Source organism: Polypterus senegalus, chromosome 3 (genome assembly GCF_016835505.1).
Source record: "Polypterus senegalus isolate Bchr_013 chromosome 3, ASM1683550v1, whole genome shotgun sequence".
Lineage (NCBI taxonomy): Eukaryota > Metazoa > Chordata > Cladistia > Polypteriformes > Polypteridae > Polypterus > Polypterus senegalus.
Window position 1 is genome coordinate 15,073,990 of NC_053156.1, and position 139,373 is coordinate 15,213,362.

The 139,373-nt window shown below is 39.0% G+C and overlaps 1 protein-coding gene across 2 annotated transcripts; it reads right to left on the reverse strand.

The window, feature by feature from the left end:
• Positions 1-16,820: 16,820 nt before the first annotated feature.
• Positions 16,821-110,165, reverse strand: ankrd52a (ankyrin repeat domain 52a). 2 transcript variants are annotated; one of them, XM_039746672.1, is made up of 28 exons: positions 109,893-110,162; positions 96,868-96,951; positions 85,150-85,228; positions 84,982-85,052; positions 83,721-83,921; positions 66,046-66,133; positions 65,708-65,850; positions 63,686-63,898; positions 63,495-63,573; positions 63,206-63,320; positions 62,979-63,061; positions 62,732-62,849; positions 58,517-58,585; positions 56,256-56,396; positions 52,678-52,755; positions 52,346-52,457; positions 47,303-47,374; positions 47,006-47,207; positions 46,823-46,910; positions 44,512-44,629; positions 41,747-41,966; positions 41,571-41,658; positions 41,319-41,402; positions 34,606-34,751; positions 30,043-30,125; positions 23,540-23,622; positions 23,363-23,454; positions 16,821-17,165 (listed from the first exon to the last, which is right to left on the reverse strand). In XM_039746672.1, exons 1-28 carry the CDS (start codon positions 109,917-109,919, stop codon positions 16,924-16,926), a joined length of 3,219 nt encoding a protein of 1,072 aa, XP_039602606.1. In that variant the 5' UTR covers positions 109,920-110,162; the 3' UTR covers positions 16,821-16,923. The 2 variants fall into 2 exon arrangements, with proteins under 2 accessions (XP_039602606.1, XP_039602607.1); XM_039746673.1 differs by lacking the exon at positions 23,363-23,454 and having other exon boundaries at positions 17,028-17,165; positions 109,893-110,165.
• Positions 110,166-139,373: the final 29,208 nt, after the last annotated feature.

Here is a 139,373-nt window from a genome sequence, read left to right on the forward strand (position 1 = left end):
ACCCTATTGACAATTCACTAATCAAACACAGTAGTCGCTACAGCCAACCCCTTACACTTTGATGGCTGAGAATGAGCCTTCTTTTCACAGTATATTCATGTTGCCTATGGTTTCACTAAAGTTAATAAATGAAGAATTACATAATTAACAAAAACATTTCATAAAAACATTTAATTATTTACGTTCACATATTATTGTGTTTTTATTTATTTATTGTCACATTACACAATACCTTTATTTGCCTATTTATGTACGAGGTACCAGCTGTCTGCAATTTTTAGGAACTGCAACTTCAAAGTTTTAATGAAAGCCATCCAGATCTCAAAACAGCACATGATGGCTGTCATACACTCATTTTGTTTGGGCTCACTTATTCTCTTCAAGCTGTGAAAAATAAAGCACATGTTTAATACATGGAAAACCTTGAGCATTCAGCCATCACACAGAAAGGAAAGCCACACTGGAAGAAGCAAGTAGAAGCAGAGAGCACTTTATTTAAACAGGACCAATCCAAAGCCACAATACGGAATTACAAGACTCGTTGGCTGCAGCATACATTGTATAAAATATATCAAGTCTGAATTATTATTATCATTTTAAAGTTTGAACAACAACAATGCAGATTAGTTTCCATTAATTACTTTTCCAGATTTTTTTTTCTTCTTTGTAATACACATACATAGTTTCCATTTTGTAACAAACAACCATTCACTAGCTCACACAATGAGATATCAAGGCAAAAGTGCTTTCAGGATTGCATTCTCACGAAAATTAGAAATGGCTTGTGTGGGAGCACTGAACCACAGCATTCGCCCGCCTGGCCGCCCGACTTTGAGCACTCCCACTTTCACAGGAGTACCCCCAACACTGTAAAATATGCCCCTAGAAGCTTGTATCCAAAGAAGATCATTTTCTGCGTAAGGCTGGATAATTAAGCTTCGTCCCATGGTCGCACAGTGATGCTCTGTCAGTGATGGGAGCCATTAACCTCAAAAAACCCCCGCCCCCTTTCCGGATTAGTCCGGTCACATGTGGCTGAGCTCTACAATGGTAAAGTCTTGTTGCCAGTGCATCATATTTGTTTCATTTCACATATATTGAATTACACCCCCCATTTAACCGTAATACATTTTTATGAAGTTGCAGCTTATTCCGGCCCACTCAAGTAACATTTTGTCAAACCTGAAGGTTTATAACAGAAGCTGCCTATTCTTACCCAGGCAAAAAAAAAAAAAAAAAAAAGAATAAAATAAAAAGTACAGTGCACTAGAGGAGCTGATGTGCAGGACCATTAATACTACCATTTGGCTTAATGTTCCAGTGCTATATTTCAAAATGAAATGTTTACATTTTTTTTTAGCATATTTTAATAAATTGGATATTTGTAACAGCCTGCAAAGAACAGAGGTAGCAATAACAGTAATAATACAAGACATACCAGGCTTACAGTGTTTAAACAACGAGCGTCCAAACTGCAGGCAGCGTACCAGCAGGTCCATTCCCCGCTTCAATCAAGAATGTTCCGTGGAGAGGCCATGTGCATGACCATTTGGTAATAGCAGCTCCAGTTTTAGGTGCCTGCTTATGCGGGATTGCCTTCTGTAATTTTTTTTCTTCCTCTTAAGTAGCTATGGTGATAATTGTAACTTATTTGTGGTGTGCATAGGAATTTACGCCTGGATGATCTCAGACTGGTAGGTTAAGGCGAGGCTTTGGCAGCCCCATGGGTGGGGGGTGGTGGTTTGGGGATTGGGTGTTTTTCAGTGTGGCGCTCCCTAGTTTCTTTGCAAACTCCTGTGCTGGCTCCCACACGTACTAGGTGTGCTAGACTTGACATCACCCTACGGAGAAGGCCCTTCATAGAATCACCCACATTCAGCCTGAGCCTCCCTAGACCTTTGTATTACATCCATAAATAAAACCAAAAAAAAAAAAGTCAAGTTAGTCGTTCTTTCAAACCAATTCCCGCCCCCTAAAATAACACACAATGGCCAGGTAGGGGTTCAAAAAAATGCAGCAATTAAGACTTTTATTGCAAATATCAAGACAGAAATTGCAGCTACATGTCAAAGAGCAAAGACAGAATTGTAAACAGCAAGTGTGGCCCCACAGGAACCCTTGTGGTCCTAGGCAGCCCAAACATAGATGACGGACCCTTTGATCACTGGCACGGTTTCTGCCAAGTCATTTAGTTTTTTTTTTTTAGTGCTGTTCCACCTGTGCTGAATTGCTACAAAGCAAACCAACACTTCCATGAGATAAAAAAGCAAAAATGGGAACCGGCAATAACCGATAATAAAACACAGCCAAGCCTCCTATGCTCTGCGTTCTGAGGGATGTCACTGCTGGCCGCTATTTGATCTAATTACAAACTGTTAATGAATATAAAAGTTCAGCAGACTACTTGGCAAAAAAGGAAAATGACCACCTAGGGACACAGGCTTAAAATGGCTACGCTAAACTATGCAAGGATTCCAATATGCACCCACAGACCACTTTCTGGACCCGGATGTACCCAGCACTCTGAGTTATGAGACTCGAGTGCAAAAAATGATGGAGGCAGTATGTAAAATGCAAATAAGAACAGGAAGTAGTGATTTACAAATGCTCTTTCATCTATATTTAATTGAACTAGTACAAAGACAAGATATTTAATGCTTTACATTCATAAATTTATTTGTAAATATATGCAAATTCCAATAAACTGAGTGAACAGTTGAACACTTTAGAAACAATATTTCTCAATGTATAATTGCAAAGAATTTAGGGATTTCACCATCTACAGCTCATTTTATCATGAAAAGATGGGAGAAATGCATGTGCGCAAGGAGTGAGGATGAAAACCAATACTGAATGCCCATGATCTTCAAGTCCTCAAACAGCACAGCATTAAAAAAAAAAACTCTTCTGTAATGAATGTAACCACATGGGCTCAGGAGTACTTCAAAAAATCATTGTCAGTAAACAGAGCTTGCTTCAGAATCTACAAATGCAAGCTAAATCTGTACTGCACAAAGCCATACATCAGCAACATCCAAAAACACTGGCGACTTCTTTGGGCTAAAGCTCATTTAAGAAGAACTGACATGAAGTGGAAATATGTGCTGTGGTCTGATGAGTTCACTTGTGAACTTCTTTTTTGGAGAAAATGGCTAATGTGTTCTTCAGGCCAAGGAGTAAGATGATCACTGCAGCTGGTACTAAAACCATGTTTGACAGCCACCATCTGTCAAAGAATGGGGTATGTAAGTGCTAATGGCATGGAAAACTTTCACATCTGTGATGAAGGGTACATAAGCATTTTGAAGCTACATATTGGACATCTTTTTAAGAGATGTCTTTGCTTAATTTAGCCAGCAACATTAAGTGACATTCAGCACATGTTAACAACAGTGTGGCCTTCAGTTGGAAAGTTTGCCTGCAGTCCACTGAGAAGCACAAAAAATGACAATGGAGACCCTGGGCTGTTGAGCAGCTGAAGTCCTATATTAAGCCAGAACGACGAAAAAAGTCCCACTTTCAACATTACAATTAGTGTCTTTAATTCCCAGTCATTGAATGTTCTTAAAATTAAAGGTGATGACATTTTTGGAAAGTGTTGTGGCATCACATTTACAGTGAGTGTATTTTTCTTAAAATAAATGAAGTTGATTAGTTTAAACTTTACACGTCTTTGTATGGATTTTAATTGAGTAAAAGAGCATCTACAAAACACTGCTTTCTGTTTTTAACTGGCATTTTACATCCTGTCGCAACATTTTATGGAAACAGAAGAAGCACTTTTATGTAGTGCAACATTTTTACTTAAGCAGCTGCCTCAAACCAAAATGCTCTGTAGGCTTCTTACATAGCCATTTAATTTATGAGGAACTACTTTGTATCAAAGAACAAGTGCACCATACATATGTTTATAGCATCACGTGTGTTTCTCAGTAAGCTAACATGATTTTACGGCACATCCTCTATCAAACACGTTTCCAACAGAAATATTGGATGTGCTGCCATAAAACAGCTCCATAAAGTATTCACAACCTTTCTAAATTTTCACATTCTTTGGCTAAACACCCTGAATTCATTGCACATTCAATTGGTTTCCCTTAGCACAGTAGAACACAACTTGCAAATAAGAAAAGGTCAAAAACTGCAAATTAACTAAAAGCAGGAAATAAACAGAAAAATGAGTGGGATTAGGTGTCCACATCCATTGATCATATTGACTGCTAATGACTTCCAAACAGCATCACAGCAGAATTGGTTGCCCACCTTGTTCAAATGTAATTACCCAGAAGTTGTCTTCCTCTGTTGCATTGTGTACACAGTAAACAGTTCAAAATCACCTCTAGTGATAAACACACAGATGTTCCAATCAGGATATGGGGAACAATATTACACCACTAATACTTGGTTTAGATCAGTTTTTGCCTTGGGAATGATGAGAAAGTCCACTAGCAATCTAAAGGCAATGTTGACCTGCAGACCTTTCTGCTGTGCATCTCAAAGACTCTAACCTCTTCACAGCCTTGAGTAGTATGGGCAGAGTGTCAAGAAGGACAAAACTCAAAAATGTTCAGGTGGAATCTGGTTTGCCGTCACCAGGGAGGAATCACTTGGGGTGGCTGCTACCACTCTCTCAATGCTGTCCACCCTGAGATACTGGGAGACAATGCTGAAATTAGAATCCAACATCTGTTCCACTGCACTAAAGGGCAATCTCCCATTGGCAGTGGCAGCTATAGCCACTTCACTCACAACGTGGCTTTGACTTCAGAAACGGCACTCTAACTTTCACAGCCACTGATGCACAGGTTATCCACTACAGCTTGATAAAAACGTATATGTTATCCAAAAAAGGGCAGCCATTCTGTAAAGGAAGACTGTTTAAATGTTTAGACAATGTTTAAAAGTGTCTCGATTTTCCATGGACAGTCAGGTAGTTAGTATCTTTTATAAGGCAATGGTTTTCTATTCACCACTCACCACAACAAATGCTGATGGGGTACTTGACTGGTTACACAAATTTTTCAGGAATGGCTGAGATTCTACTTAATTATTTACGGCCTACTAGCTACATAAGCCAATTGATTTTTGAAAACTATTCTCTAGAGTAAAGCAGTACGACAGAGGAAGCATTTGATCATGGCCAGTTTTTCAGCAACATAACTAAGGATGGAAGGGAAAGCATATGAAACAAAACAATAGAATTAACCTTCTGCATTTTGTACAAATGACAAAAGGAGGCATCAAAGCTCTTGTCCATTGACAAGAACAATGAACAGACAAACCTCATCAAAACTAGGTTGGCCAAACTGGCCCAGTACCACTTCATGCTTTCAAGGTGGCTGTCAACATCAATGGGTAGAATGCTGAAATGGTTTCATAAAGGTTGGCGAAAGACATCTACAGTGAGTAGCTTGGTTGTATGCACTATGCAACAACAAAAGTGCAAAATAAACTAACACTTCAGACATCCATTCTCTTTACAGCACAGCATCAAACACTGGTCGTCACAGGCTGACTAAAAGCAAGGCAGGCTATGTAATTTGTAACACCAGGCAGAAAAGAACAGTATGAACAGTATAACATGTATTGCAATGCTACTTACAATTTGTTATTCTAAATGCTTACTGTTCAAAATGATCATACAACCATACTCTGCACTCTTTGTATGTTTTGCACAAATTACGTAATAAAAATGAATTTTGCCATTTAACAAAAAGTGTCCTTTTCTGAAGAAAAAAAAAAACATCAGCCTTGAACGGAACAAAGGTTGGAATTTAAGGACAAGGTGTTTCACCAAAAACAATACTTAGGGATGTGAACACTTAACCCATACATTGTTGAAATTGATCTTAATAAAAACATGACTAATTGTCCAATTGCAAGCTGTGTTATAATATATTTATGTAGCTTGCATACAAATAAAACTGAATAGTTGAATATTGAATTCAGTCTTAACTCTGCAACAGCAAAACGAACACTAATTAGAAATCGAGTGGAACAAAGCCGACTTATAAGAAGAAAACACTGAAAAGGATTTAAGAATTTTGTTAGGCAGTCTACCCACCAGGCTAAGTGGAAAAGCCATAAACAGCATATGAAACATTAAGCAACAAAAAAATAAATTGAGATATCTGAAGGCCTCTGCAGCTCAAAAACAGATAAAATAGCATGAGAGCCTCCTCTGATGGGCTAAATAAAATCTGAGGTTTTAAAACATAACCCAGGTCTCTTAGAGGAATCAACAAAGCTAACCAAACAGTACTCATTCACTTAAACAGTAAAATCATGTTGTTCAGTACATTAGTGGAAATGAAGGGGGAAGTGCAATCAATACAAGAATCAGTGATGTAGTACTTAACAGTTGTCATATTACATATTTCGGCCTACACCTTTATCCAAGGCCACTTTTCAAAACTGGAGCACAGGTGGGCTAACTGACAAAGCATGGTGACACAGTGAGTCAGAAGTGAGGTTAGAGCCAACACCCTTGTCATTTCAAGCTTAGCGTCTAAGACAAAAACCCTACACTGCCCTCTCAAATTTTTATTTTATAAAATATGTTTAAAAAAAATGTGAAAATTCGGAAAGGGAATGTAGATTTTTCTGTATACATGTAAAAGAATACTAAATATGCATAAATATACTCACATATGTACACTTGGTTCACACAAAAATGAGAAACATAGAGCTTCCCACACAAGTCAGTGACTGTGAGGAAATTGATGCCTGGCCTTCCTGTAGTTCACTCCAAAGCCCTATGTTTCAGAAATGTGCTGGATATGGGGAACGCTTAAGGCTTCGATACAGTGAATGGCTCCAGCCACTCACACAATCATTCCCTGGTTTAATTACGCAGTGTCATTTCATTCTGAAAGCACCCTGCCATCGAGTCCCCAGACTGTCAACCCCATACTTATGCAGTGCTGCCATGTACCAAGTTCCACCTGTAAACGTTCACTGTTACAGTACAATTTGAATAGAAAGGAAAAAAAAACTTGTGCAAAACCAACAGCTTGACATCAGTTTGCCTTGATATTCTTATATTTCTATGTCCAAGCAACTTTTTTTGGCAAAAACAAACCCAAAAAAAAAAAAAAAACTACATGACTTACATATTAAACACTTATGAAGGCGTTGAAGAGGTACTTCTCATTATTGCACTTTGCTTTTTTTTTTTTTGTCCTAATTTCTCACAGATTCAAAAACAAAAAACCCACAATTACAAAATACAACACCTAACAACATTTGAATTGTTAATTACTAGCATGCAAAACGTAGACTATGGAGATTAAAACTCAGATTCACAAAAAGCAATTACAGCACCACATGCAAAAGGTTAGAGGAAAAAATTATTAAATTAGCCTGCAGCACGGCGCACACATATCTAGTGGCGGACAAGAGAGAGAGGGGGGAAAAAAAAACAAAAAGCACAAGCAGTGCTAACTCAACTCCCTAGCACCCAACCCAATGCCAAGATATCACTGCCATGGCTTCTGCCTCAATGTGTGCTTGTCCTGGCAGCAATCTGCTTCATATCAGAAGGAAGAAAACAAAATAAGCCCTTTTTGCCCTAAAATGAAGAGAGAGAGAAATAACCCTAGAGTATCCGACTGTCCAAAGATGAGCGGGAAAACAAAGGAAAACTAAAAGTTCCACATCAGCTCCCGCAGGCTGATGAGCCAGCCATCAGTGCAATTGAGCAAATTTTCATTACCTGAGATTTTTTTTCTTTTTTTTTTTTCTTCAAAAACTTGGTTGAGTGAGAGAAAGTTACAGTACTTGCTTTAACAAAATTAAAGCAACAAAACAAAAAAAAAAAAAAAATACAAAGCTGCTCTTTTCTTACCTAAACTTCTCGATTTGAACCACTTAGCCTACGAGATGCCTGTCAGGCCGCGGACACACATTTGACTCAACAAGTCCGGCTCAGTTGGCTGACTTGGCCCCACTTCCTAGTTTACATCCCCGACTTGATCCTTTGCACGACTACATTTGCTCGCTGGCTGCCAGTAGTCTCGAGGCTCCCATGCATAGCACCATTTTTGAGAGAGGGAAAAAAAAAAATTAAAAAAAAACCAAAACAAACAGATTCTCTTAATAAGGCAAGAAGTTTCATTTTGAACTTACACTTCAAAAAACGCTACACTTGCAGTGATCAAAAGTTTGGAAGGCAAGAGGCAACGCCATGCTGGCGCTCAGTCATTTGTCTGGGTAACAAAGTCTAGGGTAGGGTGGGGATATCCAAAAATTCCGCATACGCTTGTGACGTTACCTCAATTTCCAAGTTCAATTCAGGAGTCTGCACTAAAAGCAGCCATCCATGCTCCTCCAGACAGCTAGGAATGAAAGGAAATGGAAACTCGTACTGCGGCAGCCTTCCTTCCTTTAAGCAGCTTTGTACGTATTGCTCCGAGTTTAGAAATCTCTGTGTTTAAGGCTCTGTTTTGATCATGTTTGAGGGTAGGGAGTTTTGGACACAGACTGTCTCTCTCAAGTTTGCTCCTTGGTATCAGATACGGGAATCGGACAAAGGGCGAATAGGAGGTCTACTGCAACGGGAACATCCACAACCCCACTGAAAGAATGGGTAAGGCTTACACAACTGAATTTTTACCTAGGCTTTGCTTAGGCGACAATGGATTGGGGGAAGGGACAAGTTTTTCCATACACAAAAGGCTGAAAAACAAGTTCACAAACACAATGAGATGCAGTCACAGTCAAACTAAACTAGCAGTCACAACAGTTGCATTAATTTTATATTTTTGTTACAATTAAGATAGGAAAGATTCACTTCACCCTAAAACCAACCCACCTCCCCACGTAAAAACATTATTCTGTACCGCTGACACACAAAATGAGATATTTACTCCTGTTAAGAACTGCAAACTACTTTATAAAGTTGTGTACTGCAGACAGCCATTATACAGCAACTGGTTGGGATGGGTTGGGTACTCCAGCATGCCTTAGGAATTACCAACAATTCCTCTAGTGATTCACTGAGGAAGACAATAATCATGTATGGCAAAGGCAGTCAAGATTTTTAAAAAGCAAAGAGAAAGAATGTTCTGGAAGAATCGGTGAATTAAGAATAAATCTAAACCTTCACACTGAAGCACAATATACTAGGAAAAAAAAAACACAAACACAATCAAACAGTAATTGAAATAAATCTTCCCAATGCTTCCAGTGCATGTAAAGAAATGTAAAACTGGCCCACATTAACTGCTACACTCTTCTTGAAGAGTTGTGTCACACACAGAGTTTAAGGGAGAAAAACAAGACAGATTAGCAGGTATCTTTTCTTTCTATAGGTAAGGCAAGACTTTCTTTGGCTTGTTTTAAGGACATACAAACATTTCTATGGACAAAGAGATAGAGAGGTTTAACATCATTTCCTCTTCACCCACCCCTGCACTGGAAGATCGTTTATTTCAATCCTTACATTTTGATACAATCGCAAAAACTCCCTGGTACCCTTTAAGTAACTATGGTGAGCAGAGTTCTAAAATCGCTGGATCTTACAATGGAAGACCTACCATTCCCTTACTTCATAAAATCATGGACAATTCTGCGCAGACTGAAATGACACCTTTTAAAGATGTGTGTGCTATACCTGATATGCTCCCTTGCCACTCTTATGGGTCACCCACCAATTGAGCATGTACTTGCTAAACCACAGTCGGCACCTTTAGCTCCTTCAAAGATATACTTAACCGCTCACCAAAGACAAGTTCACAACACATTGACTGACGTGACTGAATACACCTATGTGGTGCCAGTGATCATACCATGAAATTTAGATGGTGGCAGTGCATTGATAGGTGAGGGGGTAGGATTAACAAGTATGCTTCTCAGAAATCTTCCTGCTTGTTTCTTCTAATTTGATAAAAACAGAAAGTGCTCCATCAGCTTTATAGGGATTCAGTAAAATGAAGTACCTACAGCATCAGTGCGCACAACTATAAGACCCCTTAATAAATGCACCCAAAGGGCCAGCATCTCTGAGATTGAGGGAGACATCTAAAATGCAGGCTGTATTTGGCAAACGGTGCATACCTACTAGGCTAGAAGCTAACAGGCATTGGAGAAACAATGAGATATCCATGGTTAAAAAAAAAATAGCCCAAGGTCAAAGAAATTAATTATCTGATACTATTTTCATTCTTAAAAACTATTATGATGATAAAACGTTTGAAGTTTTAGGTAAAACTCTGAAAAGCTGCTTTCCAAAGTCTCCAGTGAAGCTGGCAGGCAGTGTGGCCAGCTGAGTAGACCTTGAACTCTGATGGCTTTTATTGCCCATCTGAGTGAGATTCTAGGCAACCCTGCTGAAGGAAAGTGAATCTCTTTAAAATTTGATACTGTACAAATAATGTCCTTCAAGCTGGAGTGGGCTTCAATATGGAAGGAGCGATACAACAAAGTAGTAAAGGCCTGAAAGATATGGGGTACAGTATATTGAGGTCATTTTACGACTGGAGGTGGCATTTAATGGGTATTCCTCTCCCACCTGGGGAGAACTCTATAAACACAACCATTCACAGCCTTTAGGCCACCAAGAGGATAGGCAGCAATATTGGGCAGCCAAATACTGACATTAAGATTAAAGAGAAAACACACACTAAATTTCAAAGGGGAACAGTCTCGTTTTTCCTGTCACATTTTGGCTTGCCAAAAACATTTTTTTTTTATTATTATTATAAATGGCCAGAACAGGGCAGATATCACTGATCTTGTATTAAGCTGGAGAAAGAACTAAACATCCCAAGATTCACTGCAACAGATTGAGCGAAGCTGTGCATGGCCAACCCACCAACTTTTTGGATTTGAGCTCTTTCACCAGCTCAATACCAGACTAGTGACATCATCAGTCTGATCTTTTCTGGCAACTAATGGCTGCATCATTTCACAATGCAATTTTTTCAAAGCTCCCACATGAACAAGTACTTTTCAGTATCAAAAGACAGAAAACATGACTGTTTCCCTTTATCTCCACTTGTGCCACTCCCCTTTTCCCCTTCTTAAAATCTTAACAACCCAACCCCCCCACCCCCATGTCAAGTCCCTACTCCTGTTGAAAACGGACCTTCAAGTAATGGGGACAGTTATTGTTCCCCAAAAGGGACATTTTGAGTCACAATCTCACAAAGGCAAACAGTCCATATCCACCTAAAAGTAGGCAAGATCATTTTTTTTCCTGCTGCCTACAGCAAATTTTATGTTTATATTTATATACATATATATTTTTTATACTAAGCTGGTATTCCAGATTACTCATAGACAAAATTAACAAAAATTCTAAAAGGACCAAAATCACAGCACCTGAAAATAAATAAAAAAAATAAATAAAATAAACTGTGTGCGACTAGGAGACAGAGCTCCACAATTTGGTCTTCATAACTTCAGATTAGTAAATCAACACCTAAAGTGACTGAGACTCAGCACAAGTAGGGGTCCAATAGCTACCAGTCTGGGGATGGGGGTAGTAATCCAATATAAAAGCTTTGTTGTTTTCTTAAATAAAGAGCACTTAACACTGGTCTAAGCATATGTATCTGTATAAAAATCATAATCACGCTTGACAGAAGAAAAAAAAAAAAAAAAACACACTGCCCCTGGGCACGCTACAAGAACCTGGCAGCAGAATGGAAAAATATCTGCTGAGCGCAGTTCTGCCCAGCTATACCAGCCAGGTGAGAAGAGATAAAAACTCAGAAAGGCGCAAATTAAATATCATCTAATACAATACATTACATCCAATACCGGGGAAAGACCCCCTGCATTCCACTGACTAGACAAAAACAAAGGAAAACAAAATCTGTCAGAAGAACTGCAGCCCATGACAGATGACTACATTTCTCATTTGCTTGCTTGTTTTATTAAAAGCTAAAATTAATATTCAACTTCTTCACACACATAAAGTCAACCTGTAAAACATGGCTACCGCCTCAGCCTGATCGCGTGCAAGTATTATTTATTCTTTTTTTTTTTATAAATGGACCATACATTCAGTTTTTAAGTCAGTAAAATTTATGGCTCAGCGGAGTTTTCAGCTGCTTTATTAACCCTTTTTTATTTATTTATTTTTTTAAAGAACTTTTTGGCAACTAATAAGAGGATGAAACGGCAGTGCAAATACACTTTTGCTTTGAAATGTATTTGTGCTGTGATGACGTGCGCGCACGAGTGGCTGTGTGTGTGTGTTTTTCATAAGTCTCTCTCTCTCACTCTCTCTCCCTAAAACCCCACTGTCTACCTGCACACCCCCAATCCAAAACAGAAACACCCGTACACTGACCATGCACCACAGATGTGTTTCTTCTGGGAGGGAGGGGAGCAGGGTGGCATTTGGGGAAACACAACCCTCATAATTTTTCATATACATATTTATACACACAATTTTTTTTTTTTCTTTTTAAAAGTGCTTGATTCGAAGCAAGTGCTTTGGATCAGGGCTGAGTGGAACCTCACTGTATTGTTACTTTTATAAAGCTTACTGGCCTCAAACGGGTTAAAAACGGTAAACTGCTTAAGCCCAAAACAAAACCCGCATGAGTTAGGGAAAGGTGTAGTAGGAGGAAGACGGAGTGCCTGGTGAAAGCAGCTCTCTGGTTCAGATGCACAGACTCTCCCCTTCCTCCCCTACTTGTTTGTTTTAGGTTTCAATAAGCACTGCACCTCCCTTCCCACAAAGAAAATACATTTGAGCAATAATAAATTCAACATTATAACAACTTCAGAGTAATTACAACATAAGAAAAGGAGATCAGTGAAACAAGCATAAATCTGTGCCTCCTCCATGCTAGTGTCACTCTAGTATTTTTGTCCCCCTTACAGGTTACACAGTAATGACGCAAACAGACACCACAAATCGAATGGCATCAGAAGAAATTCGTGTAACATGGACAATGAGGAGCTGAGGTCTGCTCAGTGACATTATTGATGAAGCCAGCATGCCCTTGATAGTATCATCAAATGAGTCAGTATAGTAATGACATCCTTAAAAGGCTTAATATGGAAACAGAAAACAAAAACAAAATAAAAATAAGTGTAATACAATCATTCAGTTTTCTAATATTGTAGTACCATTAACTTAAGGAATAATAATTCTATACATATATAGTTTTTGGCATTGGAGGTTCCTACATATATAGCACAGTTAAAATAAACAGCAAGACCTGGAAACAAAAATAAATATATGCCAGTTTTTAGGGTTCCAGTGAAGCTTTTCATTTTTTTTTATACTTTCCATCCCAGCCCTAGGTTTGAATGCACTGAGGAACAGATAAAAATCTCAGTTTGCAATATAATACGCTTTTTTTATTATTATTACTGTATTTAGTATGCTGTGCTGTAGACATCTGCCAGGCTTTTGTAAAAGAGAACAATGCTGGAAAGAGAGCAACCCTAGTCATAACAGGCAATAAATCATGAAATGCAAAAAAGAAAAAAAAAAATTTGGGCGGGTCGGGCAAAAAGATGACCGTCATAAAACGGCAACAGGAAGAACTCCAAAAGCCCTTTAGTTCACTATTGATTGTCATTTCTGTCTGGTGACACGCATTAGGGTTGCTATACTCAGAGATTTCTTTGCTCCTACTGCCACCTCACCTTGCTGCACTAATAAAAATGCCAGCCCAGGACTCAGTCAAAAGTTTGAGCAGCCTGCATTAATTCACATATCTAAGAAAGGCTAGATTACCAGTTAAGTCATAACAGTTTGTTAACTTAAACAATGTGAGGTTACATGTTTCATGGGGAGCTTGCTGAGCAACTTAGTGATGGTGATCTTTTATTTATGTAACTAGTGCTGAATAGCAACAAAATCATCATTAACTCCAGCACCATCTATATGGTGAAGTGATTACCTTCTGACACTTTAAAAAGGAACCAACATACACAGTAATATTATCAGGTTTAAAACTGGTCCATTGTGGATAAACGAGCCAACTTCCCAAAATATGTATATTCAATATGTCCTGAGTTACGAACTGTAAACTTTTAAATATGAACAGCTTCCTGATTCTTGAAATTCAAGAATAATACTGAATGTAATCCACCAAGGCAGCAAATACTCCTTATAAATTTTGATCCATTTTTGAGCGTATTGCCATTTTGCCCATGAGGTCAAAGTTTTTTTTATTCCCCCCAGTCAAATATCAGCACCTTCAAGGGATTTTAATAGTGATGCGCTCTTTATTTATATATATATATATATATATATATATATATATATATATATATATATATATATATATATATATATATATATATATATATATATATAAAGTAGTTATTTGGCGAGTATAATATTCTTTCCTACCCAGTACAATACACAACACTTATCTAGTGCTACACTATTACTGCTTATCCGTACATTAAAACACAGGTGAGGAAGAGCAGTCCAAGATTTAAACAAACAGAAAAACAACAAATAAAATCAACAGGACAGAAGGCGGCAAGACAGGAGTGGCAAACTGTCTACCAATCCACATGGGGGAAAAAAATGCGTTATTTAGAAAAAGAAAAAAAAAAAAAAGACAGCAATATTTTACATTCGGATATACTGTCATTTAAGTCCGTTATCCTTTCAAACTCTGCCGTATTTACACTCTAGGTGCATCAATATTTCTCACATATATTTACATTTCTGTGGTGTTACAATATTACAAATATTTCAACTGCTTCAGATTGCACATGGTGTGTTCAAACACCATTTTAGTCTATGCTTATTGCATGTTAAATCGTTTTATTTTATTTAATAGTTTCCTTTTGTCTTGATGGTGCATGAATTGGCATTTACAGCCTGTCGCATTAGTTCTTCTGATTTCACTTGTACTTGCACCCTTTCAAGATTGTGTATTTACTATACCTTCTTATCATATTTCACTTATTGCACTTCAAAATTATCACATTTTGTCACAATTAATTCACTTTGATTTTAGTTGCATTTTTATCAATTTCATAAGCTAGCTATGTAAACAACATTCAAAAAGAGAGGGCGATTCCATCCACTGAAGAGGGGAGTGAGGTAACTGGCAAAATTACTCAAAGGATGCCCCCCTCCCGCCACCGGCCATGATTAAAATGATACCGCATTTTCATCCAAGTCACTCGGGTAAGGTCAGGGAGAGCTGCAAACAACAGGGCTACATGCGGCATACTCCATTTGAGTGACTTCTCAAAGGCTTGGCTATAGATTTTGCCGATAAGCTAACATTTGCATTTCATTTCAGTTTCTTAGTGCAAACAAGTGCAGACAGATTGTCTAAACGTCAGGAAGCTCAGAGGAAAGTGGGTTATTTTGGTTGGGGCGGGGGAACAAATCTCAAATCTCCAGCAAGTGCAAAAAGAGGTCAAGCAGGACAAAAAAAGTGCACGACAGCTGCCCACAAATGTACAAGGTCCATCAATGATGGGAAATTATAGGTGACAATTTGGAGGAGATCCCTAATGGGAAAAATTACCAAGGAATACAAAAGGTACCAAGTGCCTCTTCTCACCACTGAGCAAAGACAATGTCGGCAAAATGCAACATAATGCAAATTAAAACTTGCCTGGCACTGAATACAGTATGAGCGCTTTTGAAAGTGTAGAAGCCATTTGCCAGCTTCATGTTAACTGGAGAATGACCAATACGCGTGTATGTATATTGTATTAAACAATCCTGAAGTGACACGTAATTCAGCAGCTAATGCTCATCTTGCTATTTATCAATTTGAGTTGTCTGGTCTAGCTGAAATGGACAGTGTGAGATTCTTTATTACTATCTCATGGGAAACTAAGGTCACATTTTCTCTACAGACTATAGGTCACACATTTAGTGTCCTAGGCGACCGGAAAGGAGGTATTTGGGGCAGCTCTCTAAATCAAAGCAAAAACAGCAATATTTGGTCATTCTCACAAAAGAAATAAATAAAGAACTGCATATTAGATTCTAAAGAGATTTTCTAAGGAAGTAGGGTGTTAAGAGTGCTTTCCAGGAAGAAGGTGGGGTGGAAGGGTGAAAAATACTTGTGCTCCAAATCACTGCAAATAATCCAGTGAGCAATCAGTGTGGAAAAATAAACTGAACATTTAGGAAAAAAGTAAGAGCAAATATTACATGTGCAATTCATGCCTCTACTAGCAGGCAACAAGGAACCCAAAAAGTACACCAGTAAGCACTTCATCCTGGCACCCACAGCCCTATTTCCTCCTTCCAGTTGGTCACATGTCAGCAGTGTCTAATGTTTTTTGTTTAAGTGAACTGGTCCTGACCCAGTGGGTAAACAAGATTAAAAAATTTTCTTTACAATAAATTAAAAATAAATTAAGCCTTGGTGACCTGCTCTGCTTTGTCTTTCTGTCTTTTAGTGTCCAGCATTGTTCTTTTTACAGCAGCCTAGGCTTATTGAATTGAAAGGAGCCTAGAGGGGTGGGTTCAGCTGAGAAAGAGGGTTGATCATCCCTGTCAAACTCATTACTGCTGCCCTCTAGTCTCCTTCCAACCAAATATGGAACATGCAGAAAAGCCACTATTTCACGTGCCAGAATCTGCCACTCCCTTATTAGCTTATCTCTTCCGAAATGCCAGTGCTAATGCTACTCAATGTATATGGCAAAGGAAAAGATGAACTAGTGTTTTCTGTATGTTCCTTCCTGCAAGTTTATGCCGAGAGCGATGCCAGAGCGCCCTACACAGTACAGAACAGCTGTTCCAAATTCCCCTTTTCCACCTGTCTTATTTGAGTCGATACAGGGGATGGACAACAGATGGTCTGACTGTATTACCTGTACACAACTACATGTGGTGTACATTGATGTCTACATATGCACACTTTTTTTTTTTTTTTTAAAAGGTTATTAAGGAATCACCCAAAGTGTGATCTTCAAGCCTGGCAATGCCAACTACTCCCCTCCCAACACCTCCAGCCTCAGTGGTCACTCAGAAAAGCAGCCATCCAAACCGATGGTGGCATGATGGTCCTTGCCATAGGTGTGGTGGATGTTCCCGTTGGGCAAGGGGCTGCACGTAGCTGCGATCCCGCAGTTCTTCAGCAGGTTGAGGCCGAATGGGGACCCCACTGCATCTTTGGGAGGAAAAGGCTTCATGGTGGAGAGGATGAGAGCCAGGCAGTCTGCTACATCCTTGTTAGGGGCGCAGGCCAGAGCTGGGGTGTGACCTGTACAGAGGAAAAAAGGAAAGGAGAGCAGAGCAAGGTTATCATCATTAAGAAAAAGTATAAAAAGAACTAGAAAACATTTTGTTAAATGAAATAAAAACTAAACTAAAATCTGAGTAAAACACGACTACTGAAAATAAAATTACATACTGAAAAACTAACTGAAGTTTAAAAAAAAAAAAATATATAAAATCAGTAATTTCTAAACCAACTACCAGTGACCAGAGGAAACCCAGAGACATGGGTAGGATATGAAAACTCCACACAGGGAGGAATGGGACAAGAACCCTGGTCTCTGTATGGTGAGGCAGCAGCGCTACCAATGCTATCAAGTTATTAAAATTACCTCTGTGGTGCACACTTGTGCACAACTTTCAGTTCACATTTACTAGTAGCAGACAAAGAAGCAAGTCAGGAAATTCACCATTGAAAGTTTACAAAGAAGGGACAGCACAACTCATAGTAAACAATTATTAAAGCTTGCCATGGAAAACCAATAGGTGAATCCTTTAACATTAGAATCACTGAAGCATATGAAAATATTTGTAATGCTGGGCCATCTTAAATACCCTGGCACCATGCCAGCAGTGTCTTTGTTCTGCAAATGTGTCAGTCAGCACAAGCAGCTTGCTATCCCATCTCCAACCGAGGCAGATTAAGTCAAGTTAGATGCAAAATTCTCAGAGCTAAAGTCTATGGGAGTTAGGCGTCTGGAATTTTATAGGGTAAATAATTTATAGTTATTTGAAATACATAATTTCACGTGTGTTCTGTGTCTACAACAATATGTGTAAATGTAGGATGACAGGAAATGCGAGGCAACGAACATTGAACACATAACTAAAACGGAAACTTTTTTCATGTTATAGTAATAATGACAAAAATGCTGATGTGACGTGTATAATGTGTGAAGAGTGAAGTCCAAATATCAAATAAACACTTTCAAAAAAGGTATAACAAAGATGCACTTTTATTCAAGAATTTAACTGAAGAAAAAAAAAATTATTCAATTCACATGTTGCTGTCGAGAATGCAAAAACCAAAGCCCAAATATCAATCAACATAAAGGAGACATGTCTTCTTGGCTGGTGTAGAGATAACTGCTGTCTCCTAGTCAAGTGGTTCCAGGTTCGAGACCATGACCTCTTAGCATTTACTGTTTTGAGTAGTGAGCTGCTATCATTACTACTGCTGAGTTTGTAACTCCTGGTGTACATTTTTGCTACTTGTAAAAGATATCGCTGAAGGGATATAAGCAGACACACAAATGCTGGTGAATCATGTCTTTTTGGTATCTTGTTGTCACTTGAACTTTTTGTTATTCAGTTTTATAATTGAATAAAAGCACATGTTTCATAATACCTTTGCGAAAGTGTTTATTTTATATTCCAGGAACCACCATCAAATCTGTCTCTGCCTATCTCACGAATCCACACTCCATGCATGAAAAAGTCATTATTTTAAAATTTTATGTCATATGAACCATTTTTTCCCCCTGATCTTGCCCAATCTATTTTGCATGCATACACCATCACCATGGTTCTGGCAGATCTAAACAATAATGTGGAGAATTGCTTGCATACTTTAGTGACATTACCTGCAGGTGGAAGTTCCAGTTGCACTTTATTTATGGTGCCAAGCAGAGCTGTGCTGCGGTGCATCAGTCCATTAGCCAGCAAAAGCAACGTTAAGAGGTTGTCTGTTGTTATGGTTTTACCTTTGTCCAGAAACGGCTCCATAAGCTTTATGACCACAGTCTCAAAAAGTCTTTCTCCAGTGGGACGACTGGGATCTGTTCCTAAATAAGGCGTAGCATTGCACATGTTCTTTGTCTTCAAATCTGCCACAATCAAACACTTTATGCCAAATTTGTCAGGCCTGGTTGAGATGTTATTGTAAGAAAGGATAACGGACCTTGGTTGGAAACAGCTGCTCATCAACAGAAATATGCTGTACTGGATTGTAACTCAGAACAAATTTCTCAACAAAATAGTTGCTAGTTAGTTATGTGTTCAACATTTCTTGGTACGCATTTCTTGTCATCCTACATTTACAAATACGGTTGTAGGCACGGAACACACATGAAATTATGTAATTCAAATAACGATATATTATTTACCTTAGACAATTATAGACACCTAAGTCCCATAGACTTCAGCTCTGAGAATTTTGCATCTGACTTGAGTTCAGCTGTATTGGTGGGGGATAGTAGGTTGCTTGCTGCTTGTACTGATTAACACATTAGCAAAACAAAGACGCTGGTAACGAGGTGTGAGGAAATTTAAGATGGCCCAGCATTAAGAATATTTTCATAGGGTTCAGGGATTCTAGTGTTAAAAATAGACAAATTTACACAATTATATTTCTTATGCCCACCCATCATGTACAATAATCCTTCTGTAATGACTTTGGTTTCAAAAACATGGAGCAAAGCTCAATGACCCAGTATTTAAAAAAAAAAAAAATCATTAACCTCAGATCTGAGTACATTCAGTACATCTCCACACCTCATTTAATTAATGCATGAATAAATCATTAATGATTAAACAGTTTAAATGAACATGCCAGTTTAATAAAAACATTAAAATATGTTCTGTAATGTGTAGAAATGCCACATTATTCAATACTAGGGTTGTCAAAAGTATTAAAATACCAATGAGCATGACATTTTTTAAAATTGCTTCAATACTAATTTTTGATGGTTTCAGTTCTATAGCCTACATTATGAATGCACTGCTTACTCGTTGTGGCTTTTGACAACTGAGCCTTGAAATGCTATCAACGGGCATTGCAAAACTTGTAGTGCCGTTTTCACCCACTCACAGGCCTTGATAAGATTGCAACTTCAATGTTGTAACGTTCAGCAGCAAACTTAATTGACAAAGAGGGCAGTCGGAGTACGTAATTTCTCATCAACTATGGAAAAACCTAGTATGACACATCTTTCAAGTTTTCAACAAATTCAGAAAATGATGTCGCTCCTATAATTAATGATATCTAGATTTAATTTTGTAGACAATATTGTTTTTTCTCACGAATCAACAACACCTGCCATTTAAATCACACAGTCGTAGCATTTAAATCACATGATCGTTATCTGACATTTTCATTGGTAGGTGGTGTTTCCTCATTGGTCAGTGGAGGTTTTTGTCTTGCAGTATGTAAAATACTGCGTTACATACTAACTTCTTCCATCAGCTATGACCGGAATGAAGATATATTTGGCCATCACTGATACCTTATAAGACCAGGAAAGACCAAGTAACTCCAAAAACTATATATAAAAAAAAAAGTAAATTTTGGAAAAAAATGTCAAAGGTTTTTCCATTGCATTAGATTATCTATCCTAAGTCCTGAAAAGGGTCCCAGCTAGGATACGGCGCAAGGCAGGAATAAAACCTGAAAAGAGTCCCAGTCCATCGCAGGGCGAACACACGCATCCAACCATACATTATGGTCAATTTAGTATCACTAATCCACATATCCTGCATGTTTTGGACTGTGGCATGCAGACATGGGGAAAAAATGCAAACTTCACACATGGAGGACTCAAGATGTGAACCCCTGTCTCCTTACTACGAGGCAGCAGTATTACCACTGTGCCAAGAATTTCAAGAAGTATCTTATTTTTAAATTATGGAAACATTAATTATAAACCTGTAACACTGTTGCATTTAAAATATGTATGTGATGTTTATTTTTTCAACAGGTTAAAACATCTTTTGTAGTCAGTTAAATGTTTAAATCATTGAGAACAGGGTCCAGAATTAATTTTACCTACACTTTAAAAACTGCTGACCGGAGTTTAAACTTCTGTTCACAGAACTTTACTCTTGCCTTTCACCAAAGATAGTACTATTTGAAGTATCTGCATTTAATAACTAAAATTTGTATTTGTTTTCATCAATATAACATTTTAATGAACAGAGAATCATAATATATAAAAATAAATTTTTTATTGAGTTACATTATATACTATATTGCCAGATTTCACATTTCAATATTTGTCTTAGTATTAAATCGAAATTTGAAATTTATGTAACAATCCTATTACATACAGTACCTCAAAAAAGTATTCACCCCTTGAAAGTTTTTACATTTTATTATATTGTACAAGACTGAATCACAAGGGAATTAATTTGTCTCTTTTGACCCTCATGAGCATAAGAAGGCTCTTTCATGTCAAAGTGAAAGCAGAATTGTGCAAAGCTGTCACATTACAAATACAAAACAATTGATAGCATACAATATTCACCCCTTCAAGTCAGTATTTAGCCAATTCACCTTTCGCAGCCACGAAAGCCTTGAGTCGGTGTGCTTTGGTCACATTTCTTTTTCTATTTCAATTGAAGCACAGGCAGGTGAAGTCGCACAGCACCAGTAGTGGAATTTGAACCCACAATCACAGAATCTGAAGTCTAAAGCTTTACCCACCATGCCACACTGCTTACCATTACACGCAATGTTTTGAAGCGTTCCTATGCTTTAGTTTCATGCTTCCCAAGGTACTGGGTTTCTTGCAGACCAATTCAGGTTTAATGCCAGAATTTCCCTATATTGTGGTGCTTTCATTTTACCTTCACAAGCTTTGCAGGGCCTGCTACTGAGAAGCATCCCTACCACACAATGATGCTGCCACCACCAGGATTCAAGGTGGGGTTGGTGTATTTGTGATAATACATAGTTTAAGATGCCATTTAGTCTGATTGCCAAAATGCTCAGTTTTGATCTCAGACTATAGAACCATCTTTACAGATAACTGTAGAGACTCCCATATGCTTACTGAGATGTCACTGACTTTTTTTTTATTAAATAGTGGCTTACTCTTTGCCACTCTTCCATAAAGCCATAACATCTCTCCCATCTCAGCAACTCCATTTCCTAGCATTTCACTCCTTCAGAGCCCTCTCATTTTTTTGGTGGCTCTGGTCTCTAATCTTCTTGCATGACTACTCAGTTCATCTAAACAGCCTACTTTAGAAAGATCTGCAGCTGTGCCATACTCTATCCATTTCTCAATGATGGATTTAACTGGACTCCAAGGGATATTTAGTGACATGGATGTGCTTTTCACAGAAGTGCTTGGAATGTTCTTTCATCTTCTTTGTATACAACTGTGATGATTTAGGTGTATCATATTAAAGAATGACTGAATACTTATGCAACCAATTACTTTGTGTTTTAGATTTGTAATTAATTTAGCCCACTTTTCAGAGACCTGTTTCACTTTGACTTTAAAGAGTCTTTTTTTGTTGATCAGTGTCAAAAAAGCAAATCAAATCCACTGTGATTCAATGTATAAAACTTTTTATAAGCACTGTTAAGGATAGATAATTAGATTATGTAATAGTAAATAGTGCTCTCAGGGTAATGAAACTAAAAATTTTGCTCACACCACCTCTTAGAGGGAACATTGCTATTGACTTGCCCCACATTCGCACTAAATGGCTATGCATTACAGTCAGGTCAAAAAGCATTAGGACAGTGACACAATTTTCATAATTTTGGCTCTGTACACCACCACAACAGATTTGAAATAAATCAATAATTATGTGATTGAAGAGTAGACTTTCAGCATTAATTTAAGGGGTTTACCAAAAATATTGTATGTGCCATTTAGGAATGACAGACATTTTTTATAAATGGTCCCCCTATTTTCAGAGACTCAAAAGTATTTTGACGGACTAAAATAATCATATACTCAATTGTTTAAACATTTTTTACTCACATCCCTATAAGGTACCATGATGTCCTTTATCAGACCTAGTGAACATCTAACCCTTTATGTAATAAATCTAATTTTATTTAGTGACAATTTATTTAATCTATTTGGATGCTAAACAATCAATTCTTGACTGTTTGGTGAATGACATATGCAACAACTGACTATCCTTATCCTTTCACTCAAAAGTAAAATATCTCTGCCACTCCGTTTATAATATCAGTTAAATGTTCTTTATCAGCATGACAATGGACAAGTGTCAAACCACTCATAGGCAAATTCAATAAAACCTCTGCCAAAGATCGTGTCCAATGTTTGAATATCATGACGAATCAAATGCACACATTTTTTTGGTTGTTTGAAATTTTTTACAGCCCACTTTTGTGCTTGCTGAGGATGTCAACTTCATTTGTCCTTTCACAATAGCACGAGTCTACAAATGGTCACAGTCGGAAAGGCCAGTTATAGTTATTACCTTCTTCGTCTACCGCCAGTACTGTAGCACCGCGGTTCAGCAATGCCTGGACCACTGTGGCCAGCCCGTTCCTAGCTGCGATATGCAGGGGCCTATGAGAAAACATACAGGTTAAGGAAACCTTCTACCAAAATGTAGAAGTATAGGAAGTAGAGAACATAGTAATAAGCTACTCACATTTGCAGTGCACTGTTTGTTGCATTGATGAGGGCTGGATCGCACGTCTCCCCAAGAATCAACAAGGCACACACCTCATGACCCTAAAAGGAGTAAAGAGGCCATCAGAGCTGCTGTTGTCCACTAAAATACAGGAGTGGTCAAATACAATAAGGTGATAAAGCTGAAGAAATCAGCTGGGATTGAGGATTTACTCATTCTAAATTTTTATAACAAGTATATGAAGTGTAGCATAAATGGAAACCTGACAGTAAATTAATGAGTGAAATTTTCCAACTGTCAAAAAAGGCAAAACTGGGACAGCTGTCCACTGACTAGTATAAGAAACCTAAATTATGAATTAGGGAATTTAAAAGATAGACAAGAATGAGAGACTAGGTATTGAGTAATTAAACTGATACCTAGTAGTCAGCAGTAGGAAATGCATTCCCGGATGGGTTAATCCATTCCCGTGAATTCAGGAATCACGCATGTCATTCCCAGGAATCCCAGGGATGACACAGTGCACGAGCATCTCACATGTAAACGATTTTAAAACGACCGACACGTATTTTTAATAAAACTACTGCAATATGTTGACACCAATAAAAGACTAACCTTATCTACAAGCAGTTCATGCTGTAATATAAGTACATGTATCTAGTTCAGGGGTGCCCAATGCGTTGATCACGATCGACCGGTAGATCGCAAAGGTAGTGCAGGTAGATCGCGTTGCATTCAAAAAATTTTTTTTCTTTTAACGTTAGTCTATCATATATTATTCCTCCCTATGGCATTTGCAACTTGATTGACATACAGGGCAGCCAGACTGAGATCTCCTTTCTTCTAACACACTGGTCATCCCGCACGCACGATCAAACGCGCGAGCTACTGCAAAGCTCTGGATGTGATCTAGGTAGCCTTCCAATTTATATTGACTAAAGAAGGGATTTAAAAAAAATGTCTGGAGAGGCTATGGGCTGGATGTGGAATTGGATTTGTTTCTCTCACAATCAAAGTGCGTTTGTCAATCTATCATTGCTATTCCAAAGAAGGAAAATGTGGAAAGGCACTTTCGAACTGTTCATAAAAACTACGAAACTGACATCCTTCTGAAAAGCGATCTGAGAATGAGAAAAGAGAGGGAACTAAAATCGCAGTTAATCGGACAGCCATCATTTTTCACTCAGCTGAATTTAAAAGCTCCTTGACTGCATCCAGTTTCTTGTCATCATTCTGTGATGGCAAGTTTCTTGGCACAGATAAGGCGGATGCAACAGACTGATGCATTGTAATTTCAAGTTGATGGTCAAAGCTGTTGTCTGAAAGACGTCAATAAAGTCTTCAGTTTTCAACTATAACTCTGTTATTACTTGATCGATTTTTACACTTTTACACGCTATATATGCGAGCTTGTTTCATTCCCGGGAATGCGGTAATGAAAAATGTCCGGGAATCCCAGGCTCCCGCAGTGCTGCTAATGGGATGCAGTATAGCTTTGGCAAATTTTCTTCCTCATATTCCTTATCACCTTTATGGACAACTTGAAAAATGATTCAATAAATGTGACTTAAATTTTCAGATGGTGTTCACAAAGTACCTCATAGCATAATACCAACTACTAGTTTGGAAATTTGAACAACCACCGCATTAATGCCTGAGGAGTAGAAAGTTGTGAGCAACTACCAGGAGGAAAACAGTAAAATGGATACATGGCCAAAGCTACCTAAGTGGGACTGGTCTGTGAAAAGTTTTACTCTCACAAGATGGACTCATTTAAATTTCAAAATTATTGCAAGTAATAAGGATTAAAGAGGAAAAAAAAATGTAATAAACATTATAATATGGCTAATAAAACAGAAGAAAGAATATCGGAGTTTTAAAGAGCTGCAGCTTGGCGCCCATTCATCGGAGACTGCAGAGAAGCCTAGTGACATCTTGAGGAATTAATCTAGTTTCATTTCATTGCTGGCAGATGGTGCTAGTGCTTATCAAAAAGCTAACAGTGTGTTGTGTCGATTAGTTACATTTGCAGTTATGGCTGGGCCACAACAAAAAGCTTTTTGTGTTTGCAAATTTGCCAGAACTCAATCCGTTGTTACTGTGCAGTGGGCATTTTATCAAAAATATCGGACTGACCCTCTGAATGACAATAACATCTGTCAATGGTACCGGCAATTTCGGGATACTGTGAGTATCTGCAAAGGTAAAAGCATCGGGTGACCTTGAACTTCCTCCTCTGCTGAGAATGTTGACAAAGTGCAAACTGCGTTCACTCGGAGCCCATCGAAATCAGTTTGACGAGCAAGTCATGAGTTACAGATACCAAAGTCAAGTGCATGGAGAATTCTCTGACACCAGTTAGTTTTGAAACCGTATTGTCTGCAGTTGGATCAGGCCCTTAGACGAGGGGATAAGACGTGTCATCCAGCAAAATTTGGAGACCAATGAAGATTTTTGTTCCTTGATTATCTTCAGTGATGAGGCCATGTTTCACATTAGTGGGAAGGTAAATCATCATCTTTATTACTAAACGAAGGTTGTATATACGCACGGATGCCACAGGCCAGAAGCACACGCACAGTGCCCCCCGAGTCAAATCCAGCGGCTTCCCAGAGTCAGTAAACTAAACTTCAGGTCACAATAAAACCGCCACCCGAACATGCACACCACCGCATATACTACCTTCGTGTAGTAATGTTTGTATATATGCACAGATGGCAGAGGCCAGAAGCAAGCCGTGCACAATACAACCGCTGACCGAACGCGCACGCCACCGCATATACAACATTTTGATGTTGACCAGATAAATAACCAAGTGATTGGATTGCTTCCTGGGGAAAGCCACGTCTTTTTAAGTACTGACAGTGTTGATTCTAAAGACAAAACTGAGCATCTTAATTTCCCATTAGAATATTTAAACACTATTAACCCGGGTGGATTACCACAACACAGTCTTAACCTTAAAGTAGGGACAATAGTCTTGCTATTAAGAAACCTTAATACTAAACAAGGTTTATGCAACGGTACACGGTTGTTCGTGAACAGCATGAGAGAAAATGTTATTGTGGCGCAAGTGCTTACGGGATCCCATACTGGCAATACTGTTTTGATTCCCAGAATTGACCTTACAAGTTCTGACCTGGAATTACCTTTTAAACTTAAACAACGCCAATTTCCCATTAAGGCTGCTTTTGCCATGACAATCAACAAATCCCAAGGACAAACCATGGACAAAGTAGGGATTTACCTATCTGAGCCTGTATTTGGACATGGACAACTTTGTTGCCTTTTCAAGAGTCTGGTGTTCGTGTGACGTTAAAGTGAAGGTTTTAACTACTCCATACCAGGAAGAGCTAATGCAAGGAAAGGAAACTCTTTTTACCAAAAATGTTGTTTATAAGGAAATTTTTGATTAACTATTTTGAATTTACCATTTTATGAATTTTTTGTTTCCAATTTACTTCATTTAAACCTTTGCACTTGATATTTTTTTTTTTTACTTTTAAGTGCAGCAACTCAAAGACATTTTGGACTTAAATGATATAACAATTACATTTCAATTTTAGTTTTAATAAATTGGTTAATTTTAGTATAAATAAGTTTAATTAAATGAAAGTTATCAAAGGTATCAAACATGAATGAGACTCCCCCAAGACTTAACATTTTTTGGGCGGGAAACACGAGCAGTTTTTGTATATGCTTGTATAATTCAATAAATAAAGCTCTTTAAAACTCTGATATTCTTTTTTTATATGAAATGAAACTAGATTAATTCCTCAAGATGCCACTAGGTTGCTATTATTATTTATATTAAATGATGTCACCAAATTAGGGTATTTATAACGTTACAAAGGTAATTTATTTAAAAGCTAGAAACTGCTAAAAATCTTGGCTCTCTATTAGCACTGAAGCCAAAAGTTAGTACTGCCTTAACATAGTGTAGGATTGAATAAATGTCTACCAAATAGTTACTAATTACTTAAATCGTGGTCGTCATCTCTACTTATCGCATTCTGAAAAACAGTAACTCCACCAGCTATAATAGAAAAAACTGTACTTCATTATGTTCAATTATGGCTTGGCTCCAACAGTTAATTTACATGTTTTTTTGTCTTCTTTTTAACTTTGTTTTTTTTTTTTTTTACACAAACATTGCTGGCTTTTTCAAAAAGGCAAGGCTGGGCAGAGATTAAAAAATGTAATACATTTATCTCAGATTTATTGCCATACATGGTGGACACAGTGAAATGAAATGCAAATATGGCCAACTTCATCACCCTGCTACAATCCAATTGTCTGAGTCCTGCTTTGTACATTATGTCAAATATTACAATAAGTAATGATAAGTAAAACAGCATAGTTTCCTTTGGAATATGTTTCGTGTGAGAGTGGTGTTTGAATTGTATTTGGGAGTTTTAAGGTTTTTGTATGGAGAAAAAACAAAAGATAGCTCTTTAACACTAGAATCCCTGAAGCCTACGAGAAATCATGTAATCCCGGCCCACCTTATATTCCTTCGCATCTCCATCAGCATGTTTTGTTTTGTGAATTCGTCGATCAGCACAAACAGCAAGCAACCTGCTGTCCCCATCCCACACCTAGACGAGCTCAGCTTAGGCAAGACATTCTCCCAGCTCAAGCCAAGGCTCCTTATCTGTGTGTGAGGTTCCTGGAGTTGTATAGGGTAAATAATACAGTATATCGTTATTTGGAATCTGTGGTGATCGACAGATTTACAAAACAAAAGACGCTGATGGAGAAGTGCGAAGGGATTAAGGTGGGCCGGGATTACGAGTTTTTTCGTATGCTTCAGGAATTTGTGTTAAATACCATCCTTACTGAATCAGTTTCACAAAATTGACTATGCTCACTGCCACAGTGCATATCAAGCACTTGAGCCTTAGGGCTCATTTATACTTAACGCGACGCATGCTGCAGCGGACGCTCCTGCTACGCAAGCGTTGTAGTGTTTATACTTGCGTGCGTTCTTTACGTAAATCTGGAGGAATCCACCAGGTGGCAGTGCGAGATATTATCGTGGTGAAAACATGTTCGGCTTCTCTGTGTTGTGAATTGCCTAGAACACCTATTAAATTCCGATAACACCTTACCGCAATATCTGTGAAAAGGATGTTTATTGATTAAATCCATCAATCCAGGGATGTGTCCATTCCAACAAGCATTGGGCACGACTGAGAAACAATCCCTGGACGAGGTCTCCGCTCATCGCAAGGTGAATACAAGCACACATACACTAGCGTCATTTTAGCGGCACCAAATCCCCAAATCTGCTTATCTTTGGAAGGAAACCGGAGCACAGTGTGGAATACAAGCAGGAAATACCAGCAACGTAACTCCCTGCGAGACAGCAGTGCTATTGCTCCGCCACCTTGTCACCCCCATGTGTGTAATTATTAACAGTATTCATTATTTAAATGAAACTATATGTAAAATGTAACATACACACTTTAATGCATTTCATCATGAAAGGGATATCAAGTATGAATCTAAAGATTCTAAATGTGCAGAGAGTTGGAATATCATACATTTAATTTGTTCTGTGTGGTGATCTTTTGCTGCTTGCCGCAGCTGTCAGGTCCAAGAAGCTTGTAGCGATTAAAAACTGGGATGACGTTTACGACGGTCTGCTTTAATGATAAAGTAAACTACGAGGTTAAAGTGGACAATTCGAGATTAAAGTCGAAATTTCCACTTTAATCACAAAATACACGTTTTCACTGTGTCCTTTATTTTTTTCTCAGTGGTTCAAATATAACGCTATACATTATGTTGCTGTTGTTAAGTTGCAAAATAAAAAATTAAAAAAGACGACACAAAAGATGGTATGTGAGACTTTTAAAATGTATCGTGTCATTACGATCGGGAATATGCGACGCTTGAATATAAAAGCACCACGAATGCATCTGTATGTCGGCATTTTGCTTCAACACTTTGAACCATTTATCAAACAGCAAAGCGCACATCGATCCCCGAAGGATCTCCATAGAGGCTTGCTGTCACATGTAGATAGTAAACAGAGACTCTGACGTCACGTTCCGACTTTTAGCACACTCGCCCCGACTTTTTGCTGGTACTGCAACTCGCGCATGCGTCGCGTTAATTTCCGAGGACCTGCTCAGAGGACGCATGAAATGAACGCTGGGAACGCGTGGCAGCCATGATGCGGACGCGTACGCGTTCTGAGCGTGAAGTATAAATGAGCCCTTACAGTGCACTTGCTAAAAATCATTTCTGTGTGCTTCAACAAACTTTGCTCCTTTTACTTCACTTATACAAATGGCCTTTATTTGCATATACCAACAGTCCCACCGCTCAGTTCAATCACTGTGAACATGTGACAAAAAGGGAATGTGTCTGTTTAATAAATAATAAACAAACAAATATTAGTGACTGAGTTAAAGGAGGTTCAAAAACACCACCAGCAATAAGCATGTTTAACATCCTATTTTTGGTGTGAAAAATCATGAGTGCTCATCTTGATGTCTATTATCCACACTCACCTTGCTACAGGCCAGATGCAGAGCAGTGTTCTTGTTGACGTCCAGCAGTGTCAAGTCAGCATTTGCCTGACGTAACAAAAGTTCTGCAGAACAAGAAAAAAAAACAATTGGTCACATCAATACAAATTTAAAATTGAAAAGAGATATCCAGTTCAAATTGTTTCTTCTCCCAAATGCCTAAAAACTCCCAGTGTGGCTTAGGTTGACAAAAAATTCATTTACCACCGCTTTTGACCTGCTAAGTGTATCATTACTCAGAGGGATAGTTAAAGCCTTAGAAATGTTTCTGCATCCTTTTCCAAGCTTATGCCTTTCCATAACTTTATCCTAGACCCTTCCTGAAAGCACCTTTCCAGCCATGGGGAATTCTTTTGTTGCCATACACTGCTAGCAGTGGAATCCTCCAGGAACAGATGGGTTTATTCTGAAGGAATCAGAACCATAGCAGCTGATGTCAAGTGGATGCCAACTAGCCTGGTGTGTGATCTGTAGGGTGTCTGGTTGCACATGAGCAAGATGATGCATTACCTTAAGGAAAATTCAGTTATCCAAAACAGGTATTTTACCAATTAAACTTTAATAATTTCTCAGGATTTTAAAAATTATTTTCACTTTGATGTTAAGGATTATAATGTATAAATACAGCTGGAAATAGTTGCATCTAATTTATTCACAGAGTTTAATGTGACCAAAGGTAAGGCACTGCACATCTCAGTATGGCCCACCAGTACAGAAGCCAGACATTAGTCATAAGATGGCAGCTTGCAAAAATGACAGTGGCAAACAAATAAATCTCTCTCTTAGTCTGTTTAAATGCCACTTTCTGGGCTTACCCAGGATGCCCCCAACAAAATCAAAAATCCTGCGGATACCTAAGCAGAATGTTTTAGAGATAGATGCCCATCAAGACATGACAGTGATGAACATCCACTACCTGAAATGCTGTTTGATAAGAGTGGAGCAGTACAATGTTAAAGTTCCTTGCATGTATATACAGTGGTGTGAAAAACTATTTGCCCCCTTCCTGATTTCTTATTCTTTTGCACGTTTGTCACACAAAATGTTTCTGATCATCAAACACATTTAACCATTAGTCAAATATAACACAAGTAAACACAAAATGCAGTTTTTAAATGATGGTTTTTATTATTTAGGGAGAAAAAATCCAAACCTACATGGCCCTGTGTGAAAAAGTAATTGCCCCTTGTTAAAAATAACCTAACTGTGGTGTATCACACGAGTTCAATTTCGTAGCCACCCCAGGCCTGATTACTGCCACACCTGTTTCAATCAAGAAATCACTTAAATAGGAGCTGCCTGACACAGAGAAGTAGACCAAAAGCACCTCAAAAGCTAGACATCATGCCAAGATCCAAAGAAATTCGGGAACAAATGAGAATAGAAGTAATTGAGACCTATCAGTCTGGTAAAGGTTATAAAGCCATTTCTAAAGCTTTGGGACTCCAGCGAACCACAGTGAGAGCCATTATCCACAAATGGCAAAAACATGGAACAGTGGTTTTCTCGGTACCCAAATGTGGCCATTGGTGCCAAGGCCCACCTGCCAAGTTGTTTGCCTGCCTATGGTAAAGTCATCCCTGATGGAGGATCACAGGAATCATGGGAAAGAGGGGTCCTTTCATCGGAGCAATGTTTCAGCCGTGGCATGGCCAAATGGAGATGCAGCTAGATGGATGAGGTCTCCAGGACTCTAAAAATATCGAAACCTAATTATGTCAAATCATCTACTGTTAAACCGTAATTCAAAAATTTTTATTATTATGCTGTCTTAAGGAATTGTTCTGTTGTGTATATTGTATTGTATTGACCCCCTACTTTTGACACCCACTGCACGCCCAACCTACCTGGAAAGGGGTCTCTCTTTGAACTGCCTTTCCCGAGGTTTCTTCCATTTTCCCTACAAGGTTTTTATTGGGAGTTTTTCCTTGTCTTCTCAGAGAGTCAAGGCTGGGGGGCTGTCAAAAGGCAGGGCCTGTTAAAGCCCATTGCGGCACTTCCTGTGTGATTTTGGGCTATACAAAAATAAACTGTATTGTATTGGTGAACCTTCCCAGGAGTGGCCGGCCGACCAAAATTACCCCAAGAGCGCAGAGACGACTCATCCAAGAGGTCACAAAAGACCCCAGGACAATTTCTAAAGAACTGCAGGCCTCACTTGCCTCAATTAAGGTCAGTGTTCATGACTCCACCATAAGAAAGGCAAAAACGGCCTGCATGGCAGATTTCCAAGACGCAAACCACTGTTAAGCAAAAAGAACATTAGGGCTCGTCTCAATTTTGCTAAGAAACATCTCAATGATTGCCAAGACTTTTGGGAAAATACCTTGTGGACTGATGACACAAAAGTTGAACTTTTTGGAAGGCAAATGTCCCGTTACATCTGGCGTAAAAGGAACACAGCATTTCAGAAAAAGAACATCATACCAACAGTAAAATATGGTGGTGGTAGTGTGATGGTCTGGGGTTGTTTTGCTGCTTTAGGACCTGGAAGGCTTGCTGTGATAGATGGAACCATGAATTGTACTGTCTACCAAAAAACCTGAAGGAGAATGTCCGGCCATCTGCTTGTCAACTCAAGCTGAAGCGATCTTGGGTGCTGCAACAGGACAATGACCCAAAACACACCAGCAAATCCACCTCTGAATGGCTGAAGAAAAACAAAATCAAGACTTTGGTGTGGCCTAGTCAAAGTCCTGACCTGAATCCAATTGAGATGCTATGGCATGACCTTAAAAAGGTGGTTCATGCCAGAAAACCCTCAAATAAAGCTGAATTACAACAATTCTGCAAAGATGAGTGGGCCAAAATTCCTCCAGAGCTCTGTAAAAGACTCATTGAAAGTTATCGCAAACACTTGATTGCAGTTATTGCTGCTAAGGGTGGCCCAACCAGTTATTAGGTTCAGGAGGCAATTACTTTTTCACACAGGGCCATGTAGGTTTGGATTTTTTTTCTCCCTAAATAATAAAAACCATCATTTAAAAACTGCATTTTGTGTTTACTTGTGTTAGATTTGACTAATGGTTAAATGTGTTTGATGATCAGAAACATTTTGTGTGACAAACATGCAAAAGAATAAGAAATCAGGAAGGGGGCAAATAGTTTTTCACACCACTGTACATACATAAATACATGTGCAAGTTCTGTTAAATTTGCAATAAATTGTGGTAAAGTTCTATGTGCAATTATCAGCTTTCCAGTGAGTCATCGTACCCTTCCAGAATGTAGCCACCAGTACTAAGATTTGTAAGTAAAGTTATAATGCCATTTTTCTAAGTCTGACATAGCCATGACTAGTGATAAAGCAAAACTATACTATACTGAAACTGTGTTTTGCTCCGCATAAAAACAAATTGTGTTTTGCTTTTAGCAAAATTTGTACAATTCACATAAGAGAGGTTTTCATGTATTAATTTTTCCTGTCATTTACTTTTTAAATAAAAATTTGGGGTTTGAGTTTAAATCAACAGAAATGTACATATCCTTAACTATTATAAGGCAGTTGCTAGGTAATGGAAGTGTACGTTTTAGTAGCAAGAACTTTCCGAATACTGAGATTTACTGTGCAGAAAACAATAATGAACACAATGGTGTGTTTGGGTGTATCTATGTGTATAACATGTTACTTTTTAAACAACACACACTGTACTCCTTCATGGCGATTTGAGCATGATGTAAAAACAGAATTGACTTTAATAGTGTGGAATGGATTACATGCTTTGTGCAGCTACAGAAAAAAACACAGGTAAACACGAAAGTGTGAAGAAGGGTTTATACAGTAGTATTCCTGATTTTTCCACCCAAAAATACATTCAACACCCCAAAAAACTGTTTGAATTTTGCAATTGTTAAACCACTTGTGAAATGAATTTTGGCAACAATTTAAAGAAACTTCATGAAATGAAACTTAGTATTTTCGTTCATCACTAACAATGAACTCTTACCTCATTTTGCTAAATAAAAAAAAATGAATCAGCCCACCTACAAATGCCATTTTTCCAATGCTTTAGGACAAACTTTTTTTTCTGTGGTTTTGACCTTCAAAAGAAAATGACTAACATAAAATTTTCAAACCGGTTTAATGCGGTTCAAGGTCACTAAGGGTTTCAAGCCTTTTTTTCAGTCATATTCAGAATGTGCAAATTACATAAGGACAAGAACTTGACATGGGATTCAAACTCAGGATGCAAGATGGATGTGGTAACAAAGCTAATTAGTGCTCCATCATGCGGTCTTAAAAAAATAATCCAAATCTTTGTTTTATGTGCATTTCTCTCAAAATTCCACACAGAAACGAACATGAATAGGGCAAACTGAGAAAGTGTTATGTCCCAAACGGCAAGTCTAAAAACTCCCACTGCATGTGAAGGCAGCAGGAATTAGGACATATACCAAAAATTTGCAAAAGTGAAAAAAATTTTGAACACAGAAAAATACTGAATTCAATACCAGAACCATCACAACATTGGTAAGAAAACAGTGTTAACATGCCCATTCCACTTTCTGCAGACACATAAGCCAGTAATTCGGTCTCATTCTTACCTACAGCTTCTGTTTGTCCAGAATCAGCTGCCATCATGAGGGCAGATCTTCCAGATTCATCAACAATGTTTACATCGGCTCCATGGCCGAGCAGAAGCTGCAGGCCATGGATGTTGTCTGCAAAGACAGCAGCTTGTAGTGGGGTCCTACAAACAAAACAGAAAAACAAGATGGAAGGTGTTTAGAAAACAGCAAGTGACCCTAAATGGCAGTAAAACAAACCTTTTTGTTTTCTGCAATAGCACCAAATTGAATATCTGCTGTATTTAACAACCACCACGTCTTTTGATCACCATGGCTTTTTAAAAAATACTAGCAAACCTGCGGTGTACAATACGCCGCATAATCAGGTTGGTTTTTTAATGATTTTTAAGCACAGAAAGAAAATTAACATTTGAAAAATCAGTAATGTAAAAAAATCAGCAAGAAAAACACCAACATTATAACAATGCACAGAACGAACCGACACACGATCGTCCGTGTGGCGCTCAGGTGCGGAGGGTGGAACGGGAGGAGAGGAGGACGACGTCCACTCCGCTCCCTCCATCATGCTAGTCTGCTGATTTCTCATCCAGTATACACTGCCTGCTCATGTGCCCACCTCCAACTCGTCACTCGAGTCGTTGTCGTCTTTGCACAGTCCAGATGCACCTGTGACTCACGTAGACTTTTCATTGCTCTATGCGGTTTTGGCTGCCTTTCTATATATAATCAACCAAGACACCCAACCATGGTAGTAGCAAGGTGGGAGGGGGGTGTGTACAAAGTGCAGGAGCATCTAAGAAGACGCATGTTTGTCGCAAATGCAAATTGCTGTATGTAGCGTGTAAAACAGTTTGCAATGGTGCACGCAGTCGTGCGTCGTAACCGAAAACTCGGTTTTTAAAGACTGCTTACTTCATTGTGTATACGACTGTAGGTGAATGAAAAGATGTAACTCTGGAGAGGGCAACATACAATACAGCGTTTTAAACGCCGCATACAGTGATTCACATTCGCGACAAATATTTTACACGCTGCATACAGCAATTCACATCTGCGACAAATATGACTCTTCTTAGATGGTGCTGTCGCGTCCACCCACGCTCTCGAAGCACACACACTGCTCGGTCATGTGCCCGCTCGCAAGAGCAACTAACAGAGACCCGCCCACCAACTGTAAGACCATGGGATACCCCTCGCAAACTGTTCTACACGCCGCATACAGCGATTCACATCCACGACATGCTTTTTCTTAGATGGTCCTGTCGCGTCCACCCTCGCACTTGAAGCATACACACCGCCTGGTCATGTGCCCGGTCGCAAGAGCAACTGACAGAGACCCGGCCACCAAGTCTAAGACCATGGGAAACCCCTCGGATACTGTTTTACACGATGCATACAATGATTCACATCCGCGACAAACATGCCTCTTCTTAGATAGTCCTGCCGCGTCCACCCTCATTCTCGAAGCATACACACCGCCTGGTCATGTGGTGCCTCTGTGTGAACCGGTCAGGCACAGAGAAGGTCAGCTACTGAGAGAGCGTCTTGACTGTTGCAGGGCCTGCATTGGTGATGCAGGTGAGACGGTAATGAAACAGAGGCACAGGGCTTATTGGTTTTTAAAGACTGCTTCCTTCATTGTGTTTTAACCTCAGTTTTAAAGGATTGTTTTAAGGATCCCATGGGATACCCCTCGCAAACTGTTTAACACGCTGCATATAGCGATTCACTTGCGCTAGAAACATGCCTCTATGGACAGTTAATGTGGCTCAGAGGTGCATGTGGACTCTACGACAGATGAACATAAAGGACGCTGTTTTTCCTGTGTCGTCGCGTCCGAGTTGTCGTCGTATCCAATGGTCTTAGAGTTGGTGGGCGTGGATCCTTCCTGCGTGCACCATGGGCGTCTTACTTGTCACCAGCTTAGTGAATCCACGCCGCTATCCATGGGTGTCTTGCCTTAGTGAATTATATATATATAGATTTTATTGACTTAACACAGTGGTTCTCAAACTTATCCCTGGGGACCCCATGTGTGGCAGTTTTTTTGTTTTTTTTTCTCCAGCCAACTCCTCTTTTAATTGGATTCCTAGCCTAGTTAGGCAAACTGTAATGTCCCAGTTTCTGTGTTTTGGGATCAGTATGATAAATTTTAAGTAGAATATACCAAGCTTTTATGGATGTTACATTTGGATAACTTCATATTTTTTTATCTGGTTTTAATCTTTCCTGTCATATAGTGTCCATGTTGCTTTTTCAAGTTCTCATGCATCTGTGCCTTGGGACCACCTTCCCGGCTCTGGTGTGGTCAGCAGTTCCACCCCTAGAAGAAAGGGCGCTGACATTAAGCATTATCTTCTCTTTCCATCATAGCACCCAAAAGCCGCCAAAGGAACCATCCAAGGAAGGTTGTGTCAGTACTTGACCCGTAGTTCGAGAAGGACAAAGCTTCAACTCCATTGCTTCCACTTGCTTTGTTAAAAGGCTGACATTAACTGTATTTCTGTTGCTTTTCCCCCATTTCACAGCTTTTACTTTGGTTATTATTAAAAGGGATAAGCTGGCTGGGCGGCTTGTCAACCTTTTGCCTGCCTAACCTAGTATGCCTTCCCAGCCACTTTAGAAGGTGTTTTGGTTATTTCATTCATTTGTTACTAATAAAGCGCATTAGCAAGTCTGACGCTGAAGTAGCTGCAGTCTTTAAACATTCAGTGCCATTTTCCTGAGTGACTGCTCTGCTTCTTGCTAATTGTCACTGTTAGGATACAATTAAGGGAACTAACTACACAGAAAAAAGCAAATTATTAGGAAAAAAACTAAAGAGTCGTGTTTTTAAAGCTACAGAAAAAATACTAGTATTTCTAAATGTCTTATAAAAGTAAAATCACACTGCTATCCTTTTCTCAATTCAGAAAAACAGAACTAAAATAAAATCAGCAGCAAATTAAATGCTATTGATTTGAGGTAAAATAACTGATTGTGAAAATTGAGGGTAATAAAAACTTGAAGGCACAGGGGTCCTACATTACCAAGTTTGAGAACCACTGCATTAAAATGTTGGTTATTTATGCATTTAAATGTAATGTTCTGAAAATGAACACCACAGCATAAAACACACAAACTCTTTTAAGCTAATTTCAATTGAAAGGAAAGGACTATTTACTGATTTAAGTCAACATTCAACATTTAGTAGAAGCACCTTTACCATAATTCAGTCATCAGCCCTCTAGTGGATCTAGGCAATGGACAAAGGTTAAGGGTTCAAACTAATTCACTTTATATTATCCTTGAACCAGTAACGGCGTACTGCATGATAACGTGCAGTGAATACACTTGACTTGAGCATTCTTAGTTTTCCTACTCTCTCTGTGCGTTTAGCATTCGTTTGCTCAGAGGTTGATGTGCTTGCTGCTTCCTAAGCAGCTCTTCTTTTCTCCATCCTAGTGGCCCGCATCATGTCTTTCGTCAGCATCTTTCTGCATTAAAACCGATTAAGTCAGTGTTTGCTTTGCAATTACTTACTACGTTTATTTCACTTAAAGCTGCCACTTAAATCTTCAATATGCATCAAGAATGATTTAAGATATGAAGAGGTAGGGAAAGTGACGGCGAAGGTGGTAGGGTTAAAAATGGCACTATACGCATGTGCCCTGCTGCTGAGAGTTGACTCAACAATAAAATAAAAAGAGGAATAACCTCGGAGGTTAATCACCCTGAAAGTGGATAGTAGACAGCACGTAGTATACATGTACTGAATTTCAGGTCAATAGTTCAAACGGTTTGCGAGCTACAGGTGATTTAAAATCCTGGGCAGAGAAAACAGACAGCCATGTAAGCGTATTATATAAGAAGATCTGCAATGTGCCTCACTACTGAAAGGTTCCAAGTAAAACAAATGTTACCGTACATCCCGTTATATAAGCAGAGAATTTCATCCTAGATTTTTGGCTTGGAGTTTGGGGGTCGGTTTATACAACGAGTATCTTTTCAGATTCAAGATTTCCAGCGCAATGCCGGTTTTGCCGATGAATACGGATGTAAATAATGACGAAACCACAGCGCTATCTTTCAGATGAAGAAGTAACTTTGCATGCCGGTACTTTAAATTAACTAAAGAATTTATTTAAAAAAGTGTTTATAATAAATTATCGGGAAGTTTAAAATAAAAATTTTTGTTTTGATTTACGACCAACATCTTGCGTTACGACCCGGATGTGGTCACGTGTATCCGCTTGCGCGATTGTAAACAAACAACCGAGAGCATTAGTAGCGTCAGTCATAGCCCAGATACATTCGTTTGTGGATGTAATTTCGGTCATTGCAGTGATTTACCTATATATATAATTCATTAAGACCATGCAAGCAAGACACATAATTGCTAAGGAAGGAAGAGAAGGTAAAGAAAGCGATCACAACCGAAATGAAGATGGAAACTGTGTGGAAATATGAGAGTGCTGTTTGTGTGACCAATCTCGCTAATGTACAGCATGTCGAAATCCACCATCTCGACAATTTTACAAAGAAAAGATTTGCATAAGGAGGCTCCTTCTAAACAATAACCACCTTCCGTTTCATTCTCCTCCTCCTCCCTTCCTGCAGCCCAAAGATGTCAAATTAAATGGTGAGTACAGTATGAAATTGTTATTTCTAGAATAGAATGCCTTTTATTGTCACTATACACATCTACAATGAGATTAAAAGCAGCTCCTTCAGTGCAGAAAAAAAGTTCTGTATAGGGCTTGTATGGTTGTTTTTTTAGCCTTAGCATAACGCCAGATCTGCGGCCCCGCTTCTGCTTTCTTTCCCTCCTCCGTCTGTGTCGTCTCCTAGACCCGACAACAATCCATGGAGAGCCCGCTGGTCTCGCTATGTTGTCTGGGATGTTGTGTGTGTGATGAAAACCCCTCGAAACAGATGTCTGGCTCTGGACACCGATGTAGCGGATGTTCGCCGAACCGATCGTGCACAAACAAGGGAAAAAAAAAGTACAAAAACAACAAAAAAGTGCACTGAAAAGGAGAGCCCTGAGCTGCTGCGACCATGTGCGCCGCCATGCTCCTAGCTTAATCTAGCCTACTTCTGGTAGGCTAGGCACTTTTTATAACTTTTTGGTTAGCACATTAGAAAAATTATTGGTGTTTTGGTAAATTATGCACATTATGCAACCCTTTTTTATTATGAAAAGGTTAAGTAAGTGTTGCAGAGGTTCGGAACGCATTATGGGTTAGCCTTCGCGAACGAATTAAGTTCGTAAGTCAAGGGTCCACTGTATTGTGTATTTAAGTTAATCAAATTTATAACGAGTCTCCGGAAATCCACCCGCCAATGTACCGTATTTGCATATATAGTTTCAACACAAAGGTTTCATTTTACCAAACTTCTCCGCAATCACTTCCTGGTTTCCATCAAAAATGCCGGCAGTCTCAAATTCTCGCTGATAAACATGATAAATATACCTGAAGAGACACTTTTAAGGAAATTTAGAAAATTTTGCTTGGAGAAGGGGGTCGGCTTAAATACTGGTCATCGGCAAATACATGTAATTTAGTAGGTAGAGAAGGGGGTCGGCTAATATACCGAGTCGGCTTATATTCCGGGATCTACGGTACCTATTTTGTTTATGCACCAACTTTAACGTCTCTGCACATCTCAATGCCGCAACTGCCTCTTTTAATTTATAGCACAATTGTTCTACCTTCCACAAAAGTAATGAAGACTGCTGACGACTACTGCTATCCAAATAGGCCGATTTCCATTATCTGACAAAGTCACTACTGAACCCTGGATTCTTGTTTGTTGTCAAACTAACAGTTTGAGCTTTTCCTTAAGCTACCAGTTCTCATGTATACTGCAGTAGGTTTCTGTTAATGTTTCCATTTTGCCTTCTATCTGTATAATGCCTTCTAAGCCAACAGCATGTTCTGAAGTTGAAAACTGCTCATAGGCTGCTGCAAGGCTGTATACTTGCACTAAATCGAACAAAATAATGAATTCAGCTTACATTAGCCAATAGATGGATCTTTAACATAGTCTGTAGGTATCTAACATGCCTACTTTAAAGCTCTGTTATGGATGTTAGGCAAGTTTGTTTCCCCCCCTCAGATTTGAACAGCCACTTATATTTTTCATAGGGCTGTTGGTATCCTCACTAACCAGTGTCATTTCTTTGTAGATACATAGATTTGTAAAATGTCCTCACCTACACCAAACTTGATAGTGGTATAAAATCTCACGTTAATTCACATTACCCTTTGACTGAGCTCTAAAGAATTTGTAGTTGTTTATAAATTGCAGCAAACAAAGCAGATCTGCCACATTTTATCATTATGGTCTTATTTTTGCAAAGTGCTGCACTAAAAACTGCAGGTCTTCTCACAGACAGAAGTATTTACCTAGAGCACTCTGGGAAACACCTTTATGAGCTGCATTTATCTAATTACATGACATCTAAATGACTTATCAAGACAGCTAGTGCTCCCCAAGCCCACTTAGGTGTTGCAACTAAAGGATGAACACTTAATCAATCAATACAATATTTAGAAGGATTATTGGATTACATTAAAAATCTATATAACATAACAGAATCTAAAAAGGATTTTTTATATAACCACTACAAAATTCAGACACACAATATTAATGCTTACATTAAAACATACACATACACGCACACACAGGAAAGTATTCTATTCAAAGAGGATCTGCCAAATTAGGTAGTGCCATTGTCTTACCTTCCTTTGGCATCTCTGCTGTTTACAAGTTGTGTGCCAACAGCCTCCAACAGCAGTTCAGCGGCAGCATCATGACCATTTATTCTGAAAAAGACGAGGGGAAATGTTTAAAGTGCAAGCAAACATGCAGGACTTCAAAACATTTTTTCTGTGCAGATATTGTATGTCATTATTCTGACTTAGCTTGTCTATAGCAGTAGCTTGTTTCTCTCGAATGTTCTAAGCACCAGTCAAAAACAAAACAAGACTCACAGAGCACAGTGCAATGGAGTGAAAGAGTTTCCTTCCTCGATACTAAATGGTTTGTGTTCAAGTAAAACCTCCAAACAGTCTTCATGCCCTTTAAATAAAGCAAAAGGTAAGAAAATGTCAGTCACCTCTAAAGCCCAGTACTGAAGTTCTGTGCAGCAGGTGGTTTGTTGGCTCACCTTGATAAGCGGCCCAGTGAGAGGGAGTGTACCCACTGTAGTCCAGTGTGGAGTCCAGAGGGTCTGTGTTGAAAGCAGCTTGCAGCAGGTTGCCCAGAATGTTTACATGGTTGTTGGCAGCTGCAAAGTGCAGGGGTGTGCGGCCCTTAAAGTCCCGACACAAAGGATAGGCATCATGGTCCAAAAGTGCCGACACACACTCCTCACTACCCATTGCTGCCTATTGGGGGATAAAAAGGTTGAAAAGAGTTAAAAGTAGATTACACTCAATTACCTTACTTGGTTCTTACAAACAAACGGTCAGCAAAGGGCAGTGTCAGCCAACCACACCCCCAAACTCAATCCTCTCACACCAGATAACAAGAGACAAAGTAAGAGCACAAGACAAGTATGCATACTAAGTACTAAACAGAAAAATGAGTGGATGCTTGCGGTCCTTATCATAATCCACAATCATGATCCAATGACTAGGTGTTGACAATGTCAATGGTGATATTTTTCCCCAATAGAGAACTTTATTTAAATGCAAAACAAAAGAATACATGAAAAAGCTTAAACTTATGTGCACAAAAATGGAAAATGCACCTCTACAAACATATAGCTGTGAATGCCCCTTCTAAGAAGGGTGTATGCTGCCTGTAATTCCCATTTAAAAGGTAAGATATGCATATTTGACCAAATCGTCCTTATTAGCATTACTCCCTCAATAACAATCGAAACACCTCCAAAAAGATGCCCCCTTATCTTTTATAAAAAAAAACAAAAAAAAAAAACAAATTAAATCACCAGATGCATAATACTTTGCAGGGTTGAGAAGACTCTGGTAAACATACGTTATGCATGTTTGATGTGATGATTTAAAAAGTGAAAAGTAGCATCTACAGTGGTGTGAAAAACTATTTGCCCCCTTCCTGATTTCTTATTCTTTTGCATGTTTGTCACACAAAATGTTTCTGATCATCAAACACATTTAACCATTAGTCAAATATAACACAAGTAAACACAAAATGCAGTTTTTAAATGATGGTTTTTATTATTTAGGGAGAAAAAATCCAAACCTACATGGCCCTGTGTGAAAAAGTAATTGCCCCCTGAACCTAATAACTGGTTGGGCCACCCTTAGCAGCAATAACTGCAATCAAGCGTTTGAGATAACTTGCAATGAGTCTTTTACAGCGCTCTGGAGGAATTTTGGCCCACTCATCTTTGCAGAATTGTTGTAATTCAGCTTTATTTGAGGGTTTTCTAGCATGAACCGCCTTTTTAAGGTCATGCCATAGCATCTCAATTGGATTCAGTTCAGGACTTTGACTAGGCCACTCCAGAGTCTTCATTTTGTTTTTCTTCAGCCATTCAGAGGTGGATTTGCTGGTGTGTTTTGGGTCATTGTCCTGTTGCAGCACCCAAGATCGCTTCAGCTTGAGTTGACGAACAGATGGCCGGACATTCTCCTTCAAGATTTTTTGGTAGACAGTAGAATTCATGGTTCCATCTATCACAACAAGCCTTCCAGGTCCTGAAGCAGCAAAACCACCCCAGACCATCACACTACCACCACCATATTTTACTGTTGGTATGATGTTCTTTTTCTGAAATGCTGTGTTCCTTTTACGCCAGATGTAACGGGACATTTGCCTTGCAAAAAGTTCAACTTTTGTCTCATCAGTCCACAAGGTATTTTCCCAAAAGTCTTGGCAATCATTGAGATGTTTCTTAGCAAAATTGAGACGAGCCCTAATGTTCTTTTGCTTAACAGTGGTTTGCGTCTTGGAAATCTGCCATGCAGGCCGTTTTTGCCCAGTCTCTTTCTTATGGTGGAGTCGTGAACACTGACCTTAATTGAAGCAAGTGAGGCCTGCAGTTCTTTAGACGTTGTCCTGGGGTCTTTTGTGACCTCTCAGATGAGTCGTCTCTGCGCTCTTGGGGTAATTTTGGTCGGCCGGCCACTCCTGGGAAGGTTCACCACTGTTCCATGTTTTTGCCATTTGTGGATAATGGCTCTCACTGTGGTTCGCTGGAGTCCCAAAGCTTTAGAAATGGCTTTATAACCTTTACCAGACTGATAGATCTCAATTACTTCTGTTCTCATTTGTTCCTGAATTTCTTTGGATCTTGGCATGATGTCTAGCTTTTGAGGTGCTTTTGGTCTACTTCTCTGTGTCAGGCAGCTCCTATTTAAGTGATTTCTTGATTGAAACAGGTGTGGCAGTAATCAGGCCTGGGGTGGCTACGGAAATTGAACTCAGGTGTGATACACCACAGCTAGGTTATTTTTAACAAGGGGCAATTACTTTTTCACACAGGGCCATGTAGGTTTGGATTTTTTCTCCCTAAATAATAAAAACCCTCATTTAAAAACTGCATTTTGTGTTTACTTGTGTTATATTTGACTAATGGTTAAATGTGTTTGATGATCAGAAACATTTTGTGTGACCAACATGGAAAAGAATAAGAAATCAGGAAGGGGGTAAATAGTTTTTCACACCACTGTATGTATCTATAAATCTATCTGCCCCAGTTTTCATACATATAAATATATATATATAAATATCTATATAAATATATAAATATATATATATATATATATATAACCAGTTTTGGAAAATAGTTCAAAAAATATCTTATTTATTTTTCATCATAGTGCATACGATTTTAGTGGTTAAACCTGACATCTATTGTTTTTCTACCCAAAATGTACCAACACCTCACTCATTAACACATTTCAACCCCAAAAATCCTCTGGTAAATGTCAAAGTTTGCTTCACCCCTCTATGAAGTGCAGTCCTCCCTCTCTTATCTCCAGCATCGGCAGTAGCACCCTTTTCCAGGAGGAGATGGACACAGTCCACATGATTGCCCAGCACAGCCAGCATCAGAGGGCTCCTAAAACAGAAAAGAGGTGGTCACAAAGAATCCAAAGTCATTCAAAGAAAAACACAGCAGCTCCTTTTTCATTGTTGATGAGTGCAGATCCAGTTTAGTTTATTAAGTTGAACATGTATAGAATTTAACTTTTTTACATGTACCCTAGAAAAGTTGAGCTATTTATAGGATAACATTATTTCTCATCAGTGTCCTACTGCTCATGTTAAATAGATAACAAAATTATCAATCAATCAATCAACATTTATTTATATAGCACATAGGGGTTCCAGACCAAGAGACCGCCCAGTCTCCTCTGGGCAATCTACCTAACATAAATCAAACAGTCCTCTTTGTATTTAGGGTTTTCATGGAAGGACCTGATGATGATGATCACGTAGACTTCTGGCTTTCAGTCCATCAATGTTGGTGCATCATGATGCTTTGAGTAGGTTAGTTAGTTAGTTAGAGTTAGTTGAAGAACATTCACTGACAGCCTGAATTCAAACTTTGTTAATACAAATACAGGTCTGGGAACTAAATAGTAGACTGGCATTCTTTTATATTGTTCTCATATATTTACACAAAGTTCCATTCTTTCTGGTTTGCTTTGTTCGCTTGAATTTTGCACATACATTTCTTCTGCTATCACAAATGGTGATACAGGTAAATATATTAGCAGACCTCAAGAAATCCACTTTCCCAGACAGATGTAATCAAAACATTACCCTCTTCATGAGGTTTAAGAAGGGTCATATTTTTAACAGAGTGAAGCACCAATTTAGTGGCAATTAATGGAGTGTACTGAAATAAGAAGGCCTGGCTACTTTAAAACATTTTACAAACATCTAGTTATATTTACCAAAGTTTTTTTTTTAATTAGCATTCTATTTTCTTTCTCTTCCATTATCTTAAAGAGAACAGCCAACCACTCTATGTCATAGGCTGTATCTTGTGCTCTATATCAGTGTTTTTAAACTATTTTGTGTTGCCATATATCTATATATGGGTCAGCGTGAGTCACGAATTACAAATGAAGTGCATGAAAAAGGGTCACAAACAGTTTGCAGAAAGTCTTGTGACGAGTCTCGACTTACATGGCTGAAACAACAACCCTCATCGCCCCATTTCCCTACACCGCTTCATCTGTGATTCTTCAAGTGGACAAACATGACCACAAATAAACCCTCTACCCCAACCTGTCTAAAAAAAGGCCCCAACAGGTGAGCAAAAACCAAGTCTTGAGGTCAAAGAAATTGAGGCACAGATGTGGAGAAGGGTAGAAAATCTTTTCTGGAACATGCACAGCGTCTTCCTAATTTTTAAATGGAAGAAGTTTGAGGTAACTACAATGATTCCTAGAGTTGGCTGCCTGGCAAAACTGAACAATCGTGGGCATAAGGGGCCCCCACCTAAGGAGATTTGGTGATTACGAACCCTATGGCCAAGCTGGCAGAGCTCCAGAGAACTATTTGGAGGTGGGAGAAACTTCCAGCAGGACAACCATCACTGCAAAACTACTGATCCGATTCTAGCCAAAGGCTTAAAAAAGTATTCTTTATTATTTCAGTGTGCGCTGTGTATTTTAACAATTCATGTAGTTAATTTTCACATATTACATCTTTTAATATTGGTTAAGCCTTTCAGTTACAATAGCTTGTTTTTTGCTTAAAAGGAGGCGACATTCCAGTGCTATGCATCTGAAAACTATGAACCAAGTGGCTTTACATTAAAAATGAAGATGGACCTATTCTGATAAGCAACCAATAGATCGATGTTAAAAGAAGAAAAATCAGAAAACCAGGATGACTTATTGATGACATAAATAATTTAATTGTAAAAATCTTTCTTGGCTGTCCTAGCCTTTGATGCTGTGGTATTATAGAGAGAACAGTTTATGCTCAAGTGCTCTGAACCCTGAAAAATTGCAAAAACATTTAGAACAGCCCTATTTATCTGATTGTTAATCCAGTCCTTTACATTTTTACAGCAGTTAAAATTCTCTAGCAAAGTGTCTGGCCTATCTGGAGCACACATGCTCAATTAACCTGCCTATATTCCAAATATAAAAAATACCTGTATACTGTATAGCAATAAAGTGTCCAGACCTTTCAAGTCACACTAGGTAAAGGAAATAGCTAAATTTAATAAGAATATTAATGGCTCTTATTAGTAAGCATCTCTAAGGAGTAAATCAATCAAATGATCACTCACTGTCCTTGTGCATCCATGACATCTGCAATGTCCGTCTTTTCTCCACTGTCAATCAGAAAATGCAGGCAGTCAGAGTGGCCGCTGGCTGCTGTGATGGAGACCACAAAATCAAAACAGAAATTTAAACACATGGTTCTCTGTAGTAAATCAAAGGATATTGTAGAAGAGGGAGAGCCCACATACCTGCCACATGCAGAGGGGTCCACTTGTGTCTCCTTTCCTTAACAACACAACTTGCTCCGTGGTTGACCAGTACTTCCACACATTGTGCATGGCCCCTCTCTGCCGCGATGTACAGAGCACTGCGCCCTAAAGCGTCCCGCACATCCAGGTTAACCAGCGTTTCAGAGAGCACACGCAGGGCTTCACAGTGACCATTAGAGGCCTATATAAAACATGACAGGAAGATCCTCATTACTAGGAGCAGAGGAGAACAAACTAACCCCAAAATTAGGTCCCTACAAACATGAAAATGCTTACAGCTAAGTGCAAAGGGCTGACTGGAATTGTACTCTCCACATCTTCCAGGCAGTTAAAAGAAATTTCCAAAAGCTGTAAGGAGGAAAACAAATCTGGTAAGTTTACAAATCCCATATATTTACAGTTTCCATTACACACATAATCAAAGATGCAGAACTAACTCAGATTTACTAAGTCAACAAGGCTCTTCATTATGACAGGAAAACATGACAATTTCCCTTAAAGTGAGGGCCGACTTAAAGATTATTCATATCATAGTGAACATTACAATCTAAATATAATGGACTTCTAAAGGACTCAACTAAACTATGGCGTGTCAAGTCTCACATTACAATCATGGGATAGAATAACCAGACACTCTAGAACTCAAACACTAGACTCTTCCCAAGGGAACTACAGACGTAACAGATTAGCACCTTTGACAAGATCAAGTAATTTACACATACTTTTATGATCAATGTTTCTGAAACAATGCAGCAGAGTGGACAATTATTTTTGTGTAACATTAGGATTCATTCATTCCAACTGAGAGAGAGAGAGAGATTCCTTCGACCCCAATGCAAAAGCCTGCTTGCTGAATCTAAAAGCTGCCCAAGATTCCATCCTACCTTGATGCTAATCTTCAGTTTCCAGATTGTTAAGGAAAGAATTATTCAGTAAGCCCTTTTACATTTAAGACAGGAAGTATTTTTATTAGGGCTACAAATCAAGGCTTTGCTATTATTCACTTTTTCTACAATCTATTTCATTAGGTTTATTTCCTGTTGTTCTGTTAATAAATACTGATTTGAATTTACATTTCCATAAATTGGGTGCATAATTTGAGTGATTTAAATAAAGTGGATATGAGGCACAAGGTGCGGGGAGATTGCTACTTTCTTTCTTACAGAGTTAGATGGCGAAAGGGATACACCTCAAGCAGAATACAGCTTAAAGGGAACAACACATTGTTGGCTTGAAAATGGCATTAACCACAATGCACTGGTCTCCATGTGTCCGAGTTATTCTCAGGTAAAAAGGTGCATCATCCTTTAGGCATAGGACCTACCTGGGGACACCTGTGTGTTCACACCGAAGCTAATGAGTCCCTCTGTGGAATAATGAGGAAAGACAGACTATGCTTAAGAGGATAGGGTATGTGTGGTTGTGTGTGTTAAACGTAAATTGTGAGAGTAGGCCAATTCATGAAGAACTCTGTTAGTCCCACAAACGCTATGATAGCACACAATGGATGGCTAAAACTTGAAAATGAAATAATTGTGTTGTCATTACATTTATACTACTAGAAAACAATACAAATTCAGAGATGCATTTTCACCTAGTCAACACACAGAAGGACAAGTTGTCCCTAAAGACAAGAAAATTTTGTCATGGCAAGATGTCTTATGAAAGCAAAGGCCTGCACAGTGTATAGGGTGGTTTTATTTTAGTGCTATGTTTTAGAATTCCAATGACACCATTTCGAGCAACAGTTACTAGGCCATGCCCTATGGAATTCACATTGTGTTGCATTATCAGCACAATACTACTTAAGTTGGCATTGCACCTGGTTCTTCACCTACAATTGCGGATACTTCTCTTACCCTTTACTGTGCATGTGGTTTTTAAAGAACTATGGTTTATGCATAAGCTTTATTTTTGACTTTGACTTCAGTTTAGTGATTTGACTTAGATGAGCATTAGAAATAATTCTCTTCTTTGGACACTTCATTGTTGTAATAAATTAATCTCCTGACCCATGTCTCCTTCTGCTCAACTTACTTGGGCAGTACATCAAGAAATTAAAGTTCTAAGCCAGTGCCTACAAAATAATATGCACAATCTTTTTGAAGTTGATAGTTCATTTTGATTGTATGCTTCAAAAACTCCACATAACCAAGCAACATCACACTGCATTGATTTGCTTTGGCAAATGCAGCTCAAAAAAAAAAAACAAACAAAACACCATACTACTGTTGAATGTTTCCCTTCTGCTTTGTTATAATACAAGGCTATCCCATGTAACTGCTGACTCAAAAATATGCCAAATGCAACATTTCTCCAACCCTAGGCCATGTGGCTACCTCAATCTGAAAGAATCGGTACGTTAGACCAAATATGAAGGCATCAAGACTTTAACAAATGCTTTAATGACAGTGCTTCAATAGAGATACAATAAATGAAATCAAATAGAGTCAAAACCATCATTATTACAGTATTAATATTATTTTAAATGTATGCTTGTATTTCAATAATTATAAATTAATATAAAATTAAGGTGATGTATGCATTATGCTAACGTTAGGTTAGGCTAGAGTAGGTTGCCTTAGGTCAGGTATCATCAGGAGTCATTGTGGCAAAAAAATGATAAAAACGCATACCCCTGCATGCTGCTGGTGCAGAGCTAGGTACTCATTAATAAGTTAAAGGAAACCATAATTCAGTGCGTATTGGTTTTGATCTAAACCCTCCAAAACTTTTTAACAGTATAAGGTTACAGTTCAAAACATCTGATTAAATCTTCTGCTTTTACAAGACGTGCTATAGGATTAAATAATATTTACATCCAAAAAATTACCTGTTTAAATAAAAAAAGTTTTCTCTAAAATTCTGTTTTGCAATGACCATCAAAAAAAGCCAAGTCAATAAGAAAAGCAAGAATTGAGCTATGGAAGGAATGTTTTACTTGGGTGTAATTGTATGTAGTATGCCCAAGAATGGGCAGTGCAGAGATAGGACGGCTGCCTCGCAGTAAGGAGACCAGGGTTCTCACCCCGGGTCTTTTCTGCCTGAAAGCCTGAATGTTCTCTCCATGTCTGTGTGGTCTGGATTCCTCCAACAGTACAAAGAAATGCAGATTAGGTAGGCTGGAGATTCTAAATTGCTCATGGCATGTGTGTGTGTTTACCCTGCGATGGGCTGGCACCTATATACAGTGCATCCAGAAAGTATTCACAGCACATCACTTTTTCCACATTTTGTTATGTTACAGCCTTATTCCAAAATGGATTAAATTCATTTTTTTCCTCAGAATTGTACACACAACACCCCATAATGACAACGTGAAAAAAGTTTACTTGAGGTTTTCGCAAATTTATTAAAAATAAAAAAACTGAGAAATCACATGTACATAAGTATTCACAGCCTTTGCCATGAAGCTCCAAATTGAGCTTGGGTGCATCCTGATCATCCTTGAGATGTTTCTGCAGCTTAATTGGAGTCCACCTGTGGTAAATTCAGTTGACGTGACATGATGTAGAAAGGCACACACCTGTCTATAGAAGGTCCCACAGTTGACAGTTCATGTCAGAGCACAAACCAAGCATGAAGTCAAAGGAATTGTCTGTAGACCTCCGAGACAGGATTGTCTTGAGGCACAAATCTGGGGAAGGTTACAGAAAAATTTCCGCTGCTTTGAAGGTCCCAATGAGCACAGTGGCCTCCATCATCCGTAAGTGGAAGAAGTTTGAAACCACCAGGACTCTTCCTAGAGCTGGCCAGCCATCTAAACTGAGCGATCAGGGGAGAAGGGCCTTAGTCAGGGAGGTGACCAAGAACCTGATGCTCACTCTGTCAGAGCTCTAGAGGTCCTCTGTGGATAGAGGAGAACCTTCCAGAAGGACAACCATCTCTGCAGCAATCCACCAATCAGGCCTGTATGGTAGAGTGGCCAGACGGAAGCCACTCCTTAGTAAAAGGCACATGGCAGCCCGCCTGGAGTTTGCCAAAAGGCACCTGAAGGACTCTCAGCCCATGATAAACAAAATTCTCTGGTCTGATGAGACAAAGATCGAACTCTTTGGTGTGAATGCCAGGCGTCATGTTTGGAGGAAACCAGGCACCGCTCATCACCAGGCCAATACCATCCCTACAGTGAAGCATAGTGGTGGCAGCATCATGCTGTGGGGATATTTTTCAGCAGCAGGAACTGGGAGACTAGTCAGGATAAAGGGAAAGATGACTGCAGCAATGTACAGAGACATCCTGGATGAAAACCTGCTCCAGAGCGCTCTTGACCTTAGACTGGGGCGACGGTTCATCTTTCAGCTGGACAACGACCCTAAGTACACAGCCAAGATATCAAAGGAGTGGCTTCAGGACAACTCCGTGAATGTCCTTGAGTGGCCCAGCCAGAGCCCAGACTTGAATGCGATTGAACATCTCTGGAGAGATCTTAAAATGGCTGTGCACCGGACGCTTCCCATCCAACCTGATGGAGCTTGAGAGGTGCAGCAAAGAGGAATGGGTGAAACTGGCCAAGGATAGGTGTGCCAAGCTTGTGGCATCATATTCAAAAAGACTTGAGGCTGGAATTGCTGCCAAAGGTGCATCGGCAAAGTATTGAGAAAAGGCTGTGAATACTTATGTACATGTGATTTCTCAGTTTTTTTATTTTTAATAAATTTGCAAAAACCTCAAGTAAACTTTTTTCACGTCATTATGGGGTGTTTTGTGTAGAATTCTGAGGTAAAAAATGAATTTAATCCATTTTAGAATAAGGCTGTGACATAAAATGTGGAAAAAGTGATGTGCTGTGAATACTTTCCGGATGCACTGTATAGTATACAGAAAAGTGCTCAGCTACTTACATAGTACTTCTGATACATCCAATTAACCCTTGGCACAATAAACAAAACACTGTCTTAGGAAATTTCCAAGGCGAAGCTAGGCAACACAGCTATTTATATTAATAAGACTACTTTCATCCTTGGATTTTAATGCTCCTAAGTATTTCTGGTGTTATTCCTAAGGGCAGTAAAGCCTGGAGTATAGCAGAGGCACCAAGTACCATAGAAGGTTACCAAGAAGAGAAGCCAAATAGAGGAAGCTCAGCATCAGTTAGTTATTGTAATGCTCATATTTGCGTACAAATAACTGACAAACAGATATGCAATGTGTCCAGCTAATTTGCAGCTCTATTCAGGGTCTGCTTAACAAAGGAAGGTAGCACTTAGCCTAAAGTTAACACCGAAGGGGCATTTCTTACATAAAGTTGTGGAATGTCCCGCATGCTTAAGTGTAGCTTCAGGTATTAGTTATTTCAAAACGCACATATCTACTTACCAGTTCAAGGTTTTGCTTGTTGCCATAAGCGGCTGCATAGTGCAAAGCACTGTAGCCCTGCCTGTCTCGAATGGAGGGATCTGCACCATTGTCCAGAAGATACTCCAGGCAGCTGAATACAAAAAAGACGGTCAGAAGCAAATAAAAGTCTAGAAAGGGCAGAGTAGCCATTGCACTGCCATTTTCATAAGCTCTACCTCAAACTGCAGCCAAATGAATTCAGCCACACACAAAGGCAAGTGTGGAAACCTTGGTCTCTCTCACATACACACACACACAAAATAATACTGTGTCATTTATTCATGATCTCACTGATTAGAAATTACACTTACAAAAATGTTTCTTTCCGTCTTGATTCCTTCATCATTTCATCATCGCTCTCCTGGCTTGCAGATTGTGGTTTATCAGCCCTAAAATAGAAAGAAAAAAGGTTAAATCCAACAGAAAAGATAGGTAGTAGGCACTATTCAACTTTCACATAAGGATTCTGATATACTGTAGTTAGTAATGAATCTGTTACACAAGAGAAGTTTTGAGAAACACAAAACTTAAATACATGACCAAGAAATTAAAAAAAGTTGAGCATCACTACAATCTCACTTTCCAAAGGGATACATTTGTCTCAGAAACCTTTAGTGAAACCGTACATATAGTTTAAAGGAATCCTCTACTGAAAGGGTGGAGTGGTGGCTCTGAGGCTAGGGATCTGCACCGCAATATGAAGGTTGCAGGTTTGAATCTCGTAAATGCCAGAAGTGACTCTAGTCTGTTAGGCTCTTGAGCAAGACCCTTAACCTGAAGCTGCTTTCTCCTGGGAATGTTGTTAATCTCCATCCAACCCTGCAAGCAGGTCCTCCAATTTACAGGGAAAACGTGGAGGGTTGGTGGCAGGATTGGCATTTCAGCCACCGTACAAAACCTCATATTGTTCCAGTGTGGTGTTGAGGTGTCACAAACCCCCCCTCTCTACTGAAAAATTATTTGAATATTTTTTTTATATGCTGCTTACCCCATGTAGTTCATATTGATGGCATATAATTTTTAATCTCACGTTTTCATGCAGAATGAAATGAATAATGTTTCTGATTTGTTTATTGCCCTGTTCTACAATATTTTTGTAAAAATGTCTTTGTGCTGTTGTGATCATCTGACTAGATACCTGACATGTGAACTAAGCGACAATTAAGATGAAATTTTGCTGATTTTATAAGTAGTTGTCCAGTGTTGGTTAAGTGTTGGTCACATTAGACACCTATTCTATCAAAATTTTATATCTAAATTATGCAAGAAAATGCAAAATTTTAAATTTGTCTAAGCCATGACAACAAAATACATGGGTTAAGTAAAATAAATAGTATTCCTTTAAAAACAAAAAAGCTCCCCTATAGTATACAACTGCTTCCAAACAGAAGACCACGACTAAGGTGAAACACAATCCTTAATTACCATTTCAAAGTGGAAAATGTTTTAAGTGTAAGGAAAACATGCCTTCCTTAAAACAGTTCCGGTGCCTACATAATTCAATGATAATTGTCATTATTAAAATACAAATAATGGAGCAAAACATACACAAAAAAAGATGACTTCATAGGAAAATGACAAAAAGTTAACAACTTATAACAGTGTCCTGGAATTAAAAACCTCAATTTTTTAAACTGCATACTACTTATATTAAGCTTTAAGTTTTTAATTTTTAATGATGAATTTAGAGGAATTTACAGGATTTCCAATACAGGATTAATTCACATTGCAAGCAGCCTTTCTTGTACATTCTTTCTGCATTGCACCGTTATTTTAAAAATTTAGTGGATCTTTATAAATTGGCTTATAACTTCTTGGTTGAGGTATAGGAAAATAACTAAAGACACCACAGGACCAGAAGCTGTTTCAATTAGTTTATAGCATGAGAAAAGAAAGCAGTATACAAGTGTGTAAAAAGTTCAAACTTTGAGCAGAGTCATTCATCGTAATAACAGCCATCCAATCAAAGGTATGCAATGCTACTGTATATCTCCTGATGCCCTATGTGAAAATTTAACAAATATATGACTCATCCAAGGGACCAGAGGAGCAACTAAAGCACAATGTCATAAGAAGCGTTATCTGAGACAAAGACACAAGACCATCTTATCCGGACATTAGATAATTTAACTTATGTATAATACTGATTGCTAAACCAAAAAGCCACAGAGGGCAACATCCACCCTTGACTGTATGGATTTTCAGTAAGATTTTTGCTATCCATTTTCTATAATACTTTTATTTTATTGCCATTATTACACTTTTATAAAGGCTATATTGCTTTTACATTTTAAAATGTAATTTGAAATACCACATGTGGGAATATTGTTGCTTTCTTGCCCACAGGTTTACCAAGGTTGACAGTTTGCACCTCAATACAAAGAACAAGTGTGGTAGATTATTAAGTTGGTAAGTGACAAAAAACAAAATTAAATGTTGAACTTCGTGCTGTGAGAACACCTGAATGTTTGTTAGGAACTCACCAGTGCTATTTAATGACCTATGAGAGACATGCATCATTCTTACATGTACTTAATTGAAGGGGGTCCTATGTGGAATATTGTGGGGTGACTGGAAATTGGGAAAGCAGTCTAACACAATATAAAGCATAATTCACTGTAGTTGTGTTTGCAGTGTTTCAGAAGCTTTTAGTACAATACAATTTATTTTATATAGCCCAAAATCACACAAGAAGTGTCGCAATGGTAAGCTTTAACAGGCCCTGCATTTTGACAGCACCCCCCTAATCTTGACTCTCTAAGGCGAGAAGGAAAAACTCCAAAAAAACCTTCATGGGGGGGAAAAATAATGGAAGAAACCTTGGGAAAGGCAGTTCAAAGAGAGACCGCTTTCCATGTAGGTTGGGTGTGCAGTGGGTGTCAAAAAAAAAAAGGGGTAAATACAGTACAATACACAGAAAAGAATACAAGTAATCCTCAATAAAATATAATAGTACAATATAAAATATTACAGGTACAGAGCAGAACTCAACAGAAGATGATATCACATAATACGATTTGAATTTTAGTGTATTTAAAGTAAACACAATAGGCATAATTTTCAATTCTCTAGGTGTTCTGTCACTTCTATTCCGAGGGATCTTAGGTCTAAATATGTCAAAGCAGGAAATCACTGATAAAAGTAATAAACGTTAGCTTCCTGTGATGACTTCATAGTAAAAGGTGCACTAATACTAGTTGCTAGTACTTTTACCAGGCTGATACCACCCATCCAATTAACATTGGCTTTATTCTATTATTCTCTTCTCCAAGACTCTGACATAGTACCAGAAAATGTGAAAAACAGCTTAGTATAAAATACAGGGAATGCAAGCTGGAACAGGTACCTGAGAGGAAAATCACCGCATACAGAAAGATTATAGACAAATATGAAAAGGATGGCATAGATTAGAGAAATGAATTGTCAATAACTAAAAAGAATTATTCTTAATATCTGTATAAATGGCAGGACACATGCTTACCTGCTGTTCTAGACAGGGAGTGACCATGGGGTCACTATGAAAAAACAAACATTATATTAGTGTTTGTACAGGAGTTTGGTAACTCTTTGTTTGACCCAGTGTTTTATTTAGAATTTCACCTTTTGTGTAATTTTTAATTTTAACAAATCTGTTAAGGGAAATCTTTGGTAACTGTATACACGGTCTTCATTGACAGAACAAGTTATCATAGTCTATTCTCTCTTCATAGTCTCTTCAATCTTACTTCTCATTCAGATTCAAAAGAGTGACCCGGAAAGTGCTGGAATGTTCAACGCTAGAAAGGCAAGCCCGTTTTAAACTACTCTGCTTGCAGTCACCATGACCTCATTGGGGATATAATTTGAAAAAGGATTGAAATTCCATGCGGCAAGGCTAAAGAGAACTTACCTCCGGTATGTGTCAGAGGCAGCAGCATAGTGCAGAGGGGTACAGCCTTTGCTGTCAGTCTCATTAACCCCAGCGCCCTCACTCACCAAGGTCACTGTACACCTATAGTTGCCATTAGCAGCCGCATAGTGCAAAGGAGTCCTGGAAGAGGGAAAAAAAAGCCTTGACAACAATTCCTGACATCCAGTTCAGTAAGTGTTTTTTTTTTTATAGGCCGATAAATATGATAAAGCGTGGAGCACAGCTTCTTAAGTCAACCCTTGACATGTTGCCCCTTCCCAGAATGAAAATTATTTTTAACTGTCAAAGCACTACTGATTCAAATAAAGCTGCAAAGTCTTTAGATATAGACTTGCCACAAAACAGTTTTATCAGTGGAAACAAGCCTCTACATTTAATGCCTGAAAATGGGGATTATATATCCGGCACTTTAAGGGACAAGGAAGCCCTTACTAGGCCAGTGTGCAAGGGCTGATAGAGTAAAGAATTTGTTCCACTAATGCTTCTGTGTGTCCAAAACCTTGACAACAGTTTCTCTCAAGAACAAGTCAGTTCCACATCACACCAAGTGAAAGCAGGTAGGCTAATGGGGGAGAACCCTAGTAAGAAGTCACGTGCATATAGCCCCCAGAGGTACTTGTAATCATTTACATCTACTCATTTGTTACCTGTATTCTAAACTAACCAGGAATAAATTTCACCCTACATCTTTCACCTTGATTTATAATCATTTCATACAATAAGCAAAAGGGCATCTAAAGGCTAGAGAGGGCAAACAAGGAAGAAAATACTAGAAAAATAAAATGGTTAGATGTTATGATTTGTGATCATTTTAATTTAATTACACATCTACTGGAGCCCTACTTATTACATTATATACCTAAAAGTACTACTGGAATTTTTTTTTTTTTGATCAGGGATTCTTTTATATTTTCTGACATCATCTTTACTCCTCTGGGTGTCAGCCTTTTGAACATTAATTGTTATAGCATTTCTACACAAAAACCTTTGAGGTGCACAGAGCTGAAGTTACACCACAATTTCTCTTGGACATCCAAGTTTGCAGGGGACTCAAAAGTTTTCTGCATATTGCTTTCCATGTTGTTACTTAGCATTTTTCCCCAGATTCAACTTTGATTTCTTATTTAGCATTTAGGTTTGACAACAAAGAATCATTCTCAGTACTTAAGTATATTCTGATATTTTTTTTATATTTCTTCTCCTAGTCACCCTTCATTAATTTAGTTTGGCTTCCTTTTTCTCTACCAGCTCGTAACATTAGACAGATATGGCTGTTAACAACAATGGCAAAGAATAAACAAACCAAAAGTTTCTAGTTAACTTAAAAAAAAGTACAAACTTTAAAACGAAAAAAATAACACAAAGAAAGAATTCTTCAAAAAGACACCAGTGAAACTGAAGCGAAGGTCAAAGACTTAGTTATGAACTTAAAATTGTGGTGATGGAAGTGAAAAGGTGAAGATCTGCAATGAGGTCAAAACAGACCTCAGTATAAGAGGTGTTTGGGATACAGGTACATTTTCAGGATGGTAAATAAATGATCCTCTATTACTGCAATTTACTCAAACAGACAAATATAATTTTGTTACTTTTGTTTCAATTCTTGTTATCTTTATATTTTAAGTCGTAATTTCCTTAGGTTCCACATCTCAGCCCAACCGATGATGGGCTTACTTGACCCATACAAATGGCATGCCACTCACTATGTCCGCTGTATTGTGATGCACCTCAAAGTGAGTAGAAACTGAATAGATCAACCTTCTATTGCCTTTACTAAATGAACATTCAAATGTAGTTGGAACTGATCTTCCAAAGGTCCAAAAAATTGTGACATTATTGCTCTTTACAGTATGTGATCCTTTACTGGTAACGTCCACCTGGAGATCGTTCAGCTTACTTAAATTTTACTCCCAGCCCCAGTTACCTCTTTGTATTTTTTATGCTGGAAATAGAAAAACAAACTTGATCAGCAACACCATACTTTGGAAGTGTTGGAGATAAGAAAGAAAGCTGAAAGGTCCAAAATGGATGGACAATTTCAGTGTGACTACTGATTTTGCTTTGCCTACTATCCAAACACTTGGTGGCAAACTACTGAACTTTGAGCAACAAAACTTTGAGAGCACAAACCTGCACTGGACAGACTCCAATTATATAATTCTGTTTTAATTCAACATAAAATGTAAATGATTTTGACTAAACTAGTAGCTATATACAATGAACAAAAACTCTGTTCTCACCTTCCAAACTTGTCCTTCTTTGTCAAGTCAGCACCACTGCTCAATAGTAAGTTAAGACATTCAACATTTCTGAAAGAAAGAAAACCAGTCATGAGTGTTTCCTTTTGAGAGGAAAGTACAAAATAGATAGATACTTTATTAATCCCATGACATTTACAGGAGGCAAGGTTAAGTATTTCCTTAGTTTGTTTTTCTGCATTACTGCAGGTGTGTTGTGACTTTGGTCAAATATTTTTGTGGTTTATAATATATAGTGGGTAATCTTCAGGGAAAAGAATTTGGTGCTTCTTTCATCTGGTTACACAGTAATATTACACATAACAAATGGTCAAATGTAAATATGTTACTGGTAGGTTGGAAATACAATTAAGGGTATAGTAAGGGTCAGCTGATTTAATACCTGTGCTAGTAACCAGGCTTGATTTAGGTCAGGCCTGCCCAACATAGATTCTAAAGGGGTTTTGCACCTTTCCTTAATATGAGGTTGTCAAAACACTGATACTAAAGATACACCATGCCACAATTTTAGAAAACCTTGGCAAAAAGGAATACAAAATGCTGGGAGCTGCACTCAAACAAATTCAAAGACATATTGCTAAAACTGAGAAAGCCTGGAATTACAGTCAGTTATCATAAAAGTGCCCATCCTGTTAAAATCTGAAAAATAGTAAAATGTAAAACTATGAACATACAGTGATCCCTCGCTATATCGCGCTTCGACTTTGGCGGCTTCACTCCATCGCGGATTTTATATGTAAGCATATCAAAATATATATCACGGATTTTTCGCTGGTTCACGGATTTCTGCGGACAATGGGTCTTTTAGTTTATGCTACACGCTTCCTCAGTTTGCTTACCCAGTTGATTTCATACAAGGGACGCTATTGGCGGATGGCTAAGAAGCTACCCAATCAGAGCATGTATTACGTATTAAATAAAACTCCTAAATGATATACGATATGCTTCCCACGCGGTGCTTCGCATACTTAAAAGCCCGAACAGCAGATTTTTGATTGTTTGCTTTTCTCTCTCTGTCTCTCTCTCTGAGATTCTCTGCTTCTGACGCGCACTCCTTTGAAGAGGAAGATATGTTTGCATTCTTTTAATTGTGAGACGGAACTGTCATCTCTGTCTTGTCATGGAGCACAGTTTAAACTTTTGAAAAAGAGGCAAATGTTTGTTTGCAGTGTTTTAAAGTCCCTTTCTCTACAACCTCCTGTGTTTCTGTGCAAATCTGTGACCCAAGCGTGTCAATATAAAAATAACAATATAAACGTATAGTTTTCACCTTCATGTCTAGAGGGCTCTAATAATGTTAAACGTATTTAGAAGGTCGTAAACAGGTTTTCGATGCTCTAACTGTGAAAATATTCAATTTATAAATAAAGAATCCTACTTCGCGGAAATTCATTTATCGCGGTAGAGTCTGGAACGGATTAACTGCAATAAACAAGGGCCAACTGTATAGGAGTCTGCAGGTGTCTTTCTCCAAAGCACATTGGGCCATAAAGGGAATTATAGGAATGTAATTATGTAGCACGTCACACGAACAAGAAGATTAGTACTTGTTGCAGATTTACCTTAATACACATATGCGATCATGAGGAGATCTGAACCAGCGTATGATTGGTGAACTTAATTAAAAAAGCTTCTTTTTGGTGAACATGGGCCCTCATCCCAGTGGTCAAACATAGTGGTGATCATATCCCAGTTTGATGATGCCTTTGCTTCATCATGACCTCAAAGACCGGTCCCAAATGCAAATGGAATTATTTTTGTATCTAATTATTCTTTTAGTGAATTTCAGGTCATTCACCAATAGGCAAAGCAAAAGTGCTACTGGCTCATACAGTAAGATAATTAATTATCCAAGATACACAATTAAAGGAATAGTCCACACAAAAAGTGTGTGTTACTTAGCTCAAGTGTCAATGTATGGCGTTTTTGATCAAATTGGCATCATGAAGACAACAGAAAAAAATGTTAACATCATCCAGGAAAATCTTAGGTTACTCTGTTTGCATAATCCACATGTCAAGACATTAGGTCATCTGCTCACAACATGCAGAATGCATGCATTTTTTTTTACTAAAACATTGATAAATAAATCTTCTGGGAAACAAAAGTAGTGTACAAACAGGTCACTCATTCAAATGGGTTCAAGCTTTAGATTTGAAAACAGAACAGTTAAAAACATGAAATGGGTAGAGGCTGCTCTTCAGTTCAGAAGTGCAATAACCACTTTCCATGAAAACATAAGATTTAAAATTATTCTCAGCCATCGCGACAAAAACACATAGGGTAACATTAAAAAAAACATTCTTGTGTGGAGTGTTTCTTTTAGTCTGATCAAAATAGCTGAAGATATTTACAACAGCCTAGACAAAGTCCAGATATAAACACCACTGACATGTTATGGCAGGATTGGTTCACATGAGAAACATGGATGTCACAGAATTGAAGGCATCACACCAGGTAGTAGTGACAAGCAAGACTGATTAAACACTGCTTAAATGTTTCGATGTTGGAGCATTTTTAAATTTTCTAGTGATTTGAAGGAGTTATGACATTTTCTTTAGGGATTATATCTCTCGGTGGCTTGGGAATGCCTGGGAAACATCCAAGAAGCTTTGGAATCTATAGCTGGGGATACAGAGGTCAGGTTGACGTGCTTGGCCTCTGCAACTGTGATCCTCAATGGTAAAAGAAATTTGAGAAGATGAGATATTCTTGTAACAGTTGCTCATATTCAAATAACAATACTAATAGAATGTAATTACTTGTGCTAGTAGGTTACATAAAAATGTTTTTAATAGCATTTAAAAACACCATGTAATTCAAAATGAAGTGGAAAGAGTCATGTAGTGGCTCAACAGCGGTCAGGGACAGCAATATCTAACTCAAATCCACCGACTGATGTCCTTTTGTTATTTGTTAGTTATGAAGGGTCTACAGCTAATCGGAGTTAAGATTTCTTAAATATAACATTTTAGAAAGATTTACCTGGTGCAGATTTTAAATCTATGTTGAATTCAATAGCTACAATTGCTGGCTGCTTTGTCCCACGAAAAACAGCAGGTCATTGTGGTGCTTTACAGATATATCATATTGTTAAGAGAAATAATGAATCATGACCTGCAGACAACACAGTCGTGAGGTTATTTTTAGTGTAAGTGAACTCTTGAACACAGGATTATTTACTGTATGCATAATGTGCAGCACCAAGCTCATTCACCCCTTCCTTTATTTCTGTAAAAGTTGCTTTCATTTTTTAGTTTTACAGATGTTAACATCATGTCACTTACTCACTACGATTTCAAGGAACTGAGTTGCTGAGGCAAAGGTTTGCGCAAACACAAGCTTAGTGCAGTGTGCATGACTCTGCCTACATTTCCTTATTTTGTGATCAGGAGATGCTGTCAGATGAGTACAAAAAAAAAAAAATCTCTCCCCTATAAACTAATTCACAATTGAAGTCATTCAAAATGTTTCTCCCATGTAAGGCAGATTTTACAAATTTGCCAAAGCATAGTGGGGCTTTTGTAATTTCAAACTTTGTACAGCACTTTCTATTTAGGATATTGAGAAAAAAAAAATGACTAAGAATTTAGTGTGCCCAATTAGAAAAAATGATCCACTGGGACTAGAGTTGTTTCAAGCAGATTGGCTGATAGACATAACATTGGGTGCTTTATCACTTTACAAGCTAATACACGAAAAAAATAAGACCTTGCTTATCTCATTAACAAAAACACATGAAAAAAAATCTGACCATAAGAAAACAAAGAACTTCTCATTTAAATTCTTAAGGAAACCTTTTTTAATTTTTTATATGTTGTTCCAGGAACAACAGAAACCTAACATTATTATATTGACCAGGATTGTAGAGGTGTGCTTTGCTGTATCTGGGACTGGACACAGTATTTCAGAGCTGCATACAGGAGGTTGCGAGGTAACCTGACAGGTAACACTAAAACAAAATATTACCATTCAGCAGGACAATAATCTAGGCAATTTTAAGACACAAGTCAAAAGTCTACAACTAAATGGTACTGAAATGATGCAATGAAATCTGAAGTTGAATGTTTCAAAAGCCAATAAAATGCTTAAAAAATGCTTATAAAAAACTGAAAATTGAAGGACAAAAATTAGTTTTCAAAATGTTAAGCTTCCATTTCTACAACAAAGCATGTGGGATACCATGATGAGACTTACCCGCCTGAAGCAGCAGCATGCAAGCAGGTCCTCCCGAGGTTGTCTGGGGTGTTTATATCAAATCCAGCTGAGAGCACGTGCTCGTTACTCAAAGACGAGACAATACTATACAACTGACCTGGAGATGGGGCAGAAAAAGTGTCAATTGCAGGCTTGTAAAAAAAGAACAAAAAACAAAGTATCTTGAATACCTTGATTCAAGTATCAATTGCAAGCCATCACAAAGAACTGGCTGTCTTAGGCTCACCTGAGGAGAGTAACTTGCGACAACAGTCTGAAAACCCGTAAAGCACGGCCAAGTGCAGAGGGAACATCCCATGGATTCCACGCCTGGATAAATAAAGGAATACAGTGGCATTAATCTAAAAGCCCTGGTGTGAATGCAACATCAATGAGAAAGAGTACAGCCAGAGTTTACAGTTTGCAAAGATAATGAAGAAACCTAAAACAAGAGCCTGTTTTATTGGCTCTTACCTTGCTGTGTCAGCTCCGTTGGTCATCAGGGTGCTGATCAGCAGTTCGTGGCCATATTTAGCAGCAACATGAAGAGGTGTATTGCCATATTTATCCGTGCAGTCGATTTCCCCCCCTAGGTTTTTAAAAAAAACAAACAAAAAAAAAAAAAACATGTTTTTGGCCAAAGTGGTACTGGATCATATACAGTAGGTTATCTATGAACTATAGGATGTGCATTGAGGAAAGAGTCTTAGTATACGGACTTATGCCGACTTATGTTTTGTTCCCTATGATACTGTTAACTCACCATTTTGAATCAGGATTTGGGATCGAGTGAAACGCCCATGAATAGCAGCCATGTGCAAAGGACTTTTCCCTTCTTTATTCTATAAGTAAATAAATGAGAACGCTGTTAAGACAGACAGAGAAGATGCTGAACTGCATAGGTGGAGCTGATACAATCTTTAGCAGCTATCGCAGACGAAATGGCAACTATACCTGAATGTTAACGTCAGCTCCATTGTTGACCAGCAGCTCTAGGCATAGGGCCCCATTTGTAGAGACAGCGGCAAAGTGTAGTGGGGTACAGCCACGCTCATTGGGCTGGTTGACATTAGCGCCATGATTGACCAGTTCATTGGCCACTGCCTCCTGTCCTGTGTAGCAGGCTATGTGCAGTGCTGTATTCCCAAACACATTGGGTTCATCAATCTGCTCAGTTAAAGGGTCAAGTGCACAGCAAGATGAGATAATAAAAGCAAAGAGAAACGAGTATTTAAAACTTGAAAGCAATACATAAATATACTTCTCAAACCGGTACTCTAGAATCGGAGTACCAGAATCAGTTTGTACAGTAGTAGCCTCATTCGCGATACCCTTTTTTGTATATTTAGCACAATAAAACTATCTAGATCTTCAGACAAAATCTAACATTAAAGAGAGCCAGAATAAGCATAATACTATTTCTAAACTACTACTTAATATACTTAAATGATAAAGTTATCCAACACCTGTAATACCCATGTGAGTAGGTAATTGCCCACTTAGTTACTCAACTCTAACAAATAACGTCATTAAGAATTCAACTTGGCTGACTGAACACAGCCAGCCCGATTGAATCTAAAAGCTCACCACATAGTGAAGAACGTTAAGCCAAGAACGTTAGGCCTCAATCAAAGAAAACTGAAAAAGTGATGCAAAGGGTTTTGAAAATTACCAGTCACGAAAGTGTTAGGACACCATTTCTAAAACTCTGGGACCACAGCACACCACAGTGAGAGTGATTATCTCCAAATGGAGAACATTTGGAACAGGAAAAGCCAGTCTGACACAATGAGTTCCAGAAAAACATCCAGAGACCTGTAGGCCTTTCTAGTCTCAGCTAAGGTCTGTGTTCATGATTCCACAATAAGTAAGAGACTGAGGAAAAATGGAATTCATGGAATAGTAGCAAAGAGGATGGATACCTGTGCTATACACGAGTAACATTAGTGCTCACCTCGCATTCGCAAAGAAACATATGAATGAAACCCAAGCCTTCTGGAATAATGTTCTGTGGACAAACATGTCAAAAGTAGAAATCTTTGGACGACACTGATAGCATTTCACAATAACAGCATCATACTTATGATGAAAATGGGTGTCCTAGTGTGACAGCGTTGGGATGCATTGCTGCCTTATGACTTGCCAGTATTGAAAATACCATAAATTCCACAGTAATAGAATATTCTTATTCCTATAAAGAAAGTCCAGTCATCTGTCAGTGACCTGACACAAAAGCAAAAGCAAAATGACTCAGAAGAAACAAAATGAAAGCTTTGGAGTGGTCTATTCAAATTACTGACTTGATCCTAACAGAGATATGGTGAACCTGAAATGAGCTGTTCACACCTGTATATCAACAAATGTGTCTGAATGAAAACAGTTCTGCAAAGAAGAGTGGGCTAAGATTTCTTCAACAATGATTTGAAAGACTAGTAAGACATTGCAGGAAGTGTTTGTGGCAGCATTTGTAGCAGCAATAATCACAAGTAAATTATTGTGGACAATGATTAAATCACATTGGTGAGAAGGCTGTTGGATAACTGTTCCTTGAATAAAAGTGGTAATGCTTTAAAACTGTACTGTGTGTTCATTTAGGTTATCTTTCTATAATATTGTATTTTGTCTAAATGTCTGAGGACTTTCATTGTGTACAAATTTACAAAAACAGAGATACTGTGGGTAAAAATAGTATTTTTACAGCACCATCACCGTACAACTCTTGCACAAAATTATCCCCCAGCCAACTTCAATTAAAGAAAGATCTTGCTGCCTCCAGTCATCTGTCAGATTTTTAAAAATTTAACAGTAAAGCAAGATGTGCTTCTAATCTTCAGATACATTCCGACCTGCCTAAAACAATCCCCCATACAATTAAGCCAAGGCTGCATTTGTCAGAGTTGATGTACCACACCAAGTTTTTCTGCTGCTATTGTTAAGTGAAGGCAGGAAACCACTAAACAGAATAAGATGTCTCACCTCAACTCCCAATCTCAGTAGGTATTTAACCACCTCAATCTGTCCATTGGAGGCTGCAGCATGCAAAGGGGTGTAGCCACGCCTGTCCTTACACATGGCATCAGAACTCCGGGCCACTAACAGCTTGACTGCTTCTAGGTGCCCTGCCAACAAGAACACATTATTGAGAAGATCTTGTAATACCCTTCTGACTGCATGGGTACGTTTTAAGAAAGCGTAGTGACAGACTTACCCACTTGTCCATTTCTATTCATTCATCTTTACCATGATGCCAAGATTAAGGCTCAAACTTTAAAATATCTTACTCCATGACTACTCTGCAATTAGAGATGGCTTACCTAGAAATGCTGCCCAGTGGATTGGCCGACGCTCCTTCTTGTCAGACACATTCAAATTGGCCCCTTTGTTGAGCAGCAAGTTCACCATCTGCAAAAGTAACAAGTGGCTGTGAGTATGACACATTAAGTCTATCTGGAAAAAGGCTTCCACATCATCACTAGTGAATTATATAGCTTAAGTATAACCTTCCTTAAGTTGTACTCTACACACCTTGATATATAACCTAACATCCTATTTGCCTTCTTCAATGCTTTTGTACTCTGTCTGAATGTAAATAGTGACCAGGGTACCATGACTCACAGGCCTTTCTCATAAGGTCTACTTTCAAATTTCAGACTTCCCTTTGCATATTCAAATGTCACATATCTACTTTTTACGTGCAAAACTTTATCTGCCACAAATCTGCACACACCTGTATGCTGTTCAGGTCCTTCAGCAATGATTCAGCTGATTTTACATTACTCAATTCAATTCAGTTTGAGTAGTTTAGTAGAGCCTTTAGGGATGAATCTTGACTCAATATTATTTTTATATAGAAATCAGGTAAGCACAATTGGCAAGCTTGTTGGTGTTAATATCTTATTCACATAACAACTGTTATAATGTCTTAACTTTGTTTCATTCAAGACTGCTCTTTCACTATAAAGAAATTGTAAGAATCTCTTTGGGTCATATTTTGCCTTTACTGCAATATTTCTCTCCAAATGCCTTTTAGCTTTATCCTTTATAACCACTGCTCTCATGCTCCCTTATGGTTAGCTTTGGAATTATCAGTCTTGTATACCTTATGCAGCTGTTTATTTCCTTTGCAACTTTTTAAAATTTCATTATCTATCAACGACAGAGTATTATTCAATTTCTTGCTGCTTCCAAATTTGATAAACTTGTCCTGCATTACATATAAAATACTTTTAACCCTGTCTCACATCATCAACAATCTTTGCATTTTAAAGCTAGTTCCAGTTTATTTCAACTTTCTTGTATTTGTTCAAAAGTTGCTCTACTATAATTAACCTTAACACTTGTAACATGTTTGAATATGTACTCTGCTTAAAACACAATGAAATATTTATACACTAAATCTAGAAACCCCCTCCCCTTGTTGGTCCTTCAACATACTGGGATAAAAAAAAACCAAAAAAACTATTCACTGTTTCTTGTGCTCCACTATTTGTAGGTTAGCCCAAGAGTTACAGCTCACCTATCCATATCTGTAGAAGGACCAACAATATTGGTGGGGGTTTACAAAAATGCCCCATAACTACACCAACACATCTTAGTCTCCATTCCAAAATGAAAGGAAATGTGGCATAGTGGATAATAGCCTGAACTGAAAACCAAAGGCTGGGAGTTCAACTCACTGTGTGACCCTGAGCATATCACTTTACCTACTGAACCTGGACTTTATATGGTAAGGCATCAATAATGATCATACACTTGAAATTCAATGGCAGGCACCCAGGAATTTCAGTCACCTACATAGTAATCCATATGCCCCTGTCACTCACCCACTCCTCAAACAAATCAAAGCATTGTAGCATCCAATCGTCGAGCAACTTGAAATATATCAAATTACTGTAAAATTTCAATTTTCGGTTTACTTTCATGTAGTGCTCCTATTCATATTCTAGTATCTTTTACATTGAATGATTGCCAAAAATCACTCTTACCTTGCACTACATGTGTGACACAATGTGTGTCTTACCTTCTGGAGCTGCCAGTACAAGTAAAGGATGGTTTCCAAGTCTTCATGTTCAATGTAAGATGTGGAGAGTTTTTAACAAGTGCATTGCAAGTAGTTTTGAGATATAAATCTGACATGCCCTTTAGGTAACATGATTCCTCCTCACCCCAAAGCAAATAAATTCCTGAAACTCTCACCTCCTTTCAATAATTTAATTTAAAGTTTATGAAGAACTCCTACTTAATTAGAACAAGTTAAAATACTGGATTTAGTTAAACATTTTTATGCTTTGCTAGTGAACTCACCTTTTGTGAATATGATACAATTTAAAATTTGTTTGCAAGCCTTTTTTGTATGTTCTTATTGTAATTCAATTTGTACATGTTCCATTTTGTTGTAGGAAGATGTTCTTTGCAAGATTCAATTATTAGTTGCTAAAATTATTTAATCAGTGCCAGGGGGGACTCTTCTTCCAAGTATATTTTCAAGTCTCCACCCAAAACATGTGCTGCATAAAAAATTGAAATAGATTATGTGATATACATACCCACTCAAAAGCTCAAATTAAGGTCCAGTTAACCATAAACACACATCTTTGAGCTGAAACAACTCAAGAAATTACAAAAAAAAAAATATGTAAACTGAACACAGGCAATGATCAAGCCAGGAATCAAACCCAACTCCCACACACTTGTACAAAATAAATTTAGACATTATTACTGTTCTGTTTTTGTGTCCTGAACAAATAAGATGTACTAATGACAGGATGATTTAAAACTGACCACAGATAAACAGTACAGATAGAGTCCCACAGAGAAATTATAGTACTTATTCAAGTATATATTTTGTGAAATTTTTGATGACAATAAAACTGAAGGAGAGCAAATAACATTCAGTAAGAAACACACAATCATCGGAATTGGGTGAAAGCTTTGGAAATGCAGTTTAACGTAGGGAATTGCACTGTGCTTCAAGCAGGCAAAAGTAAATTTAATCTAAGTAAAAGATGGGTGTCACTGACCTACGGAAAGCAATTTCTGAAAAGGATTGGAGGGGTTTATTCTGCGGCAACATTGTCTTTATCCAGGCAAACCTAATTAGCAATTAAAATGGTAAGTAAAATGGGAGGTTATTTTGTAATGGAAATATATGAGAAGCCAGAAATAAAGGAAGGGCAGTTAGCCAACTTTTCACTTACAAGGACAAAATCTCCCTGAGAGATTGCTCAAGTGATCCCTGAGAGGAAGTTATTTTGTCTAATAGGTAGTCATTACATTAAAATAAATAAATAACTAAAACTGAGATGGAAAAAAAATGCTCCAGCATGTATGGATTTCAAAATTTGTCGAGATGTTTTAGGGTCACTATTTGTTGACCACCATCTAGTGGTGATAATATAATTAGCACTAAATTTAGTAATCTTTTTTTTTTTTTTTTTAATTTTATTGCAATCCATATAAACCAATCAAGTTTTTACAAAAAGAAAAATTGAGTTAAGAACAGATCGATCCCCACCCCTGAGAGAGAGAGCAAGTCAAACTGCGTAAAATTTAAGGCTTGTAAACATACCTAAATTAATAAATTCTCTGTGCTTCATGAACATATTTTAAAATATTACTGATTAGATCCTGCCATGTTTTGAAAAAAGTCTGCACAGATCCTCTAACTGAGTATTTGATTTTTCCAATTTCAAATAATATAACACATCAGTTTCCCACTGACTTAAAGAGGAGAGTTTGGGTTCTTCCAGTTTATTAGAATAAATCTGCGTGCCAAAAGTGTAGTGAATGCAATCACAATTTGTTTGTCTTTCTCGACTTTAAGCCACTCTGGAAGAACCCCAAACACAGCCGTTAATGGGTTAGGAGGGATTGTGAGTCCAAGGCTGTCTGAGAGGTAATTAAAAATTTTTGTCCAGAATAATGTTAATTTGGTGCAGGCCCAGAACATGTGACCCAGTGAGGCTGGGACTTGGTTGCAACGTTCGCAGGTTGGATCATGCCCTGGAAACATTTTGGAGAGTTTTAGTCGAGACAGATGTGCTCGATATATAATTTTGAGTTGTATAATTGTATGCTTTGCGCATATGGAGCTCGAGTGAATTCTCTGCATTGCTACTTTCCACTCCTTTTCTGATATATTAATTGAGAGATCTTTTCCCAGTGTCCTCTTGGATCTTTGAAAGGAGGGATTGTAAAATGATTTTATATATTGTAGAGATGGAGTCTAAGTCCTTGAGATTGAGCAATATTTTTCCAGCATGGATGAGGGTGCAAGATGAGGAAAATCTGGAAGGTTCTGTTTAACAAAGTTCCTGATTTGAAGATAGTGAAAGAAATGTGTAGCTGGAATGTTAAATTTGGAATGTAATTGTTCATAGGATGCAAAGACGTTGTCTATATAAAGATCTCTAAGCAAGTTAATTCCAAATTTTTCCAGATATTAAAAACTGCATATGTTTGTGAAGGTTGAAAGAGGTGGTTCTCTTGCAGAGGTGCCACAGATAGAAGCTTCTCCGTCTTAAAATGCTTTCTACATTGGTTCCAGATTCTAAGTGAGTGGAGCACAATTGGGTTATTAGTGTATTGCCCATAGCGTGTGTTTATTGGAGCACAGAGCAAGGAATACAAAGAAGTACTGCAGGATTTTACTTCTATTGCGTCCAAGCCTGTGTATGTTCTTCTATTTGTGTCCAGGTTCTTATGCCTGTATATTTGCTGCCCAGTAATAAAACTGGAAGTTAGGTACAGCCATGCCACCTTCTGCCTTTTGTCTTTGTAGGGTCGCTCTTTTGATGCGTGGATGTTTTGAATTCCAAATAAATGAGGTTATTGTTGAATCTAATTGCTTAAAGAATGATTTATTAATGTATATTGGATGTTTTGAAATAAAAAGGAGCTTAGGAAGAATATTCATCTTAACAGTGTTAATTCTTCCAGCTAGTGTGAGATGAAGGGTTGACCATCTATGCAAGTCTTGTTTAATTTTTTCCATGCAGACGTGAAATTTTGTTGATAAAGAGCTTTATGTTTACTTGTGATGTTTACCCTAGGTATTTAAACTGTTCTGCAATGATAAAAGGTAGGGTGTCTAATCTAATATTATATGCTTGAGAATTCACTGGAAAGAGTACACTTTTATTCAGATTAATTCTGAGACCAGAGATTTTGAAATTCTGTGAGTGCTGCTAAGACTGCAGGCACAGAATTTTCTGGGTCGATATATACAGTACCATGTCATCTGCATATAATGAGATTTTCTGTTCCAGTCCTTCTCTGCTAATCCCCTTTATCTGATCAGTATTTCGACAATGTATTGCCAGTGGTTCAATGGCAATGCAAACAGCAGCAGTGACAAGGGACATCCTTGTCTAGTGCCACGTTCTAGTTTAAAGTAGTCTGAGCAAATGTTATTGATGCAAACTGAAGCTTCTGGGTTAGTATACAGTAATTTAATCCATGCACAAATGTTGGGCCAAACCCAAACTTCTCCAATGTAGTAAAAGGTATTTCCATTCAATCATGTCGAATGCTTTTCTGCATCCAATGATAATAATATTTCTGGGGTGTTTGATTTAGTTGGTGAGTATATTACATTAAACAGTGAAGTGAAGGCCCCTAATAAATCCAGTTTGGTCTTGTGATATTACCAAGGGGAGCACTTTCTCCATCCTTCTAGCTATGATTTTAGAGAGTATTTTAACGTTGTTATTCAGAAGTGAAATTGGTCTGTATGATGCACATTGTAATAAGTCCTTATTTTGTTTTGGAAAACAGTGATTAGTGCTTGGCAAAGGTTTGTGGAAGAGATTGGTTATCTCTGGCTTCTGTAAATGTTGCTAATAGGAGGGAGCTAGCTGAGCGGAGAATTTCTTGTAAAACTCTGCAGGGTAGCCATCAGGGCCTGCTGCTTTCCACCTTGGAGTGACTTTATAGCATCTAGTAATTCTGATAATGCAGAGGTTTATCAAGTTCCTCCACACTAAAAGCGTCTATTTGTGGTATCTGTAATGTATCCAGAAATGCATTAGATTGTGTATTGTCTTCTTTAAACTCAGTAGTATATAGGGATTTATAGTAGTCTCTGAAAGTGTGCATTATATTTTTGTGTTCGATGATTTTATCTCCGTTCGTGTTAGTGATTACGAGATTGCGTTGCACTTCTTGCTTGTGAATTTGTTGAGCTAAAAGCTTATTAGCTTTCTCTCCATGTTCATAATAATGATGTCTGGATTTGTAAATTAGTTGTTCAGTTTCTTTAGTTGTCAAGAGGTTTAATTCTGAATGTAGAGCCTGCCTCCTCTATGTAGAGTCTCGCTTGGTAGTCTGGCATGTTCTTCATCTATTTTAGTAATTTGCTTTTTATCTCTGCTACTTTCTTGGCTTCGGATTTATTTCTGTGGGAAAGATATGAGATAATCTGTCCTCTTAAGAAGGCCTTAAGAGTTTCCCAGAGTATTCCTGCAGAGATCTCAGGGATGTATTTGTCTCTAGAAAGAATTTGATTTGTTTGGATATAAATTCAGTACAATTCTCGTCAGCTAATAGAAGCGGTTGAGCGCCATCTGCGGGGTGAGTGTATGGGGCTTAGTAATTTCAGCTCCAAGATCATAGGTGCATGGTCCGAAATAACAATAGCATCGTATTTACAAGATTTAATCTTAGGCAAGAAGTTATTGTCTATAAAGAAGTAATCAATCCTTGAGTAGCAATGATGTACTGGTGAGTAGAAAGAATATGTTCTTGAACTTGGGTTTAAAACCTCCAGGGATCTGATAAGTTGTGATCAGTTATAAACTTTGTAATTATCTTTGCGGTGTTAGATGCGTTCCCCTGTGGAGGAAGTCCTATCTAAAAGTGGATTTAGAACACAATTAAAGTCCCCAGCCATTATAACTTTATGAGTGTTCAGATTGGGAATGGATGCAAATAAATTTTGTATAAATTCCTTATCATCAACATTAGGTGCATAAACATTTATCAAAATCATTTTACAGTTAGATAAGTCTCCCATGACCATTACATATCTCCCTTCAGGATCCAATACTACATCTGATGCTACAAATGGTACTGTTCTATGTATGAGAATTCCCACACCTCTAGTTTTCTTTGTAAAACTAGAATGGAACATTTGGCCAGTCCAGTCTTTTGCAGCGGAACTGATCCTTGCTTAGTAAGTGGGTCTCCTGTAAAAATACTATTTTAGCATTTAGACCTGTTAGGTGAGAGAGTACTTTCTTTCTCTTTAATTTGCGATTCAGGCCTTTAACATTCCAGCTTACAAAGTTAACTGACTCATCATGGAGACACTGATTCTGAGTTTTTGATGTCATTTTATAGTCTTAACTGGAAGTGAGACAGCTTCGGCCTTAATTTCCTATTTCCCCTAGAGTTTTTGCCATGCAGCTTATTATCTTAGCAGTTATAGTTATAAAGATTAAGAGGATAGATTAGGTATAGATCAGGCCTACTCTCTTTCTCTCTCCCCCCCCTTAACCCCCCACCCTCCCTTTTTGCCTCCCCAAGTGAGGCTAAAACCCACTAAATTTAGTAATCTGTATTCTAACTTTTTCAAAATATTTTGACAATGTAGGGCATTGTAGCCAAAACAGACAAAGTACAGGCCAGTTTTTGACTAGGAAAGGTTATTTAAAAAAAAGAAATCCAAATTACAAGAGAGGGATACAGTTTTAACAATGAATGAGTAAAAAAACAAACAGTACCCAACAGGTATCTCCATCTAAAACAAATCCACCAAGATTCCCCTCTGTACCTTCTTGCATATTAGTTCCAAAATATTGGCCTCCTTTGGTTTCTTACCAGAAAAGCCTTTGACACTGCCACTGCCCCCCCCAATCCCCAGTTTGCATGACAAAAGATTTGGAGGACTACAAGGATTTCAAATACCCCTCTCTGCATCCATTGGAACTGGGCAAGTTAAATATTTTAAGGAACACTTATACTCCAAACTGAATGTATGCAGAGGCCTGTTACAATTATCACATAATTGCCAGATAAAAATTGAATAATAAGAATCATTTACATTTATCTGTGTAAAAATAGCTGAATGAAACAGAAATGTCATATTTTATCACTATTTCTACGTCCTTTTCTACTGGGCAATGTGTGACTGGCACTTGATTAATGATGTTCAGTGTTGGGGAACATTATTTTCAAAAGTAACTTAGTTACATTACTCATTATTTACAAGAAAAGTGTCTAAATAAATTACCTAGTTATTATATAATGTAATGTGTTAAAAATAGTGCATTACTTTGGTGTTACTCATTCTTGTCTGGTATGAACTGTACATTTCACTGGTCAGCACGCTATTAAATCCTAAACCCAAGAACCTTCATTAAGCTGACTGGCCAAATTTGACTATTTTGTTGTGTTTTATAAATAATGTAGCTAACCTAGATTGGGACTTGAAATGGAAATTCTCCCCTGGTGGTCGAGCCGTCAGAGGGCAAAGAATATTTGGAGAAGCAGGCTATAAAAAGCAGGCCCCTGAGCAGCAGATGGGGGGGGAGGGGGGCTGTTCCCAGACACAGATCCCTTCTCCCAGCTAGCTGCCTAAGTACACCAGGTAGGTATCCTGCCCAACACCCAGTGCTGCTACAATAATCATTGGCTCTCTGTGACCCTACATTGGGTAGATAAATAAAGAACTACAGGGACACGTCTAAAAATCTAAAGGCATCTCTTGCATTGGCTAATGTCACTACTCATGAATCCACTAACATGAGAACACTAAACAAAAAAGGTGTGCATGGCAGGGGTGCAAGGAGAAAGCCACTGCTGTACTAAACAATTCTGCTATCCCTCAAACGTTTGCTAAAGGAAATGAGGACAAGCAAGAAGACAATTGGAAGAATGATGTGAAAATTTGAGATGGAAAGAGAAGTTTTTGTCTTGAATGAAATCAGCTCTACTGGGCGAAAACAAACACTTCATTCCAGTATAAAAACCTTATCCCATCTGTACAGTATGGTGGTGGCAGTATCATGGTTTGGGCTTGCTTTCCTGTCACTGGGCCAGTATGGTTTGCAATCATTGATGGAACTAGGAATTCTGAATTGTACCAGAAAAATCTACAGGGAAACGTTAGGGTAACTATCTGTGAAATGACGCTGAAGAGAAAGTGGGTTATGCAGCAAGACAACAACCCTAAACACACAGGTCGTTCTACCTAAGAATAGTTACACCTTAAGAAACTAAAACTCTTTGGAAAGGCTGAATCAAAGTCCTGACCTTAATCCTATAGGAATGCTGTGTAGAGACCTGAAATACGCAGTTCATGCAAGAAAGCCTACCAACATTCCGGAGTTAAAGTTAATTTTATGTGCATTATGCAGCACAAGTAATGTGTGATTTTCTTCATGTACATTATTCATATTTGCTGTATCCAGAATTTGTCACCATGGACTTCCATTCTATCAGAAATGTTAACTCTGCTCACCATGAAATCATTAGGCAATTTTTTTTCTCACCCATCAGTACAAACCACATTGTGTACATAACATATAAAAAAATATATATATACAATTTTTTCAGGAGTATTTTTTTCAACTCAGTTCCTGATGAGCCATGGCTTTCAAACCAACCCAATTTAATTAATAGTCAATTTTTGATGTTAATGAAACATGTTACCTAATTTCATTAACACTTAAGTGCTCTTAATTCTGCCATACCAGATTAATCTCAAAACTATTAAATGTATTTTGTTCTGAAATCACCATCAAAATGTTTTGTAGACCAGAGTTTATCAATATTTGTCATATTTTTGTTTTCATATATTTTTTGAAACAGATACCATATGGTGGACACCCAGATGTAAATAAGGTTAAGTAAGCTGGTCACACTTGCATCTCACTATTGTTGGGTGCTTACTTAAGAAAAGAAAAAGAAAAAAAAACAGAGTAGGAAGCCTTAAAAATCAAGTCAATTAAAATTAAGACAAAGGAAGGATGTGCCATTAGCAGCAGTAATAAGAGTACTAAAAAAAGAAACTGACTGGATTGAAAATCTGAAGCCATTCCAACCCTTGAAAATTTGAGTTTGACACATCTATAGTACATTAGTCCAAACAAAGTCAGCAGGCAAAAGAAGGCACTATGGTAAGGGTCATGATCTTTGATTTTACTAGTCTAGTGGTTCCAAATTCCAGTCTAGGGGGAACCCTGACACTGTAAATTTTTCCTAAATTCAGTTACATAATTACCGAATCATTTTATGGCTAATTGACCTCATTGCTTAACTAGCTAGTCTCTTTCTTCTGTTAATGTGCATTTAGATAAGAACAGTAGTGTAAGATTAACAGGCCTAAGAAATATTTTGCCATAGCTTTAAATTGTTAAATTTCTTTTCTCGTTTTACTAATAATTCATCTTTGTTCTGTAGACCGTGCCCCCTTAATTGCATTCTAAAATGACAATTAACAATGAATGTTGTAGACACAGGGGCAAGGAATCTCAAGGAACAGCAGAAGGTGCTTTTCGTGCTCCATGTCAAAACATACCAACACTTTATCTCCACTTCATTCAACTCATGTGTACCCCAGATAAATCATTTACTGCTACTGCCAGCTCCAAGTCAGGTTTCACCCTTTCGGAGTGCCAGCTTCCATTCAAAGTGAACCACACTTTCTGGATGACAACTTTCAGAGGATAAATGAAATGGTTTAGCTTCCTTACTGATGTCATGTATGGTGCTTTATTCGTATGGGATTCACTGTGCTGATATTTCTAATCCCGCTCATTCAAATGCAAGACTCAAGTAAAAACAGTTGCAAGTCACAGCTAATTGATCACATCATCGCCCACTTGAAACACACATAAGTCACACATTTTTATTTCTGAACTCTCACCAAAATGACATTAAAACTGCAGTAATGGAAACCCTTCTTTTTACTGTATTTGAACATGAGTGGGATTGTCTCCATCAAGTTAAATGCAAAGCAAGGAGAAAAGGACTTTTTAAATAATAGACATGATTATTGAAATCCAGTGATGAAATCCAATCCCTGAACTTCATGATAAACACACAAATAGTAATGTATGTGCATTACCAGCTCTTATGTCACGCACACTGTTATCTGTGCTGGTTTAGTTACTAATTTGTAACTCACCAGAGGTATTTTAAAGAAATTAAACAAATAATACTGTGTATTAACCAAAAACTAATAAAAAAAAAAAAAAAAGAAAACTAATAAAAGCAGTCTCTACATGTGGCAGTGTTTCTTAAATATAGTCTAAGTACCTGCCCTTGTAAACAATATTAAAGCACACAAGAGACACCTAATACCTACATATCTAGTTCATCTGGTCTGCACAGCTTCTAGCGCTATTACATCTGTTTTCATGTGTTGCAAAAAAAATTATAATCAGTATTCCAAAAAGAATCTCACCAATTAATCACTAAACCTCAGAAGACATTCTTATGATTACAGTTCCTCTCTTCAGATCGCTCCAAATCCTTTTCAGGATTTGCTTCCTGTAAGTCACCACCTCTATTTATAATTAAAGTAAAACAATCAGTTAAATTAAATTCAATTCATTTAACAGTCGCACTTGGCTGTTTTCATTAAATTGCATCTTCCAAATGAAAGTCCAAGTCCTTCTGAATTGTTTTGGCAGTTTCTTCAGTATTTTCCATCTATGCAGTCCCTGTGTCATTTACAAACTTACTCATAATACCCTAATCTATGTCATTAATCTAAATTAGAAAAAACAAAAATTGTAATACAAAGACCCACTGCGCTCCAGTTTCTTCTTACACATGTTTAGAATGGTGCCTATGAAACAGCTTGCAAAGCAATTTCACAAATGAACTCAATAACTTCTAGGAGGCTTCAGGATTACTCTCTGGTGATTCATAAAAAGTGTTTCTAAAAGCCTATTGCGTGTTCACAAACGTCTAAATTTGTTCTGCATAATTTTCTGCTTCTAAAAGAGCAGTGCAAGGTTACAGTCAAACCTCTATTATAGATACACAGATATGTTAACTTATTTACGCTGCAGAAATCTACAATAGAGGTCTGACTATTGCATTACACTGCTCTATTACAGCTGAAGTGAAAATTAAGTCACCATCCATGTAAGAGGTGATAGAGAGAGAGATACACACACAGTGCATCCGGAAAGTATTCACAGCACATCACTTTTTCGACATTTTGTTGTGTTACAGCCTTATTCCAAAATGGATTAAATTATTTTTTTTTCCTCAGAATTCTACACAAAAACACCCCATAATGACAACGTGAAAAAAGTTTACTTGAGGTTTTTGCAAATTTATTAATATATATAGCATGGTCAAATGCAATAGCTCCTTTTTGTCAGTCTTTCACGTTTGTTGTGTGACCTATTTTTCATTGATAGAACCAAACACATGTGGCACAACAGTTCTCTTTGTCACTCTACGAACCCTGTAGAATACGATACAGCTACCTGGAATGGTATTCATGATAGGGTGCGCATTATATATATATATATATATATATATATATATATATATATATATATATATATATATATATATATATATATATATATATATATATATATATATATATATATATATATTGTTGAATCAATGCCACGTAGAATTAAGGCAGTTCTGAAGGCGAAAGGGGGTCAAACACCGTATTAGTATGGTGTTCCTAATAATCCTTTAGGTGAGTATATATATATATATATATATATATATATATATATATATATATATATATATATATATATATATATGTGTGTGTGTATATCCAATATAGGGCACCCTAGCATGAATACCATCCCAGGTAGCTGTATCGTATGCTACAGGGTTCGTAGAGTGACAAGGAGAACTGTTGTGCCACGTGTTTGGTTCTATCAATGAAAAATAGATCACACAACAAACGCGAAAGACTAACAAAAAGGAGATATTGCATTTGACTATGGAAAAAGGGATAGTGTACAGGAATTTGGCGAGTTCCAGCAGAGGCTTACATCACAGTCAACCACTAATCATCACCAATACTGTGGTCGAATGACAGTGCTTGCATGCATTATGATGAGAAAACCACTTTGCCACCAGCCAAGAAATGCTGCAGACTGTCAGTGCAGGCCAACAACTGCCATTTATATCTGGAACAGAGTTCTGCAGAAGAGGTCCTTGCTATCAGCTTCTCATAAAACTCCACGACTACAGTGGGTGTTGAGTGACAGACACTGAACTACTGGCATCTGCAAATTTGTTATCTAGTCTAATGCATCACGTTTCTCATTGTACTTGAATGGTAAGACAGAATGGGAACCCCAGTCTTCCAAGATGATTACAGTTGTGTGCAGAGGGCTGGAACAGTGTATGATTGGCTCAAAGAACATTGAAAGCATTCTAGCATCTCTGCTGGCCCAAAAAATTAAAAGATTGAAATCCCAAAGTAAATATGTGGGACTGTCTAGAACAATGAGGCCAAACTGTAGGATTTAGTGCTGCAAGAATGTATGAAAACTGATGTTGCATACATCAGATAGAACAGCAGCTGTTCTTCAGTCTCATGGAGGAGCTGTATGGTGCTAGACACGATTTAGAAAATGTGACTAATTTTTTTTGCCTGGTGAGCTAATTTATAACGGATATAGTACTTCCTATACTAAACCCACAATGGCTGATAGTTGCTAAATGCGGTGAAGGCACTATTCCTGAACCTGTCCAGTTTCAGTACAGTATTGCCAGTTTGTTATTAATCACTTAGTTCTCAGTTTTATTCAATTAATTTTTTAAATGAACAACTAGTTCCTGCTCTCTTTATACATAATGAACATTTACCTTTGTAAGAAATGTAAAGCCCTAGTATATGCAGGTACAAAAATGAGTGGATTAAGGTATTATCATAGCTTTTAGCACACAGGACTCACTATTCATTTTAAGAATTTCCCTTGTCAGCCGTTTACTACCATAAATCCTTTCCTTTACAAATAGAAGGCAAATAGATCACCATGGTGAAAACTATAATGTGCTCTAAACCTGTAAAGTTCATTGTACTCTATTTCATTCACAGCTGTGTGGAAAGCAACAAAATGTGTAAAAGAATTAAGAGCAACATCTTAATGAGCAAATTCAGGACAACAAATCAGTTTACAGCAATGAAACACCCACAACCTTGCTAAATGCAATACAACTTAAAGTCCAATCTGCATTTCTTCACTGACAAAGTATGTGAGGAAAAAGTATGTTCAATTAAAGGAATATTCCCCAAAAAATTATGTTCGATGTTACTTACCACATGTAGTTTGTAATGAAGTCTGGTCAGGTGCTGCACCCAACCCACAACAAAACAGCTCGGGATCCCAGTTGGCAACCCTGCAGGCAAACGCACAGTCCAGTCCCACCCCCCGGAAATGATCATCTATCTGCTGCCGTCAGGTGTTACATGGGTGTCCCCTTGGCCTGGTCCAGCCACTTGGCTCCATAATGAGGATTCTGTGAACCAGATCACCCTCGGGGAATCAAGCCACATGGCTGTAGGACCTTAACCAACACTCACTCACAATGCAGGTAATGTGCCTTATTCGGGACTATGTGGGCAACTGCTCATTCAACACAAAATCAAACCAACAGTATCCAAGGATTCTCCAAAGAGACACAGTACTAAAGGAGTCCAGTCTTCATCTATGATCACTGGATAGCATTCATGGTTTGCAACCATATAGGTAGTACTAGGGTGTTGTACCATGTTAGCCATTATGGATGTAGTGAGAAGTCAAGCAAAGTTATTGGCTAACTAAAAAGATTACAATATGCAAGCTTTCGAGGCAACTCAGGTCCCTTCTTCAACCACATAGGAAAACAGGAAACGCTAGAACTCTAAATACTTGGAACTTCGTCTTTTTGTAGAGATATAAGAAGTGGCACACACCCCTTTCCAGTGATCTCATGACCTCCCAATGCTCTCCCAATCCATCTACTGACTGAATGTTGCTGCCAAGGTAAGTAAGCCTCTCAACGAGGTCAACACTCTGCCAATTGCGGTGCCCAATTGGTCATTAAAGGCCTGGATCTTGGTTTTTATCAGGACACTCACAAGCCCAGACGCTCAGACTTTTCACTTAGTCTCTCAAGAACCACAATTAGATCCTCCATTGACTCGGCAAAGACCACAGTATCACTAGCAAAGTCAAGATCAGTGACTCTTTCTTCACCAACAGATACTCCACAGCCCTGCCCAACACAGACAGGCATTGAACAAAGTAGGAGCAACAACAGACCCCTGAAGAACCACAGAAATCAACTGGGAAAAATGCCTCCACTCTGCACAGCATTCACTGTACTAGAATACAGGCCGGCCATAAAATCCAGCAACTTCGGGGTTGGGGGGTGGGTGGGGGTCTCCTGCAAAGTCTCAGGATGTCCTGATCAAGTGAGTCGAATCAAAGACTGCAAAGAACTCTGATGATATTTGCATTCATGCTCAAAGAGAGCCCTCAGTACCAGAATGCAGTCGATGGTAGACTTCTTAAGCATAAAATCAGACTGCTCTGGTCGCTGGTAGGTGATCAAGAGATCAAGAACCCTAGCGAGTACCTTAAAACCGACACAAAGAGCAGTGTTATCCGCCTGTAGTTGCTGCAATCCAGGCTATCACCCTTCCCTTTCCAGATAGGGATGACAAATCTTGCTTTCCAGTCATTTGGGATGATGCCTGTCTCCTAAATGGAATCAAAGGTTGCTTGTAATGCGAAGAGGACAGCCTTAACACTAGCCTGAAGAAATTCACACCAGATACCACAGATCCCTGCAGCCTTCCCTATCCTCAGTGAGACTGGGAAGTTCACAGCTAATTGGAGGATCGGCCTCAAGAACCACAGACCCAGAGATATCTAATTTTGTATGTGTGTAATTCTTCGATTCCCCTGTAAGCAAGACGTGAATCACTAGACCATCAATGGTGTGACACTTGCTCACACATTCCTCTAACAAACACCTCCTTATCTGAACTCAAAGCCATTCTCAGTTACCAGTACTGACCATAGTTACCATCAAGCTGTGCGCTGAGACTCCTCTCGATGATATCCAGGGTGCCCTGAAAGACGAAACACCGGCAACACCAGCAAACCTCAGCAGGGTCTTGTCACAGAAGGTCTCCCACATCACATTAGGATTGGCTGTCAAACAACTGCACGCTAACTCATTAGAAACAGCCTGATCTTGGAGTCTGGCCAGGTACAGCCTCATTCTCTTACTAGGTGGTAGCCTACTGAACCTAAGCTGGATCTTCAGAGTAGCAACAAGTAGTTTGTGGTCAGAATTCACAAATTGGACACTGCTGTAGACCCTGCAGTTCTGTAGGAGCCTCAAGCATCTGCCCAAGAGGATGTGAATAATCTCCTTCATCACACCACCAGTACTGGAGTACGAAGTCCAACAACGCGCCTCACAGCGCTATAACCAGGATCCAGCAAACCACAGCCCATGACCTTATCCGAAGTCATGGAACAAGGTGCCACTTTTACCAAGCTAGCCAGATTTCCCAGAGTCATAGCCAGCCCCGTAAATGCCAGTGGTCGCACTGAAGTCACCTATGATCGGAGGCGTGTCTTGTGGTCACCCATCAACCACCAAGCGAAGTTGTAAATAAAATGTCTCCCTCATCAAGACATCACTCACCATGGTTGGAACACTCACTGAGAAAATAGACAAGGCACCCAGAGAGTGCCTTAATCCGAGCCTCATAATATGCTCATTAAAAGGAGTGACATCAGACAACATTGGAAGGAGATGATCCACCACAGCAACAGCAGCTCCCCGAGGATGACAGCCTTCAGAGCGACCCGATCAATAAGAGGTGTACCCACCTACGCAGATATAGCCAGTCCTAGGTCTGCGCAGCTCAGAGAGTGCCGACCCTGAAATGCGGAGTTTATAAAACTCCTCAAACAGCAGAGGAAGATGATCATCATGCCAGAGAGACATTCCACGTGCCTACCTAGATGGGTCTCCTCAAATTTGGGCCAAAGTACTACCATGCAGCGGGCGATGCCTCAGCATCACAGCAGCACAAATCCCCAACAGGCCAGACCCCACTGGCTCTCTGGCGGTTTCAGCTCTTCCAGGGCTGAGGCTCCCAAGGGCTTTCCTGTCCTCTTCATAATGTGAGCAGCATTCCTATGGGTGGCTGCAGCAGAGCTACTCCAGTGAAGAGCAGAAAGGAGTCCTGTCTACCATTTTGGAGTAGCATGAGGTTTTATGGTGGCTGGAGTGCCAATCCTGCCACCAACCCCCAAATTTTCCCTGCCTGTTGGAGGACCAATTGTAGGGCCGGATGCATTTTAATGTCCTACCCAGGACGGAAGTGAAGGCCAAGAAAAAATGTTTAATCTCAGGTTTTCAAGAAGAAAAACAATGAAAGGAAAATTAGTCCACACTCATGAATTCCTTTCACACAGGGCAGCACTTTTGAATTGGAGAACAGTCTCTCCTCCACATTCATGGGCGAACAGTCCTCTCTCCAATTTAAAAGTTCAATCCTATTTTAACACATTTCCATATCACACATTACTCCGATTTTCCTTAAGTTTTTAAAAATGTTTTTGCAAAACAATATATGCACTTTGTACATTGTGAGCAGATGATTAGACTTATGTAACATATTATGTAACATAAGTAACAAGTAATATTGTTTGCTGTTGTCCAACACTGGTCACCATACGCTCCATTTCTATCAGAAAAGTCCTCTACATTTTCCAGGAAAACATTTCTCACCCATCACTAGGAATTACATGAGGTATATAACATTAAAAAAATGGCATTTTTCAGGTGGAGTACTCCTTTAAAGCAATTAACCCATTTTGGGTTACAATGTGGTAACTAAATAATTATATGGAAATAAACCAGTATCAAAAAGCATGTGCCAGGACTAAGATTATGAAGATTTGCTTGTGAACACATAAAGAGACACAAAAAACTTGCAAACTACAAATTACTCCGTACTATAGAAAAATAAGATAACAGTTACCTCCACTTGGCCGCTATGCACTGCATGGTGCAAGGCAGTCCTGCCAGTCCGGTCTGCAACATTGATACTGCTGAGATGTGGGATAAGCGCTTCTGCACATTTGGTGGCTCGGTTGGCAGCAGCCACATGAAGCGGTGTCTGCCAGTGTTTGTCCCGGGCATTGACTTCAACAGACTGCTTAAGCAGGAGATGAACCGCCTTCTGCATAAGGGCAAGAATTAATAACGTTAGCCCTTTCACTCCTCAAGAACTTTATTCTTTATATCTTTATTTACTCAATCTTTATTTCACCTTTCCCAGCATGCACCCCACTAGTTTCTGTACAAGACCCTTAATGGGCCAGAAAAAAAAAAAAAAAAGAGGAAAATATTGGACAAATATCAAGAAGTTGCTAATACTCTGACTCTGGCTGGAGGGAAAAGAATATGTAGACTGTCTGTCTGTGTTGACTGACAGACCTGAAAAGTCAGTATCACTGTGATAGTTACCAAGGAGTCATTGATAAAAATAAAGCATGTCTCACACGAATGGTGCTAGCCAGAAGTCTGCAGCCCAGGGAGGTCACAACTCTTCTGGAAAGAGCTCAGGTAACTGCAGGTAATAATGAGACACTGAAGCTGTTTTGCCCCACCATCAGTTCCCGATTTGTGGATTACTGCTCCACTGACAGACTGAGGAGATTGTTCCTCCCCCACACGATGCGACTCTTCAATTCCATCCGGGGGGTTAAACGTTAACATTATACAAAATTATTGCCTTTTATACCTGCATTTTTATCACTCTTTAATATTGTTTTTTATGTATGCTGATGGAGTATGTGAATTTCCCTTTGAGATTAATAAAGTATCTAAATCAGTAGTTTTTAAAAGCAAGGCTATCAGAAAATTATAAATCATACCAAAGAACAAGCTACACTGGGCAGCTGTTTACACACTAAGATCCTCATCTGCATGTTTAAATGATGGCTATCAATTCCAGAAGACAGAATCAAGGCTTTTTAGTCTGCAGTGTCTTACTTTAATGGTATAGCTGGCAAACAGACAGGAAAGTGGATGGGGATTGGCACATTGTGACTCGTTTTCTCGGAAATCATTAGGAAGCATCTCTTCTTCATCTAACATCTCAGCCCAAGGGAGATAGAGAAAAGCTGACAGAGAGTAACTGAAGATAGGCTGCAAAAGCATATTGTCAATACTGGACATGGAAGCTGGGGACAACCATGTGCAGTATATGAGTGGTCTCATACTAAAGAATAACTTACTTCATTACGTGAGGCCGCAGCCCGATGAAGAGGAGTCAACCAAGCATGGTCCTTGGCATTAACATTAGCACCTTTAAGAGAGGGGGAATAAAAAAAAAAACCTGTCATACAAAGCCAAACAAATGAGTGTGAAGAGCAATCTCTGAGGCTACCCTTTGGACACTATACCTGAATTGATGAGGAGGTCCATAATCTGAACATCACCCAGGAAAGCAGCAGCATGCAAAGGCGTCCGTCTCTCTTGGTCCTGCAAAAATGTGCAAATGAGAAAATAAGGAAATGGCCATCTACAGGCCTTTGAAATTGGCAGGGTGCATGTATGGTGGAGGGGGTTTCTTTCTTCGGATTGTTTGGGCTGTGAGATGACTTAACACTTCAAAATCACAGTCTTGAAATTCATGCACTCACAATGCATTAGGATTGTGTGCCTTATATCAAAAAGTGAAGACCAAAGGCAAACCAAGAGATGAGATGTAAGAAATGAAGACATACAAAGTGCATGCAACAAAGTTTCAATAACTGAGGGGACGGGCTTAATTTTTTTCTTATTCTAGTATTAAACAAGTGAAACAAATATGAGCTCTTTGTGTCCTTCACTGGGAAAAGTTCTGCAGCCTCAACAGATACTTACTCCAGGGCTTATCAGAGACAGGGTCACTGACAAACAGTAAAGACAATATAGTACACCTTGACTTTCAGTCACCCAAAGATCATAAGGACTGATAAGTCAGGAAATTAAGTCACTAAAAGTGCTCCTATCCACAGTCAGAAAAAGTCACCTTTACATAGAGGTCTTCAATTTTTTGTCTTGATATTCTCTTCCAGGTTCAGGTGCAGTCCACAATTTTAATGATACAGATTGATACAGGCAAAAACACAATAAAAGCATACTATTTGGTACATTTTTTTCTGTTCTCTCCAACACTGCAACAGAAAGTTTCAGTCAATGGAAACTTTGAATGGTTTCTAACATTACCTACAGGGTGAGGAGCGACAAGAACAATCTTCAATTTAATCTCATACTGAAAAACATTACCTTGTTTGGTGTCCGGGCGTCATTATTGCCATAAAATATCTGAATTAATGAAGGCAAAATAAAACTACAGGGGAATATCACATAACTAACTTTTCTTCTTTAGGCATGCAAGACATTTTGCTATCTTTATTGATAAGCAAATACCTTGTGCCACATAAATCTACTCATTTATGACAGCCACAACATTGGTACACAGCTAAAGTATGACTTGGTATCTAAAATTTTCTTTAACTTTCTTTTAATTGATATGTAGTACTAGGTTGTTGTACCGTGTTAGCCATTATGAATGTAGAGAAAAGCCAAGCAAAATGACAAGGTGTCATTTTGCTTGGCTTTTCTCTACTTTTAATTGATATTAAATTGAACATTTCATAGCATGTTTTCTGGAACATTGTCTGCTCTCAGCCTTAGCGAACCCCTTTAGCAGGATGACAGATGAGCATTGCAAACACAGAATCTTGTCATCCATCCAAAGCAACACACTATTCCAATAATATTTAGTTTTGCAGCTTGAAAAAATAGAAAAAAATTGATAAAACTTACTACACAGAAAGGAAATATTTTTTTTAAATAAAGTTTGGTAGTTAAGTGGGGGAATTGAGAGTATGGCAGCAACGGGAAGGAAAAAAATTATAGAATAATAAAAGGAAAAGTGATGAAAATATGTAGTGCAGGATATGAAAGGAGTCAAGAGTACAGCGAACAAAGTGATATTGGGGACAACTTGATGTGGTCATTCTGAGCAAATTGCTTACCTGAGCAAAGGTTTCCATGTATATGGAACATTCTCGAGAGCAAATGGATGGGAAAGAATGCAACACGGCAAGGGTCAAGAACTCAGAAGTATATAAGCTTATAATGAGGAAAGCTAATGATAATCAAGTGGAAGCAGGGTTGAAAGTGACTGAATTTGCAATGCCAAGCAATTGTTTGTAAGAGAGATAGTGCCATAAGATTCTTATTTCACCCATACATGAAGGGGCATTTAATTGGATATTTACCACACCCAAGTAAGGATTATTAAACAACATTTTAAAAGTTTAAAAAACAAAAAAAAAAACAGAGCCATGTAATAATAAGAAAATAAGATTATCAATATACATTAATATCTCAGATTCAAAGTTACTGTTTATGGTGCTGTAATGTACAATATACATGAAAAGATTTGTAAAGTCTGAGGTAATGAGAAGTGAAGCAAAACACGTCAAGAGCTTGCATATTTTCATCTATTCAGTTATCCGATAAAAGGTGTCATTTTGCTTCCTTTGTCATTTCATCCAGAATGGCTAACACAACACATCACACCCTTCTATTAAAGACTGATGTAAAATATCTCTTATATATATATTTCTTTTCTGGTTCGTCCTGCTTCCACCTCAAAACCAGTCTCGCCCATACACATTTCTCGATTCCTATTCGTCCTCTTCCAAACCCTTCCCCATGCTGCAAGCGGCTCTTCTTCAAAACCAGTCCCGCCCACACGCAGCCGACACGGCATTTCTCGCCAATCTTCTGAAGTACGCTTACAAAATAAAGCAAACTCTTCATGCAGCGAAAATTTACGTCTTCACCTAGATTCCATGCTCAGAACCATCAAACCATTCGCTAAATCATAGAAACACATGGATGAAATCACTCAGTCCAATCCAACAGCATGTGTACGAATGCTTTTCGAGGAAAACCCTAGGCAGGATTTACGGCGATACAATGCCCCAACATGTCACACCGATGTTGCAGTGATTTTCGTCGGAGAAGATGGCGAACCGCCTGCCAAAAGGGACATTTGCATCTATCCCATAGACAACTCCTGTGAACAGATTTCCACGCTCAATATGAATTGCAATCCGATGGTTTACCCACTTTTACTCCCTTACAGAGACATTGGCTGACACAAAGATTTACAACATGTTCCCGATAAAAGAACCACCAAGCAAATAAGGCTTACTCAATGCCAATTTTATGCGTACAGATTAGCAATGAGGAATATATTTAGTATTTTACACTCCAGTGGTGAACTATTCCAACAGTACGTCGTAGATGCATATGTTAAAACAGAGGGCGCGTGTCTCAACTATCTCAGACGAAATCAACAAGATCTGCGAGTGGAACAATACAAAGGACTGTCAGACGCACTGCAAGCAAACGCTGAAAACAACAACGTACATGGAGGCAAAATGATCATATTACTGTCTACATTTCCAGGAAGTCCAAGATACATGCAACAAAACTAGCAGGATGCCATGGCCATAGTATGTAAATTCGGACAGCCTCATTTTTTTTTTTTTATCGCTGTCACATGTAATCCTGCTTGGCCGGAAATTCTACATGCACTGTCGGGTACCCAAAGACCGGAGCACAGACCTGATATTGTAGTACGAGTCTTTTGGATTAAGCTGCAAGAATTACTTAGAGACATTCTACAACATCATCATCTTTTTGGGGTTGTTATTGATTATATTTACACAATCAAATTTCAGAAGTGCAGCCTTCCTCATACCCACATGCTGTTTACTCTTCACAATAATTCTAACAACCAGTCTTCTGCCACGGTCAGTTGTACATGGCTTTTTCTAGGGTTAGATCTTTCAACTCATTATCTGTCGTCTCCACCAAAACGCCAATTCACAACTGTGTCTTTCAAGAAGTATTTATTTCTTCTTGATTTCTGAATTCCTCTCTCACCATTTTCCATTTCTATTCTTACACCACCATATGTTACGGCGGGTGTCAGCTAGTACATATTACAAAGAGCACTTGTGACGATGTGGGTTCTGGCTCCACACTCCCATCTGATTTTTGGAAGCACCTTGAACCCAACACCGTCGATAACGTAACCGAGTGAGCTAGTCAGTGAAGGCAAATAAACACTTGAACAAGGGGTGGTGCAAAAAGTGAATAGTGCTTTTATTTAAAATCCAACAAAACAGGTGTTCAAATAAATAGTGCAGTTCAAACGTTCTTCATTAAATAAATAATCCATTAAAGAACATGGAGGTAAAACCAATAAACAGAAAAAAACACAATCTTTAAAAACCAGAGGTTAAAATCTTCTCATGGAAGCAGTCTTAAAAACAACAAACAAGCTCAATGCTTCTTTTCTGTTAGCGTCTCACCTGCTTATCCCGTTTGGGCTTAGCAGCAGACAAGACGCTCTCTGCAGCTGCCCTCCTCTACACACTCGAGACTGGAGACCTCCCGATCCTTGGCTTTGGTTTGGCTCTTATCTCAGTCCCCGAGACTTGATTACCCCAATGGCCAGGACGCACACATTGGGGACTCCACCACCAAGTCTCCCAACTTCCGCTGCCTTTCCGTGGCCTTCTGCGGCTCATCGCTTTCACCAGGTCACTCCCGCTACATGGTCGCTTAGCGGGAGCAACATCCACTCAAACACCCGGGTGACGGCCTTACACCCAGCTTCCTTGCAGCTGCCCTCGAGCTCAATCACGCGCTCACCACACGCACGCACCGCCTGCTTCCTCACTCCCTGTAACCTCCGTCTTCTTTTCCTTATCTCGTTCTTTTTTTTTCATCTTTCCGTTTTTCCCCCTCACAACCGACTCGCGCTTCTTTTTAAATGACGAGGGGCCATCACAGCTGTAGCATTAGCCACGGGAGCAATCACGAATGTGGGCAGTTCCTCACCTGTGCACTACGTGAGAAACGCCCACATCGCCGACTGCCCCGCGGCTCGCTACAACAACGCCCCCCTCACGAAGCCGCCTCGGGTGCGTTGATTTATTTAAAATGAATGGCCTTTGCTCAACGATCCGTGGACCCATAACACCACAGCACTGTCTACAAGAGATCCTTAACAAATAATTATTGGTATATTTTTCCCTCAGTTTAAAAAGGTTTAATTTTCTTCTTAATAAAAATTTTAAGGCAGTACTTCGCCGCTGCGAAGCGGAGGTATTTTGCTAGTTCACAGATAAAAGGCAAACAACTGCTACACTTTCACATAATAACTATATTATGTTATGAACCTCATACCCACAGAGAGGCATGGTGAAGGTTTGGGGCTGCTTTTCTTCAGCTGGAACAGAGGCTTTACTCAAGGTGGATGGAATCATGAAGAGCTCCAAGTATCAGTCTACTTTGGTACAAAACCTTCAAGCATCAGCTAGGAAGCTGAAGAGCAACTCCACTTTTTACCATGACAACAACCCAAAGTATAGATCAAAATCAACAAAGCAATGGCTTTATCAAAGGAGGATAAATGTTCTGGAATTGCCCAGTCAGAGCCCACCCCTAAATAAAACCTACTAAAAATCTGTGGTGTGACTTGAAGAGAGCTGTGCACAGGAGATGCCCTCATGATTCGACAGACTTGGAAATTTTTGCAAGGAGTAAGTCGGTAAAAATCCCTAAGTCCAGATGTGCCTAACTGACTCCTACCCAAAAAGACAGTGCTGGAATCAAACCAAAAGGGACTTTAACTAAGTATTAGTTTAGGGGGTCTACACACTGATGTGGTTACCTTTTTCATTAAACAGTTTCTGATTTGTTTTCACCTTCTTTGTAAAGATTGCAGTTTTGCAATATTGGTGGAATAAGTTCTGACAGGATTTATCTTGGTTTCATTTTTTATTACACAAAACCTGCAATCTTGGCAGGGGTATGTAGACATTTTATATCCACTGTATAGTTTTCATTTTTATAAATCAAATGAATAATGTAAATACAAAATTTTATGAAATTAGATATAGCTATTTTGGAGTGATGTGCACCTCACTTGCCACCATTCCACTGAATCAGCGAAATGGAATGTAGCCATCACTGTACGTAGGGCCAAATCCAAAAATATTTCAAACTGATTACCACTGGCTGAAGTGTTTGGACAGTAATGCAGTTTTGGTTTTGTCCCAAGTTTTTAAGTTCCCTTAATTACATCCATCTTCCTCAATGAAATATCTAACATACCATATGGCCTATATTTTAAGTTGGAACAATGGCAACATATGTGCAAAATTTCATGAAAATTGGATGAGCTGTTTTTGCACAATTAGTGAAAGAGAAAACAGACAGAAAAGATGGATTTGAGGATTGAAATGAGATCCTTACTTTACAAAAGAGATAAAAAACACCAAATTAAGCTGAAAAGTTCAGAAGATAGGCAGCTGGTATTATTTTATTTAGATTCAGGTCCATAAATATTTGGACAGTAACACAATTTTCATATTGATTTGGAATAATGCAATCATTATGTAATTATAGTGTAGACTTTAAATTTTAACTTAAGGGGTTTACCAAAAACATTGTACAAGCCATTTAGGAATGACAGCCATTATTCTGCATAGTCCACACACCTCAAAAGTATTTGGACAATTGACTGACAAGCTGTTCCAAAGCCAGGTGGGAGCATTGACTATTAAGTGAATAAAAGGTCTGGGATTGATTCCAAGTGTGGAATTTGCATTTGGAAGCTGTCCTGATAAACTCTCAATATGAGGTCAAAAGAGCTGTCCATGCAAATAAAAACAGGCCACCACTAGGCTGAGAAAACAAAACAAACCATTTAGAGAGATAGCAGAGACGCCAGGAGTGGTCAAATCAACCATTTGGTACATTCTTAAAAAGAAGGAACACACTGGTGAACTCAACAACATCAGGAGGTCTGCAAAACCATGGAAGACAACCGTGTTAGATGATTGCACAATTCTGTTCTTGGTGAAGGAGAACCCCTTCACGACATTCAGCCAAACCAAGAACACTCTCTGGGAGGAAGACGTATCATTGCCAAAGTCTACAATCATTAGAAGACTTCATGAAAGTAAGGACAGAGAATTTACCACAAGGTGCAAATCAATGGTAAACCTCAAGCATAGGAACGACAGATTAGACATTGACAGAAAACATTTTTTAAAAGTCTGTCCAGTTCTGGTACATGTTTCGTTGGACAAAGCAAACCAAGAGCAATATGGACCAAAATGTTGGAAAGAGAAGACATGGTTCATGATCAGATGAATACCACATCATCTGTAAAGCATGGTGGAGGTAGTTTTATGACATGATCAAGCATGGCTGCGAATAGAAGTCAGTCACTGGTGTTTATTGATGATAGGACTGCTGACAGAAGTAGCAGGAGGAAATCAACCCAACTGGACATGCATGTCACTTGCCAAAGGAAAAATTGATGGCTAACTGTCCAACAAATAGGCAGCATCTGAAAACAGCTGCAGTTATGGCCTGGCAAAGTATCACTATGGTGGAAACCCAGCACTTGGAGATGGCCAGGGGTTCAGACTTCAGGCAGTCATTGACTGGAAAGGACTTTCATCCAAATGTTTAAAATGATTATTATATTTATGATCTTTTTTTATTAATCCCCTTAAGGCAGAAAATCTAACCTTCAATCACATTTTGGTTGCTTTGTTTGAAATCCATTTTGGTGGCATACAGAGCCAAAATTATAAAAATTGTGCTACTATCCAAATATTTATGGATTTATGGACTCCTCTTCATCCAAATTTCTATATGGCTTTTATGATACTCAGTCAGAGTAACTAAGGTGTTGGGGTTTGCGCGAGGCGACGGTTCTTGATTACACCATACCATCTTCTTAGCTTGATTATTCCTGAGGAGGGTCACTGGAGGCCGGAACCTAAACCAGCAAATACAGTGCACAAGCCAGGGAAATGACTTTGGACAGGGCACCAGTTCATCACAAAGTGAATAAACACACCCAAAGGGGATCCTGCATGTCTTTGTATTGTGGGAGGAAACCCATGCAGACACAGGGATGACAGGAACGAAAACTCTGGTTTTCTTACTGCAAGGCAGGGTTCATGATTACATCCCAAGAAATAGCAATTATTTGATATTCAAATCCACAGTGATATTCAAGACAAATACAAATGTGTAATTTAAAAAGTAAACAGTGTTAAACACCGCTGTCCTGTTTCAAGCTTACAAGCTTATTTCACATTGAGTTCGAAATATTATAGAATGTCCACTTCAATAAATACAAAACAATATACAGTGGAGGAAATAATTATTTGACCCCTCACTGATTTTGTAAGTTTGTCCAATGACAAAGAAATGAAAAGTCTCAGAACAGTATCATTTCAATGGTAGGTTTATTTTAACAGTGGCAGATTGCACATCAAAAGGAAAATCGAAAAAATAACTTTAAATAAAAGATAGAAATTGATTTGCATTTCATTGAGGGAAATAAGTTTTTGAACCCTCTAACAAAAAAAGACTTAATACTTAGTGGAAAAACCCTTGTTTGCAAGCACAGAGGTCAAACGTTTCTTGTAATTGATGACCAAGTTTGCGCACATTTTAGCAGGAATGTTGGTCCACTCCTCTTTGCAGATCATCTCTAAATCCCTAAGGTTTCGAGGCTGTCTCTGTGCTACTCTGAGCTTGAGCTCCCTCCATAGGTTTTCTATTGGATTAAGGTCCGGAGACTGACTAGGCCACTCCATGACCTTAATGTGCTTCTTCTTGAGCCACTCCTTTGTTGCCTTTGCTGTATGTTTTGGGTCATTGTCGTGCTGGAACACCCATCCACGACCCATTTTCAGTTTCCTGGCAGAGGGAAGGAGATTGTCGCTCAGGATTTCACGATACATGGCTCCGTCCATTTTCCCGTTAATGCGATTAAGTTGTCCTGTGCCCTTAGCAGAAAAACACCCCCAAAGCAAAATGTTTCCACCCCCATGCTTGACAGTGGGGCGGTGTTTTGGGGTCATAGGCAGCATTTTTCTTCCTCCAAACACAGCGAGTTGAGTTAATGCCAAAGAGCTCTATTTTGGTCTCATCAGACCACAGCACCTTCTCCCAGTCACTCTCTGAATCAATTCAGGTGTTCATTGGCAAACTTCAGACGGGCCTGCACATGTGCCTTCTTGATCAGGGGACCTTGAGCCCTGCAGGATTTTAATCCATTGCGGTGTAATGTGTTTCCAATGGTTTTCTTGGTGACTGTGGTCCCTGCTAATTTGAGGTCATTAACTAACTCCTTCCGTGTAGTTCTAGGATTCTTTTTCACCTTTCTCAGAACCATTGACACCCCACGAGGTGAGATCTTGCGTGGAGCCCCAGAGCGAGGTTGATTGATGGTCATTTTGTGCTCCTTCCATTTTCGAACAATCACACCAACAGTTGTCACCTTCTCTCCCAGCTTCTTGCTAATGGTTTTGTAGCCCATTCCAGCCTTGTGCAGGTCTACAATTTTGTCTCTGACATCACTCGACAGCTCTTTGGTCTTTCCCATGTTGTAGAGTGTGGAGTCTGCTTGATTGATTGATTCTGTGGACAGGTGTCTTTTATACAGGTGACTAGTTAAGACAGGTGTCCTTAATGAGGGTGACTAATTGAGTAGAAGTGTCTAACCACTCTGTGGGAGCCAGAACTCTTAATGGTTGGTAGGGGTTCAAAAACTTATTTCCCTCAATGAAATGCAAATCAATTTCTATCTTTTATTTAAAGTTATTTTTTCGATTTTCCTTTTGATGTGCAATCTGCCACTGTTGAAATAAACCTACCATTGAAATGATACTGTTCTGAGACTTTTCATTTCTTTGTCATTGGACAAACTTACAAAATCAGTGAGGGGTCAAATAATTACTTCCTCCACTGTATAATAGCGTCGTTTGAATTGTATTGCCTATTGACAATGAAGTAGATGTTGTCCCTTGTGAGACAGCTGCTGAAACCTGCAGCATATTTTGCTGCAAACATCCGAAAGCATCCCACAAATGAAAACTCATTTGATCAAAACCTTGAAACTATCTCTGTCCAAAAATGTACTGCCCTTTACACCAGTGCTTACCATGTCCAATTTAACAGTAAAATGGAAATAACCAACAGTACCTGCTAAATGTACATTGTATAGGCAGGACTGACATTACAGTTATTGATTATTTTGGTGTGTAAAGTGTCAATTAAATCAAATAAAACGTTGCGCAAAACTCGACCTTAGTTTACAGTCTTGAATATAAACAAATGAGTGTTACCTACCATGGACTAGGTTGTTTTCAGCTCAGATAACAATGGTCGGAAGTTGCGTTAAAATCTGTTGGAAATACATTTGTGGCAATTATGGAATACATACAGTACAGGCCAAAAGTTTGGACACACCTCCTCATTCAATGTGTTTTCTTTATTTTCATGACCATTTACATTGGTAGATTCTCACTGAAGGCATCAAAACTATGAATGAACACATGTGGAGTTATGTACTTAACAAAAAAAGGTGAAATAACTGAAAACATGTTTTATATTCTAGTTTCTTCAAAATAGCCACCCTTTGCTCTGCTTACTGCTTTGGGGTTGGGACCAGCAGTTGTGTTGTGCAGAAGTCAGGTTAGTTGGACGATCATTTATTTTTCAACAGGACAATGACTCCAAACACACCTCCAGGCTGTGTAAGGGCTATTTGACCAAGAAGGAGAGTGATGGAGTGCTGGAAATGGTCATGAAAATAAAGAAAACACATTGAATGAGGAGGTGTGTCCAAACTTTTGGCCTGTACTGTATTTCAAAACTAACTGGCCTTGTTGCTTTGCATAAACCTATATTATGGATTACTGAAGATAATGAGATCATCAGAGGCAGCTGGTAACCTGCTACACGAGAGGGTCTCATGGGTGAGATGAAAGAAAAAAAAAAAAAAGGACATATGCTGACAGACTTCGTACCAAAAACAACCAAACAAACTACACCCAGAAATGCTTCAATGATAGCCAATTACAGATACAGGAAGGGTGGGCCACTAAAGAGGATTACTGTTAAGAGGTGGACTTTCCAAGAACTGATGTACATTTTTGTATGGGCTAACCAATCAGGCTACTGATTAACATGGTGACATAATTTATAATCTATTGAATTAAAAAAAAAAAAAAAGTGATTTCAGTATAATTGAGTACATTTTTATAGGACAAGAGGAGATAAGTAGTAAGACACAGAGAAGCAGGTAACAGCCATCAGCCTCACAACAAGCCACAAACCAAGAACCCAAGCAGAGGAGAATGAGAAAAGGCCCTACGTCTTATCCTTTTAAACATCTGGCTTGCTTCGGTATATCCTTTTAGAAAGTACCCATACATATTTAACTGCTCTTGCCAATTAAGTGTAAAGCCTTTGGTTATGAAGTTTAACAACGGATGCCTTTTTTCCCCTGCCACTGCTCTATCTTGGGTACTGTGAGAGGTGTACTCATTCGGGGTAAGGAGTCCGTGAGGTGTGACTGTGCATGTGCTTACAAGTAAAGGTGACGTCACCTTGGCGTTCTGATGTGGGGTTCTCAGATGTAGTACTCGCCCTTGTAAGTGAGCCGGCAGGGGAGACAGAAAGAGAAAGAAAAGCACTGCTGTGACTTAGACACTTAGACAAAAATGTATATATATATATAAGAAAACATTTTTAAACCACAATAACGTTTAAGTGAGGACAGAAAATGGGGTAGCTTTTGAGAGATTTTGTGATTTGGTAGAACATTTTCACTGCCATCTTAGATGGATCAAAATGCTGCTGCAACAAATTGATACAGATTCAACTTACCTCACAAGAAAGAACACTTTGGTCCAAACCATGAGGCTTACAATTAATTCTGGTAGCAACTGATTCATATTTGATTTTGTAGTGTAAACACAGGTACAGTAAATGACTACAATTCAGAGGGCCTCTGAAGGACTTGTAGGGATTTGACTTTAGTTCCCTAATGGCAATCTTTATATATGTCCATGGCAGAGCATTTGTATTTCAATTTGATTTAACATTGGGAATCACACATGTGATTTAACATTGGGAATCACACATGGAAATGACAATCTTCACAGTATATTTGAAACAGGAGCTTCCTACTTTCATAGGAACATGTTGAAATAAAAACAACTTACCAGTGCATTGACATCTTCCTTCATGTGCAACAAAGAACGAACTTCTTCTGTGTTCCGGTTAAAAATAGCCTGGACCAGGGGAGGCTGAAAATAAAGAATATTACAGTATTACAATACAATTATAACCTTTTAATACTAATAATAATTGGGGTTTTGGTGATTGTGTGCAGTCCAACGGAGGAGCAAAGAAGGATTAGAGATTGCCCAATTAAAACTGTAATTGGGTGTTTTTTTGAGTATGGGAAGGTACAAAAAAAAAAGAGCTGGGTAGTTCCAGATACTAGGCACTTTTAATAGCCACACTCATTCCTCAAGATTTTGTGACCTATGTGGGCAGCTCTTGAGCCAGTGCTACATAATGACAGACATGAGTTTGTCAACCAGGGAATATTAGTCCCAGATAATAGCTCCCCAACAGCTTGTTGTGGGAAAGCTCTTGATTTTTGGACGGGATAGACAGATAGTGGGCACCTTCTAGAGGAGTGGGGAGGGGAAGAACCAACCGACAAGCCCAAAAAGGTTGGGTGGATGGGTTAATCATGCTGTGCACCGTGGGGGAGGAGGATAACTCTTCTGTGCCTTCTTGAATGGTCTTTCCTCATTACTGTTTCAGGGAGACGCCAGATGAAGGGCCAGACAAAGACAGGAAGACATTACCTCATTGCAAAATGATAAGTAACAAGGCACTGCCCCCCACACACAATCCCCCAAGTGATTTTACCGAGGAATACAATATCTGAGCAGCTCCACCAAGACAATCCAAACAGATGGAGGCTTTGTTGTAGGCTCAGCCTACAAAGATTTTCTGGAATATGAAAATAATCAGGTCCCATTAAAATGTATATTCATTCAACTGTCTCCGTAGGTGCAAGATACGTGTGGTTGGAAGCTAAATCGAAAGAAAACAAAACTAGCTTTCAGGTCATTCAGAAATTTGCTGCAATGGCTTGGTGGCAGTCATAGACACCAGACATTTAACTGCTCCTGCTGTAACAGAATGACAGTTTGGTTAATAACTTCCAGACCTTTGAGTAGGGCTGACAAATTAGCCAAAAATTTTGTTTTGAATGTTCATATTAAAAGTATAACTGAATGTATGTTAAATATTCTGAATGAAATACATATAAGACAGTTGTACTGAACAGTATATGCTGCTTTTGTATTATCGATATTTTTACTTTTATACCCATTGTGCCTCTGTAAAACATTAAGTACTTATGACTTAAGGGAGACACCAGAAAACTGCAGCTTTCAAATAAGGGTGAGAGAGGCGTAAGCAGCAACAAAGGTTAACAATATTCACTGTGTCTATGTATTTAATAAGCATTGCACTGTTATAAAGAGCCTGTTTATCAAATACTTTACAATATAAAAACTATATGCAATACACATTTCTGAATATTCTGATTATGTAATCTTCCAATGCTCGCTTCTCCTTTTTAGGTGCTAACTAAATATATGAGAAAGGATTTCTTGGGCTCTGGTGGAATAAAACCGTCTTGCAGAACCTTCCAGAAAGGGGTGCCAAAACTCCTAGTTGGACCCTGATTGGTTTGTTATACAAAAATGATATGTTAAAAATTACAAAAAGCGTTCCCACACCCCGGCATTTGAAATTAAGAAAATATACAAAATATATAAAGTCGAAGCAACTGCTCAAGTGCAATTTGAAACAGTAAACTACTCAGTAATTGAAGTCGCACAGGTGGTGCACTTTTAAAGGAAGTTTCCAAATTGGCCAATGCTATCCAATGGGAGATTTTGAAATTTCAAATCTTTATACAGCACCCTCTTTTGAAATTTCAAAACTTTTATACAGCACCCTCTAATCGAGATCTCAATGAAAGCTGAGCATTCCTGGTACATTTTCTTGAAGAACAAGTGTGGCAGATTTCAAAATAGTTCACTTGAGAATTGAGTTGTTTCATGCAGACAGACAGACATAGCGATCGCAGTGGGTGCTTTCCATATTACATGGCGTACACACCTAAAAACAGAAATATGCAGTTAGTTTCCATTATCTTTAAAGAGAAAAAACAGGCCACTTTTGCTTGCTGCAATGGACGCACCTGTTCAGTTCAAGATTGTAAAGCCCTGCAGAGGGCGGTAAAGGTGACTGAAAATATGACTAGCTAGCTGCCTTCTCTTCATGACATGTGCAACACTCAGGGCCGTAAGAAAGGCAAGCAGGATTATTACAGACGTCGGCTATCCTGCTCGGTTGCGCCTCTCACTCCTTCCCAATGGCACTCAAAATGTTAGATTTCAGCAACAGTTTGCATCCACATATTATAAGACTGAGCAGTCAGTCAAAATATAAAAAATGCTGTAAGAAATATTATAACTTAAAAACTGTATGTATGTGAAGACTCCTTTTTGAGAACACCAAAAGAAGTCTTTTTAAAGGTTCTGTTACATAATAGAAAATGAGTAATCAATGCAATTTTGCAGTACCTAAAGTATTACTAAATACATTTAATCCACTTGTTTAAATAAAAACAAAATGAGACAATAACTATTCCAGTGTTCCAACACAATGGCAATATTTACCATCTTCCATTAGTATTTTCTACGAGTTGTTTAAATAATATTAAAAGTCTATGGCCACAAAAGTTTGCTACTCATGCGAAAGGACACCAAAGGTATTGGGAGTTTTAGCATTTAAGGATAGAAGGATTCAATCTGCTCGTCAGGCTGTCTAGAACAAGGGTCGTCAGTTATGGTACTGGAGGGCTGCAGATTTTTGTTCCAACCAATTCCCTAATTAGATGCCAGTCCCTGTGTAACCTGTGATAAGCACAGTAACCCTGTGCAGCAACAACTTGATGGAAATACCTGAAAACTACCCATAAAATCGATCTCTAATTTGGCTTTTTTGTTTCTCTTAAGAAATTAGAAAGTATATCAAATCAAAAATCTAATTAGTAGTATCACTAGCATTCTCTCATGATGGGGCGGTAGTTCCCAGTGCTTTATTTTCTCCAGAAACTGGAGTTCTCCTTCTCCCTCCTCTATTGTTAACTGGGAAATTTTTATTTATAATGGGCATATTAATTTTATTTTGTTATGTGTTGATTGTTCTATCGTAGACAATTACTGTATAAGCCAACCTCCAATTTGCCTTTTCTCTGTAAAATTGTAGAAAAAGTAGTCTTACAGCAATTAAGTGATAACTTCAATAAAAAAGTTATTCTTCATAAATATCAATCAGGTTTAGATCAAATAGATAATGATTTGCAAATAAAATATCTGTATTTGAGTGTAGCATTTGATAATATAGATCATGGGTCCCCAACTTTGGTCCTGGAGGACCACAGTGGCTGCAAGTTTTCATTCTAACCCTTTTCTTAATTAGTGATCTGTTTTTGCAGCTAATTAACTTCTTTTGAATTAATTTTATTTGACTTGCTCTTGACGACTCAGACCCCTTGTTTCTTTTTCCTTCATTAGCAGGCAAACAATAATGAGATACAAAATGAGCCAAAACAACTGGTGTCCATCATACAATATCTGAAAATAAAGAGAGTTGAAGGTCTCAGGAATACCGATCTGCTTAGATCCCCAAAACATTTAAACAGTGCTCTTAGAAATGAGAAAAAAAACAGCAATTTCAGAAATGTCTGCTATTGCACAATGAGAGCAGCCACAAGCCATGGAATTAAAGAACGGGTTTAATTAACAAGACTCGGCACATAATTAAGCAACTGGTTGGAGTAAAACAGGTTGGAGTTTGAGGCGCTGACTTAGTTGGTCTTTTGTTGGCTCACTCACTTTACATTTCATTTCTGTTTGGGTGAATTTTAAGGAAATAAATGAAGCAATTCAGAGGAACAAATCTTAAAAAAAAACCCAAGTCAATTAAAATTAACTCAAAAAGTTAATTAGGAGCAAAAACATGTCACTAATTCAGATAAGGGTTAAAATGAAAACCTGCACCAACTGTGGTCCTCCAGTACCGGAGTTTGAGACCCATGTTATAGATCATAATATTCTTATAAACCAGCTTAGCCAGTGGGTAGGGCTTTCGGGTACTGCCTTGGGCTGGTTTAAATCTTATATAACTGGAAGTAAATACTTTTGTCAGTTATGGAGATTATGTATCAAAAATACAGGATATTCTATATGGTTCACCGCAAGGATCAATTTTGGGACCATTAATATTTTCACTCTACATGTTTCGATTAGGCCAGATAATTTCAAAACAGAACGCAAATTATCACAGCTATGCCGATGACACACAGCTTTATTTATCTACTGTGCCTGATGACCCTGAGGCTCTAAACCCTTTCATCCAGTGCCTTACTAGTATAACAGAATAGATGAGTATGAATTTCCTTAAACTAAACAAGGAAAAAAAAAAAAACAGAATTGTTAGTTATTGGCAGCAATAAACAAAGTGAGATTCTTAGAAACAAAAATCATCATCTGGTCCTGCAAATCAAACCAGAAGTGAAGAATTTAGGTGTGATTATTGATTCTGACCTTAACTTCAGATCACATATTAGTACTATTACCAAGACTGCTTTCTTCCATCTAAGTAACATTGCAAGTGTTCAACCTCTTATAATATTTAAAGATGTTGAAAAATCAATACATGCATTTGTATTTAGCCAACTAGATTACTGCAATGCACTCATATCAAGACTACCCAAGAAGGACATAAATTGGCTACAGCTTGTCCAGAATGCAGTAGCATGAATTTTAACCAAAAGAAAAAAAAAACTATTTAGCATTTATCTCCAATATTAATATCTTTACATTGGCTGCTAGTGTCCTTTAGAATTAATTTTAAAATACTTGCTCTAATCAGTTTCAGAATGCCTGTTTTCTTAGGTACCAAATCACAATGTCACATCTGCATATACTGGTTTGCTCATTATTCCAAGATATAATCATATAAGCACTGGTGAGGCAGCTTTCTGTTCTTACGCACCTAAAAAACTTTTTAAAATGTTTTTTTTTTTTTTTTTAGAATCTTGCTGTCCAGTAATTAAAACATGACATAGTGATCTGATGACAAGTTTAGCCCTTTGATGTATAATTAATCCATTGTTTTCTTTGTTTTGTTTTTTCGTCTCCCATCCTGCAACCCACACCTGCTCAAAGTACTCTATTCTGCTGTCACCTAATGTACTGGAGGAAATGAGGAGGACTTGGAAACCTTTATTGAAGACAGTGCTAACTACATTAACTGTGCCCAGTGGAGGGTGGGCGACCTGATGGCCTAGGTCATTCTGACTTTTACAATGCAGAAACTGATTACCATCGCACTCAACTATTTGTTTAGCTTTATTTGCTTTTCTATCTTTTCAGATATAACAACATCAAACTGTCTCTACTTAATGCGTTGCCATGTACACATGATGAAGTCAAATGCAGATATATCCTGTACATATTTTTATTTTTATATACACGTCATTTAAATCTGGTTATGTACAAGACTTTTAATTCGAAAACAATATGAACCTTTTTCTAATAAAAGTGAAAGTTTGCTTTGCACTTTAGTGTTTCAATTTTGTTTAACAATGCCCACGATATTTTTCTATTTAGTGTAAGTACATCTATTAGAAATTGTCATAATATTAATTAATGATAATATCCAAATAACTATGGTATATCTGTATTGTTTTTGTCGATTAATCTGTGGAAAGCACCTTGAGTTGCATGTAAATGTACGATACGGTGCTATATAAGTTATTATCTTTATTATTATTAATACATTTTAGGCGTAAGTACGTGCAAGCACATGAAGTGAGCAAGTACAAAGAATACACTGAAACAGAAAAATTCCTGTACCTTAAGTGTTTGCAGATATTTATTACTTGCTTAATAACTTATTCCACTTTGGTAGTGAATATGGGTTATAGACATTGGGAACACATTTCTATTTTCTAGCTCAGCAAGCAAGACATACAAATGCTTTGAGGGGACATATTTACAGATAATTATACTTTAAGGACTCAGTAAATGCATATATCCCAACACTATAAATGTACAGGATAGCAACTGACCAATGCTATTTGTATCACTGCATTTTTCAGAAGAAAAAAAAAACCACACACACAAATCTAACTTTGCTCTGCAAACAACATAAGGCCACTGCACAGGTCACCAACAAATCAGAATGTATGCCTTTGCAAGTCTTTGTATTTACTGGATCAGCGTAAGGACTGCCCTCAGGTACAAAGGCATTGCTAAGCCTAAGGCCGGAGTTTTACTTCACGCGATGCGACGCATGCTGCAGCGGACGCTGCGTTATAGAGTTCATACTTGCGCACGTACTTTACGGAAATCTGGAGGAATACACCAGGTGGCAGTGCAAGATATTATCACAGTAAGAACATGTTCGACTTCTCTGTGTTGTGAATTGCCTAGAACACTTGTTAAATTCTGATCACAGCTTACCACAATATCTCTGAAAATTATGTTTATTGATTAAATCCATCGATCCAGGGATGTGTCCATTCCAGCAAGCATTGGGCACGAGTGAGAAACAATCCCTGGATGAGGCCTCAGCTCATCACAAGGTGAATACAAGCACTCGCATACACTAGCGTCATTTTAACAGCACCAAATCCCTAAATCTGCATATCTTTGGAAGAAAACCGGAGCACAGTGTGGAATACAAGCAGGAAATACCAGAAACATAACTCCCTGTGAGACAGCAGTGCTATCGCTCTACCACCGTGACACCCCCATGTGTGTAATTATTAACAGTATTCATTATTTAAACGAAATTGAATCCATTTCATCATGAAAGTGGTATCAAGTACAAATCTAAAGATTCTAAATGTGTAGAGAGTTGGAATATCATACATTTAGTTTGTTCTGTGTGATCTTTAGCTGCTTGCCGCGATTAAAAACTGGGATGACGTTTACGACGGTCTGCATTAATGATAAAGTAAACTACGAGGTTAAAGTGGACATTGAGATTAAAGCCGAAATTTCCACTTTAATCACAAAATACACGTTTTCACCGTGTCCTTTACTTTTTTCTCAGTGGCTCAAATACAGCACTATACATTATGTTGCTGTTGTTAAGTTGCAAAAAAAAAAAATGTATCGTGTCATTACGATCGAGAATATGTGACGCTTGAATATAAAAGCACCACGAATGCATCTGTATGTCGGCATTTTGCTTCACCACATCGAAGCATTCATCCCGTAGGATCTGCATAGAGGCTTTCTGTCACATGTACATAGTTAAGAGACACCGACGTCACGTTATGACTTGTAGCACACTGCGCACCCGACTTTTTGCTGGTACTGCAACACACGCACGCGTTGCGCTAATTTCTGAGGACCTGCTCAGAGGACGCGTGAAATGAACGCTGGGAATGCGTGGCAGCCATGATGCGGGCGCGTACGCATTCTGAGCGTGAAATATAAACCGGCCCTAAGAAAAAGAGGCAGGTGGCTGAATTAATATTCCAACTCCTATCAGTACATTATCAAATTGTAATACAAAAAAATCAAATATATCAAACTGACAAATAAACTACTCAATTAGAGGTACAAAACCTTATAAGGAGTTACGTGTACAAACTATATTTAATACAATCAACCAATATATAGAAAAACAAGAAACACATGTACTTCAGAAAATGTAACACATGGTGGTCTTAATCAGAGTAAGCTAGTTTAAAACATTTTCCTAAAAGAATGAACATTACGTTAAGATACTCACTCTACTCATGTGATCAAACTGATTTCATGTTTATACTGTTGTGTGTTTAGGGAGGATATTTGTTTGAAGAGGAGTAAAGTGGATGAAGTTTATTTCTCTTCAGATATACCGACACCAGGCTGACGCATACCAAGCTGACCAACTTATATTCACAGATTTTAAAATCCTTACGGAAGTGGCAACAGAGTAGTAATAATGGAGGATCACTGCAAGTACAGATCCGTATCTTAAGCTTTTTTCAGTTTATTTCTCGAAATCCTTCAAAGATCAAAATTGCTTTATAAATGAGTATCTGTCTATATACGATTAGTTACTTATGGTTTTTTAATTAGCACTGCCCTTGTATAAAGTCATTTGAGAGTTTATTTTTGACAAACAGAAATACTCAGGTTTGCATCTCTTGTGAAAAAGGCTCACCAGAACATCTTCCTTAGGTGCCCGAGGGCAGCTTGTACTTCTCTATATGTTCTCCTGAACATCTACAGGGCACTGTGTAGTCCACCTTTACTATCACATCCTGGTATGACACCAGCGCAGCTCAAACACCTAAAGCACTGCAGGGGGTGGTTAAGGTAGCAACCAATCATTCCTTTCTGTCTTCTCTTCAACACTCACTGTCTTAGAATGGCAAGCAAGGCTACTAAAGAGCTCAACTGTCTCTTTTCTCATTCCTCCATTCTGACAATTGATGCTTGCTAAAGGAAATTGACAGTTTCGACCCACAGGTTACAAAGTTACTGAACAGTCAATCATAAGAACTTAAAGCAAATATGTTGCATGATAAGTATACTTTATTTTTAGTAGTAAATAAACAGTTCCAAAGCAAACATGCATGTAAGAATTTAATTGTACTATGTATTCCTTTTATATGAGACCAATAATTGCACCAGCCATTTACCTACCTATCATAAAGTTTAAAATATGCACAATAACATACTGCCAACATTAAATAATAATAAAATACATTGCCCATTATTATACTTGTGCTTTCTCTCTCAAATGAAGTGTCATCAAGCCTAAAATGACAACGGACACAGTGGCAAGCCCACACGTGCTTCACACAGAATGTGACAATGCAAATACAACATCGTGTATCTAAAATGGTAAAAACCATTTGCTCATAATAGCACACAATTTCAAACTTCTGAATGGTATATTTCTGGAGTCTTCCATTTAATATTTTCTGTCCACAGTAAACTGGGGATAACAAACTGTGGTGGATACAGGGGTTCTACTGTGTTCTCTTTTGTAAGTTGTATTTATCCTCTTGCTTGACACACATTGCATGTCCAACCCAGCTGGAAGAGGGCTTCTCTTTGAATTTCCCTTCCCAAAATTTGTTTATACACTTACAAAAAACACACATTTCAATTTTTTTTTTTTAAATTAGATGATAAAAATCGGCATACAGACTTCCATGTAAATTCCACTTTAGCGATATCACAGGGAATCATTCAATAGGTCTGTTTGTTCCATTTGTACAATCAATTACATTAACATGTATAATATTTATGTGCATAAACAATGGTAGAGTAAAATGAACAGGAAAGTGAATGAAGGGAGCAACTTAAGACTTAAATTGAAACTAAACACACCTAGCTAAATGAAGTAAACAAGCTGCAGACAGACTGGTGCAGGAGTAGCTTAATGCCACCATCCACATCGACCTTTACAGATCTATTGTTTGTGTGTGTGTTCATGTCTTTCTCTTCATCATCCAGCATATATGTGAGTGCACATGTTTGTGTGTGTATATATGCACATGGGTCAAGCTAAAGTTAGAAAATGGGATTTATCAGAAAATAGAAAGCCTTAACAAAAATGATCATGTCATTTCTCAATGCACTTGTGCCACCCCTACCTGGAAGTGCTGGGATTCCAGCAGAACAAAAAGGTTTTGTCTTGTCGTCATAACCACTCGTGCACCACTTTCAAATCGTCATCTGTCTTGAATCAACGATCGCCCAGATGTTTATTTATAGCAGTCCAAAAAGGTGGAAATCACACAGTACCAAATCTGGAGAATTAGGAGGATGTTGCAATACCTCAAAGGTCAGTTTCTCCAGACATGCCTTGGTGTGCTTAGCAGTGTGTCATTGTCTTGCAGCAAAAGGAGTCCTTGAGACAGCAGTCCCAGCCGCTTGGATCGAATAGCAGGCTTTGGTCTCCAACAAGTTACAGTATCTTGCACTAGTGATTGTCGTACGCCTCGGCATGTAGTGTTTGAGAATAATGCGGGTGCACATGTGGTGGTGAGGATAAGACAAAACCTTTTATTCTGTTGGAATCCCAGCACTTCCAGGCAGTTGGGGCAAGTGCATTGAGAAGGGTGGAGACTACATTGATAAATAACATTCTCAGTTTTGTTAAGGTGTTCCGCTTTCTGATAAATCCCATTTTCTAACTTTAACTTGACTTTACCTTCATATTTTTTAAAAAATGATCCAGTTCAGAAGCTATTCATGCAAAAAAAAAAAATGTACAAATCAATAGGCCAGGTCCAATGACTAAATAGAGTAGACTGCAAAATCTCAATTAAACAAATTTTTCAGCAGTTATCGTTGAACAAGAGGTCAAAATGATTTTGAAGGATAAATACTGAACCAAACTGAAGCAAAAACAATAGGCTTGGAGACTATAACAAGACAAACACAACGCAGTTTGGTTAAAGAAAGATATGTATAATGATAACTTCTGAACAAATTGACCAAGATCTCAGCATTCACAGCAGATATCTTGGAAATTAGTTGTATATTTTTGGATATTTCTTAGGATGTTACCATCAAGGTACGCTACACAAAAAATAATACATCATTTTCTGATATTAATAGTGATTTTAACACGTGAAATTCTGTTTAGACAGAGACAAACACACAATGTAAAAATCAACTTTTCTCGCAGAATCAGAATCTGAAGTTAACTTGATAAATTTTTGACTTATCACCAAACTTACATTTAAAAAGAAAAGTTAAAAAAAGACAATACAGTAAACAATTTGATAAATCTCTCTATATATACACGTCTGTCTGTCTGCCTGTTTGCTTTTCACAAGAAAACCACTTAACCGATTTAAATCTTTTTTTTTTCCCTATAATTAGCTTGAAAATTTCGGTTGGTTTTGCAACTTCTCTCATCGTGCTAAGTATCATAGTGAGCTTGCAGGAGCGATTTATTCGTGCTAATTCGAGACAGAGGTTGTGGGCCGAGGGCAGGGGGAAGCGCGACGTCAGGAGTGGGGAGCCGGGCGGGGCCATCCTCACTCACGTGGTGATCTCTGTTTGAATCGCTCTGACTCTGGCCACGTTCTGAAGCGGACCTTGCCTCCACTTAACTATTGATACCTGTTTGTTTATTGATTTTTAAACTCTGTCCTGTTTCACTACTACGTTGGCGGAGCCGGCTAGTTAAAAATAAGAATGGAGCACCGATTGTGAAATAGGTTGGTATAAAGACCTACAACAAGGACTTAACTTGTGAAACTCTGATCAAAATAATTACCATTAACAAATATAACATCCATCCATTTTCCAACCCGTTGAATCTGAACACAGGGTCACGGGGGTCTGCTGGAGCCAATCCCAGTCAACACAGGGTGCAAGGCAGGAACCAATCCCGGCAGGGTGCCAACCCACCGCAGGACACACACACCAATTACACATTAGGGACAATTTAGAATCGCCAATCCACCTAATCAGCATGTCTTTGGACTGTGGGAGGAAACCAGAGTACCCGGAGGAAACCCATGCAGACACGGGGAGAACATGCAAACTCCACGCAGGGAGGACCCGGAAGCGAACATAAAATTCATAAATTGTATTTGGGGACAAAGGGTTCTAAAGCTATTCAATTTATGTAAGAAAAATTTAATTTTCTGAAATTATTTAGTTAAATCCAAATCTTTTCACCTAATTGTAACTGGTTAAAAACTTCCACCCCTAAATATCTGTAAAATGTGATTTGTTCTACTGGATCACCATTTATTTCCATATGTGGTACCTCGATCTCTATTTTTCTAAAGACCATTTCCTAAGTCGTCTTTCCTTTTATTACAAGGAATTTTTTAAAGCACCACTTGGTAAAATCTACATCTCTGTCAAAATATTGACTGGACAGAGTATCAGACTTTAAGAACCCCACCAGTGTTGTGTCATCCACATATTTTATATAAAGTGCTGACTGGTGATGAAGCCCAGCACACATTTCTATAGAAACTGAACAGTACAGGGGACAACTGGCAGCCGAGGGACATTCCGGTATTAACGGTTCATTCAAAAGGAATGGTTAAATCTCCCCTTCTGGGTGCAATTTATATGAAAACTAAAAAGCCTGATAGGAAGTTGTGTGTGTATTCAGAGTCCTAACGATTTGTCTACAAACAGATGCAGCAATATAGTATTAAATGCATTGCTAAAATCTATAAGCACACTCTTAACAAAGCTTTTTTTTTTTGTTCCAGATATTCGAGGACATTGTTTAGCACAACTAATAGTTTTACTATTGTTTGGCTATGAAAAAAGGTTCCTAATGGTTTAAACACATACTAGGTTAAAATTAAGGGAAAAAAATATTTATTAGCCATTAAGTGGTTGGAACAAAAAACGTCAGCCATCCTGACCCTACAGGATGGTTTGGTTTGACACCTCTGCTCTAAATTATCCTTGGATTTTTGCAATGCCAAAATTACCTTCATTGTTTTCCATCTAAACCCCACCGTCTGATGGCGCTCCAATGTCAAAATCCTCAATAACCCTTCCTAACAGAAGGCCGATCATAACCTACCCCAAACCCTTTCTTCTCCTCACCTGCCGGTACCTTTTTGACTTCTCAACTCATTCATAATACCTGATTTTCTGGACCACTTATAAATAAATAATCCCAATCCTTTCAATATTTTCCAGTTTCCGCCCCTCCTTTCACCTGCACTCCCGACTGCAGAATGTTCCTCACCGGCGCGGCTTGCACCCGTCATGTATTTGGTGACACCACCACCACCACCACCACCCATTTACCACCACCAGTTCGACTGCTACCGTGCTTTATTTATTAAGAAGCGAGAGCGCGCTCACAGCTCCAAGAAGGCCCGAGTATAGCGCCTTAGCAAAGATACGAAAACAGAAAATACCGCGTCGCTGAAACCCGAAGCGGGAGAATCGCGCGTATTTATTCGCATACGAACACATGAACACACACAACGAGAGGCCAACAAAAAAACCGCACACCGGCCTGCAAAGCTCAAATCGGCAACACGGGGAGGCACACGGGCCTGCAGATTGCATGGAGAAGCGCAGAGTCCCCGGTCTCGCGGCCTTTTATCTCTCAACACTCCGGCGGCGTTCACCTGGTCTGTAATGTTGAGCAGGCCCATCTCCTGAGGTCAGTCCGGGCGCAACGCCTTCATCGGGGTGCGATTTAGAGCTCTCCGCGCCGGCGGCCACTTAGCTGCTCGGCCTCTCTCTCTATCCCTTATTTTGTTGGTTTTTTTTTTTTTAATATTTCTTTATCAAGCTGACTGCTGCGAAGGAGGGCGGGAGAGAGCTGCTCGCTGTTGTTTATTGCTGGATGTAAAGGTGCCAGATCATTGCTACAAAGAGAGCGAGAACCCCCCTGGCGCCACGGCGGCTAACTGCAAGATGATGTCAGTGGCGAGTGCCATAACTGTGGGGGCGGAATTCAGACAGATAACCCCGCCCATCTGCGCGGCCCGCGCGATGCCGCCTTGAGCCTTTTTCCTCGCATCTTCGGATTGGTAGATTTGCACGGAGATTTGGGTGAGTAGCGGCACAAAAGGGGAGAACCGGCGCCATATGTGACCGGAATTGTTACGTTTTACTCAAAGTGATGCCCGCTTTTATTTTTTGGCAATAATTCCTTATGGACGCTTTGAAATCTCTGCAGTTTTTTGTTTTATCTGACTATCCGGTACAAGACTCCCCCCCCAACCCATTTTTGAGTTTTTAGCCCATAGATATATAAAGGTACACGCCTTATTCACTCTTTTACCCAGTCGACACGATACGTCAGCGCGTCCGCCCTATTGCGAGTGGCAAAAGTGCCATTTAAACTAAAACAGGTAGACGTGGAAACCTGGTTTTGTGATTAAAAAAAAAAATAACGTTTTAAAACAGTATCGTTACATCAGGGGTCTCCAACTTTTTTCCCCCTGAGACCTACTTTTACAAAATGATAATTGCCGAGGGCTACTCATGTTTTCTAACGTTTATTCTCATAGCTTATTTCAATCCAAACAAACGGAATAAGCTGGTTTTGCCTGAACATTTACAAAATGTTGGTGTCCACAAATTACATTTTGCATGAAAACATCACAAAAAATATTTAGTCACCTGCAAGTGCATTTTGTATGTCTGTAGTATGCATTTTCTAGTGTATCTCACACTATTGAATTAAAACATGAATGATGTCAAAACAAAACAATACAGTTACAAATACACAGATCAGACTTATTCATTTGTCATTTTGTCACATGTCACTGTGTGACTTTATTCACAGGTCCAGTTGCATGTGTGATGTGTTGTTTAGTTAGTCAGATGACTGGCACTGAGGTGTATGGTGGAGTGGAGCCACTCCAGTTCACTCTCATGGAGTCATTTAAATGTTCATCTGTCAGTTTTGTTTTGAACTTTCATGTCAGAAAAGGCTGAGGTATGGAGACCCAAACAAAGCAGCCATTTTCTGAGTTGCTTGGTGAAGATTCTAATAGTTATCTGGCTCAACTAAGCTCCAGAAATGCTGAGAATGTTGTTGAGACTTTCACTGCACATTATGTCGAAGGTTTACTAATATATAATATATAAAATCCTGTATGTTTGTCCAGTTTTCACGAGAGAACTACTTAACGGATTTAGATCGGGTTTTTTTCTATAATTTGCTTGAACATTCCGGTCGATTTTGCGACTTCTCTCATTTCGCTATGTATCGGTACTGATTTATTTTTGTTCAAATCCGAGAAACACGCAGCGGGCAGTTGGGGTCGGGGTGGTGGGGTTTGGGGGGTTAACTCTCCTCTCTCAATTGTCAGCATCGGCCCGTGGTCATTAACTCCGCTTAGCTAGCGAATGAGAGAACAATTGCATTCAACTTTGTTTGATATTTAAAATAAAGTGTTAGTTAGGTCTTGATGAGTTTGAGTCCGGATATTCTCTTAAGTGTATGCCACATTGAAAAGACAGATTGCAATTCAGATTGTGGATCGTGATATGATTTCTTGGAAAGATTGCCCACCCCTAATTTGACTAATCAAGTTTTCAAATTTATTTAGGATTGATTAACCCTTTGGCGAGCTACTTAGAAAGGGGTTTGCGAGCTACCGGTATCTCGTGAGCAACGTCTTGAATTGAGTTTACATACAGCAAATTTTGGCGAATCGTTTACATGCAATTGTTTGTATCCGTTTATACACTTATAACGGCAATCATTAAATAATAATAATAATTATTATTATTATTAAATAATTTGTCCCATATAAGTAACATTTCTCGGACTGCCTTCTTCCATCTCCGAAACATCCTGTTCTTACACAACACAGTACTGAAGTATCAGTTAATACCCGAGTCACCTCACGTATCAATTACTGTAATGCTATTCTATCTGGCATCCCACAAAAACGTATTCATCGCTTACAACTTCTTCAAAATTCTGCTGCCAGGATAATAACCTACTGTTCTAAATCCACTGAACATATCACACGTATTCTTTCTCACCTTCAATGGTCCCTGTTCACTACAGAATACAATACTAAATCCCGCTCTGAACATTTAAAGCTCTCCAATGGCGGCGACATTGACGTACGATGCTGCTGGTAACATGGCGTCTAGTAATTCTATGTCTATGTTCTAGCCAATATGTAGGTTGTTTCAGGAACATATTTTGTGCAGGAAGTTACGCTCTTTTAATAAATAGTAAACCAATAGGCATCTTCAGCTAAAACTATTAGAACGGCTTGAAGCTCTGCGTGCCACATCAAGGGACCCCAGGGGGTTCACCCACTCAATGGGATACAAGGGGTCAAAATTACTCCTTTTCCTAAAACTTTTGGGGTGAAAAATGGGATTGGTAATACATGCATGTCGAGTCTCGTTTTATGCAGTGTGAAGTTTATTGATCAAGTATATAATATTCTGGACATTTGGCTGTTTACTGGTAGTCCTAGCCCTCTAAGAGGCTCAAAAAGTTCAAATCCAAACATAAGCAGGTCGGGTACCGTTTAAGAGTATTTCAAGGGGGGTGGGGCCTTTAGCCAATTCTCTTAAATTTATGTTTAAAATAAAGTATACTTTAAATATATGTCAGAGGTCTGTTCTGCTCCTACTCTGTTCAATGCTTGCATGGACTGGGAGTTGGGCAGGGTTGTGGGGTCCAGCGGCTGTGGGGCATCTGTTAGCAAAGAAATATTCACTGATTTTGACTTTGCTGACGATGCTGTGATCTTCGTGGAGTCAATGGAGACTCTGAGTCTGAGGGTCTGGGCTTGCGAGTGTCCTGATAGAAACCAATATCCAGGCCTTTAATGACCTCGTGAGCATGGCCATCAGCAGTATGTTTGTCTGTGGAGAGAGTGTCAACCTCGTCTAGTGGTTTACTTGCCTCAGCATTGACATTCATGCCTCTGATGACTCTTCCTATGAAGTCAGTAGACGGATTGGGAGAGCATGGGGAGGGTCATGACGTCGCTGTAAAGGGGTGTGTGGTGCTCCTCATATCTCTGCAAAAGGGCAAAGGTCCAAGTCTTCAGAGTCCTAGTGCTTCCTGTCTTGATATATGATTATGAGACATGGACACTATCCAGTAACCTGAGATGAAGACTGGACTCCTATGGTACTGTGTCTCTTCGGGTACAGCTGGTTTAACTTTGTGTCAAATGAGTGGTTGCTCATGGAGTCCCGAATGAGGCACATTACCTACATTGTGAAGGAGTGTCAGTTACAGCACTACGGCCTTGTGGCGTGATTACCCAAGGGTGATCCGGCTCACAGGATCCTCATTGTTGAGGACCCAACTGCCTGGACCAGGCCAAGGGGACACCCATGTAACACCTGGCTGCAGCAGACAGAGGGTGATTTCCAGGTAGTGGGGCTGGACCAGGTGTCTGCCTGGGGTTTTGCCAACCAAGATTCCAAGCTGTTTCATCTTGTGGTGGGTGTTGCAAAATGCTGCACCAGTGCATGCTACCCAACCTAAACTGACATGACCTAAATATATGGTTAAAAAGTAAGAATTCAAGTTTAACAATTTTGTTAAACTTAAGCAATAGTTATACTGATATAATAATAAACATACAGTGCATCCAGAAAGTATTCACAGCACATCACTTTTTCCACATTTTGTTATGTTACAGCCTTATTCCAAAATGGATTAAATTCATTTTTTTACTCAGAATTCTACACACAACACCCCAGAATGACAACGTGAATAAAGTTTACTTGAGATTTTTGCAAATTTATTAAAAATAAAAAAATTGAGAAAGCATATGTACATAAGTATTCACAGACTTTGCCATGAAGCTCAAAATTGAGCTCAGGTGCATCCTGTTTCCCCTGATTATCCTTGAGATGTTTCTGCAGCTTAATTGGAGTGGTAAATTCAGTTGATTGGAGATGATTTGGAAAGGCACACACCTGTCTATAGAAGGTCCCACAGTTGACAATTCATGTCAGAGCACAAACCAAGCATGAAGTCAAAGGAATTGTCTGTAGACCTCCGACACAGGATTGTCTCGAGGCACAAATCTGGGGAAGGTTACAGAAAAATGTCTGCTGCTTTGAAGGTCCCAATGAGCACAGTGGCCTCCATCATCCGTAAGTGGAAGAAGTTTGAAACCACCAGGACTCTTCCTAGAGGTGGCGGGCCATCTAAACTGAGCAATCGGGGGGAAAAGGGCCTTAGTCAGGGAGATGACCAAGAACCCGATGGTCACTATGTCAGAGCTCCAGAGGTCCTCTGTGGAGAGGGGAGAACCTTCCAGAAGGACAACCATCTCTGCAGCAATGCACCAATGAGGCCTGTATGGTAGAATGGCCAGACGAAAGCCACTCCTTAGTAAAAGGCACATGGCAGCCCATATGGAGTTTGCCAAAAGGCACCTGAAGGACTCTCAGACCATGAGAAACAAAACTCTCTGGTCTGATGAGACAAAGATTGAACTCTTTGATGTGAATGCCAGGCGTCACTTTTGGAGGAAACCAGGCGCCACTCATCACCAGGCCAATACCATCCCTACAGTGAAGCATGGTGGTGGCAGCATCATGCTGTGGGGGGCAGGAACTGGGAGACTAGTCAGGATAAGGGGAAAGATGACTGCAGCAATGTACAGAGACATCCTGAATGAAAACCTGCTCCAGGGCGCTCTTGACCTCAGACTGGGGTGACGGGTCATCTTTCAGCAGGACAACGACCCTAAGCACGCAGCCAAGATATCAAAGGAGTGACTTCAGGACAACTCTGTGAATGTCCTTGAGTGGCCCAGCCAGAGCCCAGATTTGAATCCGATTGAACATCTCTGGAGAGATCTGAAAATGGCTGTGCATCGACCCTTCCCATCCAACCTGATGGAGCTTGAGAGGTGCTGCAAAGAGGAATGGGTGAAACTGGCCAAGGATAGGTGTGCCAAGCTTGTGGCATCATATTCAAAAGGACTTGAGGCTGAAATTGCTGCTAAAGGTGCATCGACAAAGTATTGAGCAAAGGCTGTGAATACTTATGGACATGGGATTTCTCAGTTTTTTTATTTTTAATAAATTTGCAAAAACCTCAAGTAAACTTTTTTCATGTTGTCATTATGGGGTGTTGTGTGTAGAATCCTGAGGAAAAAAATGAATTTAGTCCATTTTGGAATAAGGCTGTAACATAATAAAATGTGGAAAAAGTGATGCGCTGTGAATACTTTCCAGATGCATTGTAATTACTTTAACTTACCATTTTAAGTATTTTGAACATGCTGGGTATCTCTGGCACTGCACTCCAGTGGTTCAAGTCGTATCTGACTGATAGGCAAGAGTTTGTTAGTCTTGGCAAAAGCAGATCCAGCTCCGCGCCAGTCATACAAGGAGTTCCTCAGGGCTCTGTCCTCGGTCCTCTGCTTTTCTGTATTTATATGTTTCCCCTTGGCCATATTATTCGTAGCTATGGACTGGGCTATCATTTTTATGCAGACAATACTCGGCTCTGTTTCAATGTTAAAAGTGGAACTTCATCAGAGCTTTCTCAGCTCGCAACTTGGCTCAGTGAAATTAAAATCTGGATGGAGCAGAACTCTTTAAATTTAAATTGCAACAAAACTGAACTCCTGCAAATTGGGACTAAAGTGCAACTTAATAAAATGAGCTCCTTCCCAGTCAATCTTGGCAGTGATCTCATCAGACCTGCCTTTACTGCAAAGAATCTTGGTGTCATTTTTGAATCCTCCCCTCTTATTCCGCCCACATAAATCACATTAAGAAACTTTCTTACTTTCAACTCAGTAACATATCCCGTGTTCGGTCCTTCCTCTCCTTCTCTAACGCTGAGAAACTTGTCCCTGTTTTTATCACATCCCGCATCGATTATTGTAACTCGCTGCTGGCAGGTGTCCCTTCTAATCTTATATCACAGCTACAGCTTATTCAAAATTCAGCTGCAAGAGTCCTCACTCAAACCAGCAGCAGCGAGCACATCACACCCATCCTGCTTCGCCTTCACTGGCTCCCTGTGTCTTACAAAATCTAATACAGTGAGGTCCATAAATATTTGGTTAATAATTTTGGTTCTGTACATTACCACAATAATTTTTAAATGAAACAACTCAGATGCAGTTGAAGTGCAGACTTTCAGCTTTAATTCAGTGGGTTGAACAAAACGATTGCATAAAAATGTGAGGCAACTAAAACATTTTTTAACACAATCCCTTCATTTCAGGGGTTCAAAAGTAATTGGACAACTGACTCAAAGGCTATTTCATGGGCAGGTGTCATTATGTATGTCATTATCAATTAAGCAGATAAAAGGCCTGGAGTTGATCTGAGGTGTGGTAAAATTCTACTAATACCCTACAAAGCCTTAAACGACCTTGTGCCAAACTACATCAGTGACCTTCTCCATCACTATGTGCCTGTCCGCCCACTAAGGTCCTCTGATTCTGGAAATTTTGTTGTGCCCCACACTAATCTACACTCCATGGGTGACAGGGCCTTCAGCTGTATGGTGCCCAGACTCTGGAATAACCTACCGAAATTAATTAGATCAACTGACTCCATGAATTCTTTTTGTAAAACAACAACTCAAAGCTCATCTGTTCAGGAAGGCTTTTAGCTCCACCTGACTTTATTAACCTTCTCTCAGTTTACCTCCATTTCAAGATGCTCATCAATCAATCAATCAACATTTATTTATATAGCACATATTCATACAAAAAAAAATGTAGCTCAAAGTGCTTTACAAAATGAATAGAAAAATAGAAGACACAATAAAAAATAAACATAAGTCAACATTAATTAACATAGAATAAGAGTAAGGTCCGATGGCCAGGGTGGACAGAAAAAACAAAAAAAAACTCCAAAGGCTGGAGAAAAAAATCAAAAAATTAAAAAAAATCTTGTAACCTGTGTGTGTGTGTGTGCTAGATCATCAATTATGTTGTCTGTTAGGCTTTTCTCTGAATTTGCTATCTTACTCTTTATTTATTTATCTGGTTAGTACAATGCTATATACTGTATACCCTGCCATTTTTTCTTAAACTCTGTGAAGTTCCTTGTGCATGGGAAATGCACTATATAAATAAAATGTATTATTATTATTATTATTATTATTATTATTATTTATGTATTTATTTATTTATTTATTATTAATTCACTGATAAAAAAGCAAAACTCATTTTGTAACTTCATCAAGTTGGTTGGGTGACCCGATTTCTCTCTATGTTCTTTTCAAATGGGATATCCAAGTTCCTGAGGATTACTGTATTTACAAACACATTGTGACTTGCAGAAATTCACAGGTGATTCTGCACTTATGGGGTGCATGGATAAGGGGGATGAAACAGAGGAGTCAGGTGTAGAACTTTGTTCATTGGTGCAAAAAGAATTGTCTGCATCTTAACATCAGCAAAACCAAGGAACCGGTAATTGACTTTAGCCGCACCAAAGCATCTCTGTGTCTGGTCACTATTCAGGGGGTGGAGGTAGAGGTTGGTTTACTGCTACAAGTACTTGGGAGTCCACATTAATGACAGGCTAGACTGGTCTCAGAACACGGAGGAACTATAGAAAAAAGGGCAGAGCAGACTCTTTTTCTTTAGGAGACGGCATTCCTTTAATACAGGAAGTGACATCCTTCACATCTTCTACAGCTCTGTGATGGCCTCTGCAATTTTCTGCACTGTGTGATATACTGTAGCTGGTCCATGGCTCCGGAAGAATGGCCACTTTTTTTAAATAATCCATTTGGCCGTGTCAGTCTCCGAAGGCGTGATCGTGCAGCCGCGGGGAGTTGATGAGGTAATTGGGGCGAGTTGCACCTGTATGTGAGGGTGCGATCATTCTCAATTGCTTAATCGGCTTCCTTTGGTACATGATTGAGGCACTGCGCCCACGGAGCCGTATAAGAACGGGCTGGCACAGAGTAACAAGAAAAGTATGGGGTAAAAGAAACAAAAGAAAGGCTTGGAGAGTGATAGTGCAGCATTGGGGGCAGTGAAAGTGAGCAGACAAGCCTGCTAGCTGATCAGAGAGGTCAGTGCAGTCAGGGGTCCCATGAGGAGCGAAGGATCAGCGCTGAAGGGACGGATCGTGCCCACTGATGATGTGGAAGAGTGGGTTCGATCGTGGAGGAGTCCACCCTAGGGATCCGAGGGAAGACTGCATGTGCGAGAAGAAAGACAAGAGGGCAACCGACCCCGAGCGTTCTGGCAGACGCCAGCGGAGGTAAGCAAGATGGGGGTCGGTAGTGTGAGGACCACGGCGGAAGAAGTCTCTCCAGCTGAGCAAACCTTGGGTGAGCTGGAAAGACTGGGAAGGAGCTGTGCTTGGGTGGAGCGGCCCCAATGTCTGCTGCAGGTTTTAGTCTCATTTTTAGCAATGGCTGCATTTTTCACAGGTTTTTATGGATTATTTATTTACTAGTAACGGCGTACTGCACAATAACGTGTAGTGAATACACTTGACTTGAGCATTCCTAGTTTTTCTCCTCTTTCTCTGTACGTTTATCATTCGTTTGCTCAGAGGTTGATGCACTTGCTACTTCCTGAGCAGCCCTTCTTTTCTCCACCTTAACAGCCCGCTGCTTCTCTTCTTTCGTCTGCATCTTTACGTGTTAAAACTGATTAAGTTAGTTTTTGTGTTGCAATTACTTAGTATGTTTTCTTTAATTTTTCACTTAAGCTGGCACTTAAGTCTTCAATCTGCCTCAAGAATGATTAGCGATGGTGGTAGGGAATGAGAACGGCGCCGCATTACATAGCCGCACGCGCCTAGAGCGCTGCCGAGTTGATTCTAAGATAAAATAAAATAAAACTAAAACGAGTAATAAAAATCATCACCCCGAAAGCTGATAGTAGACGTCACGTAGTATATGTGTACCAAATTTCAAGTCAATAGGTGAAACGGTTTGCGAGCTACAGGTGATTTAAAATCCTGGACAGACAAACGATAGCCACGGTAGCGTATTATATAAGAAGATTTATGGAACTTTGAGAGCACCACACTGTTTTGAATACTTTTTGGTTTTGACTGTTTTTAATAAAAGCACTTGCCCCTTTTGGCACCATCCCCTTGCTTCATTTCGTGTCCTCATCGTCCAGCTCATCTGGTTACATTACCGACAGTTGGATTGAGTGGCTTCCTGAAGAGAAGTGGGAGCATGGAGCAAGACCCACACCGTCACACGCTGTGGCATGCTGGGCTGGTAACATCACTTTAAGAGAAGCCCACCGAATCAGAAAGCTAATTAAATGGGCAAGCTCACTTGTAGGATGCTCTGTGGACCCCCGGAGGTCATAGCAAATGAAAGAATTAAAACAAAACTGAGTGCCATTAAGAACAATTCTGCACATCCACTCTCAGACACACCAACACTGAGGACTTTCAGCCAACAAATTATTCAGCAGAAGTGTGTCAAAAACACAGCTGGTCTTCTTTACATCATCAACGCCTTTATAGCGCCTCACTGGGACTGTGTCAGCCAAGTCAGATGTTTTCTTTCTTTTTAATTTTCTTGCTTTTTTTTATCATTCTGGTTTGTGTTCAGACCAATGTGTGTGTTTGTTTGTTTGTTTGTTTATTTATTTAAAGAGCTTCTGTAAAAAGGCAAATTTTCAACTAGGAGCAAATAAAGTCCTATCTATCTATTAATATAATTAAAAGTTTGTTTGATTCTTTTGTTTGCAATTTTGAGAGTTATATTAGGGATTTGATATCATTTTGTATTTTTTTTACTTTGGGTTATTGTTTGGTTTCTTTGTGTATAAGCTGCCATTGTCATGTGCCTTGTGTTTTTTGGATGGTCTCCCCAGAGGCAGTCCCACCTGACAGTCACCACCAGAAACTGCTTTCCTCCCTGTATATCCAGAGAGTCTCCCACAGTTCCTGGTGGTTCATTTCAAATGATGCTTGGGAGTTTGGTGAGTGTTTCGTTGTATATAGTTCAGGTGCTTTTGTGACTCTTTGGATTTTTGACTTTATTTGCTTCGTTTTTGACCTTTGTTCAAATATCTTGTAAGAAACGGCCGGCAGCCCAGCCTACCCGGGACGTCCAAGAAGTGGAAGGATTAGGAAAGGCAGGCTCTTTAGAGAACTACTTCCCCCAGGATGCCAGATGGCAGCTCCCCTGGAGAGCAGCAATGCCCCGGATTCCCACAGGGCAGTATGGGACTTAGAGTTCTTTATCTCAGTCCTGTTGGGTACCGTGGGTGCCACCAGGGGGTGCTGTAAAAATGGAGGAGCCATATGGCATGGGGTTTCCGCCTAACCCAGAAGTATTTACAGACCACATGGGAGGAAGAACAGAAACACTTCCAGGTTGGCTACTATAAAAAGACTTGCCAGCCTCACAGCTATGAGCCAGAGTCAGAAGGCTGAGGACAAAGCTTGTGAGGAGGAGTGGAGGCGACAGATACAAAAAAGAGAAGAAGAGACAAAGAAGGAAGAAATAAAGGACTGTGTAATTGTGGTATTTGGTGCTTTATATTGTGCTGTGAAGTGGGGAGCAACAGAAAAGCGCTTCCCTACTAAAGAATAAAACGTGTGCTGTTTTGAACTTGAGTCTCAGCCTGTCTGTGCCTGTCTCAGCCAATCTATTTTCGGGCCTGTTTGTCGGGGTTGCAATTTTGTGTTACAAGCAACTACTTTTTGCCTTTTGTGCTTCTACGGAGCTTCACTCTTATGGCTGTTTTTGTGAAGAATAAATCTTTTTTTTAATTTACAAATATTCTATGTTTGCTATTATTAAAAACCAGGCTTTAACAGTGATATCCTCGTCTAGTGGGCATTTTTGGGAGTGTTTTTGAAATTACAGTGATACCTTGGAATCCGAGCTTAATCCATTCCAGAACCCCGTTCAAGTTCCACATCATTTGAGTTGCAAGACAATTTTTCCCCTTTAAAATAATAGAAACTGGATTAATCAGTTCCTGGGTCCCACGCACTCGAATTTTCAAAATGATTTTAACAGTACTGCGGTGGGCTGGCACCCTGCCCGGGGTTTGTTTCCTGCCTTGCACCCTGTGTTGGCTGGGATTGGCTCCAGCAGACCCCCATGACCCTGTAGTTAGGATATAGTGGGTTGGATAATGGATGGATGGTATTTTAACAGTAAATACACTGGGTTTTAAGGCAAAATATTAACAAATAATAATAATATTTGAATTAAAATGTAAATTAATAAAATTAAAAATATAAATACTTGTATTTACCTTAAAAGGCGATAAGATCTTTCTTAACTTCAATTGTAGCTTTTATATAATTGTTATCTATATATATAACTAGCAAAATACCCGCGCTTCGCAGTGGCGAAGAACTGCCTTAAAATTTTTATTTAGAAGAAAATTAAACCTTTTAAAACTGAGGGAAAATATACCAATAATTATTTGTTAAGATCTCTTTGTATACCACATTGTCAGTTCGGCCCTCCGGTTGTAATATGACCAAGCTGTGCGCTGAGCTTACTCTTGAGCATGCAACGTACAGTCGGCCATGTGAACAGTAATCTTGTTTGAAATCTTACAGCTTGGATTGCTGCTCTCATAATCGGTTTGAGTTTCATGGTTTGTTTCAATTACGACAGTATTTGCAGGATTTGTTGTGTTGAAGTGACATTCGGCATCTGTCAAGCGTTGTAAGCATACAACCAGTTTCAGCGATTAAAATTACATCCAGCTTTTGAGAGTTTAAACATTCATAAACATCAAAGTGTCCACTACTGAAATCGTCACCAGTGAATCTAAGATGTTTAAGAGGCATTGGCGGTTGTCCAAAGGTGTAAAATATTTGGCCATTTCGTTACACTTGAAAGCGACAACCGAACAATTCAGCGGCAGCCATCAACTCACATGCAGATCCATAGGTGAAGGGCTTAAGCATTTCACTCTTCTAGTGCTCCTGTGTAGTCTAATTATCTCCTGTACCGTCATCAGTCCACACCTTGAACCTGTCCAGTCATTCAATACATAAGACACAATGTTCCTCCAGATATCAAGAGTGAGCCTGATATGGCCGTGCAATATGTAACAAAGAGAATGGAAAAGGTAGGTGGTATCTCCGGGCATGGACACCACTCAGTAAGTGACAGTTCTTTGATCGATAGTGATTACCTCGATAGACATGGTAATGGGAGTTGGAATGATAAAGGAAATGGGTACCTGAGCAATGTAAAGTAAAGTAAAATACCTATACAATAACTATAATTGTAATAAACAAACAATAAAACAGCGGAGAAGCCGTGGATTAAACAAAAAGGCTGTAGTTATCAGTAGGGAGACGTGAATCCCGTGGCGAAGCAAGGAAGGGAATGTAGAGACCGAAGCGACGGACGGCCTTATATAGGCAGGCAGCAAACAACGTGGGAGTCGTTGGGATGGGGGACCCAACGCTGCCTCACACGGTGACCGAGCTGCAGGCTATGGACGTATATATGTACGTAAGTAGGATTCAGTTAGCGTTGGGAACCCGTGTACCAAATTTCTTGAAGATGGGCCCATAAGTAACAAAGACTGTTGAAAAGTTCAATATGGCGGCCGACAGTGGCATCATACCACTGAAATAAGTACGTACATTGGTTTCAGTTAGTGCAGGGAAGCCGCCTATGAAATTTCGAGAAGATGGGGCCATAAATAAGAAAGTTCAACATGGCGGACGTTGTTGACCGTTATGACCATTACGCGTAGAATTTCGAAATAAAACCTGCTTAACTTTTGTAAGTAAGCTGTAAGGAATGAGCCTGCCAAATTTCAGCCTTCTACCTATACGGGAAGTTGGATAATTAGTGATGTTAGAAAATTCAATATGGCGGCTGACAGTGGCGCCATACCACCGAAATAAGTACGTACATTGGTTTCGGTTAGCTCAGGGAAGCCACCTACCAAATTTCGTGAAGATGGGGCCGTAAATAAGAAAGTTCAACTTGGCAGACATTGTTGACCGTTATGACCGTTACGCATAGAATTTCGAAATGAAACCTGCTTAATTGTTGTAAGTAAGCTGTAAGTAATGGGCCTGCCAAATGTCAGCCTTCTACCTACACGGGAAGTTGGAGAATTAGTGACGTTGGAAAGATCAATATGGCGGCCGACAGTGGTGTCATACCAACGAAATAAGTACGGACATCGGTTTCTGTTAAAAGTTCAATATGGCAGCCGACAGTGGCATCATACCACAGAAATAAGTACTAAATTTCAGCCTTCTACCTACATGGGAAGTTGGAGAATTAGTGACGTTGGAAAGTTCAATATGGCAGCTGACAGTGGCGTCATACCACCGAAATAAGTATGTATAGTACATTGGTTTCGGTTAGCTCAGGGAAGCCGCCTACCAAATTTCGTGAAGATGGGGCCATGAATAAGAAAGTTCAACATGGCGGACGTTGTCGACCGTCATCGACCATTATGACCGTTACGCGTTGAATTTCAAAATGAAACCTGCTTAACTTTTGTAAGTAAGCTGTAAGGAATGAGCCTGCCAAATTTCAGCCTTCTACCTACACGGGAAGTTGGAGAATTGGTGACATTGGAAAGTTCAATATGGCGGCCGACAGTGGCGTCATACCACCGAAATAAGTATGTAAATCGGTTTTGGTTAAAAGTTTAATATGGCAGCCGACAGTGGCATCATACCACTGAAATAAGTACCAAATTTCAGCCTTCTACCTACACGAGAAGTTGGAGAATTAGTGATGTTTGGAAAATTCAATATGGCGGCCGACAGTGGTGTCATACCACCGAAATAAGTATGTAAATCGGTTTTGGTTAGCGCAGGGAAGCCACCTACCAAATTTCGTGAAGATGGGGTCAGCCTTCTACCTACATGGGAAGCTGGAAAATTGGTGACGTTGGAAAGACATCGGTTTCGGTTAGTGCAGGGAAGCCGCCTACCAAATTTCGTGAAGATGGGGCCATACATAAGAAAGTTCAACATGGCGGACGTTGTTGACCGTCATCGACCGTTATGACCGTTACGTGTAGAATTTCGAAATGAAACCTGCTTAACTTTTGTAAGTAAGCTATAAGGAATAAGCCTGCCAAATTTCAGCTTTCTACCTACATGGGAAGTTGGAGAATTAGTGATGAGTCAGTGAGTGAGTGAGTCAGTCAGTGAGTGAGTGAGGGCTTTGCCTTTTATTAGTATAGATTAACTCCGCCATTGCCGGTCCCAAGCCCGGATGAAGAAGGAGGAGGGTTGGGCGTTGGGCTAGCAACCCTACCCTGTAAAACCCCAACACTATAGAAACGCCAAAAAGAGAAACAGAGACTAACTTCCTGGAAGATGAAGTATCTCCAACACCATGGAGACGAATGACGCTAGATGGTGAAAGCCGAAAGGAAACCACCGAGCTGAAACACCTGGTGACGCTACCTCGAGGCAGACATCACAAGGATGGGCTACACCTGGAGTCAACTAGAAAGAATGGCCCAGGACAGAAATCTCTGGAGATCTACCTTTGGTGGCCCATACCCCGGAAGGGGTGGAGGGCATAAGTAAGTAAGCTACAATAATATTAACTTTGGTTCATGATATAACAGATAATGCTCTTATGCTGATATCACAATTTAACTTGAAAATGTTAACAAATAATGAGATAAAACTGTTTGGAACACCTTAAATGTGTGAAATGTTCTCAGTTTAAAAATTTATTTCTACTTGTACTTACTAAATGCATGATAGATAAATCAATGGCCTCGTGTCCTGGGTTCTCCCTGCCTGAATTTCTTCTGCATGATCTGATTTCTTCCCACAGTCTAAAAGACATGCAGGTTAGGTGGATTGGCAATGCTAGATTGGCCAGTGTGTGTGTTTTAAAGAAAAGGTGGATGGATGGATGAAGCATAAAATACCATTACATGCTGAGAAAAAGGCACTTTAGAACAATATAATTCTTTTTGTGCAGCCAGCTTGAAAATTTTGTAATTATTAAGTAAATCCTTATTTCATTTGTGTCCATCCGTGCTCGATATTAACAATAGTTGCCACACCTACTATATCCCTCCACAACAATAGTGAGGAATCCGTGCTCCTGGCAGTGTTTTGGTCTTAGGCTTATCTTCAAGTGTTTGACTGTTTATTTGGTGCATACTTTGTTACTGACCGAAACTGCATTATGACACCACCATTTTACACTTCCTTTTTCCTTCACTTCAACGTAGGCCTCCCGATAAAATAAAAAGGCATAGACAGCCTAGCTGCGACCAACGAAAATGGTTTTGCCAGCCAACATACTCACACCAACGCACAGAAGCACAGGTAAGATACCTAAGAACATCAAAGACAACGCGTGACAAACCACAAAGTGACATTATCCGAAGATCAGCGGCAGCAAGTCTCGCACCTGGACAGTGAACGATAAACAAATTACACACACGACCTTTCTGAAGAGCAGCGGCAAACTGCAACACAATAAGAAACATTACCTCGGAAAAACTACAGGGATTCCATAACACTGACAACTCAAAACAAGATATTCCCTTTACATTATGCTGTAGGCAATTCCCCAATTCATCTAGCATATCGTTTGACTATCACAAATGTTTAATAATGTCAGAGTTTATTTGCCAGGACCTACGTTTTGCAGAGTTACATCGAAAGCTGGGTTAAACGTACAGGTACTTGCAGGTTACACGCAGTAGAATATTTTCGCTAACAATAATGTTTATATAACAAATTGCATTTTCCAACAATTCTTCTAGACGTCGGTGTACTACATGACTTGACGGCCACACCTCACACATACTGACTGACATGTGCCCTGCATTTCCCTTCTTATCCAGTATGTTCTGCTAACCTGTCCGTGTTACACTTTGTATTGTAAATATCCCTGTGGTTGTAAGCGACTATAATAACATCCCATACTAATCATGTGACTATCGTAATATTGAGTGCTCTCACAAGTCACTACTTCTTAAAATAATCTTCTTTCTTACTATAACGTGTGATGTTCTTCTCTCATCATTTAATTAACACTTTTATTCTTGTGAAATTTTCGCAAGCATGATTTGCTAGTGGTAAATTAAAATTATTTAATTGTAAGGTAAAAGCTAATTCACCTTACTTAATGGAGAGTATTGAATTTATTCAACTTTAACAGAAGTTGACAAAACAAAAAAGCCTGATGCAACTGTTGCATTCATTGTTTGTTGACCAGAAGCATTAGTTTTTAGAGTGTTCATACACATATGATGTTATTTTTGATCCTTTACTAGGAATCCAGCCCTGTAGGGACCACAATCAGAGGGTGACAAATAACATATTTATTTTACTATTGAGAATATTTAGACTTTAAACATTTAAATTGAGGCACACATTTTAATATTTCAAATATTTGAGGCAACTATTCTTGTTTATGTACTTCTACTTTATGAAGTAAATCATTGCATTTGTTATGAACACTCTGAATTAGGATGGCTTACGCTAGTTCAGACTTTTTTGTGATTCTCTGTGACTTTGATGTAACTTCAATATTCTCAACCTTTTGTCCATGACTCGATTCGATTATGAGAAAATAAGACACTACTGTACATCCCCTCTACTGCACCTACACTTTATTTTGCTAATACAGGTAAAATGAATATCTTTACAATGACATTTTCATTACAACAAAGTATTTTTATGGTGCCGACAGCTTCCCCATATGACATGAGTCTATACAAATCTCGTTACTATGAAGTACGTTCAGCAGATACTTTCATTACAACGAAATGCCCAAAAGTTCTGTTCTGTGGCCGCAGCTCAGTTGTGCACAATGATCCCCAAACAGAAACATTGTAAAAAAAAATTCTTTCTTCGAACTTTCCTCATACTGTTTTTTTGCTGTTTTTCTTTTCAGTGGTTTTCAGGGATACCTTTTGCTTATTGCTTGTCAACATTTGAAAAACATCCATTGGAATTTAACTCATTGTCCCCCTCCTATACAAACGGCAGACATGAAAAAACGATAAAAGTTCATATTAGAGAAAAAAAACTTTTACATTTTTGCAGCTCTCGATTGCGGCAAAAAGAAAAAAGACGGTGCCAGTCAATTTGGAATTTCGCCATCAACACTGTCAACTTTCTTGAAAGGCCGAGCAAAAAAAGAAGAAAAATCTCGGGTTGCAAATGTTTGCGAACTGCTGCAATTGAAGACGTCGAAAATGCTGTTTTTATGTGGTTCAGTGATGCTCGTTGAAGAAACATTCCTATTAATTCGGCTCTAATTCAAGAAAATGTGAGGATTCTAAACTCTCTTGGGAACGCTCCCAACCGGACAACACGCCGAAGAGCGTCCCGAAGTGCGCTCACCACGTCTGTGGAAGACTGTTTTTATGTTGCCGGGGCAACAGCAGGTTCACAGCTCTGATGCGACTCAGTACTGAAGCAAACAGAAAAGATCTCAATGAGTGATCCAAGGAACATTGTAAATGCAGGGAACAGGATTACTTGGGCACTAACCTGGTCACAACCCTGCGTGACTGCTGTGTCTGTGTATAGCAGAGTGGCAGATCACGCTACAGTAAATAACCCTGCTGTTCCTGTTTCAAGCTGAATAAAGCTGGTTTTGCTAAAGTACTGAGACTCAGCCTCGTGTTTTGGGATGTAAAACAGGGACTTATAGCGCAACCACAGTCTTTTAGGATTCGCTTCTGTGTTTCATCACTGCAGCGTTGTGAGCCTGCTATTGCCCTGCCCCAGCAACAGACAAACAATCTTACACAGACACGGCAATCGCGCTTCAGGACGCACTTCAGTATGACGTTCCCGTTGTGTGTGGAGGATCCCCTTAGTGGGGGGATCCCAAAAGAGTTGAGAAATATGAAGAAGAAAAAAAAAGGATGATTCGGCTTCTGATTGATAACTGTGCTGCTCACAACATGCTTCCACATTTAGATAACGTTCGCATTGAATTCATCCCACCCAGTTGCACAGCAGTGCTTCAGCCATTGGATTTGGGCATCATTCGCACCCTGAAAGTGTATTATCACAAGGAAATGCTGAGAAAAATTCTTGTCAGCATAACTTGTAGACAGGAGAAGATTAAAATTAACTCAAAAGAAGTTATTGAAATGATTGCAGACATCTGGACGCAAGTTAAAGAAAGCACTATAGCAGCAAATACAGAATCTCATTACAACTAAATTTTCATTACAACGAAATATTTTTAGGTCCCTGGAAGTTTGTTGTAACAGAATTTTACCTGTATAACACACTTATCAAACCAAAACAGCAAATAAAAGAATTTCCATCTAATTTAATGAAATACCAATGGCAACTTAACAGCATAAATTCATGTTAGAGCATGTCAAAAGATTTTTATCTTTCTGTAAAGGGCCTTCAGATGAAAAAAGCAAATCACAGTTTGTTAAATAAGACTTAATTTAATTAAATTAATATTTAATTTGTGTGAGTATTAGGATTATTGTAGGGTTATTCAGAGAAGATGAAGCTTTTAAGTGAATAAAACTGTGTAAGCAGGACAGCATTGTAAAGCTCATAAGGGAAGGACAGCATCATTTCTGATTGCATTAATTTAAACAGGAGTCTCACAGGCAAGTGCCTTTTTGAACCAAAGGATTGGTCATCGGGTACATGACAGTGACCTATAGGTTGACAATGTATAACAGAGAGAGAGAGGATATTGGAATGCATGCAAATAAATTGAATTGGTTCAAATACGAGAAGCAAAGGGTTATAGGGAGGGGATCATTTTCAGAATTAGGTGATTTTAAAAGTGCTGTCCAGCAGGGGTCAGTGCAGGGGCTGTTGATCTTTTTAATATACATAAATGATCTGGACAAGAATATATTCAATAAGCAGTTTAATTTTGCAGATGACACCAAACTAGGTGAAAGGGTGGATAATGTAGAATCAGTTAAATTGTTAATGGAGGGATTTGGGGGAGCATACAGGCTGGCACAGATCTGTGTCAGATGAAATGTAATGTCAGTAGATGTAAAGTATTACATGTAGGAAGTACAAATCTGACTACACAGTGGGAAGCCTGAAACTTCAAAATACACCTTATGAGAAAGAGCTAGGAGTCCTAGTGGACTCACCATTATCTACAGTATATATATATACTGTATACGGATGTAACAAGAAGAGGTGGGATCAGGGAGGCTGTAATAGGAAGTGATGTTTTCAGTAGGTGGCTTCTGGATACAAGAAATGATGTAATCAGTGGGTGTGCCAGAGGTGACATCATTGGGGGGTTCGGTCTTCACTTGGTCTGCAGAGGGAGAAAAGGTTAGAGGATCAGATGACAGTGTCAACCCCTGCTCTGACTGAGAACTGCCACTATTTTAGCCCATAAACTGTCTCGCATGCACATGTATGTGACTATATATATATATAAACGTCTACACGTAGAAGTATGCGTGTCTGTCTGTCCAGCCTGGAAGTGCAAGGCAACAGCATGAAGCTCAAAGAAAGCGATTCTGTTGCCAAAGTGAAACCACCAAGAAAAGAGAAACTCGCTTAGCCCCTAATACACAAGTGAGGTGAGCACATCGGCAAAACGAAACCTTCGAAGAGAGAGAAACTCGATTAGCCACTGAGAGATAACTGTGGCAAGCACGTCGGCAAAACGAAGCCGCAGAGGAAAGAGAACCTCGCTTGTTCGCTAATGCACAACCGATGCAATTGATTGATTGAAGTGCCAGAATCATGGTTTCTAGGACACAGATAGTATATATATTTATTCCAGGAGCCGGAGTCGGGTGGAGGGAGATGAAGCTTGCGTGTGAGAAGTGGAGGCGGCAGAAGGCAGAAGAGAGAGAAAAAGGAACTTTATTGTGGCTATTTTGTGCACTGTGGCTTGTGCCAACAATAAAACGTGTGTGTTTTGGAACATTTGGAGTCCATGTCTGTCTGTGTCCGGGTTCAAGGTTCACAATATATATACAGTCGATTCCTGTTAATCGGGACACAACCATTTTGGTCCTAATTACTGGCTGGTCCAATTACACGAACATGCCCTATGCATGTGCAACCAAGATGGGATGTGCTATAAGTAACATATTAAAATGTCATTACGACTTTTATTGTGCTGCACACGCGTATGGCGAGCATACAAACAAGAACTACGTACATGTACATGTACGGTTGCTTACAACTTTGTTTATTGAAAAAGAAATCTACAAATTCTTCGAAACGATCTACACGACACTCAGCATGCGAAGCACATTAAAAAAGGTTACATTACCAAATTCCAGTCAGTGTTTGAAGAACTTGTCTATTGTGTCTATCTGACACATTCTGTTTGCACACTGAACTTGTTTATGCTCGACTTCATGTCACCGGCTACTGGGCGGTCCGTTATAGGGAAGAAAGGGCAGGCATGTTCACTCCCACTGGTTTGCACTTGGTACAAATTTTCCAACTTCCTGACCTTTGATAAAAGCATAAATTCTCCTGGGGAGCCCAGGGATCCTCCCGATGTCGCTGACCCGCTTTACATCCACTTTCCGCGGGCGATTTGTGGCTTCTTTTTCTTATTCTCTGTCACATTCTTTGGTCCGATTAAATGGAATTTTGGTCCAAGTAAGCGAACAATATTAGGCTTATGTAATATGATCTGTTTCGGTTCTTTAGGATTCAGTCCGAATAAGCGGCTGGTCCTATTAACCGGTGGTCCAATTAACCGGAATCAACAGTATATTTACACACTGTAGTCTGAACACACACCATGAAGGACCAAAAGGAAGGAAATTCATCCATCCATCCATTTCCTAACCCGCTGAATCCGAATAGGGTCACGGGGGTCTGCTGGAGCCAATCCCAGCCAACACAGGGCACAAGGTAGGAACCAATCCCGGGCAGGGAAGGAAATTCAAAAGAAAGAAAAACACTTGTATTGCTGTTGGTATAAAGGAGCCTCCATCATGTTTCTCCGCATACTTCTGCTGAATGATTTCTTTGGCTGAAAGCCAGAGTGTTGGTGTGTCACAGAGAGGAGAATTTTTCAAAATTCAGTCAGTTTTGTTTCAGTTCTCTCCTTTGCTACTATGAGGATTGTGCTGACTTTTGTCTCAGTTTGTTCCTAAATATGGTCCTTTATTTAGATTAGATTAGGTGTATTAATCCCTTGAGGAAATTCAAATTATTCAAATATTTCTGGTTTTCAAAATTGACTTTATTTTATTTGGGCTTTGCCTACAAACAAATGCAAATGCATAACATGAACAGGATTTGTAATTACTTAAAATTTTAGTGATATTGAGGAGGGGGTATCCTCAGTTTTGTTATATACTGCATGGTACCAGATGATCAATTTCACTGGATTCCTGAATATTTGAGCTTTTTAAAGGCATGAAGTGAATTCTGCTTTTTCATGGAAGAGTCCACTAAAGGCGCTTTAGCTTCCTAAGGTTTCTTTTTAATGGTGGACAAATTAATCCTGGGAATGCCTAAATAATGTTCCTGAGTGTGCTAACCTTGTTTCCTGTGTAAACTCTGCCATACCCACCTCTGGAATCCTTAACAATGGCAGGCTGCATGTTGCAGATGCTAATCTTGTTCCCAGGCTTCCACTGCTGCAAGGGCTGAACCTGAACACCTTAACAGAGGCAGAGACCAAACTTGCTCTCCGTTTCCTCCACTCAAGCGGTGAACTGTTTCTACAGGGTGGCCCACGAAAAAGCGGCCCACATCTACCAAGAAGACTGCATGACGTGGTGAAGAGAAAAATGACCAAATGTGGTACTCACATTTACAGAAGATGACAGCAAGGGGTCAGACAGCAAGGAAACAAGGCAGGAGACACGACCGCAGCCGCCTATCTGGCGGCAGATGAGACGGGAGTCGTCTCGGTGGAGACGGGCTGCTTTTTAGTGGGCCACCCTGTACCAGAGACTAGTGAGAAGTCATACTTTAGGCTTAGTAATTACTAAAGGGTTGAAATTTGATGTGAAGCAGATCATTGATATTGGTCTATCAGATCATTTTCTTTTATTATTTAATAAAGAAATAATGCTAGAAAACGTTCATGAGAAGCATATTGTTAAAAAACACTTATTTGATACATCAGCAGCTTCAAATTTTACAAACATTCTAAGCAACCAGTCCGTTTGTAGTGCTAACTACAATAGCGAGGATAACGTAAATAGTAAGGTGGAAAAATGTAATACTAAGGTGAGAGCTGCTGCTGACATAGTCACACCTGAAAAGACAGTTAAAAAATCTTCTAGCATTGTTATACCATGGAAGACCCAAAGAGTGTCTGATTTAAAGAGAACACGCCGCAGAGCTGAGCGTAAATGGAGAAAAACTAAACTAACTATCCATTATGAGATACTGAAGGTAAAATAACAGAATACAATAACACAGTCCGTCTTGAGAGGCGCTGCTATTTCTCTACAATTATAAATAACAATGCTAGTAATCCCAGAGTCTTATTCTCTACGATTGATCGTCTGATAAACCAGGTAACACAAAGGAATGCCTCCAGAATACTTCCAGTGAAACTTGTGAGGCTATTGCTGTATTTTTCAATCAAAAAATTAATGATATTAGAAATAGTATAGTATATCTCCCCAACACTCCCCAACACTGCACATCCTCTTAAGCTCCATGGGGCTCCATGCAATACTCCATTACAAACAAATTAAATTCTTTCACCAGGATAGATTTACCTGATTTATATAAAATAATTTCTCAAATGAGACCCTCCACCTGCGTCTTTGACCCAATACCAACAAGTTTTTTTAAAGGAGTATCAAGCCTGCTAATTGATAGCATTCTTGACATAGTAAACTCGTCATTAAATACAGGGGTCTTCCCAGACTGTCTTAAGACTGCTATAGTTAAACCCCTACTCAAGAAAAATAATCTTGACTCCTCTGCTTTTGAAAATTTGAGACCTATTTCTAACCTGCCTTTCTTAAGTAAAATTTTAGAGAAGGCAGTCATTATGTAGTTAAATGACCACCTCAATAAACCTGCTGTTCTTTATAACTTTCAGTCGGGTTTCAGAACAAATCACAGTACAGAAACTGCACTCGTTAAAGTAGTAAATGACTTGCGGGTAAATGCAGACAGAGGCCATTTATCTGTTCTCATCTTCTTAGATCTGAGTGCTACATTTGATACTATTAATCACAATATTCTTAGAAATCGCCTTAGTCAATGGGTGGGCCACTCTGGCAGGGTCTTAAATGGGTTTGAATCTTACCTGGCAGATAGAAAATTCTTTGTTAGTTGTGGTAATTATACTTCAAAAACACATGATATTCTATATGGTGGTCCACAAGGCTCTATCCTGGGTCTGCTGCTCTTTTCGATCTACATGCTTCCGTTAGGTCAGATTATCTCGGGGTATAACGTGAGCTACCACAGCTATGCTGATGACATGCAACTGTATTTATCAATAGCACCTGATGACCCTGACTCTGTTGTTTCACTAGTGGATGATTTTCTCAAGCTAAATAAAGAGAAAACTGAAATTTTACTGATTGGCAATAATGGATATAATGAGGTTATTAGAAATAAACTTGATGCATTAGGATTAAAAGTCAAGACGGAGGTAATGAATTTAGGGGTAACTGTTGACTGTGGCCTGAATTTTAAATCACATATTAATCAGATTACTAGGGCAGCATTTTTTCACTTAAGAAATATAACAAAAGTTAGACCTCTTATATCATTGAAAAATGCTGAGAAATTAGTTCACACTTTAGTTTTCAGTCGATCAGATTACTGTAATGCACTCCTCTCAGGACTACCCAAATAAGACATAAATTGATTACAATTAGTGCAAAATGGAGCTGCTAGAATCCTAACTAGGAAAAGAAAATCCGAGCACATCTCTCCAGTTTTGATGTCACTACACTGGTTACCTGTGTCATTCAGAATTGACTTTAAAACACTGCTTATGGTTTACGAAGCCTTAAATAATCTCACTCCATCTTATATATCGGAGTGTCTGACATCTTATATTCCAAATCGTAACCTTAGATCTTCAAATGAGTGTCTGCTAAGAATTCCAAGAGCAAAACTTAAAAGAAGTGGTGAGGTGGACGGCCTTCTGCTGCTATGCACCTAAAATCTGGAATAGCCTGCCAATAGGAATTCGCCAGGCCGATACAGTGGAGCTCTTTAACAAACTGCTAAAAACACATTAATTTAACATGGCTTCCTCATAACTTCATTTTAATTTAATCCTGATGCTCTGCATATTCATTCAATTATCATTACTATTCATGGTGGCTCCAAAATCCGTACTAACCCCTACTTTCTCTCTTCTGTTCTTTTTCTGGTTTTCTGGGGTGGCGACCTGCGCCACCACCACCTACAATGTCCCTACATTGATGGATTAAAGGCCAGAAGTCCACGTGACCGTCATCATCAAGTCCTTCCATGAGAACCCTGAATACAAAGAGGACTGATCATTTATGTTAGGTAGAATGCCTAGAGGGGGTTGGGTGGTCTCATGGCCTGGAACCCCTGCAGATTTTATCTTTTCTCCAGCTGTCTGGAGTTTTTTTTTGTTTTTTCTGTCCTTCCTGGCCATCGGACCTTACTTTTATTCTATGTTAATGAGTGTTCTCTGATTTTAATTCTTATTTTGTCTCTTTTCTCTTTCTTCATCATGTAAAGCACTTTGAGCTACATTATTTGTATGAAAATGTGCTATAGAAATAAATGTTGTTGTTGTTGTTGAGGTGGCAGCTGTCACTTCTCAGGTAGGTTTGTCTGTCTGTCGGTTTGTGAAATACAGAAGTTACAAGGGTGTTATCTTTCAGTTGAATGGTGGTGTCAAGTAAGCTGACTTTTGTTTTTGAGTAATAAAGGTTCAACTTTATGTTGGGGTGAAAAGAATTATATTCAAGGAGGTCCTTCTCACTGGCAGTCCAGATTATGAAGATGTCATCTATGTAATGGAGATACAACATTGGTTTCAAGATGCACGTTGACATAAAATCCTCTTCCAATTTTGCCATAAATAAGTTTGCATAGTGAGGTGCAAACCGACACCCTAGTACTACAGCCTCTTAAAAGCAAATACACACTGGTTAGATTATCCGAGTTGTGACAGATTAGGGTTTCCTCGCACCCTTGTACCCTCAGACACCATGTCAGACACCAGATAAAAGTCCAATAATAGAATTTATTATAATAATAATGTGCACTAAGCACGCTCCTCTCCACAATACTCAATAAATAAATAAACAATAACCAAATCACAAATAAACCAATCCTCCACTCCCAGACGCTTAGCCACTCTGCCTCCCAACTCAGCTCGTCCGTCTGGGATTTCCCACAGTCCTTTATAGTGTTTGTCCCTCAGTCCATGTGACTTTCTATCACTTCCGGGTCAGGTGAAAACTTCTCTTTTTCTTCAACCTGGAAGTACGTCATTCCTCCCGTTCACGTGACCAGGACGCACTTCCAGGTTAAAGGGCACATATGAGTCTACGAGCCTCGCTACAGCGACTCCTTGTGGTCCCCAAGGTATCCAGCAGGGCTGTGTATAAAAACTACAAAGTCCATGAGGCCCTGCTGGAACTCAGGGCACGTCCATGTTGTCGGGAGAGCTCCTCCTGGCGGCCTGGGGGTGAGGGCCAGCAACTCTTGCCGGAAATCCATCACAGAGTTCACATGTATACAATCTACTAATCATGAGACTGGCTTAGTGTTTGCTTTTACGTTTGCATATCTCCAAATATTTTTTTGGAACATTAGAAAAACTGTGATGAGAACAAGCCATTCAACCCAAAGAGCTTCTCCATCCTATTTACTTAGATTGTCCAGAATAACATCAGGCTGAGTTTGGAAGGCCTCTCAAGTATACAGTCTGCTACACTATTCGGTTTTCTGAGTGAAGAAAAAACCTTCTAATATTCATGCAAAATTTGCCCTTAACAAGTGTTGGAGAAAAAGGCAACACGTGACAAAGTGTTGGGGTTTCCCTGATATTCCCATTTATTGACGATGAGGTTAATAAGGGAACAAACAGAAAAGAACAAAATGAACAGTTACAGTCAACTGTGGCTTCTGTTTTAGTTACATTTTACAGTGCTTCTGTGAGCTAGTGTGGGTCTGAAACTTATCACCAACCTCTGGCTGTGGCGGGTGCTTATATGGATCTGGTGCCAGAACACGTGGGACTTCCAGCGGTCTCTGGAGGTGTTGTAAATACTCCTGATAGGACTCCTCCTTCTCCACTCTTGAGCTGGAAGAGGAAGAGCAGTTAGTACATGAGGTGACTCACAACCCAACCAAAACTGAACACAGTACTGCAGGAGAGGCCTCACTAGTGTGTTATATAACTTAAGAATGGCCTCCTTTGACTTATCCTTCACACATCATGGTGTTATATAACCTAAAATCCTATTAGATTTCTTAAATGCTTCTATACACTCACTGGATGTACTGTGTATATATATATATATATATATATATATACAGTATATATATATATATATATATATACAGTATATATATATATATTGTGAACGATAGGGGGCGCTCTCGCTCCCTTGAACCCCTGTCCATGACTCCAGACACCAGGTAAAAGTCCAAATGTTGACTTTATTTCTCTTCCACAGTGCACAAAGCACACTCTCCTCCACAATACTCATAAATCTCACAATAATACAATAATAAACAAATAACCAATCCTCCAGCTCCCAGACGCTGCCACCCCTTCCACCCAGCTCAGCTCGTTGTCTGGGAGTTCCCATAGTCCTTTTATACCTCCTGACCCGGAAGTGTTTCTGCCCAATAGTCCACAAGTCCTTTTCCCTTCCGGGTCAGGGTAAATAGTCCCTTTCTTCAACCCGGAAGTCCGTCGCTCTTCCTGTGACGAACCTCCGGGTCACAGGGCACGAAGAAGCCTCGGTCCTCCCTGCAGCTCCCTCCTGTGGCCCCACGGCATCCAGCAGGGCTTTGCATAAAACTCCAATGTCCATGATGCCCTGCTGGTCTTCTGGGGACCTCCTCGCTGCAAGGAGGGCTCCACCTGGCGGCTTGGGGTATTGGCGGGATAAATGGCGCCATCCATTACATATATATATATATATATATATATATATAAACCAGATTCTATATAGATTCTAAAAGACCTGTTGGTTTAGGTCTGTTTTGAACTCTGTTCTGCAAAAGACATGCTTCTTTTCTGCTCTGCTGTTTTTCAGTAAACAGGGTGGCCATCACCAAACTTTTTTACATTTGCTGCCTCACCCTTTCTCTATATATATTATCAATCTATTTTTTTACTATTAATCTATTTTTTATTTGTTTAATTAAGGAGCTCTATAAAAAGGACGATTCACCAGAGTCACATGAATGTCGCTACTGAGGTAAATAAACCTCTCGATGAGGTCAACACTCTCTCCACAGACAGACACACTGCTCAGCCATTGTCTCTGAAGGGTGTTTATTTTCCCAGAGGCGGTAGATGGCAGCAGCCCTCCATATTGGCACCCATTGAGGAACCAGCAGGGAATGCCGGGAGTTGTAGTCCGGCAGCACCGCCCTACTGGGGTCCGCGGGTGCCACAAGAGGGCGCTACAGGGAGAGGCACTTCCCAATATATGGGATTTCTTTTTCTTTTTTTTTATTACCAAATGAAACACAATACAATACAAAACTCTGGTAGAGGATATAAATTCAACATTCAAAACAGTATTAACAACATTCAAAGTCTGGGGGGCGGGGACTAGATCAATTTCACAGCATACAAAATAGTGCAAGATAACAAATGGGGAGCACAGGCCAAAAGACACAGGAAGCATAAATGAAAACAGTACTAAATGAGACATGTTATCATAAATCCTTACAGATCTGCTGGATTTCAGTTTCTTAAGTGATAGGAAGTATTGTTTCAAATCATTACTGAACCATTTAAAAGATGGTTTGCTATTTCTCCACTTACTACAGTGTATATGGTATTTACCTAAGAGAATGACAATGTTAATCATATCAGAGACAGATGGATATAAGTTATCCATGTAGAACATAATATGAGACAAGTCAAACTATGGGATGTCATTAACCTTAAATGATAACCAGCTGTGTATTTCTAACCAAAAATTAGCCGAAACAGGACATGAAAAGAACAAGTGTTGTAATGTTTCACAAGATGAATCACAAAAAGAACACAGGCCCACCTCAAATTTAAATCTTCTTTTTAGAAAATTTGCCCCTGGGTATATATTATTAATTATCTTGAAATGTGTTTCTTTAATTTTCGGGGAAAACAGGCCACTTAACAAATTTACAAAAGCCTTTTCCATAATCGACTGATTCCCAATAAAAACTTGCAAATACCTTCCTGAGCTAAAATCATGGAAAAGAATGGATTTAAAATTTGCTCTAATAACCTTATTATTACACTAGCAAAATACCCGCGCTTCACAGCGGCGAAGTACTGCCTTAAAATTTTTATTAAGAAGAAAATTAAACCTTTTTAAACTGAGGGAAAATATGCCAATAATTATCTGTTAAGGATCTCTTTGTATACCACGTTGTCAGTTCGGCCCTCCGGTTGTAATATGACCAAGCTGTGCGCTGAGCTTACTCTTGAGCATGTAACGTACAGTAGGCCATGTGAACAGTAATCTTGTCTCAAATCTCACAGCTTGGATTGCTGCTGTCATAGTTGGTTTGAGTTTCATGGTTTGTTTCAATTACGACAGTATCTGCAGGATTTGTTGTGTTGAAGAGACATTCGGCATCTGTCAAGCGTTGTAAGCACACAACCGGTTTCATCGATAACTTCACATCCAGCTTTTGAGAGTTTAAACATTCATAAAATCAAAGTGTCCACTACTGAAATCGTCACCTGTGAGTCTAAGATGTTTAAGAGGCATTGGCGGTTGTCGAAAGGTGTAAAATATTTGGCCATTTCGGTACACTTGAAAGCGACAACCGAACAATTCAGCGGCAGCCATCAACTCACATGCAGATCCATAGGTGAAGGGCTTAAGCATTTCACTCTTCTAGTGCTCCTGTGTAGTCTAATTATCTCCTGTACCGTCATCAGTCCACACCTTGAACCTGTCCAGTCATTCAATACATAAGACACAATGTTCCTCCGGATATCAAGAGTGAGCCTGATATGGCCGTGCAATATGTAACAAAGAGAATGGAAAAGGCAGGCGCCATCTCTGGGCATGGCAACCACTCGGTAAGTGACAGTTCTTTGATCGATGGTGATC

Coding starts and splice junctions, on each gene's coding strand:
- ankrd52a (XM_039746672.1), bottom strand. CDS start 109,919: ATGGGCCTGCTCAACATTACAGACCAG. Junction 44,630..46,822: donor GTCATGGATGCACAAGGACA/GTGAGTGATCAT, acceptor TTTCTGTTTTAG/GAGCCCTCTGATGCTGGCTG. Junction 41,403..41,570: donor ACTCCATTGCACTGTGCTCT/GTGAGTCTTGTT, acceptor CGTCTTTTTCAG/AATAAATGGTCATGATGCTG.